This window comes from Eptesicus fuscus, chromosome 3 (assembly GCF_027574615.1).
Source record: "Eptesicus fuscus isolate TK198812 chromosome 3, DD_ASM_mEF_20220401, whole genome shotgun sequence".
Classification (NCBI taxonomy): Eukaryota; Metazoa; Chordata; class Mammalia; order Chiroptera; family Vespertilionidae; genus Eptesicus; species Eptesicus fuscus.
In genome coordinates this window covers 111,253,482-111,397,660 of record NC_072475.1, presented here as the reverse complement: position 1 = coordinate 111,397,660, position 144,179 = coordinate 111,253,482, and the positions used below count along the sequence as shown (strand labels likewise).

The 144,179-nt window shown below is 40.8% G+C and overlaps 1 protein-coding gene and 2 pseudogenes across 1 annotated transcript; all 3 read right to left on the bottom strand.

Annotated features, from left to right (window-relative positions):
* Positions 1-32,557: 32,557 nt before the first annotated feature.
* PLSCR5 (phospholipid scramblase family member 5) lies at positions 32,558-105,648 on the bottom strand. Its single transcript, XM_054710375.1, has 7 exons — positions 105,636-105,648; positions 95,505-95,668; positions 73,706-73,748; positions 72,550-72,770; positions 68,745-68,906; positions 57,871-58,032; positions 32,558-32,695 (listed from the first exon to the last, which is right to left on the bottom strand). Exons 1-7 carry the CDS (start codon positions 105,646-105,648, stop codon positions 32,558-32,560), a joined length of 903 nt encoding a protein of 300 aa, XP_054566350.1.
* A 7,715-nt stretch (positions 105,649-113,363) lies between these two features.
* Positions 113,364-114,530, bottom strand: LOC129147614 (Krueppel-like factor 5; annotated as a pseudogene).
* Positions 114,531-116,170: 1,640 nt separating this feature from the next.
* LOC103304614 (D-3-phosphoglycerate dehydrogenase-like) lies at positions 116,171-125,010 on the bottom strand (annotated as a pseudogene).
* Between the last annotated feature and the right edge of the window lie 19,169 nt (positions 125,011-144,179).

Sequence of the window (144,179 nt, the reverse complement as noted above, 5' to 3'; positions counted from 1 at the left end):
AAGCAATTCAATGAAAAGTTGGAAGATAAGATTCTACATCTAATTCTATCACTCCATAAAATAATGTCTGAGGCTCAACACAGATTAATCAAATGTTTATGCTTTTGATTCTGGAGGAACAACTCCATTCTTATCCAAATACCAGGTTTATCCACCTGTTTTTGGTATATTATTTTTGTTGTATTATTCTATGGGCTTTGCTTAATTATTTCCCATCATTTTTCTGTTGAAGAATACTAAAATACTCCATGCCTAATTAAGATAACTAAATGCCACCCTCTTCCAGATTCTCATGGTTGCTGTTATTTGCTCTCTATATTAATTTCAAGTCATTTTCGTTAGACTAAAATATTCTTCACTTATTTTTCTCTGCTTCCTTACCAACGTTTACTTAACACTACTTTTTCTAAGGCCTAATAATATTTGATGTCCTACATAGCAAGAAAATAACTAAATCATGTCTTTTTTAAAAACTCATTATAACATTGAACATGATTAATAACCATTCAACTCACAGAAATATCTCCTCTCTTAATTTCTATGGTATCATATTCTGTTGTCTTTTCTGCTGGTCTCTAGATAGTTCTACTCTGTCCTGTGTGGACTCTCCTTCCACTTTGCAGTTTTAAAGTATGCTGTCCCAAGGCTTCCTTCCACTTTTGACATTCTTCTCTTTTCATTCAATAGAGTTTCAGTGGGGTAAGCCATGAACTCATGGTTTCAATTCCTGAATTTAAACTTTTAAATATGTGGGTAATACCACGTCTCGGTCTTTTGGCTAAAGTCAAGTGTAAATATTTTGGGTAGCATCATATGTCCCAGAAAACTATAGATTGTATGTTATGAAAAAATCACTCAATGGAAAAAAATATAAATATATTTTCATCAAGATGAATTAATTTAGAATACAATTAAGAAGACTGGGAGTAGTCATAAAGGGAGTTATTTTTCTTAATTATTTTCGGAATGCTTTTTCTATATATTCAAGAAATGTTATAAATTTTCCCCTGAGGCAAATCTGAATAATTGTTTTTGAATATGGTTACACTTTAACCATTTTGTGTGTGTGTATGTGTGTGTGTGTGTGTGTGTGTGTGTGTGATGGGTTTATTGTTCAAACATTTCAGAAATATATAATGTAGCTATTAATTCCTGCATTATGTCTGTCTCAACTGTGAAATCACTATTAAATTTTATGTGTCTTTTCAGATTTTGAAATTTAAGAATATCCTATATAATGTATACGTAATTTTAATTTTTTAAACAAAAAATGATTTACAGTTCTGCATAATTCTGCAAACTTGCTTTTCCTTACCAACTACATTATAGATATTTTTCTCCCCCTTTCTTCTTGTCTCCTATCTTCTATCTAAATGCCTATGACTCTATCAAATTTTATGAAAATAAAATTCCATTATCTGAATGAAAAATTATTTATTAAATTATCCACCATTGGTTAACATTTAGGATGGTTCTATTCATTTTATTGTGAATATTAAAATAACTTTGAAGCTAGCACCAGGATACATATATCTTTGAAAGCTTTTTCATTTATTTAACATGTGTATAGAATAAATTCAAAGAAAACAAAGCTCTTTGCTCAACTAATATGTACATTTAAATATTTTACATTTGATACCAAATTTTCTTCCTGATTATTATCAACTTACTTTTCCACCAATATTGTATAAAAAGTGCTGCTTTCTTGAGCCTTTGATAACAATGGGTAATTCAAACTTTTCTTAACACATGTATACTCTGACTTAAGAATTTTGAAGATAGGTAGTCCAGGACAGGATCAACAGCTCTATCATGTCCCCAAAGACCCACATTCCTATTATTTGAGTTGCCATCTTTATCATATTGGCTTTGTGACTCATTAAGATTGCTGCTATATTTCCTGGTATCAAATCATGTTCTAAAGAAGAAGTAGGCAGAACAATAGATCCAGTCACATCTGCCCTTGTTAATAGAAGAGTAAATGCTTTATTGGAAACCCTAATATACTTCTGATTATGTTTGATTGACAAGAGCTGAGTTACATGGCAACCCTAGATACAAAGAAGCTGAGAAAACAATTAGTTTAAAATAGATGTAGATTTATAATAAGATATACCTATATTCTGGCAGTCATTTTTTAAAATATATATCTAAAAAGATTTTATGTGAGTCAGTACCGCAGCCGGGGCCATGGACTTGTGGGCGCCGCGGCGGCTGCTGTGGCGGCGGCCGCGGACTCGGCGCAGCGGCTCTCGGTGAAGGAAGAGACCATCTTTATGCAGGAGGGGCTCATCTGCACCACCGACCTGGCCGAGCTGCGAACTGAGATCCTCGGGGCCCCGGACGCCGCCAACACCGATTTGGAGGAATCTTAGGAGTTCTCATCTTACATTCAAGTCCTCTAGCCATTTTGACGGAGGAGAATTAAGAGGACGGCTGGGCTAAACAAAGGATCTGCGAACTGCGCCGCGCGCAGCGGTTTCAGGGGCGCGACTGGAGGACGGAGCGTCTGCAGCCCAGAACTACAGGAGAGATGGCTGAACGGCAGATTTACAGCTAAGAGGGAAGAGGAAACCAGCGAAATCGGAGGGGACGAGGTGCGGAGGCGCGTGGGTCGGGCTGGTGGCGGGGGAAAGGGGCTTTTGTTCCAAACCTAGGGGAGATTAGCTCTCCATCACCCTGAAATCCAGCTTCTGGGGACCCGCGGGAGACCCAGATGCCTGCGGGGAGAGGCGGGACTCTTGTGGAGGTGCGCCCAGCAATCAGTGTTTGCTGCGCTAGAGCGCGGAACGAGGGGACTTAGAAACTTGGAAGGCAGAAGGAGCAGACTCGCAGCCATTGCGGCTCGCCGCACCATGGCCTGTTGGCACCCTGAGACCCCGCCCCACCCTGGGACCCGCCCTGCCCTGAGACCCGCCCCGCCCTGGGACCCGCCCCGCATGTTTTGAAGACCCGCCCCGCAAGTCTTGCAGGCGCACCTACGCTCCAAGCAACGGCTTATGCATGTGGGTGGCCTGCCCTCTGGCAGCGGACCAGATGAACTGCTGTTCTAGTCGGACTGCTCCAGAGCCACTCAGACAGGAGGAGGAAACTACAGTTTTTGCTGTAATCCCTGCTGAGTACCTAAGGCAGTGGCTGATCTACGCCCCATTGGGGACCCAGAAACGAGGGCATCTGGTGGTCTGTGGGAAATGACACCAGACTTCAACCACGCGCATAAGGGACACATCCAACAGGCAGATTCAGTGAGCGCCAAAGCCTTGCTGCACCAAGACCCAGCCCATAGGAGTGTCTCCTGCACAGCAACTCTTCCTTTATAGACAAAGAGAGCCCTCCCGGTGGCACCAGCAACAATCAAGACTTAACTATACAAGGGAGGACCGGGATGGAGGCATAGGGCGGAGGCCTAGATGTTGCCTGCCACAACAACTTTGAGGCTGCGACGGGAGAGCGGAGCAGACACCACCCAAGACCACCGTAGGGCTGGCTGAATGGATGCTCTGCAGCTAGAATAAAAGAGGGGTATGCGGGATGATGCTGATGCAGATGACCCAAGGACCACACTTTGGGAACTGCGGCTCGGCGGTCTCCGGCTGAGGGGGCGGCTCCACTGGCTGCCGAGCACGGACAGACGGGCCCCTGTGAGACGTGGGGTGGGGGACTCTGCGCTTGCTGGCCTCCAAGTCCTTCAGGAATCTCGGTGCCCCGGGGGCGGCCGGGTGCGCATGCTCGGCGACCGGCCGCCGCTGCGGACCCAGGGGCCGGCGCGGCGACGCCAGACCGGCCCGCCGCCACGCACCGGGCGCACCGGAGCTTCGCTGAGCAGCCGCCCGACGAGTTCTGCGGCGACTGTCCTTGAGCTCTGGCAGGATGGCTGGGGGGGTTGCTGGCGGGGGGTTGACCGGCGGGAATTGGGATCAGGAGGACGGGGCCCCGCTGGGACCCGGGAGCGGGCGGGGTTGCGCGCATCTGGGCTCGGGAGTGGTCGCGCGCCTCCGGGTATGGGTGGGGCCTCGCGTCCCTGGGTCTGGGTGGGGCCGCGTGCCCCTGGGTCCAGGTGAGGCCAGATTCCGGGTCCGGGTGAGGCCAAGTGCCCCTGGACCCGGATGACGCTGGGTCCCGTGCCCGGGTGAGGCCAAGCGCCCCTGGGTCGGGGAGAGGCCAAGCGCCCCTGGGTCCGGGTGAGACCATGTGTCCCTGGATCCGGGTGAGGCCTCGTACACCTAGGCCCGGGTGAGGTCACGTGCCCCTGGGTCTGGGAGAGGCCAAGCGTCCCTGGGTCCGGGTGAGACCATGTGTCCCTGGATCCGGGTGAGGCCACGTGCCCCTGGGTCTGGGAGAGGCCAAGCGTCCCTGGGTCCGGGTGAGACCACGTGTCCCTGGATCCGGGTGAGGCCTCATGCCCTTAGGCCCGGGTGAGGCCACGTGCCCCTGGGTCTGGGAGAGGCCAAGCGTCCCTGGGTCCGGGTGAGACCATGTGTCCCTGGATCCGGGTGAGGCCTCATACACCTAGGCCTGGGTGAGGCCACGTGCCCCTGGGTCTGGGAGAGGCCAAGCGTCCCTGGGTCCGGATAAGACCATGTGTCCCTGGATCCGGGTGAGGCCTTGTGCACCTAGGCCCGCGTGAGGCCACGTGCCCCTGGGGCTGGTAGAGGCCAAGCGTCCCTGGGTCCGGGGGAGACCATGTGTCCCTGGATCCGGGTGAGGCATCGTGCACCTAGGCCCGGGTGAGGCCATGTGCCCCTGGGTCTGGGAGAGGCCAAGCATCCCTGGGTCCGGGTGAGACCATGTGTCCCTGGATCCGGGTGAGGCCTCGTGCACCTAGGCCCGGGTGAGGCCACGTGCCCCTGGGTCTGGGAGAGGCCAAGCGTCCCTGGGTCCGGGTGAGACCATGTGTCCCTGGATATGGGTGAGGCCTTGTGCACCTAGGCCCGGGTGAGGCCACGTGCCCCTGGGGCTGGGAGAGGCCGAGCGTCCCTGGGTCCGGGTGAGACCATGTGTCCCTGGATATGGGTGAGGCCTTTTGCACCTAGGCCCGGGTGAGGCCACGTGCCCCTGGGTCTGGGAGAGGCCAAGCGTCCCCGGGTCCGGGTGAGACCATGTGTCCCTGGATCCGGGTGAGGCCTCATGCACCTAGGCCTGGGTGAGGCCACGTGCCCCTGGGTCTGGGGGAGGCCAAGCGCACCTGGGTCCGGGTGAGACCATGTGTCCCTGGATCCGGGTGAGGCCTCGTGCACCTAGGTCCAGGTGAGGCCACGTGGCCCTGGGTCTGGGAGAGGCCACGCATCCCTGGGTCCGGGCGAGACCATGTGTCCCTGGATCCGGGTGAGGCCTCGTGCACCTAGGCCCGGGTGAGGCCACTTGCCCCTGGGTCTGGGAGAGACCAAGCGTCCCCGGGTCCGGGTGAGACCATGTGTCCCTAGATCCAGGTGAGGCCTCATGCACCTAGGCCCGGGTGAGGCCACGTGCCCCTGGGTCTGGGAGAGCCCAAGCGTCCCTGGGTCCGGGTGAGACCATGTGTCCCTAGATCCGGGTGAGGCCACGTGCCCCTTAGTCCGGGTGAAGCCGTGCCCCTGGGTCCGGCCGAGACCAAACCAGAGGGAGTCGGACCTCCGTTACCACCATTTGTCCACCATCCAGAGCTGAGGGGTCAGTGCTGACATGTACACATAAGGAACTGGTGGACATTGAAATTGGGTCTCAAAAGAACTGTTGGTCCAGAAAGAAACTCACTACAGACTGATCCATCTGCCTGTCAGCATAACTATTATTGCTCGTCTCACATTCAGTTCTCATAAGTATATATCTAGTGACATATGATCTCGCTCATCTAGGGGAAATGATGAACAACATAGACTGAGGAACAAGAACAGAACCAGAAGCAAGGAGGCATCGATCGGACTATCGGACCTCAGAGGGAGGATAGGGGAGGGTGGGGGGAGGGGGAGAGTTCAACCAAAGGACTTGTGTGCATGCATATGAGCCTATCCAACGGTTAAGTTCAACAGAGGGTTGGGGCATGCGTGGGGAAGGGGGGGGATGGGAATGGGGGGATGAGGACAAATATGTGACACCTTAATCAATAAAGAAATTAAAAAAAAATAAATAAAAAATAAAAAGATTTTATGTGGCTTTTATGATTTCAGACCTGTGCTTTTGCTGTAGCAAATAAAAAATTTACCCTTTTGCATTACTCTATCTTCTCTTTTTTTATACACACCCCTCTCATAATTCTGCATACTTTTAAGAAGTAACTTGGTTATTTTTTCTTTACCTACTATGATATAGATATTTTCTATCCTGTTAGTCTGTATACTAGTATTAATGTATTATGTCAAGTATCTATCTGATGTACAATTTAAATTTAAGAAAAAATAATTATATTCTATGTGTAAACCATAATTTATTAATCTATTCACTATTGTTTAGCATTTTACATATTTCTTAACAGTATTCTTATGTAAATTCTGGTTAGTAAAAAGACCTGTGTATATAAAGTAGAAGAAAGGCACTCTTTCTTTGGGACAGCATGGATGGACCTGGAAAATATGCTAAGTGAAATAAATCAAACTGAGAAAAACAAATATCACATTATCTCACTTATTTGTGGAATCTAATGAACAAAATGAATTGACCAACAGATTAGACCTGAAGCATGGAGGCATGGAACAGACTGACATAATTCAATGTGGGCCTGGGGGGACAAGAAGAGATAAGCTAAAGACCTTATATACTTACTAGAGGCCTGGTGCACAAATGCATGCACCAGTGGGGTCCCTCGGCCTGGCCTGCAGGATCAGACTGAAACTGGCTCTCTGACATTCCCTGAGGGGTCCCGGATTGCAAGGGGGTGAAGGCCAGGCCAAGGGACCCCACCAGGACACGATAGGGGCTGGGAGAGATGCAGGAGGTTGGCCAGCCAGAGGGACTGCAGGAGGGCTCCAGGGCATGTCCAGCCTGTCTCGCTCAGTCCTGATTAGCCAGACCCCAGCAGCAAGCTAACTTACGGGTCAAAGAATCTGCCCCCTGGTGGTCAGTAGACATCATAGCGACTGGTCGACCAGTTGACTGTCTGCCCCCTGGTGGTCAGTGCATGTCATATCAAGTAGTTGAGCTGTGTTAGCATATCATTAATATACTAGAGGCCTGGTGCATGGCATTCATGCACTAGGGCATCCCTCAGCTCGGCCTGTGCCCTCTTGCAGTCTGGGACCCCTTGGGGGATGTCTGACTGCCGGCAGTCAGACAACCCTCTTGTAGTCCGGGGCTCTTGCAGTTGGGGACCCCTTGCTCCTTACCACTCGCCTGCAGCGGAGGTGGTAGAGACTCCCGCCATGGCCACTACACTTGTCAGCTGTGAGCCTGGCTTCTGGCTGAGCAGCGCTCCCCTTGTGGGAGAGCACTGACAACCAGGGGGTAGCTTTGAGGGTCTGCCCCCTGGTGGTCAGTGCATGTCATAGCAACCGGTCATTCCATCTTTTCGTTGATTTGCATATTAGGGTTTTATTATATAGGACTATGCTTTGATTGGTTGAACAGTCAACTGGATGACCAGACACTTAGCATATTAGGCTTTTATTATATAGGATATGCATAGCCCATGGATATGAGCAGTAGGGTAGTGACACCTGAGTGTGGGTTGATAGGGGCTTGGAGAAGGGAGGTAAAGGGAAGAAAAATGGGAGACATCTGTAATACTATCCTATCTAATAAAAAGAGTAATATGCAAATTGACAGTCACTCCAACACACAAGATCGCTGACCCCATGTGGTCAAAGATGGCCGACCCCATGTGGACACAATATGGCCGCCACAAGATGGCTAGCCCGAGAGGGCAGTTGTGGGTGATCAGGCCAGCAGGGGAGGGAAGTTGGGAGGGACCAGGCCTGCAAAGGAGGGCAGTTGGGGGCAATCAAGCCTGCAGGAGAGGGCAGTTGGAGGGATCCAGGCCTGCAGGGGAGGGCAGTTGGGGGAAACCAGGCCTGCAGGGGAGGGCAGTTGGGGGGATCCAGGCCTGCAGGGGAGGACAGTTGGGGGAAACCAGGCTTGCAGAGGAGGGCAGATGGGGGGACCCAGGCCAGCAGGGGAGGGCAGTTGGGGGAAACCAGACCTGCAGGGGAGGGCAGTTGGGGGAAACCAGGCCTGCAGGGGAGGGAAGTTGGGGGACCCAGGCCTGCAGGGGAGGGCAGTTAGGGGTGACTAGGCTGGCAGAGGAGGGAAGTTGGGGGCGACTGAGCCTGCAGGGAAGGGCAGTTGGGGAGGACCCAGGCCTGCAGGGGAGAGCAGTTGGGGGGGACCAGGCCTGCAGGGGAGGGCAGTCGGGGGCAACCAGGCCAGCAGGAGAGGGCAGTTAGGGGCAATCAGGATGGCAAGGGATCAGTTAGGCCAGTGATGGGCAACCTTTTGAGCTTGGTGTGTCAAACTTCACCAAAAAACTGAGCATAACTCAGGTAGTGTGTCACTTTGAGGAAAAAACATTATTTCGTGATATTTATAGTTTAAATAACATAAATGTATAATTATTATATATAATTGTATTTAATAAGCCAAAAACTAAATATTTAACTTACCTGCTTAGTAACTTATTTGTTCATCAGTCAGTCAGTTTCTTTTGTTGGTCTTGATATTATTTAGCTTGTGTGGGGTGCCGTGAACTAAGATAAGTGAGGGGGAGGGGGAATTCTTTAACTAACCTGCCTATTAGTGACTTTTTTGTTGCTGAATTTCATTGGCTAAATCTTCATTTGAAGGTTGGTATTTTGTACACTTCAGGCCCAAGCAAGTGCTACTAACTTCATCTGTCAATCTGTTTCTTTTGTTGGTTTTGATATTATTTAACACTGAGAATAAGGCCTCACAAAAGTATGTAGAGGAAAAAATTGTGAGTAAAGCCATTGCTATATTTTTCAGGGTGCTAAAAGTGTCTGGTAGTCAGTTCCAGGCACTCCAGATTTCCTGTTCGTAGTGGCACTCCTCTTGATTCTCCAAGCGGCACCTTTCCAGATTCTCAAGCTTTGACCTCAAGTCAACAAACACCTGAGCCCAGATACTGTCTTGAAATTCTGCAAGTTGCATCTCCAAATCATCAATTTGCATCCATTGGAAACCATTTAATTCCAAACTACTGTAGACTACTACATCAGGATACTTAATTATTTTCAGGGTCTGTTCTAGACTTCTAAATTGACTAAATCTATCACTAAACTGGTCAAGTAACGAGTCTAAAACATGCTGGTACTTCATATGCAAGAGTTCCATTTCATTTTGTACAGCTGCAATGACCTTCTCAAAATACTTCGTTACTTGAGGTAAATACTTATAAGTTTTAGTTTCTACATCTCGCTTGAAAATTTTAACTTTACTTTCAAAAGCTTTTATGTATCCAAACATAACGTCAATACTTTTGCCAAAACATTGTAACTTTAAGTTCAGTTCATTAATATGAACAGAGAGATCTGTAAAAAACATCAAGGTGTTGACCCACTTATCATTATTAAGCTGAGGAAAGTTTCCCAGATCCTTATCGTCAAGAAATACCTTAATTTCTTCAAAGCACTCCACAAAGCACTCAAGAACTTTGCCTCGGCTCAGCCATCTTACATTATTGTACATCAGCAGTGCACTGTAGGTGGAATCAACCTCCAGTAAAAGTGCCAAAAATTCTTGCTTGTGAAGGGGGCAAGCAGCTATTAAGTTAACTATTTTTGTAACAACTGACATTAAGTCGTTTAAGTCGGTGAATCATGCCTTGGCACATAAAGCCTCCTGATGGATAATACAATGAAAAGGCACAATTGGATGTCCAATAGCTTCTGTAAACAATTTGACAAATCCGACCTTTTTCCCCACCATATTTGGTGCCCCATCTGTCGTCACTGACACAACTTTAGAGATATCAATGCTTAGGTCACAAAATGTTTGTATAACAACCTTACATATTTCGCTTCCTGATTTACTTGTTGACACTGATACTAACTTTATCAACTCTTCTCTCATTGTGAGACCATCAGAATATCGACCAATAATGGCCAACTGAGCATGTGATGTGACATCAGTAGTTTCATCAAGAGAGATCAAAAAATATTTACACTTCCTTATGTCTCTCTTTAATTGATGCTGTACCTTTGTGTTCAGTCTCATTATTCGTTCTTCTATGATATTTCTACTGAGTGGTAACTCAGATATTCTCTTAATAATTGCATCTTTATTCTGCATATCGTGAAATAGAACTGGTGCACATCTTAGGAGAGTTTCTTTAACAAATTCTCCCTCACTGAGCGCTTTTCCATGCTGAGCTGTAGAGTGAGCAATGCTCAAACTTGAAGATGTTAAATTTGTAGAGCCTTTCATAAATTTAAGGATGGAATTAGATTGGCTCTTATAAAGGTGTAGCTGCCTGGAAATGTATTCCTTCCTTTCATCCTCACTTTTTTCCAAGAGCTGGGAATGATTAGTTTCAAAATGTCTATTTATATTCCACGTTCTGCTTACTACTGTTTCAGTACATAGAAGGCAAAATGATCTGCCATTTTTTTTCTATAAAGCCATACATCTTGGTCCATGTCTCTTGAAAGGGTCGGCCACTGCTACTACCACTTCCTTTACTTAACCTTAATTTTTTAGTTTTTGGGTTCTCCATCAGGGGGGCAGTGACAGAAGATAGAATTATAGATAGCTTGTTAGGCCTGCAGGTAATTAGGGGTTAACTAGCCTAACTAACCACAAAATGGTGCATATAACTGTCTTTTAGGAAAGGGCAGGGTTAGTAAGCAGAAATAGGGGTTAATAAGGATGCACAACAGTAATAGTGGTGAAATGGAGTCTGCACTATGGAGCAAGATGGTGTTCCTTATGTGAATTAAAATGGCTGCCGCTATTTCTAATGGCGGGAAACGGCACCCATAGCACACCACAAACCCTCGCCTCTCCCAGACTCCCCCTCACTTATCTCAGTAATGATGGATTAGAAATCCATGAAACCCCAGAACAGTAGATAATGGTTGCTGTGGTTAACTGTTATTTGGTTACTGGTAATGGCAAGGCCCCTAGAGATGCGTCCCCTGCTGCGTTCCACTGCTCCCTGCTCTGCCAGCGGAAGTGAGGGCAAAGATCCTGGCTTAACCGGAAGTCCCAGAACTAGACGCTCTGTGCCGGACTTCTGTTGTTTTGGCCTACAGACCTCCAGCACAGAGTGTCTAATAGGGGAGGATGAAACTAACTCCAAGACTCTAGTCGCAAATGTTTCATCCTCCGGAGCAGCAAATGTTTCACCCTCGGCATGCGGCCTCCTCAGCGGCCGCGTGTCATCAGAAATGGCTATGCGTGTCAGTGCTGACACGCGTGTCATAGGTTTGTTATCACTGAGTTAGGCATTGATCAGACGACGCAAGCTTCCCACCCCAACCACTGGGCGCCTGTGTATGCAAGTTAACCCACCATCTTTGTTGGGTTAATTCGCATACTCACTCCTGATTTGCTGGTGGGCGTCATGAAGGTATGGTCAATTTGTATCTTCCTTTTTTATTAGTGTAGATTTTTAATATATTTTTATTGTTGACTAGTGACCTGGTGCATGAAATTTGTGCATGGGGGTGTGTGTGTCCCTCAGCCCAGCCTGCACCCTCTCCAATCTGGGACTCCTCGAGGGATGTCCAACTGCCCGTCGGACAGTCGGACATCCCTCTCACAATCCAGGACAGCTGGCTCCCAATTGCTCGCCTGCCTGCCTGCCTGATTGCCTCTAACTGCTTCTGCCTGCCAGCCTGATCACCCCCTAACCACTCTCCTGCTCGCATGTCCCCGCTCCTGGACCACCCGGGAACCGGCAAGTCCTCACCTCTGTCTGGAGCACCACTTCTGTAGCTCACCACCCCCCTCCCTTTCATAGCAGGCATCCTGCCCCTCCCAGCCACTCTGTGCCTGCATATGCAAATTAACCCACCATCTTTGTTGGGTTAATTTTCATACTCACTCTGATTGGCTGTGGGCGTAGCAGAGGTATGGTCAATTTACATGTTTTTCTATTATTAGGTAGGACTAGTGGCCCAGTGCATGAAATTCATGCACGTGGGAGGGTGTTCCTCAGCCCGGCCCGTACCCTCTCCAATCTGGGATCCCTTGAAGGATGTCCTACTACCAGTTTACAGGGATCGGGCCTAACCTGGCAGTCAGACATCCCTCTCACAATCTGGGACTGCTGGCTCCAGCTGCTCACCTGCCTGCCTGCCTGCCTGATTGCCCCTAACCACTCTGCCTGCTGGCCTGCCCACCCCCAACTGCCCCCTGCTGCCGGCTTGCTCACCCCCAAATGTCCCCACACCAGCCTGATCACCCACAACTCTCCCCTGTGCCAGCCTGCTCACCCCCAACTGCCTCCCTTGCTGACCTACTTGTCCCTACCTTCCCTCCCCACTGGCCTGCTCACTCCAAACTGCCCCTTCCTGCTGTCCTGATCACCTCCAACTGATCCCCACTGATGGCCTGCTCACCCCCAACTAGCCCCCTGCTGGTCTGCTTACCCCCAACAGCCCCTCCCCCCACCTGCCTGATTACCCACAACTGCCGTCCCATCCTGGCCTGATCATCCCCCAGCGCCCCAAGCTCCCAGCCCCTCCTTTTTTTTCTTTTTTTTTTTTTCAGTGCCTCCTTGAGCAGAGGCCAGGGCCAGCTGGAAGCAGGTATCTAGGATTTATTTATCTTCTATAATTGAAACTTTGTAGCCTTGAGTGGAGGCCAGGGTGGGTCAGGAAGGGTGGGAAGCTTGGTTTCCTCCATCACCGGGGCAACCCACGCCTCCTGCTTGCTCCAGCTCCATGGCCACTGCCATCTTTGTTGGGTTAATTTGCATACTCGCTCCTGATTGGCTGGTGGGTGTGGCTTATGGGTGTAGCGTAGGTACGGTCAATTTGCATGCTTCTCTTTTATTAGTGTAGATAGATATAGATGATACCACTGCTGTTATTGTGATTTTGCAATTACTCAACCCATTGGAAACATGAGTAAAAGACAATAGACTAGGGACTCACACAGGGATCCTGGAGGGACATGACTGCACTATAAAGAGGTCAGACTACTGGAAGTTTATTTAAGCAAACCAGAGCCAGATTACAAAAAATGCCCAATTTAGATTTAGACTTAAAAATAAGGTTTATACCATTTTGTCAGCATTCAGTAGGAAGTAGTTTGAAACATTGGTTGCACATTTCTATCACTGGGAAGATTTTTTTCATTGTTGACTCTGTTATAGATGTCCTCCATTTGCACCCCTTTGCTTTTCTTTACCCTGCCTCTGATTCCCCTAGGCTTCTACCACATTATTGTCTGTGTCAATGGGCTATGCATATATGTACATATATTCTTTAGTTTATCTCTATTTCTTTTTTCAGTGGTCTATAATTTTGCAAGTATAGTTCTTTTACTTCCTTGGTTAAGTTCATTTCTAAGTACCTTGTTTATTTGTTGTTACAGTGGTAAGTGGGATTGTTTTCTTGGTTTCTCTTTCTGAGAGTTCATTATTGGTATAAAAAATGTCACAAATTTATGGATCTTAATATTGTATCCTGCTACTTTGCCACGTTCACTTATGAAATCTAGTAGTTTTTTTTTCATGGATTATTTAGTGTTTTCTATATGCAGTATCATGTCATCTGTGAATAAGGACTGTTTTACTTCCCCCTTTCCAATTTGAATGCCTTTTATTTCTCCTTCTTGTCTAATCACTGTGGCTAAGACTTCCAGCAGTATGTTGAATAAGAGTGTTGAAAGCAGACATCACTGTCTTGTTGCTGATCTTAAGGGAAATGTTTTTAGTTTTTTCCCATTAAGTATGGTGTTGGCTGTGTTTTTCATGCAATGTTGAGCTATGACACCTTTATTTACACTTTCTTGGGAGTTTTTATTATGAACTAGTGGCCCAGTGCATGAAATTCATGCATGGGGGGGTGTTCCTCAGCCCAGCCTGCACCCTTTCCAATCTGGAACCCCTTAGGGGATATCTGACTGCCGGTTAAGGCCTGCGGGATTGGGCCTAAACTGGCAGTCGGACATCCTTCTCACAATCCGGGACCGCTGACTCCTAACTTGGAGCGCCAGTGGGTCTTTCTTTATTTTCATTTATTTAAATTTTTTTTTAGGGCAAAAGTCTATGATTTTTAATTAAAACTGAAAAACTGTCAGGGACAGGAATGACAGAGGATACATCCTAGGTGGATGAGATCCTGGGGGTGGGGAGTGTGGAACAGAATTCAAATGGGATCTGTGGATTGAACCTTAATACCATTTGAATGGAGATTTCCTCATGTGGTTGGGTGGAGAATTGTTATGTAGGAGCGTCTGCTTTTGGGAAATACACAGGGGAGTATCCGGGCGTCCTGTCATGTGTAGAGCATGCTCTCAAACAGCTCAGGAAAAGACTGGGGGAAATGGGCGTGTATGTGTATAAATGCACACACTCACACACACTCTAACCTTGCTATTTTTGACTCCACCTTTGTGCACCTGCCTACTTGCTAAGATCCGTAACTCCAGAATCAAGGCTTGCAGAGCTTCCTCGGCCATTGGGCCATGGCCAGGGTGCAGGAGCCCTGCAGACAGACCCACAGGCACAGTCCCAGCTGAGATCCAACAGGTGCCACTGTTTTCTTGTTTCCACCCCAGTATGTGAACTGGGGTCTTTTTCACAATGGGTTCCATTGGGGCTTTGGCATTTCTGTGCTTCCTGGTGGCATCTGGCTGTGTGGGATGGCCAAGCTGGTGCTCCAGTGGCTGCCAGTTCCCTGAGCCCGAGAAGACTGAGCAGTAAAATTGGAGAAAAGATTGTGTCGTAAGCAAGATCAGGATGCCCCATTTCAACCTTAAGGAATCAACAGCCCCATCACATATGTTTTATTTTCAACAGAAACACAGAGAGCACTGCCCTGAGCATGCACAGTACCAGCTCACCGGGGCCCACAGACCAGCAGAAATGACCACTCCAGGTGAGGTCGTGAAGTCGTGACACTGAGGCGATGCCGGGGGTGAATCCGGCTGCCAAGGCCACGTCCTGGCCCACTTCTGGGCCTATGCCCCACAGTGAAGCCTGTGGTCGGGCACCAACAGGCGGCTCGGGGAACTGACATAGCCATGTCAGTACCGCCACAGTTTCTCTATGCACATTTAAACCATCTGCGTTCTTCCAGAAAGAAGGGCTTTTTCTCCCAATCTGGATGGCCATGCTCCCCTGGTGGCACCCAAGGACCTGGGGCCTACCTGGTACCCCAGCCTTGCTGAATCCGCAGGCCACTGCCCTAACAGCTCTGTATCTCTGTGGCCCTCCACGCAGCCTTCCAGTGCCATCCAGCGTGGTCCGTCCAGTGCAGTCCGTCCATCTGCACAGCCCCCGATGTCACCCGGCCACATGTGCTCCAGCTGCTCCCACCCAGACTCCACCCCAGACTCCACTTTCCCCACACTGGGAAGTGGGCCCAGTGTGCCTGCGTGGAGCTCTGCTTTCCCGCACCTGGCGGTGGGCCCAGTACTCCTGCGCAGAACTCCAGTCCGGACTCTGCTTTCCTATCCCTGGCGGTGGGTCCAGTGCACCTGCACAGAGCTCCTGCCTGGACTTGTCTTCTGTCTGGTCATGTCGGCCCTAGTCTATGATTAGTATAAATGGGTACTGGATGTTATTAAAAGCTTTTTCTGCAACTATTGATATGATCATGTGACTGTTTTCTTCATTTTGTTTATGTGATGTATGACATTTGTTGATTTGAGAATTGTACCAACCATGCATCCCCAGAATAAATCCCAGTTGGTCCTGATGTAAGATCTTTTTAATGTATTGCTGAATCTAATTTGCTAATATTTTGTTGAAGATTTTAGCATCTATGTTTATCAGGGATATTGAACTATAATTTTATTTTTGTGTAGTGTCTTTGATTTTCAAATTAGGATAATGCTGGCCTCGTAAAAAGAGCGTGGAAACCTTCCTCCATCTTGGATTTTTTGGAATAATTTGAGGAGGATTGATGTTACTTCTTCTTAGAATGTTTAATAAAATTAAAATTCACCTGTGAAGCAATCCAGTCCAGGAGTTTTGCTTGCTGGAAGTTTTTGTTTGTTTGTTTTGTTTATTTATTTATTTTTTTATTACTGCTGCAGTTTCATTAGTTGTTTTCAGTCTATTCAGGTTTTCTTATTCTTCCTGATTGAGTTTTGGAAGATTGCATGTTTCTAGGAATTTGTCCATTTTGCCCAGGTTGTACAATTTGTTTGCATATTGTTATTCATAGTATTTTCTTGCAATCCTTTGTATTTCTGTGATGTCAGTTGTTACTTCTTTTCTTTTAGTTCTGATTTTATTTATTTGGGGCCTCTCTCTTTGTTTCTTGGTGAATCTGTCTAAGGTTTCATCAATCTTGCTTATTTTTTCAAAGGACCAGCTCTTGATTTCATTGATGTTTTGTGTTGTTTTTTTTTAGTCTCCATGCCATTTATTACCACTCTCTTTATTAGTTCCTTTCTCTTACTCTGGGCTTGTTTTGTTTTACTTTTATTCTACTTCTTTTAGTTGTAGGGTTATATTGTTTATTTGATATTTTTCTTGTTTCTTGAGGTAGGCCTACATAATACATTTCCTAGGTACTTCCCTCTCAGGCCTGCTTTCACTATGTCCCATAGTTCTGGGGTTGGTGTATGTTCATTTTAACTTGTGTCCATGAAGTTTTAAATTTCTTCCTTGATGTAATTGGTAACCAAGTCATTGTTTAATAACATACTATTGAGCTTCCATGTGTTTGAATGTTTTTGAGTTTTTTTTAAATTGTAATTTGTGCCGTGCCAGCACAGCCAAGGGTTTGACGAGCCTGAGCGGGGGAGACAAAGGATGGAGAAATGATAGACAAAGAGAATAAGCTGGGCCTAGGTGGATCTTCTGTGCCTGGCTGAGGCCACAGAACCGATCTAGACTGCAAAGCTGGTGCTTTATTTATAATCAGGGACAAACAAGATAATTGACAATGTTCTTGTAAGTTTCACTTGTTTTGGCAGCACTTGCTGCCCCTCCCACAGCCCAGTAGCTACCCAGGAAAGATCTAGGGAGCAGTCACAAGATCAAGCTGCGACTTGTTTGTGACTTTGCCAGCAGGTCAGTCCGAGGCTTAACCCTATAACCGCTTCATACATTTCGCCCTTTCTTTTAAATTTAAGCTACTAATAATGGAGGTAAAACTTAAACATCAAGAACAAAGTTCTGACTATTAAAACATTAACAAAACAATGCCAATGCAAAATATAGACATGGCTATTAATAAAACAATGCCAATGCAATACAACAATAATGCTAATGCAACACAACAATAATGCCAATACAACACAACAATAAAGAAATCAAACTACAGTAACATTTTCCTACTAAAGGAAAGTTTCTTTTGCTGATTTACTCAATAATCCTCGGACTTGGCTGTGCAAGAGTTTGCAGAAGACTGGCCAGAAACATGGTTGAGGGAGTAGCTTCTATTCCTGCTTTTCTGCCATCTGCTTGGCTTTAGTTGTTAACTTCTTCAGCTGACCCTATGTTGGTACCTCAGTCTCTTGCGTAGCCTTTGTCATCTTCCTTTTCTGCTTTGCTGTCATCAGGGCAACTTTCAGTCTTTTGAATGATGGGACAAGGAGCTTCTCTGGGTCCATTGTGGTGATGCACGTAATGCTCTGGCGCCCAAATTGGATGCGCTGCTCCTTCTGGAAAGATACAAACACAACCTCTTCCCCACATCATTACTGGATCTGGTCCAGTTTGTGCATCCTTCCATCAGGTTAACCCAGCGGATGCTATTGTACAGGAGGTCCAATGCCTTTCGGCTGCTGTACAACCCTCTGCATCGCAGTTCAAAAAATTTAAAGTATAAAGAACATGACTGAGTTTGTTTTGAGGTGACATATAACATCCATCTCCCCCTTTCTGTTTTAGTAATTGCATTTTAAGATTACAATTTGCTCTTTCCACTATTGCTTGATAATTTTTGGAAGTCATTTAATGTAAGTAAAGTGTTAGTCTGAATTTGAATTTTCTGAGGTTTTATTGTTTTTCCCTCAATAATGCTGTCAAGATAAGAAAAATGAAATGTCCTTTGAACTTTTTCAGGTGCTATGCATAATCCAGCACAATGCAGAGAATCCTGCATTATAAGAGATATTTAGTTACTTCATTTTTCCCTTCTTAGAGGAAAAATCCTTCATAACATTTAAAATACATTTATTAATTTTTATTTGCTAAGGCTTTCCATGCATTTTCAAGTATATTAGATCTGTTAAATTTAAAAAGATTTCCTTTAAGAAAAGAGAATAAATTTCTTGTATTACTCCGGGCGCCCTTGGAGCTTTCCAAGAATCATCTCTGTTAAGACCTTGAAATTTTAACATTGAAAACAACCATCAAATATATATATATATATATATATATATATATATATATATATATATATCCATATATGATTTAAATATTATAATATTTTTTTATAATTATCTTAAGATATCAATTAGATTTTAAACTAGTTTTTGCATAGAAAATTTTGGTTGGGATCACAGAATTAATCCTCTTTTTTAATTAGACCAATAAGAAGCAACTTATTGAGAAGAAACCAAGATGGCGGCATAAGGTAAACACCTAACTGTTGCCTACCACAACAATTTTGAAACTACAACTGGAAAACAGAGCACACACAGTCCAGAACCACCGGAAAGCTGGCAGAGTGGAAAACCTACAACTAGAGGAAAAACAGAGAGGGGACGCTGAGCCTCAGGAGCTGTGGAGGTGTGGAGATCCGTGAGCGCGGAAGGGGTGGGCGACTGAATACGCAGCAGGCTTGCTCACAGCACGCGGAGAGGGAGGGCAGCAGACGCTGCGTGGCGAGCTTTCTCGTTTGGGAGAAAAACAAAACCGCCCGACTGCACTGAAATCCAGCTGCGGTCGGGGAGAAACTGGGCTGTTTGGCAGCGGACAAGGCTCCAAAGCTGCCTTCTCTCAGAGGTGCGCAGCCATTGATTAGGGCACGGAGAAACCGGCCCTCTTAGGGCAGCGCGGACGGAGACCAAGTTTGTCTGCGCCACCCTGAGACTCCACCCCATCCAAGCTGAGCACAGAAGCTCTCCCAGTGACTGGATTTCTCATTCGGGAGAAAAACAAAACCTCCGGTCTGCCCTGAAATCCAGCCCTGGCTGGGGAGAAACTGGTCTGTTAGGCAGCGGGAGAGGCTCGAAAGCTGCCTTCTCTCAGAGGCGCGCAGCCATTAATTCAGGCACGGAGAAACCGCCCCTCTTAGGGTGGAGCAGATGGGAAACCAAAGCTTGTCTGTGCCACCCTGAGACTCCGCCCCATCCAAGCTGCACAGAAGCTCTCCCAGCGGAGACACTGCTGATCCTCACAGCCAACTGGCTTGGAGATCAATTCCCGCCAGTGATACCAACAATCCCAACCACTCTGAACTCCAGTTTCTGGGGACATGCGAGGAACCCAGATGCCTATGGGACTCTTGGCCGGTCGGAGAGTGAGAGTGACATTTCTGTTGGTGTGGACGACACCAGATTTCAACCACTCTCATAAGGGACACATTCAAGAGGCAGACTCAGTGAGCACCAAAGTCCTACTGTGTCTCCAGCACAGCAATTCTTCCGTTATATACACAGCAGGCCCTCACAGCCAATTGAACCGGAGGTCAATTCCTCCCAGTGTACCAACAGCAATCAGGGCTTTTAACTACACCAAGACTTTCCACTCAGCCCACAAAGGGGAGTACCAAGAGCGACCACCTAGGGTGATTGGGGAAGCTGAGCTACTGGCCCTTATAGGTCACCGACCACACAAAGCCAATCCATCAATACAGGGAGGCAGCCAAAATGTGGAGACATCGAAGTATGTCACAAGTAGGAGAAATAGATGAAAGCAAACTAATGGACGACACAGTGTTCAGAACCATAATTATAAGGTTACTCAAGAATCTTCTAAAAACCGCTGAGAAACTTGAAGAGACCTTCAAGGGCCTTAACGAGAATACCAAAAAAATGGAAAAGGACCAGTCAGAAATTATGCATACACTGTCTGAAATAAAGAATACACAGAGTAGACCACTGCACCCGAAGAGTCAAACCAAAGAGCTGGAATATGAGGAAGAAAAACACACCCAACCAGAGAGGCAGAAAGAAAGAAGAATCCAAAAGTGTGAGGATAGCATAAGGAGCCTCCGGGATGGCTTTAAGCGTACCAATATCCGAATTTTTGGGGTGCCAGAAGAGAGAGAGCAAGATACTGAAAACCTAGTTGAAGAAATAATGACAGAAAACTTCCCCCACCTGGTGAAAGAAATGGACTTACAAGTTCAGGAAGCGCACAGAACTCCAAACAAGAGGAATCAAAAGAGGACCACACCAAGACACATCATAATTAAAATGCCAAGGGCAAAAGACAAAGAGAGAATCTTACAAGCAGCAAGAGAAAAACAGTTAATTACCTACAAGGGAGCACCCATACGACTGTCAGCTGATTTCTCAACAGAAACTATGCAGGCCAGACGGGAATGGCAAGAAATATTCAAAGTGATGAATAGCAAGAACCTACAACCAAGACTACTCTACCCAGCAAAGTTATCATTCAGGATTGAAGGGCAGATAAAGAGCTTCACAGATAAGAAAAAGCTAAAGGAGTTCATCACCACCAAACCAGTATTATATGAAATGCTGAAAGGTATTCTTTAAAAAGAGGAAAAAGAAGAAAAAAGTAAAGATAAAAATTATGAACAACAAATATCTATCAACAAGTGATTCTAAAAATCAAGTGAATTCAAAATCCGAGGAACAGAATAAACTGGTGAACATAATAGAATCAGAGGCATAGAATGGGAGTGGATTGATAATTCTCAGGGGGAAAGGGGTGTCTGTGTGGGGGGTATGGGAAGAGACTGGACAAAAATCATACACCTATGGATAAGGACAATGCAGGGGAGGGAACCGGGTGATGGGGAGATATGGGGGGAAAAAAAGGAGAAACAATTGTAATAATCTGAACAATAAAGATTTATTAAAAAAAAAGAAGCAACTTATTTTGAATTCCTAATGATTAGAGAAAACACAACATTTTACTTTCTCAAAAATAAATTCTTATACTTTAGGCATTTAATTACCACAACTATATAATTTCTCCCAATTTAATTTGCACTTTGAACTTTTAAATCTGGCAGGACAAATATATTTAACATTTCCTAGATTAATAACACTTTACATTTTTAAGAATAAGCAGTAGCAAGCCCGCAAGTATTCAAATGCAAAGATTGTCCTTAAAGAAATGCTACTGGTGGGAAACTGATTTCAAAGGTTCTTTAAAAGTTTGCCACCCTGGGAGGGGAAAAACTTCTAGGCTACTGAAACAGGTGTTTTGGCCCCAGCTGCTTGACTCTTCAAAACTACCAAGATTTTTCTGCTGGGGAAGTCAAGAAGCAAAACTGTAGCCATTCAAATTAACACATTCTTCAAAGATAGCTGCTGGTAGGAAACTGGTCTACCTGTATGCTGGGAGAAAGGCAACTACCCTTCTTTCTCCATTAACAAAGGGCGTAGCCAGTTACCTGGGCTATTTAGAATTTTTATAATTAATATATTATTTATCTATATTTCAACAATTTTTTGAGATTCAAATCCTATTTCAATTATTTTAAGGCATTTACTTTGGATAAATTCTATAACAGAATTTACTGGTTTTCTTGAAGTTAACTTTTTAACAAGGTTCATTAGTATTTGGAAAACTACTCTTTATTATGGAAATGCGAATCCTGTTGTTGGAATTTGCTTGAATTCCTTTAGAGAAGACTTTTTTGCCATTTCTCTTAGGAAAGAAAAAAAAACAGTTCTGGGTTTTTCATTTTCTATAGCTTTTGCAGAGAGATTCCAGCTTAAGACAATCTAAATTTCCAAAATCAGACTATACGTGCATTCTGTCTTACAGCTAGGTTCTCTCCCCACCAGCAGAGAAATTCCAGACAAATTTCTAAATTTTTAAGACTTTTTCATGGTGAAAAAGGAAACTTTAAATTAGCATACTGAGTGGGCTTCCCATATTGGATAGCCACATGTTTCCCTTCCCCCACATCCTGCTTACTTTGGGGGAAGTTTCAGCAGCAGATTTAAATTTTTTTCTTTCTTTTTTGCTTTTCAAAATAATAATTAATCACCCAATTTGGCCAAGATTTGCACTTCCCTGCCACATTCCTCCACTCCCCTTCTGGAGTGGGCTCTAGGCAATCCCGAATCAGGGACCACAGACTGAAAGCAGAGGCAGGTACTTCCTCTGGACCTTCAGCTATATAATGATCGTGAAGTTGTTTTCCTACCTTCTCCCATGCCTCTACATTTACCTTTTCTTCCTTAGAAAACCATGGGCAGGTTTTACTTACAAAATCCAAAAAATCGAAAAGCTGTTCATACCTCACAGAACAGCCTCTTGCTTGGAGCATAGCCTTAAGCATGGATATGCATACATTCTTCCTTTTTGCACGTGCTTCACTGGAACGTCCTTTCACCTGACAATTTGCAGTTCCCTCACACTCAGGTTCGCATTGAGTGCCACTTGGGCCGAACTCAGCACCACGTTGGGCGCCACTTGTTCCACATTCAACCCCGCGTTGGGCACCACTTGTGCCGCATCAGTGCAGCCAAGGGTTCAGCGAGCCTGAGCGGAGGCGACGAAGGATGGAGAAATAATAGACAAAGAGAATAAGCTGGGTCTAGGTGGATCTTCTGTGCCTGGCTGAGGCCACAGAACCGATCCAGACTGCAAAGCTGGTGCTTTATTTATAATCAGGGACAAACAAGGTAATTGACAATGTTCTTGTAAGTTTCACTTGTTTTGGCAGCACTTGCTGCCCCTCCCACAGAACCCTTGTGCACTGCTGGTGGGAATGCAGACTGGTGCAGCCACTGTGGAGAACAGTATGGAGTTTCCTCAAAAAACTGAAAATGGAACTCCCATTTGACCCAGTAATCCCACTCCTAGGAATATATCCTAAGAAACTGGGAATACCAATAAGAAAGGATATATGCACCCCTATGTTCATAGCAGCACAATTTACAATAGCTAAGATCTGGAAACATCCTAGGTGCCCATCAGCAGATGACTGGATCAGAAAACTATGGTACATCTACACAATGGAATATTATGCTGCCATAAAAAGAAGGAATTCTTACCATTTGCAGCAACCTGAATGGAATTGGAGAACATTATGCTGAGTGAACTAAGCCAGTCAATGAAAGAAAAATACCACATGATCTCACTCATTTATGGATAATAAAGAACATTAGAAACTTGAACAAAAAGATAGATACAGAGGCAGTAAAGCATCAAACAGTCTGTCAAATTACAGCAGGAAGGTTAGGGAGAGGTGGGGAAGATAAAAATCAACCAAAGGACTTGTATGCATGCATATTAACATAACCAATGGACACAAAACTCTGGGGGGTGAGGGCATATATGGGAGTGGGGTGGGGAGGCAATGGTAAGATATGTATACATATAATACCTTAATAAAAAAATTGAAAAAAAAGAGTAATATGCAAATTAACCATCACTCTGCCACACCAACAAGCCACGCCCACAGCCATGCCCATAATCCAATCAGGAGCGAGTATGCAAATTAACCCAACCACGATGGCTGCGGCCACAGAGAGAGCAGGAGGGAGGCTTGGGTTTCCCTGGCAATGGAGGAAGCCAAGCTTTCCGCCTGCCCTGGCCAGCTCAGGCCTCCGCTTAAGGCTAGAAAGTTTCAATTATAGAAGATAAATAGATCCCCTGCCACCATGGAGGAAGTAGAAGGCTTGGCTCCACTCCAGGCTGCAAAGTTTCAATTGTAGAAGATAAATAAATACCAGATACCAGGGCCTCCACTTGCGTCACCAGTGGGCCTGCAAACCACCATAGGCCTCTCGGTCAGGCCACCCCATGCCCCAAGGGAATCCCCATCCTGATCTGGGACACCCTTCAGGGCAAACCAGCTGGCCCCCACCCATGCACCAGGCCTCTATCCTTTCTAATAAAAGAGTAATATGCAGATTGACCATCACTCCAACACACAAGATGGCTGCCCCCATGTGGTCAAAGATCCTGCCCTCATGTGAACACAAGATGGCCACCACAAGATGACCAGCAGGGGAGGGCAGCTGGGAGGGATCAGGCCTGCATTGGAGGGCAGTTGGGGGCGATCAGGCCTCCAGGGAAGGGCAGTTAGGGGCAATCAGGCTGGCAGGGGAGCAGTTAGGCATCAATCAGGCTGCCATGGGAGTGGTTAGGGGGTGATCAGGCTGGCAGGCAGAAGCGGTTAGGGTCAATCAGGAATGCAGGCAGGCGAGCAGTTGAGAGCCAGAAGTCCTGGATTGTGAGAGGGATGTCCGACTGCCCGTTTTGGCCCGATCCCACCAGGATAGGGCCTAAACGGGTATTCAGACATCCCTCGAGGGGTCCCAGATTGTAGAGGGTGCAGGCTGGCCTGAGGGACACCCCCCATCCCCGCCATGCACGAATTTCATGCACCGGGCCTCTAGTTTAAAATATAAGAACTGTTTAATATTTCTATTAGTTTTTCTATGTATTTTCTACAGCTAGCTTTAAACATACTTAAAAATATAATATATTTTAAAACATTCAAAGCATTTGTGAATATGATATAGGTGCTAAAATAAATACTGATATTATATTTATTATTTGATTATGCTGAAATTGAAAAGGGAATTAAAAAGTAGATTAAAATAATCTTTATGATTTATTTATACAAGAAAATATTTTCTAAATCTTATATATTTGACAAAGTTAGAAAAATACTCCAATAAAATTTAAACATCTTTTTCAGGTTTATCTATTTCCCACTTAATCTGTTATCTAGAATAGTAACCAGAGAGACATCCACAAAAATGACATCAAAGATATAGTCAGTGGATGAAATATTTTAAGTTGTTTTTTATATGTTGTTTTTCCAAAAAAGAGATAGCACATAGCATTGATGAGAATATTACTAAGGGGATGAGAATATTTCTCTCCTAGTTTTCTGAATTCACATCCTATGTATTCTAGAAGTTTTCTTTTTACCATTTCTTGTCTACTTATATTCTCATAGTAGAAGCTAGGCAAAAACCTGATAGCTCTGTAAAATTTGTCAAGTTACTTTATCATTCTTGAGCATTGATTGCCTTATCTGTGCTTTTAGATTTACAATAATCATTTTGTTGTGTTGCATTGAAATTAAATGAGAATTGTATGTGAGATGTCTAGCATAATGCCTAAAATGTGCTCATAAATGTTAGCTTTTATATATTCACTAGAGGCCCAGTGCACAAAATTCATGAGCGGGGTTGTGTCCCTCAGCCCAGCCTGCACCCTCTCTAATCTGGGACTCCTCGAGGGATGTCTGACTGCCCGGTAGGATCTGGCCTAAACGGGCAGTCGGACATTCCTCTCACAATCCAGGACAGCTGGTTCCCATGTCCTCCTGCCTGCCTTCCTGATTGCCCCTAACCGCTTCTTCCTGCCAGCCTGATCACCCCCTAACCACTCCCATGGCAGCCTGATTGCCCCTAACTGCCCTTCCCTGCAGGCCTGATTACCCCCAACTGCCCTCCCCTGCTGGCCATCTAGTGGTGGCTATCTTGTGTCCACATGGGGGCAGTCATCTTTGACCACATGGGGGCAGCCATCTTGTGTGTTGGAGTGATGGTCAATTTGCATATTACTCTTTTATTAGATAGGATTAAAAAAACCATTTCATCACATTTAGTTTTGTTTCAAGCAAAATAACACATTTCCATACTCAGATTTTTTATATTTCTATTGCAAGTGATCTTAAAAACCAGATATTTATAATTACATAAAAAATGCCCAGAAAATGCATTTCAATAATTTGATAATACTTTTTTTGAATACAGTCATAAAAGTACTGGTTCAGTTAGTAAATCCCAATATGGTTTTCTCCTTTTTCTAACAAAATTTTAATTATTTTATTTTTTCTTTTTAAAATAAACCATAGATTCCATAAATTACCTAATTTAAATTACTAAAATCTGTAATGCCTGAATTTAACACCTGGATAGTTGGATGAACTCTAATACATGCCACTAAGTACAATGCTCACATTTTGTGGCAAAAAATGTCCTAGTGTAAGAAATAGACTAAGCCATTTGAATTTAGAGAATTTTTATTAGAAATAATTTTTTCTAAGATAATCAACATATTCCAACACAAAATATTACAAGAAAGAAAAATATTAAAGTTTATTAAAAGGAAAACTTGATAAACTTGAGAACTCAAAATATTATAAATAATTTATTTTCCTCCTAATTTTAACAATTAAAGACTCTGTGACAGAACTGTAAAAATTAAATTAGAGAAAATTGTGAAGTACTTAATTTTTATCTTGCTTAGGTTTATTCTCATTTTGATAAAAACCAGATCTATAATAAATATAGTATATAGACTGAATTTATGAATCAAATTTTAGTAAACTGCCATTTATGCTGCCTGGGCCATACACTAATACTTCAGATTACTGCTCCTCTTTTGGAGGAAAATACTGATGATTTACCAAAGGAGTTTTACTTTCCTTCCTCTAGGATATTATGAATAGGGAAAGATATTCAAGGCATTTTTTCCCAGTACCTATTGGTTTACTCAGACTTCATTACTGACTTCAATATAGTTTCTAATTAAATTTCAAAGTACAAAAACAAAGTACATATGTGTGAAAGAAAGGAGCCACACGCTAACCTGACAAGCTCAGGGGAGGCCTGCGTGGCCGTCTTGCAAACTCAGAGACCTGAAATAACCACAAAGGATGGTTTGAAAATTAAATATTTAACTACAAACAGGTTATAGTGGGCAGTCATGTCCTAGTCCGATATCTTCCCTGACAAAGATCAACTTAGATCTTTTTTTCCTGAGCCCATTTGCCTTTTTGCCTCTAAGATAACATATCTGTGAGATGTCTGTGAGATGTCTGGGTAACTTGTAACTTCCTTTTTACCCCGGACCCCTCAGGGCACAACAAATGGCACCGGGACATTCCTTCATTGTTATTGTTATCGAGTTAATTGTCAACTGTTAATTACGTTAAAGTATCCTGTATCTATCTCTGTAAGAGAAGCACATGTCCATCATTTCACTTTTCACCCAATCCCAGAGGTTTCCCCGCTTTGCTTTGTCCCACCTCCCTAATCTGTCACCAATGGATTTCATGTAACTCACCTACGTCCCTTTTCTTTGATTTCAAGGTATAAATATAGATGTAACCCTGTATTCTCCGGAGCATTATCTCAATTCATTGAGGTTCTGCTTCCCGGCATATGTCGACAATTTGGCTCAAATAAACTCACAAAATTCTTTACAGGTTTCAATGGTTTTTTTCGTTAACATATGTATGCCATTTGAAGAGCTTGGGACCTTTTAAGATTTTTAAATTCAATGGAAAGGATTAAGTTCTTTCATGTCCCTTTAAATTGCTGCCAGGCTTCAAAGGAATCAGTCTGTGGTAAGTGGCCTATTCAGGCACCATAAATGCTGGAGTCTTTCCGAAGCTACAAGAGTTCAGGAATCTGGAGAAGGGTGGTGTGTAAATTGAATAAAGAGGCTAGACATGAAATATAAATTTGGGAGACATGGGGGAGCCAGGGGAGGCTTCACTTTCTAGTGAAGTGGGCTCTCCGAATGTCGGGACCCACAGCTTTTTATTTGTTGGGAAACACATTGGCCCTTTAGGAATGCAAACAAGTAAAGTTTGATAAACAAGAAAAGATTACCAGATTAGGGGAAATTCCTTCAGCTATTCTGCCAGCAGCAGGTAAACAGGAAAAGATTATCAGATTAGGGGAAATGCCTACAGCTGTTCCAGCAGCAGGTAATAATATATGCAGATTTTCAGCCCTGCTAAAGCCCCAGGATCCATTAACCTTCTGATGAACTTCTTGCATAATTATGACCTGCTGGAATTAGCCTCTAGCATACATATATCCAGGAAAATAAGCTATTCTATTTCTTTTTTAAAATCTTCACCCAAGGATCTGGTATTATTTATTTTAAACCGAGAGGTAGTGATGTTGCAGAAGACCAAAGAAAACCAAGGATGCTTCAAAGAAGAGGAGGGACACTGTTTAATACACCGGCAGACTCAGGGAACAGCCGTCCAAATCTGAGTGAAGAAACATGCATGGGGCTTTCCTTTATATCTCCCTGTGGTCTTTGTCCTGCAAATATAGATTATGCTTCCGGTCCTTTTCATGGGCCTTTCAAGAAGGTCCCCAGGTGTTAGGGGGTCTCCAGGCCATATCTGATGGTCTGTTCTGGCACCAACGTTAATAACCCTCCTTCTGGGGCAGTGCACTGTTCACAGTAACAGGTTCTGCAAGAACAGTATCTGGGAAGGAGGTAGTGACTTTTTTATAGGTTATCAGGAATGTACACTGAGCTTGCTGGCTTGGATTCAGATCACTAGCCCCAAATATCAGAGTTACATTGGAATTATCCCTTTTTAGCCTTCTCATTCCCCCCCCCCCCCCCGCCTTGTCCCACAAGCTTCTCTTAGCCTTGTGTTACAACGATTATGGGATGTTATGGTGAACATGGACGACGACCGCTCTTAACTGCTTCCAGATGAAAAGGGATGATGACAAAGGGGTCAGCATCCCGTGAGGGGTTTGTAGGGAATTCTGAAGTTTAAAGGCATTCCCATCCAGTTTGCAGGCAGGCAGAGGTCAGCAGCGGTCCCACACACATAGAATGTTCCTTCAGGGGAGCATCAGGTGTAGGTAGCCTTGAGGGTAGAGTTGCATAGTTCATCTGGGAGGCAACCTGTTGGATGTTGGGCCTGGGTGAAAGATGAAACGGAGTGCTGGAGACCGTGGGATACCAGGATACAGACCAGGATACAGGCTTTATTGGAGATCACCCTGCCGGGCCAGTCTTCCAGAGGGGAAAAGGGGAGAGAGAGAGAGAGAGAGAGAGAGAGAGAGAGAGAGAGAGCACGTGCCGGGGTGAGAGTGCCTTTTAAGGGGAGGAAAAGAGGGGACAGGGCTTAGGGCACTCAGCACACACTGATTGGTGGTTTCATGTAAGGTACATGGTTAGGGGCCTAGGGACTTAGGAATTGGGGGCTTAGGGTATATGGCAGGTGCTGATTGGTGGTTCAATGTACAGTCCATATAAGGTGTTTAGGAATGTCCGGCTGCAGGTGGAGTTTACGTCATACTCTGTCCATCAGTTGGGGGAAGGGAGGATCTATCACTGGGTACTTCTGAAACAAATAGGAGAAACATTAGTTAGCTGTACATTGGCCGTGACAGGTCCTATTATTTTTCCATCCAATACAATCGCCCCCCTGCCCCCACGTGCATTTGGTAGTAGTCCCTATGGAAGGCAAGTATGTGCTAGTTAATATTAGTGGGAGCATGTTATTCCCTCTATTTATATTCAGTGAGGGTCCACAACAGTGAACCGCTAGGACAAAGAGCAGTATTATGGCTATTCCTGCAAGGCAGATGTAGCCAAGGATGGCATGACAAGCTGTAGTCCAACAATTCATGATGAGGACTTTGTTTCCTTGCTGTGTGGGAAGCAGTAATTTTATGGTGCTTCTGTGTCCCAGCAAGAACAGATGAGTTCTCCTGGTACTAGCCTCGGATTCCAGCGGCACTCAAAAAGACAAAATGAGAATTATTAAAAAGATAAAACCAATGATTATCCAGAAATACCAGAGCAGATTACCTTCAGGAGGAGATAAGAAAGAGAGATTAGTGTTAGGGAGAATTCAGCAGGGCGTTTCTCAATTCTTTGGAGCAGGTTGATCCGCCAGATCCGCTGTCTTCTTGAGAGTGATCCTCAGGGGGTGTTTCTGGTCAGAGGTTACCTTCCACTCAGGCTGGGCATCACTCGGCTGGTGGGCTGCCTTCACCTGGGATTGATGGATCCAGGTGTTCAGTCCTGCAACCTTAAGAGCTGTGTGGGTGGTTAATATGACTGGATAGGGTCCCTTCCAGGTAGGTGTGAGGGGCTTCCTTTTCCAGTCCTTTACCCAAACCTGGTCTCCAGGTTTATAAGGATGTACGGCTGTTCCTAGAGAGATGGGTAGTTGGTCAGTAACCCATCTGTGTACCTCAAAGACAGTTTTTCCAAGTCCTTGTAGTTGTTTCTGGATTTCTAAGTTCCCTATTTCCCCAAAATCTCCCTTTGGCCAAATTAAGGGAGGGGGTCTACCATATAGAATTTCAAAGGGAGAGAAACCTATCCTGGCCCTTGGGGCACAGCAGACTTGCAGGAGTACAAGAGGCAAGATATATGTCCAGGGTAAGGTTGTCTCTTGGCATAGCTTAGCCATAGTCTGCTTTAGAGTCCAGTTCATGCATTCTACTTTCCCTGAACTCTGAGGCCTGTAGGCTGTGTGTAGGTTCCATTTAATTCCTAAAGCCTTAGCTACCTGTTGTACTATTTCTGCTACAAAGGCTGGGCCATTATCAGACCCTATGGTCAGAAGCATTCCATACCGTGGAATTATATCCTTCAGCAATGCCTTAGTGATTTCTCTCGCCTTTTCCGTGCCAGTGGGATAGGCCTCGACCCAGCCTGAAAAGGTGCAAACAAAAACTAGCAGGTATTTATTTCCTCTGCTAGGCCCTATTTCTGTAAAATTTACTTCTAAGTCCTCAAAACAAGCTTGCCCATAGCGCTGAACTCCTATTGGTCCCACAGGACCCTGTTTGGCATTGTTCTGAGCACAGAGAGGCAATGTTGAGAGACTGAGGCACACAAGGAGGGAAGACGGGCAATTGCCTAACAAAGCCTCTAGGGCAGTCTTCCCTAAATGAGTAAGTTCATGCTGCTGGAGGACTACCTTATGGGCTAACTGTTCTGGGACATAGACCCTATGATCTGAGAGTATCTACCAGCCTTCCTTCATTCTCTTGCCCCCTTCTTGCTGGGCCCATTCCTCTTCCTGAGGAGTGTACTTTGGAGGTTCAGTTAATTTGGGGGCCAACATGATCTGTGATGATGCCACTTGTTCTTTAGCAGCCAGCTTGGCTGCGGCGTCAGCACGCTGGTTTTCTTCTGACACTGAGTCTTTCCCTTTCTGGTGACCTTTGCAATGGATGACGGCTATTTCCTTGGGCTCCCAGACTGCTTCTAGTAACTTTAAAATTTCATTCTGATTTTTGATTCCTTTTCCTCCGGCTGTCAAGAGCCCCCTTTCCTTATATATGGCCCCATGGACATGCAGGGTAGCAAAGGCATAGCGCGAGTCAGTGTAGATGTTGGCACACTTATCCTTACTGAGTTCTAGGGCTCTTACTAGGGCCCAAAGTTCTGCCCTCTGCGCTGACCATCCTTCAGGCAGGGCCTGTGCCTCGATTGTCTCAAAGTTTGATACCACTGCATATCAGGCTGGTCTTTTTCCTTCATCTAAGAAGATGCTGCCATCTGTGAACAATACCAAGTCCAGGTTTGGCAGGGGCCTATCCGTTAGATCTGGCCAGCTGGAATAAACCTCCTCTAGGACTTCCAGGCAATCATACTCAGGGGCCCCCTCAGCAATGGGTAGAAAGGTGGCAGGATTAAGAGTTCTCACTGCTTCTAATTGTACACGCGGATTCTCACTTAACAGGCCTTGATACTGAGTCATTCAAGCATGATTCAGCCAGTGCTGCCCCCTTGCTTCCATCAGGATGACAACAGCATGAGGTACTTTTACATTTAAGTTTTGTCCTAAGGTAAGCTTATCAGCTTCCTTGACTAACAATGCAGTGGCTGCAAGGGCCCTGAGACACGGGGGCCACCTGGAGGCAACTGAGTCAATCTTCTTGGAGAGACAAGGCTACCCCACTGTTCTCGTGAACAAAAAGATTAAAGTCTCGTGTCACATCTGGTAGCCCTAGTGCTGGGGCCTCAGTGAGCTTTGCCTTTATGGTGATGAAGGCTTTCTCCTGTTTGGGACCCCAGTCAGTGGGTGCCTTCTCTTCTCCCTTTAAAGCTTCATAGAGAGGTTTAGCCAGGTCTGAAAACTCTGCGATCCAAATTCGACAGAACCCTGCCGCTCCCAGGAATTCCCGAATCTACCACGGGGTGCTAGGGACTGGGATGGCACATACTGTCTGCTTTCTTTCAGTCCCTAGCCTTTGTTTCCCTTGGCTGATCCGAAAGCCTAGATCAGTGATGGCGAACCTATGACACGCGTGTCAGCACTGACATGCGTAGCCATTTCTGATGACACGCAGCCGCTGAGGCGGCCGCATGCCGAGGATGAAACATTTGCTGCTCCTGAGGATGAAACATTTGTGAAATAATGTTTTTTCCTCAAAGTGACACACTACCCGAGTTATGCTCAGTTTTTTGGCGAAGTTTGACACACCAAGCTCAAAAGGTTGCCCATCACTGGCCTAGATACTTGACTTCTTTCTGACAAATCTGTGCTTTTTTTCTTAGACACCCGGTAACCTGTTTCAGTTAACAGTCTCAGAAGGGCTCGTGTTCCCTCCCAGCACTGAGCTCCTGTGGAGCTAACCAGTAGGAGGTTGTCTACATACTGGAGTAGAACACACCCCAAGTCCAGAATGTTAGTTCTTCTTGTGCCTTGATGTACATTCTTTTATTATAGCAACTGTAACACTGGATTACACCTGTTTGGGTGAGTGACATAGCCATACTTTCAGTTTCCTACAACAGAAAGTGGAATTTAAGTTCTTAATATATCTTGCATTCCAAATTCAATCAAGTGTCATGTTTTGTAAATTCCTCTTCCTATCTTGACTTGAATATATAGTTAGGACTATATAAGATCTAGCCCCCAACTACTTTTCCTAATACAATGCATGTTTCTCTTCTTCTTGTTTACTGTACTCCAGTTCCTTAGCCTTTCTGGTTCTCAAACTTTCCCATTAGGCTCTTGACTTAGAACCCTTGCACTTCCTTTTCCATCTGCCTTTCCAAAATATTGTTATAAATTGCTACTTTCCTCCCTTTCTCTGGACAAATGTAACATCATCTCCATTTCTCTCTATTTCATTATACTGAAGTCATTTTCTTTATAGTTTTGAGAATATAATGTTCTCTTGCTCCTAGTAAGGAATTGATTGTTTTCCATTAGAGCAACAAGTAACAATCAAAACCATTATTTTAAGCAAGTTTAATCACTCAGTGACTGATTACAAAAGTGCATACACTTCTGAATGAAATCTAGTAACATCCTATGCAATTAACTTCAAAAAATCATGAAATCACCTTTCCATATGCATCCAGGCCCAAGGGAGGGAGCCATAAGCTGTGAATTGCATATAGCTCTAAGCAGGTTGTCCAGGACCAGTCACAGACAGTGTCTGACATTGGCCTGCACTAGAGTCACTCCAAAGAGGCCCAGAATCAATACACCCAATTGGATCCTGCTCAGGCAACAACAAAGCAGGATCCAATAAGCTTCATAAGCAGCATATCCACAGAGAGATATTGGCAGGCACCAATATCTCTCCTATTGAGGTGAATTTTATGTGATCAGCACTTCCACAGCAGCTTACATACTGTGTTGGAGGTTGAGCCTCACAGTTGGCCATCCTGAGGGTCAATACCATGCACAAATGAGCCAACAGACATCAAGACTCCATTACAACAGGAGGATGCACATAACATGTACAAAGGGCATTTCTAGAGCACCAGCTCAGGTGATCAGGGAGATTGCACCTCTGGTCTCACCAAAAACCTACTATGAGGCCATACTATCAATACTGGGAGTCATAGTAGATCTACCTAATACATAGAAAGAAACACAAAGAGGCAACCAAAATGGGAAGACAAAGAAACAGGCCTGAAATGAAGAAACAAGAGATTTCTCCAGAAGAAAAGCTAATTGAAATGGATGTATATATAGAGTTCATATATAGAGTTCAGAGTAATGATCATAAGGAAGCTCAACAGCATAAAAAATAACATAGAAACCATAAAAAAGGACCAGTCAGAAATGAAGAATGCCATTTCTGAAATAAAAAATACACTGGAGGGAATAAACAATAAGCTTAACGAAGCAGAGGTCATCAACTCAGTGACTTGGAAGACAAGGTAGAAAAAAACACAAAAACAGAGTAGCAAAAAGAAAAAAATATTTAAAAATGAAGATTGTTTAAGGGACCTTTGGGACAACATGAAGTGTAACATCTATGTCATAAGGATACCAGAAGGAGAAGGAAGAGAGCAAGGGATCAAGAAAATATTTGAAGAAATAATGACTGAAAACTTCTCTAACTTGGTGATGGAGAAAGGCATGCAAGTCCAAGAAGTGCAGAGAGTCCCAAACAAGATGGACCCTAAAAGGCCCACACCAAGACACATCATAATAAAATGGGAAAAGTTAAAGACAAAGAAAAAAAATTTAAAAGCTTCAAGAAAAAGACAGTTACCTACAAGGGATCTCCTATAAGACCATCAGATGATTTCTCAACAGAAACATTTCAGACCTTAATGGATTGGTATGAAATGTTCAAAGTGATGACAAGCAAGGTTAAATAACCCAGGATATTTTACCCAGCAAGGCTATCATTTAAAATTGAGGGATAAAGAGCTTCCTAGGCAAGAAAAATCTAAAGGAGTATTTTACCACCAAGCAAGTATTACAAGAAACATTAAAGCGTTGCTTTAAGAAGAAAGAGAAGAAAAAGAAAAAACCACAGAGGAATATAGTAAACAAAATACAATGGTCATAAATACATATCTATCAATAATAATTGTAAATGTAAATGGTGTCAATGCTTCAATCAAAAGATATAAGGTAGCTGGATGAATAAGAAAAACAAGACCCATGTATATGCTGTCTTCAAGAGACCCACCTCAAAATTAAAGATCCCATATACTAAAAGTAAAGGAATGTAAAAAATATTTCATGCAAATGAAAGGGATAAAAATCTGGGGTATCAATACTTATATCTGACAAAATAGACTTTAAAACTAAGGCTACAGTATGAGATAAAGAAGGAAACTACATAATAATAAGGGATCAACCTAACAAAAGGATATAACCTTTGGAAACATTTATGTACCCAACATAGGAGCACCTAAATTTGTAAAGCAAATCTTGATGGACATAAAGGAATAGATTATTGAGTATAGTTATAGCCAGGGATTTTAATACCCCATTGACATCAATGGATAGATCTTCTAGGCAGAAAGTCAATAAGGAGATGGTGGCCTTAAATGAAATACTAGATCAAATGGATTTCATTGATATCTTCAGAGCATTTCACCACTAAGAAGTAGGATATATGTTCTTTTCAAATGCACATGAAACATTTTCTAAGATATACCATAGGTTAAGACACAAAACGAGTCTCAATAAACAAAAAAGATTGAAATCATATAGAGCATCTTTTCATAATGCTATGAAACCTGAAATCAATCATAAGAATAAAAGAGAAAAGTATGCAAATATATGGGAGTTAAATAACATGTTTCTAAACAATAAATAAGTTAACAATAAGTTCAAAGAAGAAATCAAAAGATAACTTGAAATAAATGAAAATGATAACAAAACAACACCAAGTCTGTGGGACACATGGAAAGCAGTCCCAACAGGGAAATTCATAGCATTATAATGCCTATCTCAGGAAGAAGGAAAAGCTCTAATAAAAAAATCTAACTTTACACTTAAAGGAACTTGAAAAAGAACAACTAAATAAACCCAGAGTGAGTATAAGGAAGGAAATAATAAAAATCAGAGCAGAAATAAACAAAATAGAGTTAAAAAACACACAATTCACATATCAATGAAACCAAGAGCTGGTTCTTTTAAAGATAAACAAGATTGATGACACTTCAACCAGATTCATCAAGAAAAATAGAGAGAAGACCCAAATAAATAAACTGAGAAATGAAAGAGGAAAAATAACAACTGTCACAAAGAAATACAAAGGATTGTAAGAAAATATGAACAGCTATATAACAACACATTGGACAATCAGGATGAAATTGGTAAATTCCTAGAAACTGAATCTTCCAAAACAGAATCAGAAAGAATCAGGGAATCTGAATAGACATATTACAACTAATGAAATTGAAGCAATAATAATAATAATAATAATAATAATAATAAAACAACCCTAACAAACAAAAGAACCCAATGACTTCATAGGTGAATTTTACCAAACATTCTCAAACTATTCCAAAAAATTCAAGTGAAGGAAAGACTCCCACGCTCATTTTATAATGCTAGCATTATCCTAATTACAAAACCAGATAAAGACACTACAAAGAAAATTATAAGCCAATAACTCTGATGAACATAGATACTAAAATCATCAAACAAAATATTAGCAATCTGAATCCAGCAATACATAAAAAATATATACACTAAGATCAAGTGGGATTTATCTTGGGATGCAAGGTTGGTACAATATCCACAAAATAATAAATGTGATACACCAAATGAACAAAATGAAGGATGACCACATGCTCACATCAATAGATGCAGAAATAGCATTTGATAAAATTCAGCACTCATTTCTGATAAAAACTCTCAGCAAAGTGACAATAGAGGGAACATACCTCTATTATCTTACACGACAATACCACTGCCAACATCATACTCAATGGGCAAAAACTACAAGGGACCTTAACCTTTTGCACTCAGATGTCGAGTGTGACTTGACACAGTTAGCATTAGAATAAAGGAATCGAGAAAAAAGCAAGCGAGTGCAAAGGGTTAAGATCAAGAACAAGGCATGGATGTGCACTTTCACCATTTTTATTCAACACTAGTGGCCTGGTGCACGAAATTCATGCCCGGGGTGGTGAGAGGGTGACCCTCAGCTCAGCCTGCACCCTCTCCAATCTGGGACCCCTAGGGGATAACCGGCAGTTGGACATCCCTCTCACAATCCAGAACTGCTGGCTCCTAACCACTCACCTGCCTGCCTGATTGCCCCTAACCTCTTCAGCCTGCCAGCCTGATTGTCCCTAACTGCTCCCCTGCTGGCTTGATTGCCCCTAACCACCTCTGCCTCAGCCCCGCATCCAGGACCCAGGATTCCCTCCTCCAGCCGAACACAGGCACCTGGGATCTGGGCTTCCCTCCCTCTGGTCAGCCACAGGCCCTTAGGCCAGCTGCAGCTGCAGGGGATGGTGGGCAGGTGGCTTCATCTGGGCTTCAGCCTCAAGTGCTGGCAGCCCGGGACTGTGGGGTGGGTGGCTTCTCCGTCTCCCGGGCCACAGCCAGCCATAGGTACTGGTGACCAGGTCTGTGGGGTGGGTGGCTTCTCCATCTACCAGGCTGTAGCCAGCCAAAGTTGCTGGCACCTGGACCACAGGTGGGTGGCTTCTCCATCTTTCCTGAGATGCAGCGTGGGCGACTTCTCCAGCTGGCTTCGGCCTGGGATTAGGGGGCAGGCGGCTTCTTCCTCTCCTGTGGGGCTGCAGCCAGCCTCAGGTGCTGGGGCCCAGTTTCTCTGTCTCCCTAGGATGTGGGGCAGGAGGACATGAGGCTTCTGCTACTGTCTGCAGCCTGGGATCATGGGGCAGGTGGCTTCTTCATCTCCCGGGCTGCAGCCAGCCTCAGGTGCTGGGGCCTGGTTTCTCTGTCTCCCCCAGGACATGGGCAGGCGGATGTGAGGCTTCTGCTGCTGTCTGCAGCCTGGGATCATGGGGCAGGCGGATTCTTCGTCTCCTGGGCTGCAGCCAGCCTCAGGCACTGGCGCCTGACTTCTCCGACCCCCACAGGCCCGGAGTGACGGGGGGCGGGGCGGCCGCCATGTTTTCAGGTTAATTTGCATACTCACTCTGATTGGCTAGTAGCATAGCGGAGTGACGGTAATTTGCATATTTCTCTTTTATTAGTGTAGATGATACAAGAAAAAGAAATAAAAAACATCCAAATTGAAAAGAAATAAGTAAAGCTCTCATTATTTACAGAGGACATGATACTGTATATAGAGAAACTTGAAGATTGCACTGAAAATCTACTAGATTAATTCAGTAAAGTAGCAGGATACAAAATAAATATCCAGAAATTAGCTGCATTTTATACAATAATAATAAACTATCAGAATGGGAAAGTAATAAAACAATCCTATTGTTTCAAAAATAGTAAAATATCTAGGAATAAATTTAACAAGGATGTAAAAGACCTGTACTCAGAAAATTATAAGACACTGAAGAAAGAAAATGAAAAATATACAGCTAATCTGCAGCGTATCCCATGTTCATAGATAAGAAGCATTAACGTCATTAAAATGTCCATACTACCCAAAGCAATCTACAGATTCAACTCAATTCCTATCAAGATACCAATCATGTATTTCAGAGAACTAGAACAAGTCTTCCAAAAGTTTATATGGAACCACAAAAGACCCCAAATAGCAACAGTGATCTTGAGAAAGAAGAACAAAGTTGGAGGAATCATGCTACCTGATATCAAACTATACTACATTGGCCATAGTAATGAAAACAGCATGATACTGGCATAAAAACAGACATATAGATCAATGGAACAGAATAGAGAACCCAGAAATAAATCTATGCCTTTATAGTCAATTAATATTTGACAAAGGAGACAAAAACATACAATAGACTAAAGATAGTCTATTATAAATGGTTCTGCTTTTATGCAAAAGCAGACATGTGCAAAATAATGAAACTAGACCACCTTCTTGCACCACACAAAGAATAAACTCAACATAGATCAAAGACTTAAATGTTAGACTTGAAACCATAAAAAGCCTAGAAGCAAATATAGGCAGTAAAATCTCTGACATTTCTCATAACAATATTTTTTTTCTGATATATCTCCCTGGGCAAGGGAAACAAAAGAAAGTATAAATAAATGGGACTACATCAAACCAAAGAGTTTTTGCACAGCAAAGAAAACCATTAAAAAAATGAAAAGATAAGCTACTGAATGGGAGAATATATTCACCAATGATACATCAGATCAGGGGTTACTATACAAAATTTATAAAGAACTTATAAAACTCAACATCAAAGAAACAAACAATCCAATTTAAAAAAATGGGCAAAAGACCTGAATAGACATTTCTCCAAAGAGGACATACAGATGGCCAATAGACATATGAAAATATGATCGTTACTAATTAACAGAGAAGTGCATGTTAAAACTATAATGAGATATCACCTCACACCTATTAGAATGGCTACCCTCAATAAATCAACAAAAAATAAGTGTTGGTGAGGATGTGGAAAAAAGAGAACCCTAGTGCACTGTTTGTGGGAATGCAAATTGGTGAAGCCATGTGGAAAGCAGTATGTAGTTACCTAAAAAAAAAAAATTACCCATCAATTCTGCTTCTGGGAATTTAACCAAAGAAATCTGAAATACCAATTCTAATTGCACCCCTGTGTTCATCACAGTGTTATTTATAATAGTCAAGATTTGGAAGCAGCCCAAATGTCCACCAGTAGATGAGTGGATAAAACAGCTCTAGTACATTTACACAATTGTATACTACTCCACTGTAAAATGGAAAAAAAAAATTACCCTTTGGGATAGCATGGATGGAATTAGAGAACATTATGCTAAGTGAAATAAGCCAGTTAGAGAAAATCAAATACCATATGATTCATTCCTATGTAGAATTTAATGAACAAACTAAACTAACAAGGAAAATAGAGACAGACTCTTAGCTAGAGAGCAGGCAAACGGTTTTGGAGGATGGAGGTGGGGGTAGGAGGCAGGGAGGGTTTGAGCAAAAAAAGGAAAAAAAGAAAAGAAAAACTCATGGGCACGGTCAGCAGTGTAGTGACTGCAGGAGTGAGGGGGGTAGTGGAGGTGGGAGAGGTTATGGGTAGGGTAAGTGGTGATGCAAATAAAAATAAACAAAGAGAAAGAAAATCAGCAAATCAGCAACATATTCAGTCCAGCTAACAGATTTCTGACCAGCCAGTCTGCAACACTCATGTTTCCACAGCTAATGTCAACTCCTATTGCTTTGTTCACTGCTAGAACTTAATGCTTGATATAGGCACATAGAACATTATATGAACTTCAGAAATATTTATCAAATGCATTTTTAGATTAGGAATAATTGCCACTAAGCATAACATCCCACTGCCTGAAACACTGCTTGGTGCATAGAAGTAATTTCATAAAACATTAGTTAATGAATGAATGAGTGAATTCATTGTCCATGCATGTTTTAAAATAATTGCGAGGGATATCCTTGATGTAAACCAGTGATTATTCAGATATCTGTGGGTTCATATAGATCTCATAAACTCATTTTTCTTTTCAGAAATACAAAGATGCCCACCTGCCTATTTGGGAGAGTTAAAAACATTACAAATTCAATATGTTTAAAACTGAACCCATGCTCTTTATTCTGTTTACTCCTGAACCAGATCCTCTTCTAATGTTCCTTATGTCAGTAAATGGGATAGGTCAGAAATCCTCTTTCTCCCTTGAATTTCCATTTCCTACTCAGCATCAAGTAATAGTAATTTTGTCTCCTAAATATATTTTGAATATTCTCAGTTCTCTCCCTTTCCATGAGTGAGGAGACATTAATCCAAGCTACCATTAGTGGTCACTTAAATTACTTTAGTAACCTACTAATTGGTCCATAAGCATCCGCTCCAGACTTCTTGCCACACTTATCTTTTACCAGTCTAGTCTCTCCTAATAAACTTTTATCAGATAATTTGCTAATAGAACAAAGTCTAAAATATTTAACATGGCCCACAGGCCCCATTCATTCTCATCTGGTACCACATTCTTCCTCACTTTCTGAACTTTATTCACTGGCCTTCTTCAAGTAACTTGAGATTGTCATGTCTCCTCTTCTCCCATCAGAGAACTTTTGCAAATGTTAGTACCTCAGTCTGAAACATTCTTCCTTCTGCTCCTACTTATTCTTTATATATTAAATCCCCATCAATATTTCATTCCCTGACCAAGTCAAATATCCCTATCTTAGCCCTTTGTCTATTTCATTTAAACAATTCTCATGTTTGAAATCTTTTGTGTGTGTCATTATTGAATTAACAGCTATTCTTTAACTAAACTATAAGCTTTAAGAGGGGGAACTATACTTTTGGCATATAGAGAGGACTCAAAAATATTAAGTTAATATAACAATGAATTAATGAATGAGTTAATGGGAAGCATTTGAATCTGGTTAGGTCTTCTCAGTACAATAAAAGTGAACAGTTAGATCCTGCCTTCTGAGAGGGTAGTGGGGCAAAGGGAAAGCAATGATGCATAGAGAAGCCACCTCACTTAGCTGCATTCTTTTCATTGAAAATTTCACTGAACAGTGAAAGTCTCTCTAGTCTCTCATGGACTCATGTTTGGTGGTAAAGCAAAAATTAGAACATAGAAGACATATAAAGGTCAATTTCACCTTTACTGAGGAAGGGGAAGATGGATTTGTCATAGTGTGCTAATTCAGGAGTAAAGTACTACAGCAGGTTTTACTTAATAAAATAGCCAATTTAAAAATGTGTGCCATAGTGTAAGAAGGATTTCTACCTTTAAGGAGTCTCTTTATCTTTAGATGTTATGTAGCTATTTTCACTTCATTTTCGGGTTCATTTGGATAGTTTTTAAAAATCTAAAAGAGATTATAATTTTAAAATGCACCATGTATAAGTGGTATTTTTTCCTCCTATTCTTGCCTCGCTGTGAAAGTTTCAATCACTGCTGTTATGATATCAGCAACAAAAATATTTCATCTTAGAACTCAAAAGTAAAAGACAAGAAGGAGATATGAAAACAGGATTATCCTTAGGAAAAACATTTGGGATCTGAGCAGGTCTTACACATACTTCGAGATTTTCCTTTGTTTTCATATCATTCTGTTACCCCATCAGGAAATGTTATCTATTTTCCTCCATTTTATTAGTTAACTAGAGGCCCCGTGTATGAAATTTGTGTATGGGTAAGGTCCCTAGGCCTAGCCGGCGACCAGGGCTGATCGGGGCCCCCGGCCACTAGCCAGGGCCTCCTCTCCCTGGCTGCTGGTTGCCAGCCGGACTTTCCTTCATTTCATGCCACCCCCTGGTGGTCAGTGCACATCATAGCGAGTGATCAAACTCCCGGGAGGACACTTTGCATGTTAGCCTTTTATATATATAGATATGCATCAACTTTTAAAATGCCATTTCATTTAGCTTGTTATAAATTATCATAAATCACACACATTATGGTTAAAATAGATAAGGGGAATGGAGAAAATATTGGGTTCTTAACTATCAACACAGCTCTGCAAAGTAGCAAATGGAAGAATTGAGGAGGGTCAGAAAAACTACATGTTTATGTTTATTCATAAGCATCTTAATTTTTTTGTTGAAATGGTAAATGGGATTTTTTTTTTCATTTCTCTTTCTGATAGTTCATTATTGGTGTATAAAAATGCCAGAGACTTTTTGGTGTTAATTTGGTATCTTGTTACATTGCTGAATTCACTTATTAAACCTAGTAGTTTTTAATGGACTCTTTAGGGTTTTCTATGTACAATAAGCCATTAGAACAAATTGATTTCATCTATCTTCCTTCTCATCTTTAAACATATTATTTAACTAACTTTTAGCTTTTCCAAAATAAAGTCTTACTACAATAAGATTAATTAATGAAGTAAATAAAAAAAGACTACTTACAAAAAGAACATTTTAGAAATCCAGTTCTTTTGATTAGTAAACAGCTTTGGTACCAAAACAACTTCAAAGTGCTCTCTAAACATTGAATTTTCATCAGTGATCCTGCAAGCCTTAGTTCTCATCTTTCATGCTTACTCATGCAATAACTTCAAAGGAATAAAATAAAAGGATGGTAATCTCTCAAAGCAAACATTGTGTTAGGGCCAGTAATCTTGTTTTAAGCTATCATGCATTTACAACCAAATAATTGCTTCAATATACTATACTTTATTAAATATAATAATTAACATTTTGTTACAAATGAGTAAATACTCAAACCATTCAGAAATGAAATCCAAGCCCAAGGGTTTCTAAATATGAAAAAGAATTAGGGTCAAATGTCAACATCTTCAAGAGAAATAGATAATTTAAACTTGCTTTTTACTTACAGAAATATGTTCTACATATTTTATTGTTTTGTCATCTTCATTGTTATAATCCAGCCAGTGAATGTTCAAAGAACATAAAATCCTACAAATAAGTATACTGAGTATGAGTGATGAATTTACAAAAAGGCAATTATTTAAAACCAAGAGTTTCACATATAATCTTTGATCACATAAAGCAATTTATCTTTCCTAGTGGTACTCCAGTAACATGTGATTTATCAGTAGAAAAATAATCCTATCTAATAAAAGAGTAATACGCAAATTGACCATACCAACAAGCCACACCCACCAGCCAATCAGGAGCGGGTATGCAAATTAACCCAACCAAGATGGCTGCGGCCACGGAGTGAGCAGGAGGCTTGGGTTTCCCCAGCAATGGAGGAAGCCAAGCTTCCTGCATACCCTGGCCAGCAAAGGCCTTCGCTCAAGGCTACAAAGTTTCAATTATAGAAGATAAATAAATCCCAACAAAAATGGCTGCGGCCATGGAGCAAGCAGGAGGCATGGGCTTCCCAGGTGATGGAGGAAGGCAAGCTCCTGGGCTGCCCTGGCCTCTGCTGAAGGCTACAAAGTTTCAATTACAGAAGATAAATAAATGCCAGATACCAGGGCCTCCGCTTGGGTCACCGGGGGGCGTGGCCGGCCTGCAAACCACCACAGGCCCCTTGCCCAGGCCACCCCACGCCCCAAGGGGACCCTCACCCTGATCTGGGACACCCTTCGGGGCAAACCAGCTGGCCCCTACCCGTGCACCAGGCCTCTATCCTATCTAATAAAAGAGTAATATGCAAATTGACCATCACTCCAACACACAAGATGGCTGCACCCATGTGGTCAAAGATGGCTGCCTCCATGTGTACACAAGATGGCCACCACAAGATGGTCAGCAAAGGAGGGCAGTTGGGAGGGACCAGGCCTGCAAGAGAGGGCAGTTGGGGGCAATCAAGCCTGCAGGGGAGGGAAGTTAGGGTGACCAGGCCAGCAGAGGAGGGAAGTTGGGGGTTACCAGGCCTGCAGGGAAGGGCAGTTGGGGGGACCCAGGCCTGCAGGCGAGAGCAGTTGGGGGTGACCAGGCCTGCAGGGGAGGGCAGTTTGGGGTGACCAGGCCAGCAGAGGAGGGCAGTTGGGGGCAATCAGGCTGGCAGGGGAGCAGTTAGGCATCAATCAGGCTGGCAGGGGAGTGGTTTGGGGGTGATCAGGCTGGCAGGCAGAAGTGGTTAGGGGCAATCAGGAAGGCAGGCAGGCGAGCAGTTGGGAGCCAGCAGTCCTGGATTGTGAGAGGGATGTCTGACTGCCTGTTTAGGCCCGATCCTACCATGAAGGATCCTACCGTGATCGGGCCTAAACGGGCAGTCGGACATCCCTTGAGGGGTCCCAGATTGGAGAGGGTGCAGGCTGAGCTGAGGGACACACACCTCCGTGCACAAATTTCATGCACTGGACCTCTAGTAAAAAATAATTTGTAAGCTTCATGACACTTGTATGTCTAATTTTTCAGAGCAAAAGTAAGTTGAAAACCTTATCTGAATCAGCATGGTATCATCAGTAAAAATTTGGGTGATCAAGACTTTGTAAAATTAGATTGTAGAGCATTCTGAGTCAGTGCAGAAAGCTGTAATAGACACTGACTTTTGAACAAGAATTAGTCATATCATTATCAACTTTGTGGTCAGTAACTATCATCTGAGGAAGTACTGAAAACTATACCAGAGGGAACTTTAGAGGCAAAAGGTTAGATCTATGGGTTGTGGAGTGGTAGCCTTGAACCACAGGAAAACAAAAATTACGATGTACTTAAGAATTTTGCTGTTCAGATCAGGGAATGCCCTCACACTAGCAGCTTTTAAAGGTCTCTTATAACAAGGTCATGAAATGGAGACAGCATTTAAAAATTAAAAACATAATTATTCCTATCAATTTATTTTTATAAGTCAGTAATTTATGTTGGTACTACAGGTGAAAAATTGTTTTAAAAGCTATGTTGGCAAAAAAGTGTAAATGTTTTATAATATTATGGTAAAAAAGAAAAAAGGAAGGGAGCCATTGGATGTTCTCTGTAATATCTCTCTCCCTCAAGACACTGGATTTCAAAATTATCTTTTAGTTGATTGGGATATTATCTAGGTCGGTGCTTCTCCAATTTACAGTGTATAGAGAATTACTGATAGTACATTTTTGCCATCCCATCCACCAGTTACATATAAAAGGCGGTGGTGGCAGATTAAAGATGATCTCTTTTTTGATATAAACATTAAGTATAATGATTATCAATAATGCCGAATTGAAGTTTTGGAAAGGGGGTATGTGTATGTGTGTGTTTGTGTTGTGTGTACACACATGCATGTGTGTATTTGGAGAGATTGGTATTGAAGTGCTAAATGATCAAAATGGAAAAAGTGAGCAGGAAGTGGCAAATTAAAAAGCCTTGTCAAAGATTAAAGCCCTTAGGATCCAAGATGGTGGCTGACAGGACAGCAATGAGAAAGAGTGTGAGTGAGTGAGAGAGCAAAAGGGAAGTGTGTGGACATGTGGGGCATATGTGTATGTGTGAGTGAGGGACAGTTATATTCTGCAGGACTGTTGGGGACTGGTGGACCAGGCTTCCCTAGCCGGGCAGCCTCTACTACCGCTGAAATCTCTCCTGGGGCAGCTGGCTCTGCTGCAGAGACTGCATCATGTTGAAGGGGAGAGCGGCTGTGGCTGGGAGCCCTCGGACACCACCCAGGACACTACAACCACACCAGCCAGGGACCTGCTGCGTTGGCTGCGAATCCACGAACACTGAGACTCCAGTGTCCTTGGCCATAGGCTACTAAAAAGTTTGTCCAGGGGGAGACAAAATGGCGATGGAATAGGCAGATGGGTCTGGTGCCTTCTCATGGAATAGATAGAAGAAACATCTGAATCAAATAATATCCACCTGGAATTAGTGAATTAAACACAGATGGAGAGACAATCCATGGACAGAAAGGTCAGAGATAGCTGGGAGACCAACGGGATTGGGGATCTGGACTGGAGGGAGAAATGCATGAAGCCAGGAATAGAGTGTCAGAGGGAGAATAGGCTGCACCAAGTCCACGTACATTAGGAACACGTGTAGTGCTCAACTGTAGAATGATGTCCACAGGGCTCCTGGCAGCAGGGGACTCTAGATCTAAGCCCACAGCTTTGGGAGGCTGCACCAGAAAGGCAGCCTGAAATTCTGCATCAGTCGCACAGTGCCAGGGTGAGAGAGACATGCAGCAGCATGGTTACTCTGTCTTTATAATTTCCTTGCTTTTACCAGCTAAACACAGGATCTTTCAATCACAAACACTCACTTAGGCTGCAGTGCAGGGGAAGGTGGTTTTGTGGAAGCTGGGGAACAAAATAGGGAGAAGTGATCAGAAAGCCAGCTCTGGGACAGTCAGATCCTTCCAACCCTGAACAGACATTTTTCTCTCGGAGGCCAGGCCCCTCCTAGCAGCACAGATACACCCAGCCTTGAGCTCAGCAGGGAAACAAAAATTCAAAATACCCCCAGGGAGACCTCTGGGACTGGGTTGAGGGGCCATTTGGTCCTGGAAACTAATACAGTGACACCGCTACCTAGACTCTTGGGTAAATATGACTGAAAGCAGGCAGAAAAACAAAGCAGGCAGATTGATCCTGCCTGGCTGAAACCAAGGCAGTGGCATCTGACACAGAGGAGTGGTGGATCACTGGGAGCTTCAACATGGTGCTGACTATCTAGCAGGAAAATGAGACATGGCAGACAGAACAGTGGGGAGGGGTCTTAGACCAGCCCCCATGGGACATTAAATATTCAGCTAAAGTGAATGAACTTTATTACTTCACTTTTTTTTATCTTTTACTTAAGAAACTATTTTTTTTATTTTCTTTATTTTACTTTTTAAATTATTATTATTACTAGAGTCCTGGTGCATGGATTCGTGCACCAGTGGAGTCCTTCAGCCTGGCCTGCAGGGATCAGGCTGAGGCTGGCATTCCAACATTCCCTGAGGGGTCCCAGAGTGCAAGAGACCGCTCTGAAAAGTAGCTGTCACTTGACAGCTCCTCTGTTGAGCATCTGCCCCCTGTTGGTCGGTGCATGTCATAGCTACCAGACAGTCGGCTGGTCAAACAGTCAGACAGTCGGCTGGTCAAACAGTCAGACAGTCACTTAGGCACACACACATTTATAAATTTTAAATTTTTTAAATTTTTATTTTACATTCTATTTTTATTTTATTATTATTTTTATCATTATTTTACCCTATCTTATTTTTTCCTTTATGCCAACCCTTTCTTCCTCACTTCCCTCTTTTTCATCTTGTTTCTCTTTTCCTGTTCCTGCATTAGTTTTTCTCTCTCCTTTCTTTTTACTCCTTAAAAATTTATCTTCTTTATCTGTTTTATTGATGCATTACTATTATAGTAGTCTCTGTTGGCTTACTCCTGAGTAGGAGTGGCTGGGGATTGAGAAAAATGAAAGAAAGAGACAAGACACGGAGATAGAAGGAAAAAGCTGGAGCTGGGTGGGACCGCTGCCCTCTTCTGATTGAGAGACAGTGACCCAGAGCAGATGCAGCATGTTTATTTTATACCCCCAAATACCAGGAAGTTTTCCTATTCGTTCCTGGTGCTTGGCTGGATTTACATAATAAAACCCACCCCCTGCACCTGGGCTGAAATGGTCAAGCTGACAACACTTCTGCCTTTTGGCAGAATGTGTTTCCAGGGCGTGGCTTTGCCGACTGCCCTGGATTCAGCTGACAATTTAAAGAAATGCCCATGTGCCTTCCTAGGTGTTCTCTACACCTGGTACTGGCACAAGAACAGACATACAGACCAATGGAACAGAACAGATAACCCAGAAATAGACCTAAGCATTATGCTCAAATAATATTTGACAAAGGAGGAAAGAGCATATAATGAACTGATGACAGTCTCTTCAATAAATGGTGCTGGAATATTTGGTCAAAACATGTAAGACAATGAAACTAGATCACCAACTTACACCATCTAAAAAAAACAAATTCAAAATGGTTAAAGGACTTAAATGTAAGTCGGGAAACCATACAAATTTTAGAAGACTCCATAGTCAGCAAAATATCAGACATATTTAGTAGAAATATCTTTACTGATACAGCTCCTAGGGCAAGGGTAACTAAAGAGAAAATAAACAAATGGGACTACATCAAAATAAAAAGTTTCTGCACAGCAAAAGAAACCATCAACAAAACAACAAGAAATCCCACTGCATTTGAGAACATATTTGCCAATGCTATTTCAGATAAGGGTTTAATCTTCAACATTTACAGGGAACTCATAGAACTTAACAAAAGAATGATAAACAATCCAATCAAAATACGGGCAAAGGACCTAAATAGATCCTTTTCAAAAGAGGACATACAGAAAGCAAGAGACATCTGAAAACATGCTCAAAGTCACTAATCATCCGAGAGATGCAAATCAAAACAACAATGAGGTACTATCTTACACCTGTCAGAATGGCTATCATCAACAAATCAACAAATGACAAGTGCTGTCAAGGATGTGGAGAAAAAGGAACCCTCGTGCACTGCTGGTGGGAATGCAGACTGGTGCACCCACTGTAGAAAATAATACTCAGTTTCCCCAAAAAGTTAAGAATGGAACTCCCATTTGACCCAGTAATACCAATTCTAGGAATATACCCCAAGAAACCTGAAATACCAATCAGAAAGGATATATTCACCCCTATGTTCATAGCAGCACAATTTACTATAGCTAAGATCTGGAAACTGCCTTAGTGGCTATCAGCAGATGAGTGGATTAATAAACTGTGGTACATCTACACAATGGAATACTACACTGCTATAAAAATGAAGGAACTTTTATCATTTGCAGCAGCATGGATGGAACTGGAGAGCATTATGCTAAGTGAAATAAGCCAGTCAGAGAAAGATAAATATCACATGATCTCACTCACATGTGAGATATAATGATCAACATAAACAAATGAACAAAAATAGATTCAGAGACAAGGTAGCACCAAACAGACCATCCAACCTCAGAGAGAAGGCAGCGGGGAGGCGGGGAAGAGGGTTAGAGAGCAACCAAAGAACTTGTATGCATGCATATCAGCATAACCAATGGATGCAGACACTGGGGCGGTGGGAGCTTGCCCTCAGGGGTGGCTTGGGGGGGTCAATTGGGAAAAAAGGAGACATGTAATACTTTAAACAATAAATATATAAATTAAAAAATAATAAAAAATAAAAAGCCCTGTCAAGTGGGAAGAGAAAAATAGGGAATGAAAGATATATTGGGTGTCAGGCAAGAGTGGCTGGAATTTGTTATTTTTTAGATAAAAATGGGAATTGAGGGTGACTACTTAGTAAGTATAAAAACATAGTGGTCTACATATAAAAATTCTACCTTCTTCCAATGGTAGGGAACCAATAAGTGAAGTTAAAGTAACTCCTCTTAAATTTCTGAAGAAAATACTCTATCTATAATAATAGGAGGCCTAATATGCTAATTAGACCGGATGTCCTTCCAGATGACCTTCCAGATGAAGCCAGGGTTGTGAGGGAAGCAGGGTCTCAGGTGCCTGCTGGCCCAGGTTTCAGGTGTCAGAGGGAAGCGGTGCCAGCAGCCGGGGGAAGGAAGGCCTTCTCTTACACTAAATTCATGCATCGGGCCTCTAATATATATCTATATCTATATCTATATCTATATCTATATCTATATCTATATCTATATCTATATCTATATCTATATCTATATCTATATCTATATCTATATCTATATATCTATGTATATCTATTATTCTATATATATATCTATATATCTATCTATATTTCTATATATCCATATATCTATATATCTATATATGTCTATATCTAAAGATATTTATCTATATATCTATATCTATATCTATATCTATATCTATATCTATATCTATATCTATATCTATATCTATATCTATATCTATATCTATATCTATATCTATATCATCTATATCTATATCTATCTGTATCTATATATATATATATATCTGTATCTATCTATCTATATATATACTAGAGGCCCAGTACATGAAATTTGTGCATGGGGGGGGGGGGGGAGTGTCCCTCAGCCCAGCCTGCATTGTCTCCAATCTGGGACCCCTCAAGGGATGCCCGACTGCCTGTGAGGCCCAGTCAGATATCCCTCTCACAATCCAGGACTGCTGGCTTACAACCACTCGCCTGCCTGCCTGATTGCCCCTAACTGCTTCTGCCTGCCAGCCTGATCACCCCCTAACCACTCCCCTGCTAGCCTGATTGATGCCTAACTGCTCCCCTGCCAGCCCTATTGCCCTTAATTGCCCTCCCCTGCCGGCCTGATCACCCCTAACTGCCCTCCCCTGCCAGCATGGTTGCCCCTAACTGTCCTCCCCTGCAGGCCTGGTCATCCCCAACTGTCCTCCCCTGATGGCCCAGTCACCCAAAACTGCCCTCCCTTGTCAGCCTGGTCACCCCTAAATGCCCTCCCCCGCAGGCCTGGTCCCCCCCAACTGCCCTCCCCTGCAGGCCTCATTGCCCCCAACTGCCCTCCCTTGCAGGCCTGGTCCCTCCCAACTGCCCTCCCCTGCTGGCCTGATAGCCCACAACTGCCCTCCCCTGCTGGCCATCTTGTGGTGGCCATCTTGTGTATTGGAGTGATGGTCAATTTGCATATTACCCTGTTATTAGATTGGATATCTTTATCTAATCTATACCCATATCATCTATAATCTGTCTATATAAATTCATTAAATGAAGTCATTAGGGAATTATTTTTAGTTTATATATTTCCTAAGTGTCTTTAGAAGAGACTGAGAAAATAGGGCCTGTTATTTTTTCCACAGCAACACACATTAATATAACCATACGATTTACATTCCTAAAACCTTCCTTCCTTCCTTCCTTCCTTCCTTCCTTCCTTCCTTCCTTCCTTCCTTCCTTCCTTCCTTCCTTGTCTTTCTTTATTTCATGGTTGTTTCTATTACTGTGCAGAAGTTTTTATTTTGATGTAGTCCAATTTGTTTATTTTCTCTTTAGTTTCCATTGCCCTAGGAGCTGTATCACTAAAGATATTGCTACGACATATGTCTGATATTTTACTGCCTATGGAGTCTTCTAAGATTATTATGGTTTCCCATCTTATGTTGAAGTCCTTTATCCACTTTGAATTTATTTTTGTGTATGGTGTAACTTGGTGGTCTAGTTTCATTTTTTTGCATGTATCTGACCAATTTTCCCAACACCATTTATTGAAGAGACAGTCTTGACTGCATTGTATGCTCTTGCCACCTTTGTCAAATATTATTTGAGTATAATGGCTTGGATGTATTTATGGGGTCTCTGTTCTGTTCCATTGATCTATATACCTGTTCTTGTGGTAGTACCAGGCTCTTTTCATTATGGCGGGTTTGTAGTATAACTTGAAATCTCCTATTGTAATTCCTCCATCTTTTTTTTTCTACCTAAAATTGCTTCAGCCTATTTGGGGTCTTTTTTCATTTCATTTAAATTTTTGGAGTTTTATTCTAGATCTGTGAAATATGCTGTTGGTATTTTAATAGGGATTACATTGAATCTGTAGATTGCCTTGGGTAGTATGGACAATTTAATGATGTTGATTCTACCAATCCATGAATACAGTATATTCTTCCACTTGTTTATATCTCCTTCTATCTCTTTTTTCAGTGTCCTGTAGTTTTCCAAGTACAGGTATTTGGCCTCCTTCGTTAAGTTTAGTCCTAACTGTTAATTTTTTTTGTTACAATGGTAAATGGGATTGTTTGTTTAGTTTCTCTTTCTGAGCATTCCTTATTGGTGTGTATACAAGCCATCAATTTTTGGGTGTTGATTTTGTATCCTGCTACATTGATAAATTCACTTATTAAATTTAATAGTTTTTTTGGTGGAGTCTTTAGGTTTTCTATGTACAATATCATGTCATCTGCTAATAATGAGAGTTTTACATCCTTCTTTCCAATTTGGATGCCTTTTATTTCTTCCTCTTGTCTGATCGCTGTGGCTAGCACTTCCAGTACTATGTTGAATAAGAGTGGTGAAAGCTGACATCCCTGTCTTGTTCTGGTTCTTATGGGAAATGGCTTTAGCTTTTCCCCATTGAGTATGATGTTGGCTATAGGTTTGTCATATAACGCTTTTATTATGTTCAGGTATGATCCCTCTATTCCCACTTTCCTGAGAGTTTTTTTTTTAATAAAAAATGTGTGTTGGATTTTATCAAATATGCTCTTTTTCTGCTTCTCTTGATATGATCATGTGATTTTTGTTTTTCAATTTGTTTATGTGATGTATCATGTTTATTGATTTGAAAATATTATACCAGCCTTGCATCCCTGGAATAAGTCCCACTTGGTCATGGTGTATGATCGTTTTAATATATTGCTGGACATGATTTGCTAATATTTTGTTGAGGATTTTAGCATCTATGTTAATCAGAGATATTGGCTTGTAATTCTCTTTATCTGTAATTTCTTTATCTGGTTTTGGAATAAGGATAGTGCTCACCTCATAAAAAGAGCTTGGAAGTGTTCCTTCCTCATGGATTTTCTGAAATAGGTTGAGGAGCATAGGTGTTCATTCTTTGAATATTTGGTAAAACTCCCCGGTAAAGCCATCTGGGCTTTACTTTTTGTTTGCTGGGAGGTTTTATTACTGTTTCTATTTCATCAGTTGTTATTGGCCTATTCATTTTTTCTGATTGCTCCTGATTCAGTTTTGGGACATTGTATTTTTCTAGACATTTGTCATTTCATGGACATTGTCCAGCATATAGTTGTTCATAGTATTTCCTTACAATCCTTTGTATTTCTGTGGTGTCAGTGGATACTTCTCCACTTTCACTTCTGATTTTACTTATTTGGGTCCTTGTTCTTTGTTTCTGTCAAGTCTAGTTAATGGTATATCAATTTTGTTTATCCTTTCAAAGAACCAGCTCTTGGTTTCATCGAGTTTTTGTGTTTTTTGTTTGTTTGTTTGTTTGTTTTTGTCTCTGTTATTTACTTTGGCTATGTTTATTATTTCCTTCCCTCTACTTACTCTGGGTTTTTCTTGTTCTTTCTAGTTCTTTAAGTTGTAAGGCTAGTTTGTTGTTGATTTTCCTGTTTTCTTGAGGTATGCCTGTAGTGCTTTGAACTTGCCTATTAGGACTGCTTTTGTTGTGTCCCAGACATTTTGGGTTGCTGTGTGTTCATTTTCATTTGTTTCCAGGAAGGTTTTTATTTCTTTCTTGATCTCGTTGGTAACCCATTCATTGTTTAATAACATGTTAGTTAGCCTTCATGTGTTTGAATGTTTTGGGGTACTTTTACTGTAGTTGATTTTAATTTCATTCCACTGTGATCTAAGAAGATGCTTGATATGATTTCAATCATCTTGAACTTGTAGAAACTTGTTTTGTGTCCTGACATGTGGTCTATCTTTGTGAATGATCCATGTGCACTTGAGAAGAATGTATATTCTCCTGTGTTGGGATGAAATATTCTATCAATGTCTATTAAATTCATCTGATCCAGTGTGTCCTTTAGAGTCACTGTTAATAGGTTAAGTTTTTGTCTGGAAGATCTATCCAGTGAAGTCAGCAGGGTGTTAAAGTCCCCTACTATGATTGTGTTTTTGTTGATCTCTCCATTAAAGTCCTCTAGAAGGTTTTTATATATTTAGAAACTCCTATATTGAGTGCATATATGTTTACCAGGGTTATAGCCTCTTGTTTGATTTATCCCTTCAGTATTATGTAGTGACTTTGTTGTCTCTTGTGATGGCCTTCATTTTGAAGTCTATTTTGTCAGAAATGAGTATTGCTACTCCATTTTTTTTTCCTTTTCCATTTGCTTTGAAATTTTTTTTAATCCTATCACTCTCATCTTGTGTGTGTCTTTTGTTCTGAGGTGGGTCTCTTGTAGACAGCATATAGTTGGGTCATGTTTTTGTATCCATTCAGCTACCCTATTCCTTTTGATTGAATCATTTAATCAACTTACATTTAAGGTTATTATTGATAGGTACTTATTTATTGCCATTTTAATTCTGTATGCCTAGGATTCTCTCTCTGTTTCTTTTTATCATTACAGCAGTTCCTTTAGTATTTCTTGTTAAATGCTCGCTTGGTTGTGATACATTCCTTTAGCCATTTTTTTTTTTTTGGTCTGGGAAGCTCTTTATTTTACCTTCTATTTTGAATGATAGCCTTGTTGGACATAGTAATCTTGGTTTCACATCTTTGCTTTCCACTATCTTGAGTACTTCATCTTATTCCCTTCTGGCCTATAGAGCAGTGGTTCTCAACCTTTCTAATGCCGTGACCCTTTCTAATGCCGCAACCCTTTTCTTAGGCTCTACAGCAGCGGTTCTCAACCTGTGGATCGTGACCCAAAGGTTGAGAACCGCTAGCAGGGTTGCCTAAGACCATCGAAAAACACAGATATTTACATTACAATTCATTAACAGTAGCAAAATTATAGTTATTAAGTAGCAACGAAAATAATTTTATGGTTGGGGGTCACCACAATATGAGGAACTGTTTGAAGGGTCATGGCATTAGAAAGGTTGAGAACCACTGCTATAGAGTTTGTGATGGGAAATTAGGTGTCAGCCTTATGGGAGCTCCTTTCTAGGTAACAGTTCTTTTTCCTCTTGCTGCTTTAAGATTCACTCTTTGTCTTTAATTTTTGGCATTTTAATTATGATTAAAATGTCTGGTCATGGGCCTGTTTGGGTTCTTCTTGCTTAGAGTTCTCTGTGCCGCCTGAACTTGTGTGAGTTTTTCCTTTACCAGTTTAGGGAAGTTTTCTGTCATTGTTTCTTCAAACACATTCTCTATCCATTACTCCCTTTCTGCCTCTTCTGGCACAATTATTATTTGAATATTGTTGTTTCATGTTGTCTCACAGCTCCCTTAACCCTTTGCACTCGCTTTTTTCTCGATTCCTTTATTCTACTTGGGATTTAATTTTTTAAATACCCCAGATTTTACAAAGCGTAGCAGTAGAATAAAAAACTGGAGTTTCTTTTCATACAAACTTATTTATTTGGATTTTTTTATATTTCAAATTATTGATACAGTCAAAGAGTATAAAAAGAGCTGCTATCGATGCTAACCGTGTCGAGTCTCACTTGACATCCGAGTGCAAAAGGTTAAGCTGTCCTCCTGTTTTGTAAAAATTTTTTTTCTTTTTGGTTCTCTGATTAAGTGATTTTTTCAACCCTGTTTCTAATTCGCTGATTTGGTCCTCAACTTCCCCTAATACGTTGTTTTTTCCTTCCATGTGTTCTTTATTTGTGTTATTTCAGTATTTATTTCTGACCTTTTTTTTTTTTTTTTCAGAGTTACTCTATCTTTTTTCAAGCTGTTGAGTTTCTTTGCCATCAATAGTCTGAACTGTTTCAGATAAATTTCTTTTTTTTTTTTTAATATTTTTATTGAGGTATTATATGTGTACATATCTTACTATTACCCCCCCCCACCCCACACCCACACATGCCCTCCCCCCCCAGAGTTTTGCGTCCATTGTTTATGCTTATATGCATGCATACAAGTCCTTCGTTTGATTTCATAACTCCCCCACCTTTCCCAAACTTTCCCCTTGTACTTTGAAAGTCTGTTTGATGCTTTACTGTCTCTGTATCTATCTTTTTGTTCACCACTTTATAATGTTCTTTACTATCCCTAAATGAGTGAGATCATGTGGTATTTTTCTTTCATTGACTGGCTTATTTCACTTAGCATAATGTTCTCCAATTCCATCCAGGTTGCTGCAAATGATGAGAATTCCTTCTTTTTTATGGCAGCATAGTATTCCATTGTGTAGATGTACCACAGTTTTCTAATCCAGTCATCTGCTGATGGGCACCTAGGCTGTTTCCAAATCTTAGCTATTGTAAATTGTGCTGCTATGAACATAGTGGTGCATATATCCTTTCTGATTGGTGTTTCTAGTTTCTTCGGATATATTCCCAGGAGTGGGATTACTGGGTCAAATGGGAGTTCCATTTTCAGTTTTTTGAGGAAACTCCATACTGTTCTCCACAGTGGCTGCACCAGTCTGCATTCTCACCAGCAGTGCACGAGGGTTCCTTTTTCTCCGCATCCTCGCCAACACTTGTTGTTTGTTGATTTGTTGATGATAGCCATTCTGACAGGTGTGAGATGGTACCTCATTGTTGTTTTGATTTGCATCTCTCGGATTCAGATAAATTTCTTATCTTTGCTTCATTTATCTCTTCTTCTGTAGAATTCTGTTTTTCTTTCATTTGGATTTTTTCTTTGTCTCCTCATTTTGGCCCTGTTTGGGTTTGTGTTAGGTAGATCCTCTATGCATCTCAATCTCTAGTGCAGGCAGTGTCAAATGCTGTTTCTGACTAAATAGACCAGGCAAAGACCACCTCTGTCTACAGACTGATAAGATTCTGACTTGAATAGCCCCAGACAATTGTCCTCAGGTGAGGGGAGAGTTTTTTCAACAGGGTGGATGGTTGCTTCTGCCTGGAGGCTAATTGTTATTTTTAGTCTCTTAAGTTGCCTCAGGGCAAGGTGTTTTACAATAGGATGGGTCAACTATCTTCTCCCCAGGCAAAGCAAATGTCTGTGTGGGAAAGATATCCTCTGCTGTGTGAGGGAATGACTTAGCACTGGAAACTGGGGGTATCTGCCTTCTGTGCTCTAACCCCCACTTCCCCAATTCTAGCATCTGCTCACACAGCTCCAGTCCATTCTGCTCTCCCTCTGATGGAGCACAACGTGGGTGGTTCCACAAGGAATTTTTTGCATTGGCCCTTTAAGAGGGTTCCTTAAATTCCAGTTGTCTCTTCCTGGCAGACAACTACCCTGCTGCTTTTCACAGCCACATGTTATGTGTGTACCATTCTCAGGAGTGGTTCTCTCTGCTGGTGGGCCCATCTTGGGGATTAGACCCCAGAATTCTCAGTGGCAACCCCCAACAGCTGAGATATCTCTCCAGAATGTCAGTTGCTTTCAGTGGGTGCCTGGCCAGCCCCTTTGTGCCTTTGCCCCTCCTACCAGGCTCTATGCAGTCTCTATGTTTGGTCCTTGTGTATCAGGGTTCTCTCCTGTGAGTATTCCATTGATTATTCTGGAAGTTTTCTGTATTTTAGTTGTAATTGCGTTTGTTTCTGGGAGCATGTTCATGAAGCATCCATTTACTCTGCCACCATTTTTAATCTTCTGTAGGTTTATTTTTAAATTCCATGAGTTTTTGTTATTGCACTGAAAATGCTGGGAACAGGAGGGACATCGGGAACAGGAGACAGCCAATCCTTTGGTACAGGTATTGTTAAATTTCTATTCTTCTATCCAAAACCAAAGAAGAAAAGGTTGCTAATTAAGTTGAAAATTGGAAAGAAAGGATAAAGACATAATATCTTTATAACATGGAAAATCTGCCATATCCTATATCTATGTACACATCAGAAGGGCAGGAATAGGGCTCTTTTCACATTCTGAACATCACCTAGTTCTTTGTTAAGCAATGAAGCTGTCCTGAACTTTATCCAAGGTAAATAATTGGGATACTTTTGTTTACATATTTTTCAGTGAAAGTGAAAATAAGCCAAAAAATCTAAATTGAATTTGAAAGAAAAGGGAAACTTAGGTTTTTAGGAAATACAAGAAGGTCTGCCTGCCAGAAATGCATTCTCATTCCTGAAGAATGTTGGTTCTAAACTAGCCTTCTATGTAAAGCTTAGTCCTGGGGGAGTGTGAAATGCTGTGTTTGTAATTGACAATTGAAAGAGAGAGAAATAAGTCAGTTACACTCTTCAAGACCATACTTACAAAGAGAAAACAGGCACCAATCATGGCTGCTTTGACCCTCACATCTAAATCAGCAGGAACATGAATCCCAAAGTTGTCAGCGTTGGTGAAGACATTGTTTACAAACCCGGACCAGTACTTTGAAATCTTCCCAATTGTAAGATTTTCATTAATGGTCTTCACCTTTAAAAAGAAAATAAGAGGAAGGTAAATAGATGGTCTTATATTTCTTCACATACTTATTTCATGAGAGATTATTTATTTTATTCATCATCTCTAAATGACAATATGATGTTACTCATTCCTTTATATAAGCACACGTTTATATATTTAACTTTCCATTTCACTCTTCAGGACTTTTGCTTTCCTGATAGTGTTCTAATTCATCATAAAATTTTGTTTTGTATACAGATGGAGAATGTAATAGCAATACACAATTAAGGCCAGCCGACCACAAGATGGCAGCAAGTACATAGTTTCAATTACCTAACCAAAAAGGTAATTCCTTTACTGGAGGTCCAAATTTTAAACCTCATTTCCTCAAAAAAAAAAAAAAAAAAAAAAAAAAAAAGAAAGAGAGAGAAAGAAAGAGAGAAAGAACGGAAAAAAGATAAAGGCTTTAGAAGGAATTAGCTTCACTTCTAGGTGCAATTTGTTAACTTCTAAATTTTATTACTGATTTTATAAGTACAAACACATTTAAATTTTATTAGCCATTGCTTAATCTCATTTTTATATTACACTTAGACATTTACTAGCTAATTTATTTAATAACCAACCATAAGCACTATTTTTGCATTAAAGAGTCCTAATATACCACACAGGAAGTTCAGACTAATTTGACATAAAAAATATCTATAGTCCTTTCCAGCTAGGTGTTCACAATGAAACTTTATCAGCTATTCATTTGCTTGCCTTGTTTCCCATTCAAAGGCTGAAAGTGATTCAATATAAACTTTTATTTTCAATATGTCAGTAGAAGGTAGAAAATAGAGAAAGTTACTTAGGACATCCCTATACCCAGAATACTAAAACACTTATAAGTTCTTGTTTGATCATAGGGCATGTTTTTATTTATTTATTTATTATTTTTTTAAATAAATCTTTATTGTTCAGATTATTACAATTGTTACTCTTTTTTTCCCCCATAGCTTCCCTTTTCACATTCTGAACATCACCTAGTTCTTTGTTAAGCAATGAAGCTGTCCTGAACTTTATCCAAGGTAAATAATTGGGATACTATTGTTTACATATTTATTATGTAATTTTTTATTTATTCATTCATGAATACCACCCTCTGCCCTTACCCGCCCCCCCCCCCCACAGTGTCCTCCTCCATAGGTGTACGCTTTTTGTTCAGTCTCTTCCCGCACCCCCCACTCCTCTTTTCCTCCAAGAATTGTCAGTCCACTCCCTTTCTATGCCCCTGATTCTATTATATTCACCAGTTAGTACTGTTCATCAGATTTTTTATTCCCTTGGTTTTTAGATTCACTTGTTGATAGTTACCTATTTGTTGTTCATAATTTTTATCTTTATCTTCTTCCTCCTCTTCTTAAAGAATACCTTTCAACATTTCATATAATTCTGGTTTGGTGGTGATGGACTCCTTTAGCTTTTTCTTATCTGTGAAGCTCTTTATCTGGCCTTCAATTCTGAATGATAGCTTTGCTGGGTAGAGTAATCTTGGTTGTAGGTTCTTGCAATTCATCACTTTGAATATTTCTTGCCATTCCCTTCTGGCCTGCATAGTTTCTGTTGAGAAATCAGCTGACAATTGTATGGGTGCTCCCTTATAGGTAACTAACTGTTTTTCTCTTGCTGCTTTTAATATTCTCTCTTTGTCTTTTGCTCTTGGCAATTTAATTATGATGTGTCTTGGTGTGGTCCTCTTTGGATTCCTTTTGTTTGGGGTTCTGTGTGCTTCCTGGACTTGTAAGTCTATTTCTTTCATCAGGTGGGGGAAGTTTTCTGTCACTATTTCTTCAAATAGGTTTTCAGTATCTTTCTCTCTCTCTTCTTCTGGGACCCCCATAATTCTTATGTTGGTACGCTTGAAGTTGTCCCAGAGGCTTCTTACACTATTTTCAACTTTTTATGTTCTTTTTGTTTTTTCAGAGGAGTGATTTTTGCTTCTTGGTATTCCAAATCTTTGACTTGATTCTTGTGATCCTCTAGTCTGCTTTTAGGTTTCTGTATAATATTTTTTATTTCAGTCAGTGTATACTTTATTTCTAGTTGATCCCTTTTCATGTCCTCGAGGTTCTCGTTTAATTTATCGGCATGTTTTTATACTTTATTCTTAGGAGAGCCATGCCAAGTCCTTTTGGAATGGAGTGGAGTTAAGAGATCTCCTTTTGCAAAATTTACATTGTATCCTATGTCAATGCTGTTAAACTGAATGTCCTAGGTGGTATACATGAATGAATAAATAAAAAATTAACATACAGTTTAAATAAGACCATATCCTCTGCCTAAGGTGGAGAAACTAAGATAGTTCATATTGACATGCAACAACTTACTGTTTTTTAACATTCAATTTACATAAATACATTTATGTGAGAATATATTGTTCTGTAAAACAAAGATAGCAAGTCTTATGAACATAACTTTTAAATTAGTGGTATTTTAATGTAATGTGCTTCTGAGATGAGATCTGAACTGGGGTATGTTACCACCAGTGCTATAGGATGTAATTTATGTGACTTTAAACTATATATGTTTGCTTTATACAATGGGTGCTATACTTCTACATAAATAAAATTTTTGTAATATGTTTAAAAATTCCTTAGTGTTTCTGAAATTATGAGTTACTATAGGGATGTACAATATTGGTTTATTACATTATTTCACAAATATATTATTTTCTAAGTTTATTACCGAAATATTTCATGATTTGAACATTTTTTGTTCAATTTTTTTATTAAGGTATTACATATGGGTCCATATCTCTCTATTGTCCCCCACCCCACTCCCAAACATACCCTCACCCCCCAGGGTCTTGTGATCATTGGTTATGCTTATATGAATGCACACAAATCCTTCGGTTGATCTTTTACCTCCCCGCCTCCCCAGCCTTCCCGCTGTAATTTGACAGTCTGTTCAATGATTCTCTGCCTCTGTATCTATCTTTTTGCTCATCAGGTTATAATGTTCTTTATTATCCATAAATGAGTGAGATCATGTGGTATTTTTCTTTCACTAACTGGCTTATTTCACTTAGCATAATGCTCTCCAGTTCCATCCATGCTGCTGCAAATGGTAAAAGTTCCTTCTTTTTTAAAGCAGCGCAATATTCCATTGTGTAGATGTACCATAGTTTTCTAAAACACTCATCTGCTGATGGACACTTGGGCTGTTTTCAAATCTTACCTATTGTAAATTGTGCTGCTATGACCATTGGAGTGCATATATCCTTTCTGATTGGTGTTTCTAGTTTCTTGGGATATATTCCTAGAAGTGGGATTGCTAGGTCAAATGGGAGTTCCATTTTTAGTTTTTTGAGGAAACTCCATACTGTTCTCCACAGTGGCTGCACCAGTCTGCATTCCCACCAGCAGTGCAAAAGGGTTCCTTTTTCTACACATCCTCACCAGCACTTGTCCTTTGTTGATTTGTTGATGATAGCCATTCTGACAGGTGTGAGATGATACCTCATTGTCGTTTTGATTTGCATCTCTCAGATGATTAGTGACTTTGAGCATGTTTTCATATGTCTCTTGGCCTTCCTATGTCCTCTTTCGAAAAGTTTCTATTTAGATCTGTTGCCCATTTTTTGATTGGGTTGTTTATCTTCCTTTTGTTAAGTTCTATGAGTTCCCTGTAAATGTTGGAGATTAAACCCTTATCGGAGATAACATTGGCAAATGTGTTCTCAAATGCAGTGGGCTTTCTTGTTGTTTTGTTGATGGTTTCTTTTGCTGTGCAGAAGCTTTTTATTTTCATGTAGTCCCATTTGTTTATTTTCTCTTTAGTTTCTATTGCCCTAGGAGCTGTATCGGTGAAGATATTGCTTCGGCATATGTCTGAGATTTTGCTGCCTGTGGATTCCTCTAATATTTTAAGGTTTTCCCGTCTTGCATTTAAGTCCTTTATCCAATTTGAGTTTCTTTTTGTGTATGGTGTAAGTTGGTGGTCTAGTATTATTTTTTTGAATGTATCTGTCTAATTTTCCCAACACCATTTATTGAAGAGACTGTCTTGACTCGGTTGTATGCTCTTGCCTCCTTTGTCAAATATTAATTGAGCATAGTAGTTTGGGTTGATTTCTGGGTTCTCTATTCTATTCCATTGGTCTATATGTCTGTTCTTATGCCAGTACCAGGCAGTTTTGAGAAGAGTGACTTTGTAATACAGCTTCATATCTGGTATTGAGATCCCTCCTACATTGCTCTTCTTTCTCAGGATTGCTGCAGCTATTCGAGGTCTTTTTTTTATTCCAGATGAATTTTTGGATAGTTCATTCTAGGTCTGTGAAATATGCCGTTGGTATTTTAATGGGGAGAGCATTGAATCTATAGATTGCTTTGGGTAGTATGGACATTTTAATGATGTTGATTCTACCAATCCATGAACACTGTATGCTCTTCCATCTATTTATGTCTTCCTCTATCTCTTTTTTCAATGTCCTGTAGTTTTCTGAGTAGAGGTCTTTTATCTCCTTAGTTAAGTTTATTCCTAGGAATCTTAATTTTTTTGGTGTGATGGTAAATGGGATTGTTTTCTTAGTCTCTTTTTCTGAAAGTTCACTGCTGGTGTATAGAAATGCCATAGATTTCTTGGCATTAATTTTGTATCCTACTACATTGCCAAATTCGTTTATTTATTCTAGTAGTTTTTTTGATGGAGTCTTTAGGGTTTTCAATGTACAGTATCATGTCATCTGTGAATAAGGACAATTTTACTTCTTCTTTTCCAATTTGGATACCCTTTATTTCTTCTTCTTGTCTGATTGCTGTGGCTAGCACTTCCAGTACTATGTTGAACAGGAGTGGTGAAAGTGGGCATCCCTGTCTTGTTCCTGTTCTTAGGGGAAATGGTTTTAGTTTTTGCCCATTAAGTATGATGTTGGCTGTAGGTTTGTCATATAAGGCTTTTATTATGTTGAGGTATGATCCCTCTATTCCCACTTTGCTCAGCGTTTTTATCAGAAAAGGGTGTTGGATTTTATCAAATACCTTTTCTGCATCAATTGATATGATTATGTTATTTTTGTCTCTCACTTTTTTTATGTGATGTATCACATTTATTGCTTTGCAGATATTGTACCATCCTTGCATCCCTGAGATAAATCCCACTTGGACATGGTATATGATTTTTCTAATGTAATGCTGTATCTGCTTTGCTAGAATTTTGTTGAGGATTTTAGTATCTATATTCATCAGGGATATTGGCCTGTAATTATCTTTCTTTGTAGTGTCTTTATCTGGTTTTGGGATTAGGGTAATGCTGGCTTCATAGAGAGAGCTTGGAAATGTGCCTTCCTCTTGAATTTTTTGGAATAGACTGAGAAGGATTGGTTTTAGTTCTTCTTTGAATGTTCGGTAAAACTCTCCTTTGAAGGCATCTTGTCCAGGGTTTTTGTTTGCTGGAAGCTTTTTGATTACTCTTTCAATTTCATCAGTCATTATCAGCCTATTCAGGTTTTTTGAATCTTCCTGATTGAATTTTGGAAGCTTGTATTTTTCTAAAAATGTGTCCATTTCGTCGAGGTTGTCCAGTTTGTTGGAGTAGAATTGTTCATAGCATTTTTTTACAATCCTTTTTATATCTGTGGGGTCAGTTGTTACATCCCCTCTTTCATTTCTGATTTTTTTTATTTGGGCCCTCTCTCTTTGTTTCTTGGTGAGCCTGAATAGAGGTTCACCAATCTTATTTATCCTTTAAAAGAACCAGCTCTTGGTTTCATTGTTCTTATGTATTGTTTTTTTGGTCTTTGTCATTTATTTCTGCTCTGTTCTTTATTATCTTCTTCCTTCTGGTTACTGTGGGCTTTTCTTGTTGTTCTCTTTCTAGTTCTTTAAGTTGCAAGGTTAGATAACTTATTACCATTTTTTCTTGTTTTTTGAGGTAGGCCTGTAGAGCTATGAACTTTCCTCTCAGGACTGCTTTCATTGTGTCCCTATGATTTTGGATTGTTGTTTTTTCATTGTCATTCCTTTCCACGATGTTTTTAATTTCTTCTTTGATCTCTTTGGTAACCCAATCATTATTTAATAGCATGTTATTTCAGCCTCCAAGTGTTTGATTTTTTTTTTCATTGTCTTAATTGTAGTTGATTTCTAGTTTTATGCCATTATGGTCTGAGAAGATGCTTGTTATGATTTCTATCTTCTTGAATTTGAAGAGACTTTGCTTGTGTCCTAATATTTGGTCTATCTTTGAAAATGTTCCATGTGCCCTGGCAAAGAATGTATATTATGTACCTTGGGGGTGAAATGTTCTGAAGGTTTCAATTAAGTCCATCTGATCTAGTGAGTCATTTAGGATTGCTGTTTCTTTGCTGATTTTTTGTTTAGAGGATTTGTCCAGTTTGGTGTCAATGGGGTATTTAAGTCCCCATACTATGTTTGTATTGCTATCGATCTCTCCCTTGATATCTTGTAGAAGTTGTTTTATGTGTTTGGGTGCTCCTGTATTGGGTGCATATATGTTTACCACAGTGATATCTTCTTGTTGAATTGCTCCTTTTAGTATTATGAAGTGGCTTTCCTTATCTCTTGTTATGGCCTTTACTTTGAGGTCTATTTTGTCAGATATAAGTATTGCAATCCCAGATTTTTTCTCATTTCCATTTGCCTGAAAAAATTTTTTCCATCCTTTTATTGTCAGTCTGTGTGAATCCTTTGTTTTGAGGTGCATCTCTTGCAGACAGCATATATATGGGTCACTTTTTCTCATCCATTCAGCTACCCTATGTCTTTTGATTGGAGCATTTAGTCCATTTACGTTTAATGTTATTATTGATAAGTACTTGTTTGTCATCATTTTTATTCTTAATGTTTGTGTTCCTTCTTGCCTTTCTGTTTATTCTTTTTACAGCAGTCCCTTTAGCATTTCTTGGATTGCTGGCTTGGTGGTAATAAAATCTCTTAGTCCTTTTTTGTCTGTGAAGCTCCTGATTCAACCTTCAATTTTGAATGATAGCCTTGCTGGGTATAGTATTCTTGGATTCAGTCCCTTGCTTTGCATCACTTTGTATATTTCATTCCATTCCCTTCTGGCCTGGTGTGTTTCTGTTAAAATATCTGTTGATATTCTAATGGGAGATCCCTTGTAGGTAACTTTTTATCTCTCTCTGGCAGCCTTTAAGATTCTTACTTTGTCACTGATGTTTGCCAATTTAATTATGATGTGTCTTGGTGTTGGTGTTTTGGGTTCATCTTGTTTGGGGCTCTATGTGCTTCTTGGACTTGCATGGTATTTTTCTTGCCAATATCAGGAGTTTACTGTCATAATTTCCTCAAACAGACTTTCTATTCCTTGTTCAGTTTTCTCTCCTTCTATTATACGGATGTTGTTTGGTTTTGCATTGTCCCAATGCTCCCTTAGGCTCTACCCTTGCTTTTTAAGTTTTCTTTCCAGTTGTTGCTGTATTTGTGTGTTTTTCCTACCTTGTCTTCTAATTCGCTGATGCAGTCCTCAGGCTCTTCTAGTCTACTCGTTAAGACTTCCATTGTGTTCTTTATTGCAGCTATGTCATTCATCATCTCCTCTTGGTTCCTTTTCATGTTGGTGACATTCTCATTCAGCTCCTTATAATTCTCATTGAGTTGTGTGTATTTGTCAACCAGCCATTTGAGCATCCTTATAACTATTACTCTGAATTCTTTCTCTGACATGTTGCTTGCCTCTATTTCATTTAATTCCCTTTCTGGTGATTCCTCCTTTTCTTTCATTTTGTGATTGTTCTTTTGTCTTCCCATTTTTTTTGCTGTAACATTTTAATTATTTCTGTTTCTTAGATCCAACAGCTTCACTACCTAGGTTCTTTTGGGGGTGGTACTAGAGGTGCAATCTCTCAGGTCTCCTGGGCTTGGTGATCTAGTGGAGCTCTCTACTTGGGCTATTTGGGTTCTCTTGATGTAGGTGGATCTTGAATGTTAGTTTCTTATTCATGGTTAATTCTTGTCATGGGTTGGAAATGTGACTCATCCCCAGCTTCGTTGTGCACACTTTTTTGGATGTGATTGTGGTTCTGGCTCTTGTGGAAAAGGTTGTCTGAGGTCTCACTGGTATGTTATCACTGTGGGTTCCCAGAGTCCACAGCCTGCAAGGAAGGGGTCTCAGGGCCTGAGGCTCAGGTACTGTGACTTTGGCCAGTGTGGTGTGGCTCCTGCTGGATTAGCATCACTCTGAAACTCAGTGTTAGGGGCACTGAGCCCATGACAGTGGGGGCTGGATGTCTCGTAGTCTCTGGTTGAGACAGTGGGACTCTGGCCAATGTGGTTTCCCTCTCTGAATCATGAGGGCATTCAGGATCCTGTGGCTGGGGATGTCAGAATCTCAGGGTCTGTGGTTGAAATAATGTGACCTTGTCCAGTGGGGCAAGTCCTCAGTAATTCACCGATCTGTCCAGAGGTAAGCAGCTGGGAGAGGGATGTCATGGATCCTACTGAGGGAGCCATGCGCCCCTGGTTGGAGAGGCACATGCCCAGTGGCAGCACACAGAGGGGCCCAGGTGCCTTCTGCTGGGGCAGTGGGCTCAGGGGGCGTATGTGCCAGAACAGCACTACCATGGAGACTGGATGCCAGCAGCCGGGCTTCTGCCTTGTGGCCAATACAAGAAGCACCTGGGAGCCTCCTGCCAGGGCAGTGGGCTCAGGGGGCTTGCACACTGGATCGGTGTGACTGCAGTGATTGGAGGTCAGCAGCTGAGGAGTGGGAAGTCTGAGTTTCTGCTGCGAGGCCTTGAGCCTTTGGTTGGATACAAGTGCACCTAGAGGCAGCTCACCCAGGAGTCGCCTGCTGGGGCAGTGTCCTCAGGTGGCCTGCGTGCTGAAACCTCACGATACGGTGTCTGATGTCTGTGGGTAGGCAGCTGGGAAGAGGAAAGTCCAAATTTCTACTGCTGGTGCTGTGCACCCTTGTTTGGTTATGAGCATGCTGATCTGGGGATCAAGGAGGCACCCAGGAGCTGCCTATAGGGGGAGCAGGCTCAGTAGGCCTATGTGCTGGAAAGGCGCAACTACAGTGTCCAGAGGTCAGAAGCCAGGGAGGGGCATGTCCCAATTTTTGCTGCCTTGTGCCCTTGGTTGAAATTGCGCATGCCCAGCGGAGGCTCACAGAGGCATTCAGGAGCCATCTGTTGGGGTGGTGGGGCTCAGGAGGCCTGCACACTGAAAAAGCACAACTGTGGTACCTGGAGGTCAGCAGCTGTGAATTGGGTAGACTCAGTTTTTGCTGCTGTGCCCTTGATTGAATTTGCATCTGCCCAGTGGTGGCTCATAGAGGTACCCCAAGGCTGTTTTCCAGGACTGTGCACTCAGAGAGGCCCTTGAGCTGAAGCTGTGTGACTGAGGTGTCTCTGGGTAGGCTGCCAGGTTTGGGGTAAATCCGAATTTCTACTACTGGGGGCCTTGTGCCCTTGGTTGGGTTTGTGTGCACCCAGTGCAGCTCATAGAGGCACCCAGGAGCCATTTGCTGGGGAGGTACACTCAGTGTGGCCCTAGCATTGAAGCTGCGTGATCAAGGAGTCTGTGGGCAGGTATCCGGAAAAGGGGGACTCAGAATTTCTATTGCTGGGGCAGTGAGCCCTTGTTTGGATAAGAGTGTGCCCAGCAGGGGCTCACAGAGGCATCCAAGAGCTGCCTTTGCAGCCTTGGGCTCAGGAGGCCTGTGCGCTGGCAAAGTGCAACTGTGGTTTCCAGAGGTTGGCAGCTGTGAAGTGGGGAAACTGTTTTTGCTGCTGTGCCCTTGGTTGAATTTGCGCACACCCAGTGGTGGCTCACCGGGTATCTTGGGGCCGATTGCCAGGGCGGTGCACTCAGAGAGGCCCATGCACTGAAGCCGTATGACTGAGGTGTCTGTGGGAAGGCAGCTGGGAGTGGGGGAAGTCCAAATTTCTACTGCGGGGGACCTTATGCCCTTGGTTGGATTCGCTCACACCCAAGGGTGGCGCACTCAGGCACTCAGAGGGCCCCTGGCACTGAAGCCACGCAACTGAGATGACTGTGGGCAGGTATCCAGGAAGGAGGAATCCAGAGTTTCTACTGCCCAGGCAGTGGGCCCTTGTTTGGGTAAGAGTGTGCTCCATGGCAGCATCCACTAGCGGCCTGTGGAGTGGTGGGTTCAGGCAGTCTGTGCACTTGAAAAGTATGACTATGGCACTAGAGAAGCAAGACTGTGGTGTGAGGAGTTAAGCTGCTGAGGAGGGGGAAGTTGCACTTACTGCTGTGGAAGCATGCACCCTTGGAGGTGGAGGTCCCAGGGTCTGTGGTTCTGAGTGTGGGGCAGTAGGATTTTGCCTGGAGTGGCTGCCGGGTTACAGGCAGTGTCCAAGGTCTGTCTAAGTGGTGGTACTGATGAGTTCCTAGAAGAGTCAGCTCTCCCCTTCAAGATGGCATGGACTCCATGCCCATGCCTGAGTCCCACAGTCTGGGGAGTGCCCGCAGCAGTGGTAGTCTCTCCCTGTCCAAGAGAGCCTGGTCTGCCAGTCCCTGCTGCTCTCGCCGGATTTAACTGTCCCTTACTCACTCACACACATACCATGCACATCCACACACTCTCCTTTCACCCCCTCACTCACTCACACACTCTCCCTCACCTCCATCCTGCGTGCCGCCATCTTCCTCCAATCGGGAGAGGAACCCATGATTTGAACATTTAAAATAATTTAATTATGTTGCAACAAATCAGGATCTAAGCAAAAACTTCCTTCATTTTGTCTGTCATACCTCAAAATCCACATCACCAAAACAGCCACATGTTGCACAAGGACCAACAATTTTCAAAATATCTTCTTTGTTTGCATTTTGTATTGTGAATTTAGGCAGAAATGGGTCCCACTTCTGTGCAACATAACCAACTATAGTACCAGGAGGAGCTTGGATTTCTAACTGTAAGAAGAGATAATAATAAAATAAGATTTTCTAAGGTTATTGTATTTTAATTTTATTGTAATGTAAATTTACTTCTAAACAATATACTTTTATGAAATTATTTTCACATTACACAAGTCATTTTAAATATCTGGTTCTAAGGAGCAAAGCAGTGTTTATTCATATTTTATAGAAACAAATATACTTATTGTATAGATATATGTTTGGTATTATGCACTAAAAGTTCATGTCTTTGATCTTATTTCCTAAAAAGAACCTAACCCAGAACTGTCTTTCAAACCTGGGACACTGTATTCTTTGCCATTTTTGTTCCTATTACAGCAGTTGGTCAAGCATGGAAAGTTGTTTCCCATGAGGGCCCTAATATCTATTCCCTTTCAGTTGTTGCCACAACACACATTTATTTTTAATCCTCTTATCAATTATTAAGTATGCATATTTCTTCTCTTCAGATTGTCAACTTCCAGCTCCTCTGTGTCCTATTATAAGTAAATGTTTCTGCAGAGTTCAGTTATTATACACCTATATCATCACTGTTTAACTTTTTCCAAAGTGTTAAAAATGAGCAATTATTGCATTTCCCAAATAAAATCCTTTGTATAATAAGCTGAAAGTGGGTACAAAAATGAAAATTGTTTGCTTTTAAATCCAACTACCTCTCCATCATTAGATCTCATTCTGTCTTTTCTTATTTATTAAGTTAATAGTCTTATGTACATGTCTATAGTGTTTTTGCATAGACAAAAGTAGTTTCAACAAGACTGCTTAGAATTACATACAATTGTTCTGGGAAAACTTTCAAAGTTATTGGTTTGATTATGACAAAAATTTTAAAATTATTAATGGGTATCAAGGTGCAACTTATGTTTAATTTATGTGATAATGACTACTATAAAAATAAAACATCAATTATCAGAAATATTCTGTGATTATACTGACTATACCATGTTGGGACATATTAGATCTTAAATATCCTCAGTAGGAGGATAGAAATTCTTGGGTTCATGTATAAGTACCTTTGCTATCTTATCATTTAGCCAGGTGATTAGCTATAAATAGTTGGAGAATTAATTGGAGAATAAACTTCCCTAATTCTTCTTCTTTCATTAATCTTTATTTCTATTGTGCTAAATAGAGAATTTATACACTACTTTATTAAGACACATAGGCTTGAATAAGAACACCTGGATCAAGTCCCATTTATGATATTTTCTAGATATGTGACCATAGGTAAATCATCTTCAGTTTCTAAGCACCAGTTTGCTCAACTGCAAAATGTGGAGAGTAAAACCTATTCTTTCTAGCTCATAGAAATGTCATGATACTAAAGATGTCTAAGTAAGTAAATTTTTTTTATCACCTGCATTATGTCAATAAAAGCTATTATTACAGGTCCACTAAAGGGTAATGGAATCTATTATATCTATATATATAAAGAGCCAGGGTCAAAACATCCAAAATGACTGAAGGCTCCACCAAATGCCATCAGACCCTGCTTCTCTCTCTGGGCCTCACCAGCAGCCAGGCCTATCTCTCTCTCTTTCCCAAAGGTCAGCAGTTCAGTCTACTCGCCAGCAGCCTGGAGCGGCTGCCAATCAGCCCCGTCTCAATGATCAGGACCGGATATAGGTCCGGAGATGCTGACTGGCATAGAAACTGACCAATCAGAACCAAATCTGGGTGAATTGCGAGGAGCCAATGACTTCCTAGGAGGCAGAGCTTTTGATGCTGACTGGCATAGAAATAGACCAATCAGAACCTATTCTGGGTGAACTGCGAAGGCAAAACCTAAGGTGGGGGCTAAGAAGGAGTTTTAAGGGCAAAAGCTTTTAGTGTAAGGTGTGAGAAAATGATTAAGTTTTTTAATGACCGGTTTGGCAGTATATTGCATATGGCTGGTTATCAGTCCAGATATAGGGATTATGTGTTTTTCTCTGCCAAGAGCATCTCCTCCTGCTGAAAAAGGCTTTCCCTAACCCCCATTTAACCAATTCTATCCTATATAATCTATCTATACTAATAAAAGGGTAATATGCTAATTAGACCAGATCGACCGGCCATCTTCCAGACATCCAACTTCCTTCTGGACAAAGCCATGGTGGTGGGGGCTGAGGCAGAGGCAGTTAGGGGCAATCAGGCCAGCAGGAGAGGGCAGTTGGGGGCACTATCAGGCTGGTAGGGGAGGGCAGTTAGGGGTGATCAGTTAGGCAGGCAGGGGAGGGCAGTTAGGGGTGATCAGGCAGGCAGGCAGAGGCAGTTAGGGGCAATCAGGCAGGCAGGGGGGCAAGGTAGGGGCAATCAGGCTGGCAGGAGGCAAGGTAGGGGTGATCAGGCCAGCAGGCAGAGGCAGTTAGGGGTGATCAGACAGGCAGGCAGAGGGGTTAGGCGCAATCAGGCAGGCAGGCAGGCAAGTGGTTAAGATCCAGTTGTCCTGGATTGCGAGTGGGATCCCAGATGGAAAGCATGCAGGTCGGGCTGAGGAACCCCCCTCCATGCATGAATTTCGTGCATCAGGCCTCTAGTATTGAAATAAAATAATTGAATGATTCCTTCTAGAACAATAACATTGTTTTTTCCAAACCTTGATGTTTGTCATAAATGAGAGCATGCAATGTGACATCTGTACTAAATAATATTATCTAAGCAAGAGAAACCACCTTAGAAGAGTTCAGTATCACTTAACACTTCCTGAATTTTGCTACAGTGAGAGAAGACAAAGGGACAAAGGGTAGATTTGCTTAATGGTGGAACTCATCCTCCTATCTAATAAAAGAGTAATATGCAAATTGGCCATCACTCCAACACACAAGATGTCCACCTCCATGTGGTCAAAGATGGCCGCCCCCATGTGGACACAAGGTGGCCGCCAACCAGATGGATGGCAGGGGAGGGCAATTAGGGGTGACTGGGCCAGCAGAGGAGGGCAGTTGGGGGGGGGGGACCAGGCCTGCAGGGGAGGGCAGTAGGGGGGAACCAGGCCTGCAGGGGAGGGCAGTTGGGGGGGACCCAGACCTGCAGAGGAGTGCAGTTGGGGGTACCAGGCCCACAGGAGAGGGCTGTTTGGGGGGGACCAGGCCAGCAGGAGAGGACAGTTAGGGGTGACCAGGCTGGCAGGGGAGGATAGTTAGGGGCAATCAGGCTGGCAGGGGAGCAGTTAGGCATCGATCAGGCTGGCAGGGGAGTGGTTAGGGGGTGATCAGGCTGGCAGGCAGGCGAGCGGTTTGGAGCCAGAGTTCTGGATTGTGAGAGGGATGTCCCAGATTGGAGAGGGTGCAGGCTGGGCTGAGGGACACAAACTCCACCCCTGTGCATGAATTTCATGCACCGGGCCTCTTGTAGACTATATACAATTAAATGCTATTAAAAAGAGTCAGGAAGGTATGTCTCATTTACATGATGCATGAGCTGTCTTCACCAATTAAGATCACAGAAGCCACTATCATTTTTGGTTGGAAAGGGAAAAGAAATTAGTGAATTACCAAATTTTCAAGGTGTTCTGATTCTAAAGGAGTGATGTACTAATCCAAACAATTAAAAGGTTAATTGTCCCATAGTTCCAGATGAATGCCATTTTTAAAAGAAATATTTGCTAATCTTTTCAAATGTAGAAGGGAAAAGCACACCAGAGCCAGTGACTGACCTCTTGTAGGTAGCAAGGGCACCAGCAGCTGTCACACCTCAAGGGCCTGTTTACTGTAATCACCTCTCGACCCGAGTTGTCCGTGATCCTCAGAGTGCAAGATCGAAGTGTGGAACAGAAAGTACGATTGAAGCAGATACTTTCCTCCACGGCAAAGTATATTCTTTGCCCCAAGCTGTTTTTAATCTCATATTTGTTCACAGTTTCAGTGCCAAGTATCACTGACGGAACAAAAAAGAAAATTCATCAAAATAATGCTGTGCTTAGTATCATGCCTTTAAATGAAAAACAAACATAGTGACAGATTATTTATTAATAATATTGTACCTTCTTTATGCAAATCTACATCCATGCTCTAAAACTTGAGGATTATCCATGAAAGTTAAAGTAAACTCTGAGAACAGAGCTGTGTGCTGAATACATTTTTATTCTAGATAAATGCTCTACTTGGAAACATGCACTACCACTTTCAACTAGGAAAGCAATGCTGTCAACAAGAACCAAATGCTGTACTCAAATAATAATTTGGTCATTAGTATGAAATTTATTGGGACAACTCATATGATACTAAGAATTTTGTCTAAAATCTATGTCTGGCAATATATGTACAGCTGTATGTTATCCTGTTATCTATTTCAATTTTGACATATCTTAGAAATAATATAATATGTTAAGAAGAAAAAGTACTCAAGTAATTTGCAAGTTAGTCATACTCGTAAATTTGTTTATTGTTAAATAATTTGCCCATTTGATTAATCACCAATGAAATCTTAAAACAGTGGAATTTTGTTTTGATGAATTTTTTTAAAATTTAGTCTCAAACTTGATTTTCATTTCTGGAATTATTAACAAAAAATAAAAGTATTAGCAACCAGGGAAATTATCACATTTAAAAAAAATCATTTTAAGATTAAAAATAATGCTAGATTTCTAATGGCTTATCACCAAAGACTTGGATAGTTTTATGCTTTTAGGTTTATTTTCATCAGCCTAATAATTTTACTTTCAATGTTTATTTTTAAAAAATAAAATAGTGCTATTTTTAAAACAGCTATTCTAAACATTTAACTTTATCCTTTATAAAATATTTAGATATATAGGAACTTCTGAAACCTGAAATATTTTCCACAACTTTAATAGTAGAGGATACACTTACTTCCAAGAAGCTCCACCTGCTGGTGCACAATGATCAGGTCTAACTGTGAGGGCAACAGGACAGGGAAACATTACATCACAACACTGAAAACTTGTGGGGATATTCTTCTTCTTTTTTTATTTTTATTTTTTATTTGAGAAGCATATTTATTTTCACAAAAAAAGACCAAGAAACATGAAAATTGGCTATTTGTTTAAAAACTCAAAAAATATTCCACTTTATATGTTTTAAAGTTTATACAACTGGTCAAAAAAAACAAAAACAAAAAACTAACTGATTCAGGAATTGTAATCCCGCTATAAACACCTTAAAAAAACAGAAAAAAATATATGAATATGTTCTTTTCAGATATTTGAAAACAGTCCTTACAGGACTGTGATACCTAAGAGAAGGAAAAAAATGAAGTAAATCTTACAACTGTCCTATATTACTGCAGGAGTCTGTTTCCCAGCCCCAGCAAAGGCTGTGTAAAACCAGAGTCTAATAATCTCGTAGAGTTGAAGAGACAGCTTTTGGAATTCAGATAGGCTAAAGTAGCTATACTATTTTTTCTTTTGTGATTTTTATCTTTTCTTTCTTTTTTGTTTTTTATTGATTAAGGTAGTACATATGTGTCATTATCCCCCCATTCCCTCCCACTCCCCACTCATTCCCTCACACCCCTGGTGTTTGTGTCCATTGGTTAGGCTTATATGCATGCATACAACTCATTTGCTTGATCTCTCCCCTTTACCCTTACCCTTCCCTACTTTCCTCTGAGGTTTGACAGTCTGATCGATGCCTCTCTGTCTCTGGATCTGTTTTTGTTCATCAGTTTATGTTGCTCATTATATTTTGTGGGGATATTCTTAACCTGTTTACTAGGCTACATAAAATTAGGTCTAACTGTTAAAGGTAACATGAAGGCCATGAAACATTATATCACAACATTTTGAAGACTTTTGGAGATATTGTCAGCCTGTTTACTAGAGTATATGAAATTAGATGATTTTCATGTTCTCTATTATCAAAACAATTAAATACAACTCACATTTATTTTATTTACTTATTTATTTTTAAATATATATTTTTAATGATTTCAGAGAGGAAAGAAGAGGGAGAGAGAGATAGAAACATCAATGTCGAGACTCATTGATTGGCTGCCTCCTAAACTCCCCCTACTGAGCCTCAAGCCCACAACTTGGACATATACCCTGGCCTGAAATCGAACCATAACCTCCTGGTTCATAGGTCGATATTCAACCACTAAGCCATACTGGTCAGGCACAACTCACATTTTATATTAAAAAAGAAAGTAAAATGTTTTTTGTTTAAGTGAAAATAAAAAATTGCAAGAACCTTGAAGATTCCAAGGCAGATTTGCCCAGAATATAAATAGCAACTATGCTTAACTATGCTCTCTTTCTGTGGTAATGGATAAAAGAGTACCTATTAAAATCAATACTTTGAGAAGATTTTTAAACAATCTCTATGAATAATAATCCATATGATGTTTTAAAAGTTGATTCCTCCTTCTTTTTATAAAATAATGAAATAAAACAACAAGGATCTGAATGTCTGGCCACTCGTTCTAACCCTGCCTAACTTTACTCCTAGTGGGTCATGCAGCAGCTCATTGCCCACAGTGATGATATATCCTTGTTACAGCAGAAAGAGCTTATTGTGGAAAATTTTTTCACTCACACCTCCCTTTGGACTAGAAAAAAACAGAAATCCTGCTGATGTTGATAAAATATCAATTTAAGCAGAATAAAAGTTATGTCACTAAATGCATAACATTAAAACTTTCCTTATGAAATTAGAAATGAAGTCCATTTACAGTGATAAAGTATCCACATGAATGAGAAATTACTATGTTAAAAAGTAGGTAATACAAATTGTTTTTAAATAAAATAATAAAAATGTGCTTTTAGAATGAATGAATTACTTTGTATATATTTTAAATTTGACATTCAGTCCTTGAAGTCAATACAAAATCTAATGCTGATAGTCTTTTCTAATGTTTAATTTTCTATGTTGCCTTTAAATGTACTCTATTCTCTTCCACATTAATAAACTCATATGTATCTGTTAAGTTGAAGTAGACACTACTAATATTTGGCATTGGGCATCACAAACTCAGAAAATTGGAAGTTACATTATTTTGTTTATTCTCCTTCTATATACTGATGTGGAGGTAAAGCTAATATTTATTTAATTCAAATCTTGTTATTGATAAAAGTGTGCATGTGGCCTCTTAAGACTTATAACAAATATTTTCCAAAAATAATTTATGATTTTAAATATTCTAAAACCTATTTTAACAATTACACAAATTAAAACATTAGAACCAACCAAATGGGAGAATGCATTTGTAAATAACAGCTCCAGCAAGGGCTTAACATAAAAAATATATAAAGAACCCTTACAACTCAACAATAAAAAAAGATACCAAACAATTCAACTAAAAAATGGGCAGAAGACCTGAACAGATACTTCTTCCAAGAAGACATAAAAATGGCCAACATATATGAAAAGACACTCAATTTCACTAGCTATTAGGGAAAATGCAAATCAAAACTACAATGAGATATCACCTCACATATGTTGAAATAGCTATTATCAAGAAGACAAGTAAGTGTTAGAGAAGTTGTAGAAAATAGGAGTCCTCATTCACTGCTGGTGGGAATGAAAACTGATACCGCCACTATGGAAAAGAGTATGGAGGTTCCTCAAAAACTTAACAGTAAAGTTACCATATGACCCAACAAACCCCCTTCTGTGTATATGCACCCTTATGTTCATTGCAATATTATTCACTTTGGCCAAGACATGGAAACAAACAAAATGTCCTTTGATAGATGATTAGATAAATAAGATGTGATATATATATATATATATATATATACTAGTAGCCCGTTTGCACGAAGATTCGTGCAATAGACCTTCATTCACCTGGCTGCCTGCACCAGTTTTCTGCCGGCACCGGGGACCCAGGCCTTGGCTGTGGCCACCGCCTTCTACCTTCTTTCAGGGTCCGGGCTTGGCCCTGGGCGGTGGCCTTGGGCTCAGCTGCACCCAGCGTCCCTGGGACCTGATCGCAGGAGCGAGCCGACCCCTCAGGTCGGCTTGCTCCTGCGATCGGAGCAGGCACCCAGCTTGCGCCCAAGGCCCGGAAAGCCCCGGGCGGCTTTCCGGGCCTTGGGCTCCGCCGCACCCCAGCCAGGTCCCTGCGATCGGAGCAGGCACCCAGCTGGCGCCCAAGGCCCGGAAAGCCCGGCCTTGGGCTCCGCCGCACCCCAGCCGGGTCCCTGCGATCGGAGCAGACACCCGGCTGGCGCCCAAGGCCCGGAAAGCCCCGGGCGGCTTTCCGGGCCTTGGGCTCCGCCGCACCCCAGCGTCCCTGCAACGGTTTCCTGGTGGACGTGGTTGGTGGGCGTGGCTTGGGCGTAGCGAAGGTGCGGTCAATTTGCATATTTGTCTATTATAAGGTAAGATATGTATGTATATATATACATATACATATCATATGTATATATATACATATGTGTGTGTGTGTATGTGTGTGTGTGTGTGTGTGTGTATGTATGTATGTATACACCCCCCACACACACACACGATGGGGTACTACTCAGCCGTAAGAAAGATGAAAAACTGCCATTTGTGACAACATGTATGTACCTTGAGAATATCATGTTAAACAAAATAAGTCAGACAGAAAAAAATTAAGAACCATATGATTTCACTCACATGTGGAATATAAAACTGAAAGCAACAAATGAACAAATAAGACATACAAACAAACAAAAACTCATAGACACAGGTAACAGTATGGTAGATATCAAAAGGAAGAAGGGTAGGGGTATAGTAAAGGGTAGAGGAAAGAGATTTGACTTTTAGTGGTGGGCACACAATGCAATATACAGATGATGTATCATAAAGTTATAAAGTTGAAACCTCTATAATATTATTAATGTCACCTCAATAAATTTGTTAAAAATTATAATCCATTTTTTTCTAGTGTACTATTATTAGTTCTGGTCTCTTCTTTGAGAAAAAAATGTAGGGCTTTGGGAGAAGAAGACATACGCCTCATAAAATTCTATCCATGATGATTTACCAGATGATATATGTAGAAGTAACTTAGGGATGCAGGAAGAACTATGAGGGTAAGACTAAGGTTTTGAATTTAGGAATTTTGAATATTAGTGTCATGGATCAAGTTTTAGTCTTGAAAATGAGAGGCCATCAATTAAGATCTGCTCTACAGAGAGAGACTACAAATGGCAGCAGAGAAAGTGGATGCTTCATGAACATGCTCCCAGAAACAAACTGACACTACAAGTAAAATATAGAAAAACTTCCTGAATAATCAACAGAAGACTCACTGGAGAGAACCCTGATAACTGTGGACCAAAAGTGGAGACCGCATAGAGGCAGGAGGAAGGGGCAGAGGTGCAAAAGGGTTGGCAGGCTCCCACAGATAGCAACTGAAGTCCCAGAGAGATATCTCAGCTGTGAAGGGTTGCACCTGAGAATTCTAGGATATAATCCTCAAGATAGGACCCCCCAGCAGAGAGCACCACTACTGAGAATGGTACCCATATAACAAGGGGCTCTGAATTTCCAGGAAGAGACAGCTGGAAATTCAGGTACCCTCTTAAAGGGGCAAAGCACAAAATTCCCTGTGGAACCACCCACATTGTGTTCCAGCAGAGGGAGGGCAGAGTGGACTGGAGCTGAGCAGAAGCTAGGATTGGGGATGTGGGGGTTAGAGCACAGAAGGCAGATACCCCCAGTTTCCAGTGCTGAGTCATTCCCTCACACAGCAGAGGTCATCTTTCCCACACAGACATTTGCCTTGCCTGAGGGGTGGGGGAGAAATAGTTGACTTACCCTATTGTAAAACACCTTGTCCTGAGGCCACTTAAGAGACTAAAAACAACAATTAGCCTCCAGGCAGAAGCAACCACCCCACCCTGTTGAAAAAAACTCTCGCCTCACCTGAAACCGGTTTGGCTCAGTGGATAGAGCGTCGGCCTGCGGACTCAAGGGTCCCAGGTTCGATTCCTGGTCAAGGGCATGTACCTTGGTTGCGGGCACATCCCCAGTAGGGGGTGTGCAGGAGGCAGCTGATTGATGTGTCTCTGTCATCGATGTTTCTAACTCTCTATCCCTCTCTCTTCCTCTCTGTAAAAAATCAATAAAATATATTAAAAAAAAACAAACAACAACAACAACAAAAAAAACCAAACTCTCGCCTCACCTGAGGACAATTGTCTGGGGCTATTCAAGTCAGAATCCTATCAGTCTGTAGACCAGGGGTCCTCAAACTTTTTAAACAGGGGGCCAGTTCACTGTCCCTCAGACTGTTGGAGGGCTGGACTATAGTTTAAAAAAAACTATGAACAAATTCCTATGCACACTGCATATATCTTATTTTGAAGTAAAAAAACAAAATGGCAAAAACACCCGCATGTAGCCTGCGGGCCATAGTTTGAGGACGCCTGCTGTAGACAGAGGTGGTCTCTGGAGTTTTTGAGTCTTTGCTGGTCTAATTAGTCAGAAACAGCACTTGACATTGTCCTGCACTAGAGATTGAGAGGCATAGAGGATTGACCTAACACAAACCCAAACAGGGCCAAAATGAGGAGACAAAGAAAAAAAAAAAAAATCCAAATGAAAGAAAAACAGAATTCTCCAGAAGAAGAGATAAATGAAGCAGAGATAGAAAATTTATCTGAAACAATTCAGACTAATGATGGCAAAGAAACTCAACAGCATGAAAAAAGATACAGTAACTATGAAAAAAGAACGGTCAGAAATAAAGGATGACATAACACAAATAAAGAACACATTGGAAGGAATACACAACATATTAAGGGAAGTTGAGGACCGAATCAGTAAATTAGAAGACAGGGTTGAAAAAATCACTCAATCAGAGAACTAAAAAGAAAAAAAAAATAATTAAAAAACAGGAGGACAGCTTAAGGGAGCTATGGAACAACATGAAACAACAATATTCAAATAGCAATTGTGCCAGAAGAGGCAGAAAGGGAGTTAAGGGATAGAAAATGTGTTTGAAGAAACAATGACAGAAAACTTCCCTAAACTGGTAAAGGAAAAACTCACATAAGGTCCAGAGGCACAGAGAACACCAAGGTAGAAGAATGCAAACTGGCCTACACCCAGACATATCATAATTAAAATACCAAAAATTAAAGACAAAGAGCGAATCTTAAAGGCAGCAAGAGGAAAAAGAACTGTTACCTAGAAAGGAACTCCCATAAGGCTGACACCTAATTTCTCATCAGAAACTCTACAGACTAGAAGGGTATGGCATGAAGTACTCAAGGTAATGGAAAGCAAGGATCTGAAACTAAGATTACTATATGCAGCAAGGCTATTATTCAAATAGAAAGTCAAATGAAGAGCTTCCCAAACCAAAAAAAAAAAAAAAAAAAAAAGGCTAGAGTACATACACACCAGGTCAACATTACAAGAAATGCTAAAGGAACTGCTGTGATGAGAAAAGAGAAAAAGAGAGATACTTAGACATACAGAATTAAAATAGCAATAAATAAGTACCTATCACTAATAACTTTAAAAGTAAATGGATTAAATGATTCAATCAAAATGAATAGGGTAGCTGAATGGATACAAAAGCATGACCCAACTATATGCTATCTACAAAAGACCCACCTCAGAACAAAAGACACACACAAGATGAGAGAGATGGGATAAGAAAAATTTTTTGAAGCAAATGGAAAAGGAAAAAAAACACACACGAAATAGCAATACTCATTTCTGACAAAATAGACTTCAAAATGAAGGCCATCACAAGAGACAACAAAGTCACTACATAATACTGAAGGGATTGATCCAACAAGAGGATATAACCCTGGTAAACATATATGCACCTATTATAGAAGCTTCTAAATAAATAAAAATCCTTCTAGAGGAGTTTAATGAAGAGATCAACAAAAATTCAGTCAAAGTAGGGGACTTTGACACCCTGCTGACTTCACTAGATAGATCTTCCAGACAAAAACTTAACCCATTTACAGTGACTCTAAAGAACACAATGGAATAGATGGATTTAATGGACATTGATAGAACATTTCACCCCAAAGCTTTAGAATATACATTCTTCTCAAGTGTACATGGGTCATTCTCAAAGGAAGACCACATGTTAGGACACAAAACAAATCTCCACAAGTTCAAGAAGATTTAAATCATATCAAGCATCTTCTCAAATCAAAGTGAAATGAAATTAGATATCAACTACAGTAAAAACACACAAAAATATTAAAACACATGGAGACTAAATAGCATGTTATTAAAACAATGAATGGGTTACCAATGAGATCAAGAAAGAAATAAAAAACTTCCTGGAAACAAATGAAAGTGAACACACAACAACCCCAAATCTCAAAAATTACAAAAGCAGTCTTGAGAGGGAAGTTCATAGCATTATAGGCATACCTCAAATAAGAACAAACAAACAAACAAACAACACACAACACACACACACACACACACAACACACACACACACAAAACACACCAAGAAAAATCAACAACAAACTATTGCCCTAGCTGGTTTGTCTCAGTGGATACAGCATTGGCCTGAGCACTGAAGGGTCCCAAGTTTGATTCTAGCTAATAAAAGGCTAATAGGCAAATTGTCCCCTCAGTAGTTCGACCACTTGCTATGACATACGCTGACCACGAGGGGGGAATTTTGAATGAAGGAAGGTCCCAGCTGGCAGCTGGCAGCCAGGAGATAAAGGACCCAGCTGGCAGCCGGAAGGCCCTGATTGGCCCTGATTGCCGTCAAGGCCTAGTGAAACTATCAGTGCACAAATTTTGTGCACCAGACCTCTAGTATTAGAAATAAACTACAATAAAAAGAATCACAAATGTTCAAACACTTGAAGGCTAAATCGCATATTACTAAACAATTATTGGGTTACCAACGAGATCAAAGAAGAAATAAAAACATCCTGGAAACAAATCACAATGAAAACACACAATACAAAATCTATGGGACACAGGGAAAGCAGTCCTGAGAGGGAAGTTCATAACATTACAGGATTACCTAAAGAAAACACACAAACAAACAATAAAAATTGGTAATAAACCATCTAACTCGGCAACCTGAAGAATTAGCAAGAGAGCAACAAGAAAAGCCCAGAGTAAGGAGAAGGAAGGAAATAATAAAGATCAGAGTAGAAATAAATGACATAGAGACCCCCAAAATAAAATCAATGAAAACAAGAGCTGGTTCTTTGAAAGGATAAACAAGATTAATGAACCTCTAGCTAGGCTCACCAAGAAGCAAAGAGAGAGGACATATATAAACAAAATCAGAAATGAAAGAGGTGAAATAACAACAGATTCCACAGAAATATGAAGACTCAAAAAATACTATGAGCAGCTCTATTCCATTAAACTAGTCAACCTAGAAGAAATTGACATATTCCTAGAAAAATATGACCTTCCAAAACTCAATCAGGAAGAATAAAACAATCTGAATAGGCTGATAACTATGGAGGAAATTGAAGCAATAATAATAATAATAATAATAATAATAATAAAACTTCCAAAAAACAAAAGCCCTGGACCAGATGGCTTCACAGGGTACTTTTATCAAACATTCAAATAAAAAAATAAAACCTATCTCCCTTAGACTATTCCAAAAATTCAAGAATAGGGAACACTTTCAAGCTCTTTCTAAGAAGCCAGAATTACCCTAATACCAAAACCAAATAAAGATAATACAAGAAAGAGAATTACAGGTCAATATTTTTCATGAACATAGACGCCAAAATTCTCAACAAAATTCTAGCAAACTGAATCTGGCATTACATTAGAAAGAGCATACACTATGGCCAAGTGGGATTTATTATGAGGATGCAAGGATAGTACAATATCCAAAAATCAATAAACATGATACATCACATAAACAAATCGAGAGATAAAAACCATATAATCATATCCATTGATGCAGAAAAAGCATTTGACAAAATCCAACACCCTTTCTTGATAAAAACTCTCAGCAAGGTGGGACTAGAAGGATCATACCTCAACATAATAAAAGCCATATATGACAAATAAACAGCCATCATCATACCCAAAACCATTTCCCCTAAAAACAGGAAAAAGACAGGGATGTCCACTCTTACCACTCCTGTTCGACATAATACTGGAAGTGCTAGCCAAAGCAAATAGACAAGAAGAAATAAAAGGCATACAAATTGGAAAGGAAGAAGTAAAATTGTCATTATTTGCAGGTAACATGATATTGTACATAGAAAACCCTAAGGACTCCATAAAAATCTACTACACATAAATTAACTCGACAATATAGCAAGACACAAAATTAACACCCAGAAATCAATCTATGGCTTTTGTTTACACCAATAATTAACTCACAGAAAGAGAAACTGAAAAAAAAAATCCCATTTACCATTGCAACAAAAAAATTAAGATATCTCGGAATAAATTTAACCAAGGAGGTAAAAAATCTGTACTCAGAACATTAAAGAACACTGAAAAAAAAAATACAGAGGAAGACATAAACATATGGAAGAATATACCATGTTCATAGATTGGTAAAATGAACATCATTAAAATGTCTATATTACCCAAAGCAATCTATAAATTCAATGCAGTCCCCATTAAAATACCAACGACATACTTCAAAGACCTAGAACAAACTCTCTAAAAATTCATCTGGAATTAAAAAAAAGACCCCAAATAGCTGTAGCAATCTTGCTAAAGCAGAACAAAGTTGAAAGGATCACAATACCAGATATCAAGCTATACTACAAAGTCACTGTTCTCAAAACTTCCTGGTACTGGGACAGGAAAAGACTTATAGACCAGTGGAACAGAACAGAGAACCCAAAAATTGACCCAAGCCATTATGCTCAATGCTTGACAAAGTGTCAAAAGCATACAATGGAGTCAAAACAGTCTCTTCAATAAATGGTACTGGGAAAATTGGACAGATACATGAAAAAAAAAAAAGAAACTAGACCAACAACTTACACCATACACAAAAATAAACTCAAAATGGATAAACGACTTAAATGTAAGACAGGAAACCATAAAATCTTAGAAGAAGCCATAGGCTGCAAAATATCAGACATTTTTCGTATCAATATATTTACCAATACAGCTCCTAGGGCAATGGAAACTAAGGAGAACATAAACAAATGGGACTACATCAAAATAAAAAGCTTCTGCACAGCAAAAGAAACCATCAACAAAACAATAAGGAAGCCCACTGCATGGAAGAATATATTTGCCAAAGTTATCTCCAATAAGGGTTTAATCTCCCAAATTTACAAATTAACAAAAGGAAGATAAACAATCCAATTTAAAAAAATGGGTAAAGGACCTGAATAGACACTTTTCAAAAGAGGATATACTGAAGGCCAAGAGACATATGAAAACATGCTCAAAGTCACTAATCTTCTGAGAGGTGCAAATTAAAACAACAATGAGGTACCATCTCACACCTGTCAGAATGGCTATCATCACGAAATCAACAAATGACAAGTGCTGGAGAGGATGCAGAGAAAAAGGAACCCTCTTGCACTGCTGGTTGGAATGCAGACTGCTGTAGCCACTGTGGAAAACAGTATGGCATTTCCTCAAAAAATTAAAAATGGAACTGCCATTTGACCCAGTAATTTCGCTTCTAGGAATATATCCCAAGAAACCAGTAACACCAATCAGAAAGGGTATATGGACCCCTATGTTCATAGCAGCACAATTTACAATAGCTAATATTTGGAAACAGCCTAAATGCCGATGAGCAGATGAGTGGATTAGAAAAATGTGGTACATCTACATGATGGAATACTAGGCTGCTATAAAAAGAAGGAACTTTTACCATTTGCAACAGCATGGGTGAACCTGGAGAGCATTCTGGTAAGTGAAATAAGCCAGTCAGAGAAATATAAATATCACATGATCTCACTCATTTCTGGAATATAAAGAACATTATAAACTGATGAACAAAAATAGATACAGAGAGAAAGAAGTATAGAACAGACTGTCAAACTACAGCGGGATGGTAGAGAAGGGTTGGAGGGGGTGGGTAAGAGATCAACCGAAGGATTTGTATGCATGCATATAAGCTTAACTGATGTGCCCAGGCACTGGGGCAGGATATGAGGGCATGTGCCCAGGAGAAGGGGTGGCTGGGGTGAGGTCAATGGGGTAAAAAGGGGACAGATGTCCTACTATTTGTAACACTTTAAACCCGCGGTCAGCAAACTGCGGCTCACAAGCCACATGTGGCTCTTTGGCCCCTTGAGTGTGGCTCTTCCACAAAACACGATGGCCTGGGCGAGTCTATTTTGAAGAAGTGGCGTTAGAAGAAGTTTAAGTTTTAAAAAATTTGGCTCTCAAAAGAAATTTCAATCATTGTACTGTTGATATTTGGCTCTGTTGACTAATGAGTTTGCCGACCATTACTTTAAACAATACAAAATTCACAAAATAAATAAAATTCATTGATTTATAAATGTTGGCCTGATGCCCAGTCTGTAGAAAAGCTTTTCTGTATTAAACACTGCAATGAATTAAATTTTAAAAAAAGAAACAAAGAGAGAGGACCCAAATAAATAAAACCAGAAATGAAAGTGTGGATGTAAGCACTGACACCACAGAATTACATAGGATTGTAAAGAAATACTATGAACAACTATATGCCAACAATTTGGACAATGTGGATGAAATGGACAAATTCCTCGAAAAATGCAATCTCCCAAAACTGAAACAGGAAGAAGCAGAAAACCTGAATAGGCTAATAACAACTGATGATATAGAAGAATTAATAAAAAAAACTCCCAACCAATAAAAGCCCATGTTCAGATGGCTTCACATGGGAGTTTTACCCAACATTCAAAGAAGAACTAACACTTATACTTCTCAAACTATTCAAAACAATCTAAGAAGAAGGAACACTTCCAAGCTCTTTTTATGAGGCTAGCACTACCCTAATTCCAAAACCAGACAAAGACACTAAAAAGAAAGAGAATTACAGGCCAATATCCCTGATGAACATACATGCTACGAAATCAACAAAATACTAGCAAATTTTATCCAGCATCTATAATAATCTATAATAATAAAAGAATATTATGCTAATTAGACCGGTCAGCCAAACGACCTTCCAGACATCATTCTGGATGTCCTTCCGGATGCAACTGTGGCAGTGGGGGCTGAGGCAGAGGTGGTTAGGGGCAATCAGGCAGGCTGGCAGAGGGGTTAAGGGCGATCAGGCAGGCAGGCAGGCAGAGTGGTTAGGGGCTATCAGGCAGGCAGGCTAGCGGTTAGGAGCCAGCGGTTCCAGATTACAAGAGGGTGTAGGCTGGGCTGAGGGACGCCCCCTCCCCTGTGCACAAATTTCGTGCACCAGGCCTCTAGTTATATTATAAAGATCATACACCATGACCAAGCTGGAGTTATTCCGGGGATGCAAAGATGGTACAATATTCACAAATCAATAAACGTGATACATCACATAAACAAATTGAAAGACAAAAATCATATGATCAGATCAATAGATGCAGAAAAAGCATTAGACAAAAATCCAACATCCATTTTTGATAAAAATTCTCAGCAAAGTGGGAATAGAGGGAGCATATCTCAACAGAGGGAGTATATGGGAAACCTACAGCAAACATCATGCTCAATGGGCAAAAACTAAAACCATTTTCCCTAAAAACAGGAACAAAACAGGGATATCTGCTTTCACCACTCTTATTTAACACTAGAGGCCCAGTGCATGAAATTCATGCACAATGGAGCGGGTCCCCTCAGCCCACCCTGGACCTTCTCCAATCCAGGACCCCTCGGGGTATGTCAAACTTGCCGGTTTCAGCCCAAACCCAGGGATCGAGCCGAAACCGGCAGTAGGACATCCCTCTTACAATCTAGGACCAATGGCTCCTAACTTCTCACCTGCCTGCCTGCCTGCCTGATCGCCCCTAACTTCCCTCCCTACCAGCCTGATCACCCCTAACCACCTCTGCTTGCTAGCCTGGTTGCCCCTAACTGCCCCTCTGTCGGCCCAGTTGTCCCTAGTGTAAGGTGAATAGATTTTAACATTGGTAAAGCAGGACACCATTGACCGGGGGGGTGGGGAGGGGGTGGTTCTTGATTAAAAATTTGGTCTATATGGAGCAACAAAAATTTTCATAGAACGCAAAAATAGTATTGTAATATATTTTTTTAAATTTCAACATAAGCACAATTTACAAATATAATAAATAAAAAATTATGTATAGTATTATTTTATTCTTTGGCATATTTCTCATTTGAATGAATTTTTTTTAGTAGATTGCTGTCGTTGTTTAAAAGGTCATGAATTTGCCGTAATGTAAGTCATGTCATTTTCAAGGCCGGCGCTAGACTTTTTGCGGCCACTATAAAATATAAATACGAGTACTGTCTACTAAATTCAAGAAAATTTATGTATTTATGAAATAAATAAATACATTACTTACCTAAATTATCTGAATAGGTGATTTGTAATGACATCACTTGTTTAACTAGCTTACTAGCACGCAGTACGATGTGTATCGTCTGAGAGACAGTTACAAAATGTTTTCGTCGTTGCCAATCTCCAAAAATGCCATTGTTCATTAAGTCCAAACAATGGTGGTCAAATTCTAACAACTGATCAACAATGAGAACTTTGATAAGCAGTTCTCGATAATCAATTCTCAACAATTATTTGTTATTATTAAAGTTTAACATTATAAAATTAACAAAAATAATATAAAACTCATATCCTGGCTAAATAGCCACATGGCCGCCGAAAACCGAATATTCCCTTCCCGTTCTCCCGCCATATCCTAGCTTGTTGTGCATTCTTTCCAAAAATCAGGAGTTTTTTAAAACGCCGCGGGACGCGGGACAAATTGTTAAAAATCGGGACTGTCCCGCCAAAAGCGGGACATCTGGTCACCTTACAGGCCCCCCCCTGCTGGCCGGGTAGCCAGCTAGGTTACCCCCAACTGTCCCCCTGCTGGCCTGGTTGCCCCCAACAGCCCCCTCCACTGGCCTTGTTGCCCTCAACTGCCCCCCCCCCCCACTGGCCTGGTTGTCCCTCACTGCCACCCCCTCCAGCCTGGTTGCCCTCCAACTGCTCCCCTTGCTGGTCTGGTTGCCTCTCACTGCCCCCCCTGCTGGCCTCGTCACCCCCAAATGATCCCCTGCCAGCCTGGTCACCACCAACTGGCCCCCCACTGGCCTGGTTGCCCCTAACTGCCCCCTCTGCTGGCCTGGTTGCCCCTAACTGCCCCCTCTGCTGGCCTGGTTGCCCCATGAAACTTTCTGGTCAGTCGTTTGGTTGTCCCTAGCTAAACCCCTGCCAGTCTGGTCACCCCACGCAGCCTGCTGGTCAGTCGTTTGGTTGTCCCTCGCTAAGCTCCCTGCCAGCCTTGTTGCCCCAAGCAGCCTGCTATTCGGTTGTTACTGTGAGGGTGTAGTAACCAATTTGCATATTACCCTTTTATTAGTATAGATTAGAAGCCCAGTGCACAAAATTTGTGTACTTGGGTGGTCTCTCAGCCCGGGCAGCACCCTCTTGCAGTCCGGGAGCCCTTGGGGGATGTAAATTGGCAGTTGGACATCCTTAATGCTGCCGCAGAGGCGGGCGAGGCTCCCACCACTGCCACTGCGCTCACCAGCCATGAGCCCTGCCTCTGGCTGAGCAGTGCTGCCCGTATTGGAACACACTGACCACCAGGTGACAGCTCCTGCGTTGAGCATCTGCCCACTGGTGGTCAGTGTTTGTCATAGCGACCGGTTGTTCCATTGTTTGGTCAATTTGCATATTAGCCTTTTATTATATAGGATAGTCCTGGAAGTCTTGCCACAGCAATCAGACAAGAGGAATAAATGAAAAGCATCCAGATTGGAAAGGAGGATGTAATACTGTCATTATTTGCAAATGACATGATATTATACATAGAAAACCCTAAAAACTCCACCAAAATAGTAGTAGATTTATTAAATGAATTTAGCGATGCAGCAGGATACAAAATCAACACCCCCAAATTGATGGATTTTTTATAAGTCAACAATAAACTCTCAGAAAAAGAAACTAAACAAACAATCCAATTTATCATTGCAGCAAAAAATTAACATAATTAGGAATAAACTTAACCAAGGAGTCAAAAGACCTATATTCAGAAAACTACAGGATATTGAAAAAGAGATAGAAGAATATATAGAGAAGTGGAAGAATATACTGTGTTCATGGATTAGTAGGATCAACATCATTAAAATTTCCATACTACTCAAGTTAATCTACAGATTCAATGCAATCCCTATTAAAATACCAACAGCATATTTCATAGACATAGCACAAATTCTCCGAAAATTTATATGGAACCCAAAAAGACCCTGAATAGCCACAGCAATCTTAAGAAAGAAGAACAAAGTTGGAGAAATCATAATACCAGATTTCAAGTTATACTACAAACCCACCATAATCAAAACAGCCTGGTACTGGCACAAGAACAGGCATAGAGATAAATAGAGATGAATGGAGATCAATAGAACAGAATAGAGACCCCTTAAATTGACCCAAGTCATTATACCCAATTAATATTTGACAAAGATGGCAAGAGTATACAATGGAGTGAAGACAGTCTGTTCAATAAATGGTGTTGGGAAAATTAGACAGATACATGCAGAAAATTGAAACTATACCACCAACTTACACCATACACAAGAATAAACTCAAAATGAATAAAAGACTTAAATGTAAGTTGGGAAACCATAAAAATCCTAGAAGAAACCATAGACAGCAAAGTCTCAGACATCTCTCATAGCAATACATTTATGGATAAATCTCCTAGGGCCATGGTTGGCAAACTGCGGCTCATGAGCCACATGTGGATCTTTGGCCCCTTAAGTGTGGCTCTTCCACAAAATACCACGGCCTGGGCAAGTCTATTTTGAAGAAGTGGCATTAGAAGGAGTTTAAGTTTAAAAAATTTGGCTCTCAAAAGAAATTTCAATCATTGTACTGTTGATATTTGACTCTGTTGACTAATGAGTTTGCCAACCACTGTCCTAGGGCAAAGAAAACTAAGGATAAGATAAACAAATGGGACTACATCAAAATAAATATCTTCTGCCTTGCAAAAAAAAAAAAATCAACAAAATGAAAAGAGAGCCCAGTGTATGGGAGAACAGGGAGAACATATTGTCAATGCTACATCTGTTAAAGGGTTAATATCCAAAATATATAAGGAACTCATACAATTTAACAAAAGGAAGGCAAGCAATCCAATTAAAAAATGGGCAAAAATTCTCAGAGTCACTGATCATCAGAGAAATGCAAATCAAAACAACAATGAGTTATCACCTCACACCTGTCAGAATGGCTACTATCAACAAATTAAGAAATGGCAAGTTTGGCGAGGATGTGGAGAAAAGTGAACCCTTATACACTGCTGGTGGAAATGTAGACTGGTACAGCCATTATAGAATACAGTATTGAGTTTCCTCAAAAATTAGAGAACTGCCTTTTGACTTAGTGATCTCACTACTAGGAATATATCCTAAGAAACCTGAAAGACCAGTCAGAAAGTATGTATGCATCCCTATGTTCATAGCAGCATAATTTACAATAGCTAAGATCTGGAAACAGTCCAAGTGCCCATCAGTAGATGAGCGGATAAAAAAGCTGGGTAACATTTATACCATGGAATACTATGCAGCAGTAAAAAAGAAAAAATATCTTACCATTTGAGACAGCATGGAGGGACCTGGAGAGTATCATGCTAAATGAAATAAGTCAGTCAGAGAAAGATAAGTATCACATGATCTCACTCATATGTTGACTCTAAGTAACAAAATAAATTGATGAATGGAGTGGATCCAAAGACATGGAAGCATGGAACAGAGTGCAGAATCTCAGAGGGAAGGCGGGGGAGGCAAGGTGTTGGGTAATCAACCAAGGATCTTGTGTGCATATATGTGTAACTCATAGACACAGACAATGGACAGTGAGGGCCTGAGGTTAGGGGATGGAGTGGGCTGGTGGAGGATAATGGGGAAGAAAAGGGACATATGTAATACTTTTAACTGTAAATAATTATTAAAATAATAAAAGATCAGCTCTACAATGGAAAGGGAAATTGTATCTCTGTAATATCTAATAATAGCAGTTGTTTGTTTATTGACTTCTCTGTAGTAGTCACTGTGCTAAATATTTTGACATAGTGTCTGATTTAATTCTCAGAAGAACTCAGAGGTAGATATCATTATGTTTTACATATGCAGAAACAATCCCAGATAGATTAAGTAGTTTGTCAAAGAATTGCAGTTTGCAAATTGTTAAGCCAGGACTTGAACCCTGGCTGTACTGTAGCCAATTTTGATATGCTTTCCAGTCTGTTACACTGGCATCACTAAACTAATTTTAGAACCTGAGAAAACCAATTCTTTAGTGATACTATTGAACTTTTGAATACCTTTCTTCCATATTTTCTCTACTCTTATATTCACCCCATCTTCTGTAATAACATTGTACTTGATTTGATCTATCTTTGTGAGAAAATCTCCTACATTTGAGGGTCTCATTTTGGTTGTTCTTGTAGTTTCCTTTTTTCCTAGGCCATGTATCAACCATGGTCCAAATGAGCCCTTTCCATATATTGCTTCTAGTTAATATATAAACTGGGAGTTTTTGGAAAGTGTAAACTTTAAACTTAATTGAATCATATATTCAGGTATCAGGGCAAGTCAAGTACTCCTGAAGTATGAAAGTTGTAGAATGGATATCTAATGACAGTATTGAATATATAGCTTAATAATAAATTCTTCTCCATAATTCATCAGGTTTACAAGTCTCAGCAATTGCATTTAATATATATACAGTTGACTCTTGAACAAACCAAGTTTGAATTGTATGGATCCACTTATGTGCAGATTTTTTTCAGTAAATACTATTAATATATTTTCTCTTCCTTATGATTTTCTTAATAACATTTCTTTATCTCTAGCTTACTTTATTATAAAATACAGTTTATAGTACATATAACATACAAAATTTTTGTTAATTGAGTATGTTATCAGTAAGGCTTCCAGTCAATAATAGGCTATAATAGTAGTTAAGTTTGGAGAAAGTCAAAAGTTTTACATGGATTTTTGACTATTCAGGGGATCAGTGTCCCTAACCTATGCATTGTTCAAGGCTTCACTCCAAAATAAACTGAATCTTTACATTTTTTTGTGGATTATAACTCACTAATCTTACTTCTAGGTAAATAAATTATAATAATTATCCTTTGACACTTGTAGAATAAAATATCTTTGGCTATTTTGAACATGTTAATCTAATCTGGAAGGAGAAGCTTTATATCATTCTTAGGTTTAACCTACATGAAAAAAATATGCATCTACAAATATGCATATATACACGTGTACAGACACACACATACACACACACACACACCTGGGAATTTATTTACAAATTGTAAATGAAAAAAAGATTTTCAATAGTGATTGAATGAACTTGATTAAAAAAGAATAGATGATTTTTAAAAATTTTACTTTGATTTTTTTAATTTAGAGAATTTTGTATATTTTTGTGTATTTTCCTGTTTATTTATAGAAAAATGTACTATTTTCAAACATCATAATTTTACTTAATTCTTATATTTTTTAGATAAAAGTTAATGCATTCTATGTCTCTTACAGACTTGTGGTATAAAGCTTTTAAAATGGTCATTCATTCTGTTAAAAATACACTGCTTTAAAACAAATATGTATTCTTTTAGTGTAAAATGAATAAACTATGTTTATCTTTGAAATAAAATATTCACCAATTTGTGGTATATTTTTGTATTCTGTAAAATATTACCAAAGGTATATTCTTGGAAAATTGACTTTTTGTTTTAGAACTGAAGCCAATGAGCTTATACCTCTATTTATTGAATGTGAAAAAAAATGTATTCATGTCAAGCGTCTTGCTCTAGGTGTGTCATCATTAATGGATGGAAGAAGAATATGTGATGACCGTATGTGATCATCAAACCTCAGCCCTCTGTTACTGGTCTATCACTCTTATCCTTGCCAAAACCTTGTCTGACAAAGTTCCCAAACAGCTTGCAGCAGTTAATCAACTCAAGTCAGCTATTCCAGCTGATCCTTTCTGCAGATGGAAGATGGTGGGTTAGCTTCCCCAGCTCTTTTACATATCTCCCTGAGCTCAACAGTCTCTAAAGTACATTTGTCTGCCAGTGGGTTTCTGGAGAAAGCATCTGCAATAATAAACATTTTCCCAGGAACATATGCTGCATGCAGCTTAAATCTATCAGGCATAACAGAAATCTCTTGTACCTTAAGGGAATTAACACAGATTTGATTTTGCTAAAGGAGATAAACTTTATACTTTGAAAGAATGCCAAACAAGCAGAAAATTGCAGCAGATGTGCTGACATCTCAATATTAGTGTAGGTGTATTTCTAATCTTTTGTAGGATAAAATACCCAAACAACAACTATACATAGATAATTGCTATTCATGTGCCACATAATTCTGATGATATTTCTTTACTGATTTACTATATGGCTTGAATCAATGCTTACACTCCAATGATGACTAATGACTATATATAATAAAATAATTTTTCAAGCAAATTGGCTTGAAGATGCAACAATGTCAAAGACAATATTATCAACTTGGTGTTTGCTTTCCCTTGGATTTCTATCCACCTTTTTTTCTTTATTGATTAAAGTATTACATATGTGTCTTTATCCCCCCATCCACCTCTCCCCCACTCCCCACACTTATGCTCTCACCCCGCTGTTATCTGTGTCCATTAGTTAGGCTTATATGCATGCATACAAGTACTTTGGTTGATCTCTTCCCCTTACCCCCACCCTCCCCTACCTTCCCTCTGAAGTTTGATGGTCTGATGATGCTTTCTCTATCTCTGAATCTGCTTTTCTTAATCAATTTATGTTGTTCATTATATTCCACAAATGAGTGAGATCATGTGATATTTATCTTTCTCTGACTAACTTATTTAGCTTAGCATAATGCTCTCCAGGTCCATCCATGCTGTTGCAAATGGTAGGATTTCCTTCATTTTTACCGCAGTGTAGTATTCCATTGTGAAGATGTACCACAGTATTTTAATCTACTCATCTGCTGATGGGCACTTAGGCTGTTTCCAAATCTTAGCTATATCAAGATCAGATATCAAGCTGTATTACAAAGCCACTGATCTCAAAACTGTCTGGTACTGGCACAAGAACAGACACATAGATCAATGGAATAGAATAAAGAATCCAGAAATTGACCCAAACCACTATACTCAATTAATATTTGACAAAGGAGGCAAGAGCATACCTTGGAGTCAAGACAGTTTCTTCATTAAATTGTGTTGGGAAAATTGGACAGATACATGCAAAAAAATGAAACTAGACCACCAACTTAAACCATACACAAAAATGAACTAAAAATGGATAAAGGACTTAAATGTAAGATGGGAAACCATAAAAATCTTAGAAGAATCCACAGGCAGCAAAATACCAGACATATGCCAAAGCAATATCTTCACTGATACAGCTCCTGGAGCAATGGAAACTAAGGATAAAATAAACTAATGGGACTACATGAAAATAAAAAGCTTCTTCACAGCAAAAGAAACTATCAACAAAGAACAAGAAAGCCCACTGCATGGGAAAACATATTTCCCAATGTTATCTCTGATAAGGGTTCAATCTCCAACATTTACAGAGAACTCATAGAACTTAACAAAAGGAAGATAAACAACCCAATCAAAAAATGGGCAATGGACCTAAATAGACACTTTTTGAAAGAGGACATTCAGAAAGCCAAGAGACATATGAAAACATGCTCAAAGTCACTAATCATGCGAGAGATGCAAATCAAAACAACAATGCGGTACCATCTCACACCTGTCAGAATGACTATCATCAACAAATCAACAAAGGACAAGTGCTGGCAAGGATGTGGAGAAAAAGGAACCCTCGTGCACTGCTGGTGGGAATGCAGACTGGTGCAGCCACTGTGGAGAACAGTATGGAGTTTCTTCAAAAAACTAAAAATGGAACTTCCATTTGACCCAGTGTTTTCACGTCTAGGAATATATCCCAAGAAACTAAAAACACCAATCAGAAAGTATATATGCACCCGTATGTTCATAGCAGCATAATTTATAATAGCTAAGATTTGGAAATATCCATCCACCTTTTGATATTCAGTTGAAAACACTGAACTCTCAGATCATTGTAGAAGCCTCTCTTCAGGCATAACAACTTTTTTTCCCTTTTATGCACATGTTGCAGTTGTGTGCTTATCTGGCTTTGGTACATAGCCTGGTGCTTCTTGTCAAAATTATTTGTCTTGCCAAATAGAGTCTAGGTTTTATGTTTTCTATGTGCCTTGATTTTAGCAAGTACTCAATAAATATTCTTTAATTAAATAGCTGTAAGTGTTGAGACATACATATTAGACAATTCTTTGAGGATCAATTTGCTGATACTTTGAGCAATGAGGATAAATGTGCTCTTGTTACTCTGTCAAATAAATAAGGAAACTAAAAGTGGTAATAAATGTAAACATAAATTTCTTCCCTCAAAAATAGAAATAAATAAAAATAAAATATTGTAATTTGATGGTTCATTATACTATTCTTAATTCAGTGAGTTATTTGTTGAAGTCCTTCAACCTTGGTTGAAAAGCAAGAAATCACATTTGTATTAATTTCAAGGGGAAATATATAGAAATAGAGAAATAACAAACACCTGGCTTAAATAATCTAGACCAGGAGGAAGGCTGCCTGGTTGAGGGTGACCTGGCTGCCACACTTGGTTGTCTGGATTGGAAGGTGAGACATAAAGGCTGTGATCTCTGTCTGAAGCTCCAGGAAGAAAACCAGGCAGGCCTCTACTTCTTTGGTTCTGTGCATCTGCAAGAGAATGAAAGTCCCATCTTACATTTAAATTCAGACCATTACATTTAGTCTTTCTTATAACATTTGTTACTTCTTAATTCAGTGGATAGATTCTCTCCTGCTGCCCCTTACTTCATGTTTTTTTGGGGATGCTTTTTTGTTGTCTAAAGTTTTACATATGTCACCTTTTTCCCAGATTGACATCCCGCCCCCCTCCACGCCCCGCCCCCCGGGAATTACCACCACTGAGGGCAAGCTCCTACCACCCCAGTGCCTATGTCCATTGGTTATGCTAATATGCATGCATACAAGTCCTTTGGTTGATCTCTAACTCCCCCCACCCCCACCTCCCTTGCCATTTGCTCTGGATCTATTTTTGTTCATTAGTTTATGTTGATCATTATATCCTACATATGAGTGACCATGTGATATTTATCTTTCTCCTACTGGCTTATTTCACTTAGCATAATGCTCTCCAGTTCCATCCAGGCTATTGCAAATGGTAAAAGTTCCTTATTTTTATAGCTGCATAGTATTCCATTGTGATGTACCACAGTTTTTCAATCCACTCATCTGCTGATGGGCACTTAGGTTGTTTCCAAATCTTAGCTATTGTAAATTGTGCTGCTATAAACATAGTGGTGCATATATCCTTTCTGATTGGTGTTTCTGGTTTCTTGGGATATAGTCCTAGAAGTGGGATTACTGGGTCAAATGCGAGTTCCCTTTTTAACTTTTTTGAGGAAGTTCCATACTGTTCTCCACAGTGGCTGGACCAGTTTGCATTCTCACCAGCAGTGCATGAGGGTTCCTTTTTCTCCACATCCTTGCCAGCACTTGTCCTTTGTTGATTTTTGATGATAGCCATTCTGACAGGTGTGAGATGGTATCTCATGGTTGTTTTGATTTGTATCTCTTGAATGATTAGTGACTTTGAGCATGTTTTCATATGTCTCATAGCCAGAAAAGTGTCCTCTTTCAAAAAGTGTCCTCTTTCAAAAAGTGTCTATTTAAGTTTTTTGCCCATTTTTTGATTGGATTATCATTCTTTTGTTAAGTTGTATGAGTTCCCTGTACATTTTGGAGATTAAACCCTTATTTGAAATAGCATTGGCAAATATAGTCTCCCATGAAGTGGGCTTTGTTTCATTTTTTCCTTTTCACTCTCACTACCACTTGCTCCCTAAAACAGAGAAAATCAATGTAGAAGATTGCTAGCAATAGATGTGAGAAAAATGAATAATTGGGGCAAAGTACATGATTTTTTAAAATGTATTTTTGAAGGCATTAAAGACTTCTGTTCAAAGAGCTAAAAAATTATAAACTACAAATGAAATGGGAATGGTAAAAGGAACCAAGTATTTTCTACTTTTAAAAGAATAACCTTAGAAATAGGTTTTGAATCATATTATGACTTTCAAGGCACATTATTTCTTCCCCAAATATTATGAGGGTGTCTCATAATTTGAAGAATACTTTGTGTCCTTATCAATCATACTGTGATGACTAAATTTAATTCAGTGCTTCTTATCCTTTAGCCAGCACCTGAACCACCTGGAGAGCTTGTGATAAGGTATCTGGGCCCCACTCCAGAGTTTCTTATTTAGTAGTTGGGGTGGGGCTTGATAATTTACATTTTTAATAAGCTCCCAGATAAGCTAATGTTGCTGGTCTGATGATATACTTTGAGAACTAATTGTTTAATTCTATATACTATAAGAATATTCATAACTAATTTATGGGCTTCTTAAAGACAATATAATATCTGATATCTAAAATTAACTTAGTACTCAGTATTTTGTATAAAAGCATTAAAAATTAAAATATATACTTTTTCTTGATTTAAAGAGAAAGACACATAAATTTGTTATTCCACCTATTGATGCATTCCTTGATTGATTCATGTATGTGCCTTGATTGAGGATTGAACTTGCAAACTAAACTATCCGGCCAGGACTAAAAATTTTTCTTTCACAATATGAATCACTTTGTAGCTCACCTAATATTACAAAAGAAAAAATAATTACAGATTTCTATAATGTTTGGATATTTTTTAGACAATTACCTGTTTTTTATATTATTCCCAGGTAAAAATGTTGCTTTTTCAATAATATCTTAGATTGAAATTTCGAGATTGCTATTTCCCCTGTATTAATCTGGAGCCTGTGCCAAATTGTGCATAAGCCCTAATAAGAGATGCATGCAATAGCATTCTTCTTTATTAAAGAATAGAAATAATTCTTTCTACGATTATTTTTCCTTTTTCTATCATATGCCTGCCATTTGGATACCCCTCAATAGATACCAATTATTTTTTTAAAAAATTATCAGTGTTTTTACTTCTCATTTATTAATCCATTAATTAACAAGTTATCACATGTGCATTAATTTAGTTTATCAATACTATGCAGTTTTAGAATGAGTGTAGGTGTGGATTAAGATTCATGACTAACAAGGTTGGAATAGAAGGATCATACCTCAACATAATAAAATCCATATATGACAAACCCACAGCCAACATCATACCCAATGGACAAAAACAAACCATTTACCCTAAGAACAGGAAAAAGACATGGATGCCCACTCTCACCACTCCTGTTTGACAGAGTACTGGAAATACTAGCCATTGTGATCAGACAAGAAGAAGAAATAAAAGGCATCCAAATTGGAAAAGAAGAAGTAAAATTGTCCTTATTCACAGATGACATGATATTGTACATAAAAAACCGTAAAGACTCCATCAAAAAATTATTGGACTTAATAAATTCAGAAATGTAGAGGGTACAAAATTAATGCCAGGAAATCTATGGCATTTCTATATACCAATAATGAACTTATAGAAAGAGAGACTAGGGGAGAAAGCAAGATGGCGGCATAGGTAAACACTTAAACTGCTGCCTCGCACAACAATTTCAAAACTACAACTAAAAGACAAAACGGACATCATCCAGAACCACAGGAAGGCTCGCTGAGTGGAAATTCTACAACTAGAAGGAAAGAGAAAAGCACACTGAGACTCACAGGAGCTGCAGGAGGCAGAGGTACTGAGATGCGTGCGTGGAGAGGACTGGCAACTGAGTGCGCAGCTGGCTTTCTCAAGCCGGAGGGAGACAAAAGCTCCTGACTGCACTGAACTCCAATTCTGGGCGAGACTCTGGGGACCCAGACTCATTAGGGGAGAAACTGGACTGTCTGGCAGTGGGTAGAACTCGAGGGCAGCTTTCTCTCAGAGGTGTTTGCAGCGATTACCACGGGACACTGAGACACAGGGGCCTATTAGGGCAGGGCTAACGAGAAAACAATGCTGTCTGTTCTGCCTTGAGACTCCGTCCCATCCAAGCTGAGCATAGAGGCTTTTGCAAGTCTTGTCTCATAAGGGTGTCTCTAGCACAGAAGTTCTCCCAGTGTAGACACAGCTGATCCTCACAGCCAATTGGCCTGGTGGTCAATTCTTCCCGCTGATACCAACAACAACCAAGGCTTAACTACAACAAGACTGTGCACACAGCCTACAAAGGGGTGCACCAAGAGTGTCCACCTCAGGTAACTGGGGAGGCTGAGCCACTGGGCCCTATAGGACACCTAGCACACAAAGCCACTCTATCTACTCAGGGAAGCAGCCAAAATGCAGAGACAAAGAAACAGGTCACAAATGAAAGAAATGGAGGAAATCAAGGGACTGGATATAGAGTTCAAAACCATGGTTATAAGGTTTTTCAAGAATTTTCTAGAAAAGGCTGATAAATTTAGTGAGACTCTCGAGGATATGAAAAATGATCAACTAGAAATTAAGCATACACTGACTGAAATAAAAAAATATTATACAAAGATATAGCAGCAGACTAGAGGATTGCAAGAATCAAGTCAAAGATTTGAAATACAAAGAAGCAAAAAACACCCAACCGAAAAGCAAAAAGAAAAAAGAATCCAAAAATATGAAGATAGTGTAAGGAGCCTCTGGGACAACTTTAAGCATACCAACATCAGAATTATGGGGGTGCCAGAAGAAGAGAGGGAGCAAGATATTGAAAAACTATTTGAAGAAATAATGACAGAAAACTTCCCTCACCTGGTCAAAGAAATAGACTTACAAGTCCAGGAAGCACACAGAACCCCAAACAAAAGGAATCCAAAGAGGACCACACCAAGACACATCATAATTAAATTGCCAAGAGCAAAAGAAAAAGATTGAATATCAAAAGCAGCAAGAGAAAAACAGTTAGTTACCTACAAGGGAGCACCCATCCAATTGTCAGCTGATTTCTCAACAGAAACTATGCAGGCCAGACAGGAGTGGCAAGAAATATTCAAAATGGTGAATAGCAAGTACCTACAACCAAGATTACTCTACCCAGCAAAGCTATCATCCAGAATTGAAGATCCAATAAAGAGCTTCACAGATAAGAAAAAGCTAAAGGAGTTCATCACCACCAAACCAGTATTGTATGAAATGCTGAAAGGTATTCTTTAAGAAGAGGAAGAAGAAAAGGGTAAAGATAAAAATTATGAACAACAAATACATATCTATCAACAAGTGAATCTAAAAATTAAGTGAATAAAAAAATCTGATGAACAGAATAAACTGGTGAATATAATAGAGTCAGGGGCATAGAAAGGGAGTGGACTGACAATTCTTGGGGGTGAAGGGAGGTCGGGGGTGCGGGAAGAGACTGCACAAAAATCATACACCTAGGGATGATGACAGTGGCGGGTGGGGGGGTGGTAAGGCCAGAGGGTGGGGTGGGAACCGGGTGGAGGGGAGCTATCAGGGAAAAAAGAGATTATTGTAATAATCTGAACAATTATGATTTATTAAATTTAAAAAAAGAAAGAGAGACTAAAAAAGCAATCCCATTTACCATCGCACCAAAAAAATTAAGATACCTAGGAATAAACTTACCTAAGGAGGTAAAAGACTTATATGCAGAAAACTATAGGACACTGCAAAAAGAGATACAGGAAGACATAAACAGATGGAAAAACATACCGTGTTCATGGATTGGTAGAATCAACATCATCAAAATATCATACTACCCAAAGCAATCTATAGATTCAATGCAATCCCCATTAAAATACCAGTGGCATATTTCACAGACCTAGAATGAACTTTCCAAAAATTCATCTGGAATAAAAAATAAAAAGAACCCAAATAGCTGCAGCAATCCTGAGAAAGAACAAAGTAGGTGGGATTTCAATACCAGATATCAAGCTGTATTACAAAGCCACTGTTCTCAAAACAGCCTGATACTGGGACAAGAACAGACATATAGATCCATGGAATAGAATAGAGAACCCCAAAATCGACCCAAACCACTATGCTCAATTAATATTCGACAAAGGAGGTATGAACATACAATGGAGTCAAGACAGTCTCTTCAATAAGTGGTATTGGGGAAATTGGACAGATACATAAAAAAATGAAACTAGACCACCAACTTAAACCATACACAAAAATTAACTCAAAATAGATAAAGGACTTAAACATAAGATGGGAAACCATAAAAACACTAGAGGAATCCACAGGCAGCAAAATCTCAGACATATGCCAAAGCCATATCTTCACTGATACTGCCCCTAGGGCAATGGAAACTAAAGAGAAAATAAACAAATGGGAATACATCAAAATAAAAAGCTTTTGCACAGCAAAAGAAACCATCAAGAAAAGAACAAGAAAGCCCACTGCATGGGAGAACATATTTGCCAAGGCTTTTATCTCCAAGATTTACAGGGAACTCATAGAACTTAACAAAAGGAAGATAAACAACCCAATCAAAAAATGGGCAACAGATCTAAATAGATACTTTTCAAAAGAGGACATAGGAGGGCCAAGAGACATATGAAAACATGCTCAAAGTCACTAATCATCCAAAAGATGCAAATCAAAACAATGCGGTACCATCTCACACCTGTCAGAATGGCTATCATCAACAAGTCAACAAAGGACAAGTGCTGGAGAGGATGCGGAGAAAAAAGAACCCTCGTGCACTGCTGGTGGGAAATGCAGACTGGTGCAGCCACTGTGGAGAACAGTATGGAGTTTCCTCAAAAACTAAAGATGGAACTTCCATTTGACCCAGTGATCCCACTTTTAGGAATATATCCCAAGAAATTAGAAACATCAATCAGAAAGGATATATGCACCCCTATGTTCATAGCAACACAATTCACCACAGCTAAGATTTGGAAACAGCCTAAGTGTCAATCAGCAGATGAGTGGATTGAAAAACTGTGGTACATCTACACAATGGAATACTATGCTGCGGTAAAAAAAAAGGAGTTCTTACCATTTGCAAAAGCATGGATGGACCTGGGGAGCATTATGTTAAGTGAAATAAGCCAATCAGAGAAAGATAAATATCACATGATCTCACTTGTATGTATGCATAGAAGCTTAACCAGTGGACACAGACAACAAGGGGATGAGGGCATGAATTGGGGGGATGGAGGTAATGGGGAGATAAGGAAACATGTAATACCTTAATCAATAAAGAAATTTAAAAAAATTACATACATGTATCACCAAAAAAAAAAAAAAAAGATTCATGACCTTTCACATACTAGAGGGGCCATTATAAAGACAAATATTTCTGACTATTCTAAAGACAGATGAATGGAAAGGACAAAGAAAATGGTTCTGGTTTACTATAAGAAAGAAATTTGTTCCAATTGCACAAAGATTTGAACAAGTATCCTTATACATATACTAAAGTTAGTGTGACATCTATATAATTCACAATAAATTAGAATGATTTCTCTTCACTGACATTTAAATTCATGTAAGTTGTGTCTGCGTATGTGGAGGGGGTGTTTTTTGAATCTTTTGTATCTCTAAAAAATAAATTTGAAAAAGGATTGAATTGTCCTTGGAGATACTAAGTGCCTCATTTATAAAAGAATTCAACTTTATCCAGGATGAACACATTGGGATTTAAAAAAAAAATTCACAAAAAAACTGGTAAAGAAATTAGGCATCAAAGAAATGGTCTTTGAACACTGACATAAACTGTTTCTAGTAATGGGAGGTCATTAAAGCTCTGTGTAGGTTGGCGTTAAAGAGTAATAATAGCAGATTATTCCTTTGTTTATTTATTTATTTATTTACTTAACCTTAAGGTAGCAAAAATAGACAAAGACAGCTGTTTGTACTGCTCTGTGGCATTTAGAATTTGGACAAGCATCAGGGTTAAGACCATATGGAAACAAACTTTTTTTCATTTTGCCCTACTAAAATAGAGCTCCATACCCATAACATAGCACTTTGCTTCCCACAAGGACCCCATACTGATCTTCTCTCAGATCTGGGCAGACACAGACGATAGAGGCCTTAGAACTGACTCCTCTTCCATTTGAGAAGGAGCTTGAAAGGGACCCTAAGTGGTAACCTGAGAGGAAGACTACGTAGCACTACATCACATTTGGGAGAGGAGTTAATGGTTAGTGTAGTAATAACTGCTTAAAAATAACAGGCAACAAACATCTTTTCTTCAGTATTAGTGCCAAAGCCCTATTGCCATTGACTTTTAGGGAAACACATGGGCAAAATCGTGATCTAGGGACAAGTAGTTCATGATGATAAAATTAAGAATAGAGTTTTTTGGGAGTTTCCAGTCACTAGCGATGTACCTTAACTCCCCAAAAGCTCTAGTTACACAAATGCATCTTATTTAAAAACCATACAGCTTAAGTTGGATGCTCATTATGTACTTTACTGTTCTCATGTTATCCTTTAATTAAAAAACACACATGTAGGAATCAATTTCTAATAATAGCTGGTAGAAGATTGTTAGATTCTCTCTGTCAATGTTACTATTAAAAAGGTTAGCAAATTACTCTAATTTTATCATGTAATCTATGTCTGCTGTAACAAAATGTAGTAGGTTATTGAGTGTCTGTCAAGTGGCTCTACATTCCTGACCCGGGTCTGTATAGTTTCTTAGACCTCACAGCAGGTCCAGAGGAATTAATACACACGGGCCCATAGCAGATCATGTCCAAAGTCTTTTATTCATCTTCTGGGATTGCAGTTCACATTGGAGCAGCCTTTAGAGAGAGCATTTATCAGGTTTGATCATCCTAGAAAATCCATTTTTCTCAAACTTAAAGTTTCATACCAACCTGTTTTTAAATTGTGTTTACTTACCCTAACAGGGGGCTTCAGACTACACAAATATTTCTTCAGTTCTAATGACATCTAGTATTCAGACTGTCCTTTGATTTAGTGATGCCAATTGAACTGCCTACAAAATGTGTGAAATGTCCAATAAGCCTGTATTCCCTGGGAAAATTATAATTGCCAATATAGTTTCATGAGCCAGAGAACATTCATGATATTACAAATAATGTCTTTAAACATATCTGAAGAAAAATTTCCACAAAACTGTTTAAGTAAATAATGATGATAATTCAACTTGCCACCTCAAACATGATTTCTAAATCAAAAGAATGCTTCATTTTTATTCCCTTAAGCAGTTTAGGGGTTCTAACAGGTATTTTACCCACTCCACAGGCTATTTTGAGTTGGTTGCAGGAATTTTAGTTTTCCACCAGAAGTTTTACCTCTAAGTTTAGTGTTGAGCACTTATCATTAATGAACTTCACTGCTTTCTTGGTAGGTTAATCATATTCTGATCGTAGTATTGCTTTCTAGTTACAAGTTTCTTCAAAGACTCAGACCACCTGATAAAGAAACTCCTTTGAATTTCCATCTGGCTTTGAATTTCTATCTACTATTTTAAAAATGTATAACTATCTCATAAATATTTCAAGTACTCTGCAACTCTTTACCTTTCAGGCTATAGTTTTGTAACTCTTATTTTATAAAGTGATGAAGTGTTTTGAACTAAGTGTTAGTGTTAATCTTAAATGAAAGAAAAGACATGCCAAGATATTTTTGTTTGTCTTCAGTGTAAAAATGAAGCGCACATATTAAAATGAATGATTTTGATGTCTCAAGCCTATATTTTATAATTCGTTTGAGCTTTTTCAATGATACTCAGGGTCTAGCATACATTAAAATAAAAAGTTACATTGTTTGTTCCATTTTAAATAGCATCTGATATGTATTTTGATGAAAGAAGCAAAGAAGCATGCACATTTCATTGAATGGATCATTAATTTAATTTAGGATATTTTACCCTACTTGTAACTAGGTTTGGTTTCCACCAATTATTAATCATAGTTCTTCATGATAAAACTTTTTATTATAGCTTAGAGTTTAATGGCTTGTTCTGATGATGGAATGAAAGCACATTGCAATTTCATTTTTATACAATTTCACAAGTGTTTTTAGTAAGGTTGCAATTCATTACCTTAAAAAACAATGATATTTCTTGTCTTTTTGAGAAGTTCTTTAAAGTAAGAAAAGTTAAATAACACTAATGATATTTATACAATTTCAAGGATTTGAGGAAAAACTTACCAGCTCCCTCCTCCAGTACCTAATTAACCTGTTTGCTTAAGTTAGTTATTTTTTTGTATATATATAATTTACTATCAAAGACATTTTGAAAGAATTTTTGATTTGTAATTCAGAAATATTTAGTTCTAGTCCATTAAATTTTTAAAATTTACTGATAACACATGTTGAATTCATTATAATAAATGATTGTATCACCTATTTTCAACAACAAATGGAAAATTTTTAAACACTGAACTGTACTTTAACACTTTTTAACTTATGTGTGAAAAGTTTTCTTCAAATCCTTTTAAACTTGGAAGATCAACCTGTCCTTGTGTTTGGCATTAAATATTTCCATTCTAAATTTTGCTATGAAGCTTTTCTTACCATTTCACTGTTTATATTCATGATATCTAATACATTGTTTACAGCTTAACTTTCACATTCTATCAGATAGAGTGTGCTTTTTATTTATATAATGCAATATGCTCCTTGGAGTTAAAATTTAAAAAAATAAAGTATCAATCTCTAGACTTTGAATCATAATATGAAGAAAAATTTATTAGCTGGCTATATTGCTCTTACCTTTAGAGGCCATGAAGATTTCTGAGTCACGTCTTCAAAGACAGCCAGGTGAAAAGAAAAGGCTTTTCTTGTTGCAGCAAGGAGAGGAAACACGGCATGAATAAAACTTCAGAAGGTGTCTGTCTGCTTCATGTCAACTTACAAATAACAGAGGAAAGGAATGCCTCATTCAGCCTCCAGAGAGCTGTATTTTATCACTTTGAACAACAGGGGAGGATGAAGCCAGCACCAAAGGTAAACACTATTCAGAAACCATCATCTTACTTGGTGGCTGAAGGAACAATTTAAAAATAATGAAAACCAGAAAAGAAAATATATAACACTCATTTCAAAAGTCTTGTTTCCACTTAGTTGTTTTTGTGTTCCTTGGAGTATATACTTTTGCTTTCACTATACATTAGAGATATTCTATTTTTCTGATTTCTATAAATCTCCTGTGCCAGAGTCATGATAAAATATTCTATCATGTATAACTTTCTGACAGTTCTAAGTACAATATTTTATATTTTGAAAATGTTTGAACATGAACTTTCTTGTTTTTCTTTTGAGATTTCTACCCACTCTCTCCCCCAAAACAAATAAAAAGAGCATGTATTCCCTTCTATTTATGTAGATAAATAAATCCTTATTTTCATTTTTTAATTGAATTTGATGAATCAGAGACATTTGGAAATATAAACCTTTGATAACCTTGCAGTTCATTGGAACATACAGGTGATATTTAACTGCACTGCATACAGAGGGGGAAAAAGCACTGAAACCAGGCAGCTCACATTTCTAAATGCAGCTGATCAGGTCAACATGGAAATTTTGCTCACCAAGTCGATTGCCCTGGATAGCACAATTTGCCAAAGTTGAAGTTGCATGATACACTGCATTATCAGCAACAATCTCTACTTCTAAAAATAGTTAAGCAGCCTGAGACAGCATAAAGAATGATGAAAAATTATAAAGTCAGCCTCATGGGTTATAGATAGCCAAAAGTTTAGGTTCTTCTTATTTGGCAAAGAGAGATTTCTTTTTACTATTGTTTTGAAGTGTTCAGGGTTAAAAAGAGTTGCTATTACTTGAATTGTAGGAAAATTATATAAACATGATCAGTATTTTTAAATTAAATTATATGTTTGCTAAATGTCTTAATGTTTGTCATGGGCATTTGGAAACACTTTATTCTAAAAAAACCCTAAATTGTTGTCAACACTATCAAACCTGGCATTTTAAATTATGGTCATAATTGACAAGTTAATTTTCACTTTCTCTAGAGCATCAATTTGAAATTAAAAAATAAAAGTCTAAGTGAATTAAACATATATTTTGACTTGTACAAAGCTAACCATCTATGTATTTGTATTGGCCATATGACTGACTGATGGAATCTTTGAATATTTAATCTGCAACAGAGACTTCCCAGGCCATCTAACTTGGTGAAGTTTAGACACTGCCCACTTCTTTTTTCATGCTTTCTCCCTAAATTCTGCCAAAGACCCAGCAGATACCAACCTGAGGTTTCATCTCCCCTTCCCTCCACTCTTTTCTGTTTACCAGCCTTTCTCCAGGTCATACTCAAAAACCTTCCTTAAAGGATCTCTCGGATGTTCCTGTGTCCTGTTAATGTGTGCTCCTGCAGCCAGGCGATGTTTCTCCAGAAGCTGGCCTCACCTCTTCTGCTGCTGTTGCTGCTGCCCTTCACCTTCAAGGTGCACTAAGTCCTCCTCTCCAAACATCTCCCACCTCCAAAGAACCAGGGCCACCATTTATCACTCAAAATGGTCACTGCATCCTCATCTCCCACTATGAAGCACTTGGCTTTTTCAAGCAGCGTCAGTATCAGTTTCACTCTGCCATCAGGTTGCAGGTTTCTGCTCCGCTCCCTTGATTCCAGGAAATATACCAATACAAATATGTTTAACAGACATAACCCAAGGCTTGAAGGTAACATAGTTGGAATGCAGTACTAGAAAAAAGACTTACAAGTGAATATGGGCACACAGGGGTCTCAGGAAAGTTAACAACCCTCTCTCTCCTGAGCCTCTGCTCTGCTGCTTGGCATGCTCATTCCTCCGGATGTTCTGCTTTGCCTGTCCTTGTCCCTCTTGAAAGAGGGGCCTCTGTATTCTCACTGTCTTTCCGATTTTGCCAAGAGGAAATAGAAAAAAAAAATCGCATCATAATCTCACCACCATTGACCCCTGCCCATGGCCTTTTTGCAGGGCATGCCATCACTATTTTTGAAGGTCTGTCCATTTAATATTACATCATTAAACAGAACTTCCCTATTATTTAATTATTTAACAGCTAGATATTTGAATTAAATTTTCATGACAGAAAGGCTCACCAATTTAGTCTTTTTTAGTACAAAGGAGGAGACTGCCAGTTTATTTAAATCTAGAGCGATGCCTGTATAAAACAAAACAAGAACAGCAATGTGTTCCAGTTTGCATCCTCTGGGGCAAGGATGGGGGATGGAGTAAAATGCTAGCCTACAGGTCAGGGACAGGACTGAGGACCAAAGACTGATGAACTAGTTTTAGGAATATTTATATAGTTTTATGGTTAATCTGCCCTTGGTTTTACTATACAATTGTGTGTTCCTAAAAATCATATATACATATACATACATATATAAATATATATATATGTCCATATGTAATCAAATATATATGGAATGGGAGAGAATTATTTATTTATCTTGAGTTATATAAATATTATTTTGGTAAAATTCTAAAAAACATTTTATTCACTTGAAATTAAATTTTAAAAAATTTATGGTAATGCATAAAATTATATTTATTTTTAGCAACTGCATGTTATTACATTTTATGGACATAATAAATACAATTTTTGATCCTTGCCCTTTTAATGGACATTTGGATTGTTTCTGTTTGTAAGGCATTGGTTCTTATGCACATGTGTAGCTGTCCTTTGAAAGTATATGTCTGGAAAGGAAAATGCCAGCTTTGGGGTATGAAGTTCTTTATCTTTACCAGATATTTATCAAATAGATCTTCAAAGGGCTTGTGCCAATTTACAAGCAACAATAATGGATAAGCATTCCCTTTTTCACATTTCCCTTTCAAAACAGGCTTGGTTGATAAAGTGAGAAATCAACAAAGGATACCCAGATATCAATTTATGAGAAGGCAGCATCCAGGGGTCTTTTGTTATCATCTGAGTAATGTAAACACCTTTGTGTGTGTTTGTTTTCATCTCTTCCTATCATGCTATATCACGTCAGAATAACTAACAGCAACTTTTATAAATATCTGGTTTAAAAAGTAATGCTATAGGTAGGAAGTGGTTCACAAATGGACTATAATTTAGTGATAAAATAGCTCCTTTCATTCGATGAATCTAATGGCCCAACCTCCTAAAATGTGAACCACAGACATGCAGTATGTATAAACCTTACCTCTGAATTTATAGTTTCTTGCATTAAATTTTTTATGAAACAAAGCAGGATATGTATAAAGAAATTAATGAAGAAAATAAAACAAATCTAGGGAGATATATTATTTTTATTTTTTTCTTTATTGATTAAGGTATTACATATGTGTCCTTATCCTCCCATGCCCCCCCCCCCCCCACTCATGCCCTCACCTCCCTGGTGTCTATGCCCATTGGTTAGGCTTATATGCATGCATATAAGTCCTTTGGTTATAACTACATCATTAGATATGAAATATCCAATCCCTTAATGTAGATGTGGAAGCTTCTTCCCTGGGAATGTGCAACTCTTATTTAGGCAACCATTTCTCACACTGTGCAAACTGCCTATCAGAATGCATTTTTTTTTACTATTTTATTCAAACCTACTAGAGGCCCAGTGCATGAAATTTGTGCACTCGGGGGCAGGGGGTCCCTCAGCCTGGCCTGTGCCCTCTTGCAGTCCAGAGTCTGGGAGCCCTCGGGGGATGTCCAACTGAAGCTGGCAGTTGAACATCCTTAGTGCTGCTGTGGAGGCAGGAGAGCAGCGCTCCCCCTGTGGAAGCACACTGACCACCAGGGGGAAGCTCCTGTGTTGAGTGTCTGTGCGCAGCATAGCGACTGGTCATTCTGCCATCGGCCGAAACCATCTCTCCGACATCTCCCGAGGGGTCCCATATTGCGAGAGGGCACAGGCCAGGCCAAGGGCCCCATCTGGTGTATGATCAGGGCCAGGGAGGGACCTGGGAGGTTGGCCAGGTGGGGAGGGACTGTGGGAGGGCTCCAAGGTTTGTCTGGCCCATCTCACTTAGTCCTGATCAGCCAGACCCCAGCAGCAAGCTAACCTATCCATCGGAGCGTCTGCCACCTGGTGGTCAGTGCATGTCATAGCGAGCAGTTGAGCAGCCTTAGCATATCATTAGCATATTACGCTTTGATTGGTTGAATGGCCAACTGGATGACCGGACACTTAGCATATTAGGCTTTTATTAATAGGATTCTTTTGATACAGTGCTTCATTTATTCATTCAATAAGCATGTATTAACTTTTTACTATAAGCATAGCATTATAGAGCATACTGAGATATAATGATACAACCTCCACCCTGGGGGAACATGTACTCCAGAGGAGTATCACAATAAAGGGATGCAATATTTTTATTTTTAAAAACTAAGTTACAATCTCTTAAGAATGCAATAATGTAAGTCATTCTCTCTTTGTAAAGCAAAACTAATTAAGATCAGTAATTCATCTTTCAAATGAGCAAACTTTGGTTCACACATGCATGTCTAATTTTCCTTTCTTCTGTTCCTTTAAACAGGAAAATAACTATTAAGATATTCTTTCTTAAATAATGAAAGGATAGTAAACCAGATCATGCTTCTTCTTTTTTTTTTTAATATATTTTATTGATTTTTTACAGAGAGGAAGGGAGAGGGATAGAGAGCTAGAAACATCGATGAGAGAGAATCATCGACCAGCTGCCTCCTGCACACCCCCTACCAGGGATGTGCCCGCAGCCAATGTACATGCCCTTGACCGGAATCGAACCTGGGACCTTTCAGTCCGCAGACCGACGCTCTATCCATTGAGCCAAACTGGTTTCGGCCAGATCATGCTTCTTAGCTGTTAGAAAGAGATGAATTTCTTACTCTTCTTTTTCTGCCTATTTAACAAGATATTGATTTAAAAAAATTGAAAAAGGAAAATAATCCTGGATACAGAGAAAAAGAATCTGGGGAACTAAGACAAACTGGTTCTGGAGCAAATATATCAATAGTGGTTCCCATTTTCCAGGATAATATGGAAAAGACTTCTAATTAGAGTCCTGTGTACAGACCCAAGGGACAATGGTATCCCATAATCAGTACTTGTAAAGCCCAATGCATATGCAAAAGTTTAGTTTATATATGAAAGTTCTTTTTAAATTTTCAGCCTTATACATTTTCTTTAGGTAAGACACTAAGTTTAATGGAATTCTTGGAAGTAATCTGTCTTTACAGTGCTCTGTCTTCTGGCATTTGCCTGACCTATTATGCATAATGTAAACATTTTTTTATGGCTCATAATGATGTTTTCCTTTAAAGTGTCTAAAAGAAGAGGGAATATTCTGAGAGGTCTGACTTATTCCAAGCTATATCACTAAAAAAAGTGACATAAATTATTTGCAAAAAACATTACAGACATATAATATATCAACAACTCTTTATTTAGATGTTCTACAGGGTATAGAACATTATGTGCATATCCGAGAAGAGAGGAGAGAGAAGGAGAGGAAGATATGATATCTATCTATCTATCTATCTATCTATCTATCATCTATCTATCATCTATCATCATCTATCTAGAGAAGAAATTGGAACTATATTGAGAGGGAGGATTAAGAAGACAATAAAAATCTTCAGAGACCCCAGTGTTCTCCACCAAGAACTATTATATCATTTTGAAAATCTTTATTTCTACCATTATTTTATTTTCAGATTTTAGCTTTTTATGTAGGTACTAGAGGCCCGGTGCACGAAATTCGTGCACGGTGGGGGGTTGTCCCTCAGCCCAGCCTGTACCCTCTCCAATCTGGGACCCCTCGAGGAATGTCCGACTGCCCGTTTAGGCCCGATCCGCCATTTGTTTGAATTTGTTACCTTCTATAATTGAAACTTTGTAGCTTGAGTGGAGGCTTAGGCTTGGCTGGCAAGGGCAGGTGGAAAGCTTGGCTTCCTCTGTTACCTAGGAAACCTTGCTCTCTGTGGCTGTAGCCATCTTGGTTTGGGTTAATTTGCATGCTCACTCTGATTGGATGGTGGGCGTGGCTTGTGGGCGTGGCTTGTGGTGTGTCGGAGGTATGGCCAATTTGCATATTTGTCTATTATTAGATAGGATGTTCCTTGTATAAACATTTTGAAGCCGCTTACAAAATATTTACACCACTTGTCATCTATTTACACATTTTAAGAGCAACTTTTCTAACAAACAAAATTAAAATTTATCGTTATGAAAATTTTCTAAAAATTTACTCTATTACCACAAAATAAATAAAAACAATATTTTAAAAACAAAATTAAAATTTCATTTCAATTAAGACCCTTTTTGGCATTTTGCTTATTTATTCTGCCTTTTGGTTAATAGCATCAGCATCACATTACTATTTTATATTGCATATATGCAGCACTTGCCTTAAGTTTTCAACATGTCATTTGTAATTAAAGGTAGACACTGAGTCAATATGAACAATAGATTAACTAAACTGCACTGTAATTTAGGTAAAATTGCTGTGTCACTGTATATTACATGCAAAATCCACTTAAACTGGCATTTAACCAACAGTACTGCATGAACAAATAATTTAGTATATGAAAACTGCATCAAAATTCAATATTGCCATGTGAAAACTACATAAGTCCTTCTCCTGTAAAATGATACTGTTTAGCTTATTTTAAGAGGTTTAACTTTCATATATTGTAACTATCTTTAAGGTCTTGAGTTCAAATTCATATAAAACTCTTTCATATTTAAAATAAACAATTCCATTTTAATCAGTGCATTAAATTTGCTTTTTAAGTTCATTTGAATGATGATTATTTTTCCTCCTAAAGAAATGAATTTGATAAGATTTTTAAAGGTATCTTACAACAAAATTCTAACTGTAAATGTATTCACGCTAATTTTCAAATTCCTTATGATTTCGCCCCCAAAGAATCTTAGAAAACTTGTAATAAAACTATAAAACTGACTTGCATATTTACAAAATTTTGAATAGCAAATATAGGCAACTCATAAAAAAACAAAACAAACACTTATTTGTTCAATGGCTATTTGTGAATTGCCAGGTACACTGCGTACCTCTAAGGAATTATTCTATTATTGAAAACAACTTGATGTCAAGTAAAATTTTGACATACAATCCAGCCTTCTTCCTGTGCCTGCCAACTGACTTGTTTACTAAACACTGTCACATTAAATGATGGTGCTTAGGCAAAAACGCTGCAAACACACATTACACCCTCATCCCCCTACCCACGCTGAGATATGCTGCCTGCCATGAGATGAAATCTGCTTGAGTAAAGTCATATACATTATAGCAAGCATTCCAGATTCCTAAAAGGACCAAATACTTTGGCATTAATACAATGTACTCCCTGTTTTCTCAAATATACAAAATATACATTTACAGTTTTTTTGCTATATATATATATATATATATATATATATATATATATATATAGTTAAGTTTGTAATTAAAATTTTGCCAAGTGAACTACAGACCATCAGTGTGATTGCATAAGCACGCAGGTCCTTGCAGCAGCTCAGTTCTGGTGCCTCTTCAGGTGCAAGGCCAGGTGTCCCGAGCGGGAGAAGCTGCGGTTGCAGACCCCGCACTGGAATGGTTAGGCCCTGGTGTGCTTCTGGTAGTGGCACGTCAGCTCATTAGAGCATGCGAACTTCCAGTCACAGCCTTCCCAGGTGCATTTGTATGGCTTCTCTCCAGTGTGAGTCCTCAGGTGAGCTTTTAACCTTTTGCACTCGGATGTCGAGTGTGACTCGAAACGGTCAGCATTAGAATAAAGGAATCGAGAAAAAAGCAAGCGAGTGCAAAGGGTTTAAATGAGAAGACTTCGTATAAACTTTTGTGCAGCCAGGGTAATCACAGTAGTGGATGGGTCGTTTCTCCATATCAGGGTTACTCCTTCTCTTGAATCTGACAGGTTGGATGATTTGTGAATTAACAGGTAGGGTGGCAGGTAAATTTGGATTGTGAATTGCCAGTTTAGAAGTAATTGTAGCAGCATAGGATGGAGGTGGGGTTAAATTCTGGAGCATCTCTGCTTGTCTACCTGGACTTCCAGGCTCTGAGCTTGGTGGTGATGTGAGAAAGTAAGTGGCCTGTCGTGGAAGAAACTGACTTGGAATTGTGTATGTGCAAGGGGGTATTCCTGGAATTGTTTCATCGTAGTCTGCGGAATAGCAGAGGTGTGTGTGTTAAGGCCTGTTAGGAGGTTCTGTCTTGATATGTGTTAAGCAAGGTCTCTGGGATTTGTAGAGGCCAGTTCTCAGGTGAGTGTTGTCAGGGAGGAAGACCTTCATGTTGGTCCTGTAAATGTAACCCTTCACTGTCAGTGAAGAACTGGTCTATGACTGAGACACTGTCTCATCTATACTTTTTATGGTCTGGAATTACAGAAACCGTAGGAAGTTGAGGTGTCTGGACCAGCTCCTCGGGGGGCAGGGGCGGGGGAGGGGGGGGGGAAGCCGCCGCCTGGCACCTGAGCATGCTGCGGAGGCTGCGGGTGCCTGGACTGCTCCTTCTGGTGATGGAGCGGGTGCTTCAGCTCCTCTCCAGAGAAGACCGCCCCATCGTGTCCCGGTTTGCGGCGCCCAGCACAGGGCTTGAGCTGCGCGAACACGGGCTCATCCTGCAGGGCCAGTAGCTGGGGCACGGGTCCCAGGTGGGCGCTCATGGATTGTACCCGCATAGCCCTGGGGGCTCAGGGGGCGGCGCCATTCGCTGGGCGCAGGGGAGCGCGCTTCCCACTTGCTGGCTTGTCCATCCCGCCCCCCCCCATCCCCCCCCCGCCCCCCGCAAACTCCACGCGGGGCTGAGGGCAGAGGAGGGGAGGCTCCCGAGGGACCTTTCAGTCCACAGTAGGCAAGAGTAGGCAAGGTTTTCCAAAGCACGCACTAAAAGTAAAACTCTTCTGCTCCGCCACGCATAAACTCCAACGTCCTCCAGGAGGCCATCCCTGGAGCCAGCTCCCTCCACTGCCAGTCTCCGCAAGTGAGCTACTAATTACACATACCTGCCCCGCGACTCATTTCTACCATTATATTAAATATACTTTGGGCTTTGGTTCTTGGCCTTGCTCAGTGTGGTCATATTTTCCCTCCCAACATCTGCCTATATCTTCAGACATCACCAAAATACTGCACCAGGCCCTTCGGTAGTTGCAGCAGACAGCCGGACATACTACTGCTTTACAGATAGCAGTCATATTACACACAGCTGGTGCAGCTGCAATCTTGTGCCTGCTGGAGGACACCAATTGTTTTCTGCAGAACATTTTCTTCACAGTTCCAGCATTGAAAATAAGCATCCTCAAACTTGGATCTCCCCAAGAGCAAAGTTCCCAAGAAACTGAGATATTTATTATAGCAAATATATATTAAACATGTAGACAAAATATATTATAGTTAATTTAGCTTTACTAGTGCATGTTCAGTGTTCCTTCTGGTTCTATTCACAGGCCACATCATTGAGAAAGTGTTACCACATTTGAATACATGCCTGGCTAATGATGGCTAAAAGAGTAGGTTGTGCCCTGTATGCTGTGGAGAATAGCACTTCACAGAAGGAGAGTGGAAAAGCACGGCCTATTTTTGCTATTTGTCTAAATTCTTTTTCTTATTGTTGCCTAATGTAGGTCCTGACCCACTGTAAGCATTCATGAAATGCTAACTGAAAAAATGATAGAAAAGATGTCATAAGAAATATTGTTTATTGTTTGGGTCTTCTTCTCTTGATTATCTATAACTAGTGGCCCGGTACACGAAATTCATGCATGGAGGGAGGAGGTTCCCTCAGCCCAGCCTACACCCTCTCCAATCAGAGACCCCTTGGGGAATGTCTGACTGCCAGCAGTCGGACATCCCTCTTGCAATCTGGGACCGCTGGCTCCTAACCGCTCACCTGCCTGATCACTCACCTGCCTGATCGCCCCTAACTGCCTCTGCCTGCCTGCCTGATTGCCCCTAACCCCTCTGCCTGCTTGCCTGCCTGCCTGATCACCCCTAACTGACTCTGCCTGCCTGCGTGATCACCCCTAACTGCCCTCCCCTGCAGGCCTGATCTCGCCCCCAACTGCCCTCCTCTGCCGGACAATTTGGTTCTTATTGTTTGGTTTCCATGCCAGTCAGCGTCAAAAGCTCTGCCTTCTAAGCAGCCATTGGCTCATCACTGTTGATCCAGATTTGGTTCTTTTTTTTTTTTTTTTTTGGTGGGGGGGAGTGTGAGCTGTTTATTAAGTGGTTATTATATGGGTCAGACCACATAAGTGGTGTCAGCCCCAAAATGTGACCTGTCAATGTTGATCACAAAGCACCCAAGGCTGGTCCTGGTGAGCCCCAAGGTCAGAAATGAAACTGAAAGGCCTCGGTCACATGCTGCTTCCAGGCGTCCAGGCTGGGCAGCAGGGAGGAGATGCCCATGACATGCCAGGTCTCCCCATCAGACACCACTGAGGTCTGGTAGGACAGCAGCTGCATGCCTGCCTCTGCCAGGAGCCCAATCATGGTAGGCAGGATGGCAGGGTTGGAGGGCTGAGTCCAGAACAGGAGTAGGGGTAAAGCCCTGCGGAGAGGCACTTCTGGTCTGAAGGCAGCTCCGCTGAGTGCCTGCAGCACAGGTGTGGTGCCCGGGACAAAGCCCACAGCCTGGTAGGGGGAACCTTCCAGGGCCATGCTCAGGAGGCCTTTCCTGCATCCTTGCTCTCCTGGCACAGTGGTGTAGTGGTATTTCTCTCTTTTCTGTGTCATCATGGAAAAGGTACTGGTCTGATTGCTAAGTAGAGGAGCTGGGGATTAAGAAATTAAAGAAAAAAAGAGACCAAGAGACAGAAATAGATTCATGAAGCTGGGGCTGGATGGGATGCCATCTTTCCTCTCTGATGGAGAGGCTGCAACAATGACGATGACCCAAGCCATGCAGCGCGTTTATTTAATAGGCCTAGATTTACATATCTAGTCTCGCCCCTGCCTACACCTGGGCTGCTATGAAGTCAGAACTGATTAACATGTCCAGCCTCATTGGGGAAGCATGTTCCCAGGGTGTGACTTGGCCTACACCCTGAGTTCAGCTGACGATAATTAAGGAAAATGCCCATGTGTCTTCCCAGGCGGCCCTCTACATCTCACCCTTTCTTTTATTTTTAAGCTACTATAATAAAAGTAAAATTTAAACATTTAGAATAAAGCTCTAATATTAACACAATTGCAAACAATGCCAATGCAAAACTAAACTGCATACATATTATCATTTTCAAAACTTGAATGTCAAGAGCAAAACTCTGGCTATTAAATAATAACAAAACAATGCCAATGCAAAACAACAATAAGAGAAATCAGAACTATGGACATGTTAACATTTTTTGCTACTAAATGAAAGAAAGTCTCTTTTGCTGCTGGTGTATATTTACTCAAGAGTCCTTGGACTTGGCTGCACAAGACTTTGCAGAAGACTGGCAGTCAACAGGTGCTAGCATGAGCAGGAACATGGTTGAAGTAGCTTCAACTTCTTGCTTTTCCACAACCTGCTGCACTTCAGTCATTAACTTCTTCAGATGTCTCTATATTGGCAACTCAGTCCCTTGAGTAGCTTTCAGTTTTCTTCTTCCTCTGCTTTGCTGTCATCAGGGTAGTACTTAATCCTTTTGAGTGAAGGGACACAGGAGCTGCTCTGGGTCCATTGTGGTGACGGATGTAACGCTCTGGCACCTGAATTGGCTGCATTGCTCCTTCTGGAAAGATATAAAGCATAATCTCTTCCCCATATTATTACTGAATCTGATACAACTATTGTCTGGTTTATGCTTCCTTCCACCTAGCTGACTCAGTGGAGGCTATTGTACAGGAGGCCTGATGCCTTTCACCTGCTGTAACGATCCTTTGCATCACAATTCAAAAATTTTTAAAGTATAAAAAGCATGACTGAGCCTCTTTTGAGGTGACACATAACATCTGTCTCCCCCTTTTTGTTTTAATAAATGATTTTAAGAGTATGATTGGCTCTTTCCACTCTTGAGTGACATCCATTTAGTCAGATTTGATTATGTTTAAGTCCTCGGGGATTTACCCCTAAAGTTGGCACAGAGAGGTGGATAACAGACTGAGGACATTGCTTCCAATAAAACATGGACATTGTCCTTCTTAAATAACATTTTAAAGGCTGAAAATTAAATGAAAAGTTTCTCTGAATTAGTGTGCCCTATAGTAGCTGTTACAATAATTTTGGCCATACTTACCACATAAGCACTATTACTATAGGTTGATGGGCTCCGTAGCAAAATCTATTAAGGCATAAACAAGAGCTTGTATTTTTACTGAAATATAAGGGGTTTGAAGGAACTTTGCTCTCCTGCTGCAGTAGATCCAGCTTTTCCAGAACTGGACCCATCTGTAAAAATGGTTAATGCCTGAGGTATAACATTTCTTTTAATGTGGCAGTTAATACTATTCCCTGTGTTAGAAATAAAGCAAGACCCTCAAGTCAGGGGTCCTGGTAGAACACAAAACATCAAACATTTTTACTTCTATGCAGAAAGGTGTTCACACATGGTCTGGAAGTGCACACAACGACCTTCCTTGCTCTTGGTCCTGGGCAACATGCAGCAATGCACAGGTGCTGACTGCTAGCATGGCAAGGCATCTTCACTATCTTTATTTCTGGACTATTTCTCCTTTGTTCTTGTGGGCCACTGCTTATTCTGTGGCTGCAGTAGCCCTATCAGGTCCTCTCTGGGATCCGTTGTTGCAGGAATCCATATGGGCTTTGGAGTTTTGTGGAAATATAAACATATTCTCGACCAAAGGTTAATAAAGAAATATTTTCTATAAATTTGACTTAAGATCCTTTTGATTTGTGTCCAAATGATTTTCCTTTGGCTTATTTTGACACCATAAGATTATTCATGGGTGCTTTATCAGTATTATAAATGAAAAATAATTTTTAAAGTAAAATTTTAAAGCAATGAAGGCTTGATGTAATTTACTTATAGGATGTTTCTTACAGGATATTACTCTATTAATCTTTTTTTACTTAATTATTATGAGGCTTTTATAAAAAAAATTAATGCAGTCTTGATAACCTTTTATTTTTACACAGAAACATGACTGCTTTGGATTCATTGCATGTTAAGCAATTTTACCATGAAATGAACTACCAATAGAAATTTTGGTTAATACTTTAGGAACAGCTTTTTGTACAATTAAATTTTTTTTTGAATATTCACTTATTTCATTTAGCTAATTTAAATTAATCTGAAAACTTGACTATTTTACTGTCAAATTTAATACTCTAACAACAATCTTAGTTTACTCTGTAAATATTAATGGAAAGGATTATTTGCATCCTTGAGAAAGCCCTGAGCATTCCTGGGTTTAGGCTGGATTTAGATACAGGGCAGCTGCCATCGGCCAACTCTTTGTTGTCTGGGTCCCAATCCAAGCTAGGCCAAGTCTCTTTGTTATCTGGGTCTCTTTCTGATATGAGCTGGGCCAAGTCTCTGTATGTTGCCTGGGTCCCGATCTGAGCTGGGCATGGGAAGCGCGAAGCAGCCATGGGGCTGGAGACCTCCCTCAGAAGGGGCGAGTGTTCAAGCCCCTGCAATGTTGGGGGGGGGTGAGGATCTGTGCCACACCTCTGTTGACCCCCAAGTTCTTCTCCTGATGGCCCCTCTGTGACTGTGCCTGTCTTAGGTTGTTCCTCCCCTGAGGAATCTTACCTGTCTTTGACTAACCAGCCATCCTCCGGGGCCAAGCAGGGTAATGTGAGGTTCAGTTCTGTCTCCTTGGTAGCCTATGCCCCTATGGCCTCCATGCCCAGCACCTGCCTTGGGATCCCCTCGCCTGCTGGCAGGGCCCTGGCATTGATCTTTCCATGGAGGGCCCAGCTCACGCCATTGGGCTAGAGACAGATCCATGGTACCAGCCACCATGAGGCTTCAACCTCAGCATGAACTGAAAACTCAGGCAACAGCTGTGGGCAATTGGATTGTGAGAAGAGGGTCCTTCTTGGCAAAAGGGGCAAGAGAGGCCAATATAGAATGCTCAAGTACCTTCCCAAGGGGCCTTCCACACAGTGGAAGGGATTAAATCCTTTCATGTCCTTATTAAATTGCTGCCAAATATTCAAAAAATTAGATTTTTAAGTTTGTTTGGGATAATTGTACAATATGCTATTGTAAAATATAAAAAATTATAATGAAATTGTAGAATAATATCATGTAAGGATATCCTTTGCTCTAGGCCATGGCAATTCAATTTCAAACTGGCTGTCAATTTCTTTTTGTATAGAAAAGGTCTTAACCAATTAAAGTCCCCTAATAGTTTCTGAAAGTCATTTAAACTCTTAAGACAATCTTCTCTTATCTCCACCTTCTGAGACCTAATGCATTGGTTATCAGTTACAATCCCTACGATATTTGAAGGAAACCTCTATTTCTTTCCAAAATAATTTTCAGGCTATAAAGTCTCATTTAAGAATCTTTGTCTTTTTTTTTTTTTTTTTTTTTTTTACAACATACAACCTTCTATCCCAGGCCATGTCACATGAAACACTTTCTCTTAAGGTTATGGTGACCACTAGTATGGATTAGATTTAATATATTAATAACAATCCTCAGTTTATCCTGTAATAACATTTTTTAAGATACCTACTTAAGTTGCTGTAGAAATTAGCTTTTTAAAATATAATCAATGTCTCATATAAATTAAGTTACATAAGAAGCCAATGTTTAAATAATTGAATCCAAATAAAATCTAGGAACAGATTGGAAGCCACCATTGTAGCCGCCTGCATTTTTAATTAAGCTAGAGGTGGGGCAACATTTGCAGCTTGTGAGACAGCCGCCATCTTGCCTGCCTCTCTGGCCACGTGGCTTACTGCCTGCCATCTTGAAATAACAAAGGCCAACCCCCTTCCTTTAAATAAGCCAATGTCTTTGTAAGCAATTTAAATAAGTCTTCTAAGAAAGTTACTGAAGGCTTCCCATTATCCCTCTGTATATGCAAATTAGCTAATGGGAATACTCTTAAGGCTACCAGACCGCTGTACCGATTTTTTGGTAATTTCCGAATCTGCCGCTGTACTGCTTTACCTAATTTTCTGTACTTTGCCTAGTAACTATTTTCTACAATGTCTCCAAATTCCATCTTATTCTAACCACTTGTTTGCATGTAACTAACCTTTTTCTATATCATGTTGATTTTTTATCTTTAATGTTCAGGGCACAGTTAAGTTCAGGGCCTCAGGCCTGGTAGGGTTAAAAAATAAATTTCTAGCTTATAAAAAGGAGAAATTTGAAAATGTTGAAATTTCTTTCACAGTAAAGATGGTGAAGATGAGGCCTCTCAAAGTGGCTTTCTTGGGGAGTGGCATCCATATTGGATCGCTCGGTGTCTCCCTTCCCCTACCTCCTTGTTTCTTAGGGGGAAGATTCAGTAATGGTCTGGCATCTACTGTTTTTATTTTATTTACTTTTTCAATTTTTATTTTGAAGGAAAAAAAAAGATTTTCTAAGGTTAAGAATTATTGGCAGTTGCTGAGAATTTCCTTTAATCCTTTTCTACTTGGTTACAAGTAGTTTACACGTGGAGGCAGAGGAGGTGCAGATGGTATTCTTAGAGACTTGCACCCTTCCACTTCAGGCTGTAAGGCCATGGCTGTACCCCACTTAAGACATTCTTAAACTCTCCTGTGCTGAATCAAGGCCATCACCAATTAAAATAGGAATTTTCTCTGGACTTTTTGCTGAGTATTGGTCACACAACTGCTTTCTAACCTTTTCCCAGGTTTCATCAACAAAACATAAGAAAGAAATCAAGAATTTGACTACACTTAACAGAAAATCTTTGAGATCTGAGCATAGTTAAAGCATTTTTGAAGATTACCCATGTTTAACACCCACTAATTCATATCAATTAACAACAATACACTCCCCTTACCGTATTCCTTTAAATGTGTGGTGCGTACGCTTGTGGGATTGACCCCCTCACTTCCTTCCCTCCGTACTCAGCCCCTGACGTTGGGCACCATATGTAGTGGTATTTCTCTCTTTTCCGCGTCATCACAGAAAAGGTACTGGTCTGGTTGCTGAGTGGAGGAGCTGGGGATTAAGAAATTAAAGAAAAAAAGAGACCAAGAGACAGAAATAGACTCATGAAGCTGGGGCTGGGTGGGACGCCATCTTTCCTCTCTGATGGAGAGGCTGCAACAACGACGATGACCTGAGCCATGCAGCGCATTTATTTAATAGGCCTAGATTTACATATCTAGTCTCGCCCCTGCCTACACCTGGGCTGCTATGAAGTCAGAACTGATTAACATGTCCAGCCTCATTGGGGAAGCATGTTCCCAGGGTGTGACTTGGCCTACACCCTGAGTTCAGCTGACGATAATTAAGGAAAATGCCCATGTGTCTTCCCATGCGGCCCTCTACACAGTGGGGTTATGGGAGGTGATTAAATTGAGGCCAGCCTCCTTCACCAGCAGCTTGGTGTTCCCAAGTTCACATCAGCATGATTAGAAGCGTCTTTGAGGAGGCCGACAATGACTGCGGGGCTCAGACAGTTCCCAGCATTCTTCTGGGATAAGCCCTGCATTACCACCTGGATGGTCCCTTTGGGGGACCCTGCCCAGGCTTGCATCAGAGTCCCCAGAGCTTCTGCCAGACCGATCCAAGGTTTGGTGTGCAGAGAGAAGATGCTGGTAAGGGCCTGGGCATTCACGACCCCCCAGTAAGGGCTCTCCCTTTCACCATGTCCATGAACTGGACAGCGATCTCCTCCCTGCAGCCCTCTGGGCATCCTTGGTGCTGGTGCCCAGGTGGAGGTAGCTGATGATGTTCTCACGGTCCACCAAGGCGCGGTCCTGAGGGGGCTTTTCCATGAACATGACCAGCGCTGTGCCCGAACACTGCCCTGACTGCAGGGCCCAGAGCAGGGCGCCCTCATCCACGATCCCTCCATGGGTGCAGTTCACCACGTGCACGCCCTTCTTGCACAGGGCGAAGGTGCTGTCATTCAGTAGGCCTGTCATGGAGGGCAGGAGAGGGGCGTGCACAGTGATGAAATCACAGAGGGGCCAGATCTCCTCCAGGGGTAGCTGCTGAATGCTGAAGGAGGCCGAGACCTCTCGTGAGATGATGGGCCGTACCCTACAGTCTTCATCCTGAAGGACTGCATCCGGATGGCCACCTGTCTCTGGATCCTCCCCAGGCCAAGAATTCCCAGGGTCTTTCCATTCAACTCGGTTCCCATGAACTTCTTTCGGTCCCATTTGCCATCCTTCATCGAAGCCGTCGCCTGGGGAATCTACCTGGCTAGACACATGATCATCCCACAGGTGAGCTCCGCAGCACTAAGACTGTTCCCATTGGGAGTGTTCATGACCAGGATGCCCTTCCTCGTGGCAGCCTCCAGATCCACTTTGTCCATGCCAGGGCTGGCCCTGCCCACCACCTGGAGCTTCTCTGCTGCGTTGATGACATCGCAGTCACCTTGGTGTCCAAGCGGAGGTTAAGGCCTTTGCAGTCCTGCAGCTTGGCTATCAGCTCCTCTTTGCTCAGGTTATGCTTCTCCACCACCTGCAGCCCTCCAACTTGCAGGATCTTCTGGCAGCAAGGGTCCAGGATGTCACTGATGAGCACTTTCTGTAGATTTGCAAAGCCATTGCTGGAGCCGGCCTCAGGACCGACCACTCTCCCTGGACAGAAACACCTCTAAGCCCCCAGATTTGGTTCTGATTGGTCAGTTTCTATGCCAGTCAGTGTCTCTGGGCCTATCAACAGGGTCTGATCAGAAAGGCGGGGCTGATCAGCAGCCCCAGTGAAGTCCTGGAGAGAAATGGAGGCACGACTGCTGGCCAGACTGGGAGAGAAAGAGAAAGGCAAGTGCTGGTCAAAAACGGCCACAGAGGCAATGGATCAGTCCCCGATTCTCTCTTCAGGCCTCTCTCTGGCCCTGATTCGTAGCCCCCTCAGCAGTCAGTGCTGGGGCATCGGGCCTTCAGCCTGCAGTGGAAGCAGTCAGAGCTGGGTTGCTACGGCAACCCAGCACTGACTTCCAGTCTGGTTGAGCTTTGGTCATAATGGTGTTATACTCTGGCTCTTTATTATAGAGATAATAAAAGAGTAATATGCTAATTAGGCCAGACATCCTTCCAGATGACCTTCTGGACAAAGCCACAGCAGTGGGGGTGAGACAGAGGCAGCTGCTTCAGCAGCAGAGGCCAAGCCCCTTGCACAAATTTTGTGCATCAGGCCTCTAGTTTAGTCTATAAGCAAATGTCTGAACTGAGAAAAATGAATAAGATTTAGGATCTTGTTCCTAACTTTAAGGTAAAGTCAGTAGTGATTTGCACAAGGTATACTATTATGTTTTTGGCATAACTGTAATAATTATGTGTTTCTTTGAAGTGAGGTCCATTTATGTATTGTATATTTTTTTATTTTGAAATATGTTTAGTTATGTTTTTCTCAAGTTACTAAATAGATTCTAGTGTACTGTTGTCAATAGAAATATATTTTGAGCATATATGTAATTTGAAATTTTCTAGTAGCCACATTAGGATATAAACAGAAAACAATTAATTTAAATAATATATTTTATTTAACTATTTCCAACATATTACAATTTCAAAATGCGGCACTAGCCAATTTTCAAATAATCAGTACTTATTTGTGGCTAGTGGCTGCTGTTTTGAGTATGTAAATCCTAGTATATTAATCTAGCAGGCTGGTGACAGATTAAAGATTGTTTGTTAATCTTATGTTTTCCATTACATATATGTCTTTCCAAATAATTTTGAACTTCAATATTTTATTTATTTTAAAATAAAATTAACAGCATTTATATGTAAAATAACTTGAAATTATAGTGGAAATAACAAATTGAAAGTAAAAAATCAACTTTTCCCCACATCAGTTCCTTTCCCCTCAAATGATTATTGTTCCCTCTAGTGTATATATTTTCAGGTAAAAAGTATACCTAGACACATAATATGAAAATATATATTTAAAATTTGTACGTTTATGAATTCATTTTTTCTTTCATTTTTTTTTAAATTTTTGGGCTGACATTGGTTAATAAAACCATACATATGTCAAGTGTACAACTCAACAAAACATCATCTGCATACTGCATCATGTTTTCACTACCCAAAGTAAAGTTTCTTTCTGCCACCATGTCTCCCATTTACCCTCATCTACCTTTCTCACCCCATGTTCCCTCTAGCAATCACCATATTTTTGTCCTTAGCTATGTGTTTTTTTTTCTTCTTCTTAATCCCTCACCTTTTTCACCCAGCCCTACAGCCCTTCTCCCCTATGACAGCTGTCAGTCTGTTACATGTATCTATGATTCTATTTTGTTAGCATATTTTGTTCAGTAGATTCCACATGAAATAGATTCCATGCTGTGGCAAAAGATAAGACTTCCACCCTGGCTGGTTTGGCTCAGTGGATGGAGTGTCAGTCTGCAGACTAAAGAGTCCCAGGTTCGATTCCAGTAAAGGGCATGTACTTTGGTTGCGGGCACATCCCCAGTAGGAGGCATGCAAGAGCCAACTGATCGATGTTTCTCTCTCATTGATGTTTCTAGCTCTCTATCCCTCTCCCTTCCTCTCTGTAAAAAATCGATAAAATATATTTTTTTTTAAAAAAGAGAAGACTTCCTTTTTTAATGGCTGAGTAGTATTCCAATGCACAAATGTAACACAACTTTTTTTTTTTTTTTTATCCATTTATCTATTGATGGGTACTGAAGCTCATTTCACATCTTGGCTATTGTAAATAATGCTGTAATGAACATAGGAAGCATATTATTTCAAATCAGTGTTTCTGATTTCTTCAGATGTATTCCCAGAAGTGGAATTGTGAGGTCCAAGGAACTTTCATTTTTAATTTTTTGAGGAAACTTCACACTGTTTTCCACAGTGGCTGCACCAGTCTGCAGTCCCACCAGCAGAGCGGGAAGGTTCCCTTTTCTTCACATCTTCAGTAACACTTGTTGCTTGTTGGTTAATTGATGTTAGCCATTCTGGCAGGTGTGAGGTGGTATTTCATTGTGGTTTTCATTTGCATTTCCCTGTTGAGATGAGCATCTTTTCATATGTTTATTGGCCATCTGTATGTCCTCTTTAGAGAAGTGTCTATTCAGGTCCTTAGCTCAATTTTTTAATTGAGTTGTTTTTTGGTGTTGAGTTTTATTTATTTATTTATTTATTTTTATTTTTATTTTTTTTGGGGGGGATGTGTCTTCATCCAGCACTTCTTTCTTTTTAAAAAATAATATTTATATATGTATTTATTTATTATATTTTTAAATAATTCTTTATTGTTGAAAGTATTACATATGTCCCCTTGATCCCTCATTGATCCCCTTCACCCTCCCTGCCATCCCACATGCCCAAGGCCCTCAGCACCCTATTGTCTGTGTCCATGGGTTATGCATATATGTATTCAAGGTCCTTGGTTGATTACCTCCCACCTACCCATCCTTCCCCACCTTCCCTCTGATATTGAACACTCTGTTCCATGCTTCCATGTCTCTGGATCCACTGTGTTCATCAATTTATTTTGTTACTTAGATTCCACATTTGAGTGAGATCAAGTGATACTTATCTTTCTCTGACTGACTTTTTCACTTAGCACGATACACTCCAGGTCCCTCCATGCTGTCACAAAGGGTAAGATATTCTTCTTTTTTACTGCTGCATAGTATTCTATGGTATAAATGTACCACAGCTTTTTTATCCACTCATCTACTGATGGGAAGTTGGGCTGTTTCCAGATCTTAGCTATTGTAAATTGTGCTGGTATGAACATAGGGGTGCATTTCTTATTGGTGTGTCAGCTTTCTTAGGATATATTCCTAGGAATGGGATTACTGGGTCAAATGGAAGTTCCATAGTTAATTTTTTGAGGCAACTCCATACTGTTTTCCATAATGGCTGCATCAGTCTGCATTCCCATCAGTAGTGTACTAGGGTTCCCTTTTTTACATATCCTTGCCAGCACTTGTCATTTGTTGATTTGTTGATGATAGCCATTCTGACAGATGTGTGGTGATATTTCATTGTCATTTTAATTTACACCTCTCTGATGATAGTAACTTTGAGCATTTTTTCATATGTCTGTTGTCCATCTGTATCTCCTCTTTTGGAGCAGTGTCTATTTAGCTTCTTTCCCATTTAAAAAATAAATTATTTATTGTTGAAAGTATTAAATATGTCTACTTTTTACCCCATTGACTCTCCCTGGCCGATCCTGTCCCCCAAGCACATGCCCTCCCCCCACCATGTCTGTGTCCATTGGTTATGCTTATTTGCATGCATACAAGTCCTTTGGTCGATCACTTATCCCCCCACCCCTTGTATCCTCCTATACATTCCCTCTGACATTTGATGATCTGTTCCATGCTTCTATGTCTCTGAATCTACTTTTGTTAATCAGTTTTTGTTGTTCATTATATTCCACAAATGAATGAGATCATGTGATATTTATCTTTCCAGATTGGCTTATTTTGTTTAGCATAAGGCTCTCCAGGTCCATCCATGTTATTGCAAATAGTAAGAGTTCTTTCTTTTTTTTACATCAGCATAGTATTCCATTGTGTAGATGTACCACAGTTTTTTTAATCCACTTATCTGCAGATGGGCACTTAGGCTGTTTCCAAATCTTAGCTATTGTAAATTGTGCTGCTATGAACATAGGGTGCTTATATTCTTTCTGATTGGTGTTTCTAATTTCTTGGGACATATTCCTAAAAGTGGTCAAATGGGAGTTCCATTTTTCATTTTTTGAGGAAACGCCATACTGTTTTCCACAGTGGATGCACCAGTCTGCATTCCCACCAGCAGTGCGTGAGGGTTCCCTTTTCTACATATCCTTCCCAGAACTTGTCGTTTGTTGATTTGTTGATGATAGCCATTCTGACAAGTGTGTGGTGATACCTCATTGTCATTTTGATTTGCATCTCTCAGAAGATTAGTGACTTTGATAATTTTTTCATATGCTTCTTGACCTTCTGTATGTCCTCTTTCAAAAAGTGTCTATTTAGGTCCTTTACCCATTTTTTGATTGGATTGTTTATCTTCCTTTTATTAAGTTGTATGTGTTCCCTATAAATTTTGGAGTTTAAACCATTATAGGATGTAACATTGGCAAATATGTTCTCCCATGCAGTGGGCTTTCTTGTGGTTTTGTTGATGGATTCTTTTGCTGTGCAGAAACGTTTTATTTTTATGTAATCCCATTTGTTTATTTTCTCCTTAGTTCTACTGTCCCAGGAGATGTATCAGCAAAGATATTGCTACAACATATGTCTGATATTTTTCTGCCTTTGGATTCTTTTTAGAGTTTTATGATTTCCCGTCTTACGTTGAAGTCTTTTGTCCATTTTGGGTTCATTTTTGTGTATGGTGTCAGTTGGTGGTTTAGTTTCATTTTTTTGCATGTATCTGATCAATTTTCCCAACATCATTTATTGAAGAGACGGTCTTGACTGCATTGTATATTCTTGCCTCCTTTGTCAAATATTAACTGAGAATAACAGCTTGGGTGAATTGATGGGTTCTCTGTTCTGTTCCATTGGTCTATATGTCTGTTTTTGTGCCAGTATCAGGCAGTTTTAAGAACAGTGCCTTTGTAATATAGCTTGATATCTGGTATTGTGATCCCTCCAACTCTGTTCTTTCTCAGGATTGCTGTGGCTATTCAGGGTCTTTTTTTATTCCATATAAATTTTTGGAGAGTTTGTTCTAGGTCTATGAAATATGCCATTGGTATTTTAACAGAGATTGCATTTAATTTATAGAGCACTTTGGGTAGTATGGACATTTTAATGATGTTGATTCTACCAATGCATGAACATGGTATATTCCTTCACTTGTCTATATCTTCTTCTATCACTTTTTTCAACATCCTGTTGTTTTCTGAATATAGATCTTTTGCCTCCTTGGTTAAGTTTATTCCTAAGTATGTTAATTTTTTTGTTGCAATGGTAAAAGGTATTGCTTGTTTAGTTTCTCTTTCTGAGAATTCATTATCTATATATATAAAAGCCTAAGAGACCGTCCAACAGTTCGACCATTTGCCCTGTAGCTATGACATGCAATGACCACCAGGGAGCAGACGCTTCAACCAGTAGAGGAGGGAGCCTGATTCCTTGCGGAATTCGAATTTAGATTGCTGCTGGGGCACTGTTGGCCCCAAATCTGGTTCACCTGCACCCTGTACCCAGAGAGGAGGGAGGAGGGAGCTGGTGGACATCAAGGTCCTGGGGGCTGGGCCTGCAGGAGGGTTCTCGCAATCCAGGACCCCTTGGGGGATGTCGGAGAGCTGGATTAGACCAGATCCCCGCAGGTCAGGCTGAGGGAACCCACTGGTGCACAAATCCATGCACTGGGCCTCTAGTTGGTATATATATATAAAAAAACACGTTGACTTTGGGATGTTGGTTTTGTATCCTGCTACACTGATTAGTAAATATCATAGTTTTTGGTGAAGTCTTTAGAGTTTTGTATGTACAATATCATGTCATCTGAGAATAATGAGAGTTTTACATCCTCCTTTCCAATTTGGATGCCTTTTATTTCTTCTTGTCTGATTGCTGTGGCTAGAACTTCCAGTACTATGTTGAATAAGAATGGTGAAAGCACACATCCCTGTCTTGTTCCTGTTGTTAGGGAAAATGGTTTTTGTTCCCACTGAGTATGATGTTCACTGTAGGTTTGTTATATATGGACTTTATCATGTTGAGGTATAATTCCTTTATTCCCACTTTTCTGAGTTTTTATCAAATATGGTTATTATTGTACCAGTTTGGCATACCTGGAATAAATCCCACTTGGTCATAGTGTATGACCTTTTAAATATATTGCTGGATCCTATTTGCTAATATTTTGTTGAGGATTTTAGAATCTATATTTATTAAGGATATTGGCCTGTAATTCTCTTTCTTTGTAGTGTCTTCATCTGTTTCTGGAATTAGGGTAGTGCTGGCCTCATAAAAAGAGCTTGGAGATGTTCCTTCCTCTTAGATTTTTTTGGGATACTTTGAGGAGTATAGTAATAGTTCTTTGAATGTTTGGTTAAATTCCCCTATGAAGCCATATGTACTGGCTTCTGTTTGCTGGGAGTTTTTTGAATACTGCTTCTATTTTGTCAGTTATTATTAGCCTATTCAAGTTTTCTGCTTCTTCCTGTTTCAGTTTTGGAAGATTTATTTTTCTAAGAATTTGTCCACTTCATCAACTTTGTCCAGCTTGTTGTCATATAGTTGTTTGTGGGAGCCCACCAGCCCTTTCATGTGTCCTCCCCTCCTATCAGTCTGTATGCAGTCTCCACTTCCAGCCCTCAGTTATCACAGTTCTTTCCAGCGAGTCTTCTGTTGATTATTCAGTAAGTATTTCTGTATTTTAGTTGTAATTCCACTTTGGTCTTTGGAGTGTGTCCCTGCAACATTCACTTACTCCACCAGCATTTTTAATTACTCAGCATTTCTAATATGCTCCTAAATTTTGATACTAATGCTACTGGTTCTGAAGATCACACTTTGAGGAACAAGACTTTAGAATAATCTGCACTACTTCCCACTAGATCTCTCTCTCTCTCTCTCCTCTCTCTCTCTCTCTCTCTCTCTTTTTAGCTTACTCTACTCCTACCATATTGGAATTTACCCACCTCAGGGCTTGGCAATGGTCTTTCTGTCTGCTTAGAATGACCTTCCTTGAGATCTCTTGGTGTTGAGTTTTAAAAACTCTTTATGAATTTTGGAAATTAACTCCTTATCAGATGTATCATTGGCAAATTTGTTCTCACATTCAGTGGTTGCCTTTTGATTTTGTTAATGGTTTCCTTTGTTGTGCAAAAAATTTTTAGTTTTATGCACTCTCATCTTTTTTCTTTTGCTTCCCTTGCCTGAGGCAATATCCTATATAATACAGAGCTAATATGCTAATTAGACCAGATGGTGGAATAACCTTCTGGAACAACCATTGGGCTGGGGGTGGGGCCACTGAGCCTGCACCACCAGGCCAGCCATGGTGACCCCAGCGCCCCTCCCTTCCTCAGAGGCCATGGGAGAGGTGGCAGTGTGGGCCTGGTCCTGGTCCCAGCAGCACCCCTTCCACAGAGGCCATGGGAGACGGGGCGGTGCGGTCCCGGTCCGGTGCTGTGCCTTCCACAGAGGCGGGAGGGGGTGCAACTGTGGAATCTCAATCTCCCATGGCCCCTCCCCTGGCCAGTCTGGCCCCCAATTGGGCCCCCCCTCCAGTGGACGGGGGGTGGGGGGGCAGCGCTAAGGAGCAGCAAGCTTGGCTTCTGGTTGAGCGGTGCTCCTTACACCCCCCATATGCCCAACACAGCCAGAAGCTGGGCTCCTGGCTGGCGAGTGCTGCGGCAGTGGTAGGAGCCTCTCCCACCTTTGTGGCAGGTGGGCAGTAAGAGGTGAGGGGTCCTGGACCGTGAGAGCACCGGACTGTGAGAGGGATGTCTGAATGCTGGCTTAGGCCCAATCGCCCAGGGAGTGGGCCTAAGCCAGCAGGTAGACATCCCTGAGGGGTCCTGGATGACAAGAGGCCACAAGGCCGGGCTGAGGGATCACCCACCCCCAGTGCATGAATTTTTTGCACTGGGTCTCCAGTATCAGAAATAAAATATTACTATAAAAAATATAAGAAATTTTATTGCTTATGTTTCTTTTAGGATTTTTATGGTTTCACTCTTGATGCACCCCTTTGTGGGCAGTGTGTACAGTCTTGTTGTAGTTAAGCCTGGATTGTTGTTGGTATCACTGGGAGGAATTGATCTCCAGGCCAATTGGCTGTGAGGATCAGCTGTGTCTACAATGGGAGAACTTCTGTGCTGGAGACACCCTTATGAGGCAAGATTTGCTTCAGTGGGGCTTTGATGCTCACTGAGTCTGCCCCCTGAGTGTGTCCCTTATGGATCTGAGGGGTTGTAATCTGGATGGTCCCACTCTGACCACTGGGTACACTGGCTCTTAGATCTTCAAGGAGGTGCTAATTTAGCCTCTGCCTGAGGCCACTCAGTAGGAGCTATGGAGAGATCTGAAGATTCCTCTTGTTTGTTTGGGCTTTGGAGGTGCCCAAATGAGGCCCAGCTGTGAAGCAATGCAAGCTGCTGTGGGGCCTTGGACCTTTATTTGGATGTTCTGGGTCTCTTTGACTCAGCTGCAGTTTGTTAGGTAATTTTAGATTTCAAAGGACCAGGCCATTCATATGCAAAAGCCTCTGCACACAGCTTGGGTCGGGGGTTGGGGGGCTCTCAGGAAGGAGCAAACAGCAATGGCTGACCATCAGCCCTGCCCTAAGAGGCCCCCGGGACTCAGTGCCCCTTGGTAATTGCTGTAAGCACCTCAGAGAGAAAGCCACCCTTGAGTTCCACCAGATGCCAGACAGTCCAGTTTCTCCCCGTATGAATCTGGTTCCCCAGAGTCTCGCCCAGAACTGGAGTTCAGAGCAGTCAGGAGCTTGTGTCTCCCTTTGGATTGAAAAAGACAGCTGTGTACTCAGTTGCCAGCCCTCTCTGTGTGCGCGCCTCTGTACCTCTGCCTTTAATTCTCCATCTCCTCTGAGTCTCAGTGTGCTTTTCTCTTTCCTTCTAGTTGTAGAGTTTCCACTCAGCCAGCCTTCCTGTGTTTCTGGATGATGTCCATTTTGTCTTTTAGTTGTAGTTTTGAAGTGGTTGTGTGAGACAGCAAGTTCAGGTGTTTACTTATGCCGCCATCTTGGTTTCTTTCTCTCATGGTATCTTTTGATTTTCCCCTAACTTCATTGTTAGCACATTCATTGTTTAGTGACATGTTATTTAGCATCCATATCTTTGTGTATTTTTCAATTTTTTTCTTATGATTGATTTCTAGTTTCATACCAATATAGTGAGAGAAGATGCTTGATATGATTTCAATCTTCTTACATTAATTGAGATTTGTTTTGTGTTCTAATATGTTGTCTATGCTAGAAAATGTTCCATGTACACTTGAAAAGAATGTATATTGTGCTGTTTGGGGGTGAAATTCTCTGATGATATAAAGTAAATCCATCTGATCTGGTGTGTCATTTAAGGCAACTATTTCCTTGTTGATTTTTCTCTATAGAAGATCTATCCATTGATGTCAATGGGGGTGTTAAAATCTCCTACTATGACTGTGTTACTTTTTTTTTTCCCCTTTATGTCTATCAATATGGAGGTGCTCCTCTGTTGGATTCATTAATGTTTACAAGGGTTATATTCTTTATTTGGATTGCTCCCTTTATCATTATGTAATGTTGGCTTTGTCTCTTATTATAGCCTTTGTTTAAAAGTCAAGTTTGTCAGACATAAGTATTTTTATTTCAGGGATTTTTTAAAGTATCAATTTGCTTGAAATATTTTTACCCATTCCTTTACTTTTAGTCTTTGTGTATCTCCTCCTCCTCCCCTCCCTGCCCCCCTGAAGTGAGTCTCTTGCAGAAAGGATATATATGGGTCTTTCATTTAAAAAAAAAAAAAAAATATATATATATATTTTTTTTTCCCTTTGGGTCTTGCTTTCTTATTCAGCTGTGCTATGTTTTCTGAATAGAGCATTTAAGCTATTTATATTTAAAATAATTATTGGGAGAGAGTAAAAGTGGTGGCCAAATAGATAGATGGGTCCTGCATCTTGTCCCAGAGCAGATAGAAGGAGCAACTAAATCAAATAACATCCAATGGGAATTGGTGAATCAGACATAGCTGGTGAGACAATTCACAGACAGAAAAGGCAGAGGATGCCAGGATAATGGTAGGATCTGGGAACTGGGCTCAAGAGAGATGGATGACCACCAGACAGAGAGGGTCAGAAGGAACAAATGCTGCACTGCATCAAGTCTTCATTCCTGTGGGGCAGGCGTAATATCTGACTCTGGAAGGGAAGTCCACAGGGCTGCTGGCAGCTGGGGTATATAGATCTAAGTCCACAGTCACAAGATGCTGTGCCCAGCAAGGTGGCCTGAAAAGCTTGCAGCGCTAGAGGGAGAGAAACTCACAGTCATGTGGTTGTTTTGCCTCTGTTTTGTATTTGCTTTTATTCACTAAACCCAGTTCATAGGACCTTTCTATTAGAAACACTCACCTGAGTGCAGTTAGAGGTGCCAATTTGTGGAGGCTGAGGAGAGGCTGTGGAGGAGAGCAGGACAGTGAGAGATGACCAGAAATCCAGCACTGAGGCATTCAGGGCCCTCCAAACCTAAGAAGCCATTTTTCTCATGAAAAGCCAGCTCCTCCTACCAGTCTCAAGGCAGTTATTACAGCCACACCCAGCTTACACTTTGAGCTTTACAAAAACACTGACTAATCCCAAAGAGCCACAGGGACTGGATTGAAGAGGGGCCTTTCAGTCCTAGAAAGCAACACAGCATACCCCCACTTAAAGTCCTGTGAGAAACAGATGCTGGAGTAATTAAGATTGAAAGAGGGCAGGCAGGCAAAGTGGGCAGATAGGTTGCACCAGCTTGCAGCCAGGGCTGTGGACACAGACACAAACAGAGGAGCAGTGGACTGCTTGGAACTTCAACACGGTCCTGACTATCTAACAGGAAACTGAGAAGTGGCAGACAGAACAGAAGAATGGGGTCTCAAAACAGCCTGCACAGGGCATTAAAACTCAGCTGAAGTGAACAATACTTCACTTTTTTATTTTTTTATCTTTAATTTAAATTATTTTGTTTTTAAAAATCTTTTCTCTTATTTTTCTTCATTCTACTTTTATTTTCTTACTAGAGGCCCGGTGCACGAAATTCGTGCACTGGGGGGGGTGGGGGGGTGTGCCCCTCAGCCCAATCTGCACCCTCTTCAATCTGGGACCCCTCAGGGGATGTCCAACTTCCAGCAGTCGGACATCCCTCTCACAATCCGGAACCGCTGGCTCCTAACCACTCATCTGCCTGCCTGCCTGATTGTCCCTAACCCCACTGCCTGCCTGCCTGCTCGCCCCTACCTTGATCTCCTGCCAGCCTGATTGCCCCTACCTTGCCCTCCCCTATCAGCCTGATCACCCCAAACTGCCTGTGCCTTGGCCCCCAGTCTGGCCTCCCTCTGGAGGCACCACCACCATAACCCCAATGCTGCTGCCACTGCAGCTGGTTATGGCTGCCTGAGCCTTGGCCTTTGTAGCCACTGCGGCTTTGTCTGGAAAGATGTCCGGAAGACAACCACTCTAATTAGCATATTACCCTTTTATTAGTAAAGATTTGGGGACCATTACAACCACGCAGAACTTGAAGAAAACACATGGCCCTGGTCAGTTTGGCTTAATGGAGAGAGCATCGGCCTGTGGACTGAAGAGTCCAGGTTTGATTCTGATCAGGGGCACACATGCCTGGGTTTCGGGCTCAATCCCCAGTAGGGGGCCTGTGGGCGGCAGCTGATCAGTGATTCTTTTTTTTTTTTTAATATATTTTATTGATTTTTCACAGAGAGGAAGGGAGAGGGATAGAGAGCTAGAAACATCGATGAGAGAGAAACATCGACCAGCTGCTTCCTGCACACCCCCCCACCGGGATATGTGCCAGCAACCAATGTACATGCCCTTAACCGGAATCGAACCTGGGACCTTCCAGTCCGCAGACCGACGCTCTATCCACTGAGCCAAACCGGTTTCGGCTGATCAGTGATTCTTATCATTGATGTTTCTATCTCTCTCTCTCCCTCTCCCTTTCTGAAATTTTAAAAATATATATATTTTAAAGAAAACACATGATCTTCACTTTGGGCTTTGTCATCTTACAATATCCTTTGTGCAGTGTTTTAACTTCCCTCAACTTTCCTTTACCCACCTTTAAAGTGCAATCTATTTTGGGGAAGATGATCAGGAAAGTGATTCCAGTGGGTAGAAGTTTTTTTTGGAGGGGATGGGTCATGAAGATATTTAAAAATTGAGCATGGTGATGGTTGTACCACTCTGAATTTACTTTAAAAAACCAGTTCATTGTACACTTTAGGTGACATGTACAGTATATGGGTTATATCTCAACAAAGCTGTTCTTTTATTTCTTTTTAAATAAAGACCAGTCTTATAATCAATTGCAGATGTTTTCAGAGGCCCCTCAAGATTTGCTCAGCATGTCTCAAATCACGGCTGTGATTCCCAGTTGCCTCCAGTCCTGGTGGATCTGGATGGTGTGGTTTGCAAAGGAGAAGGTGGCAAGAGGCTTATGGAATTTCGGCAACCCCATTCCCCCGGTCTCCTCATAGGGCACCAGGGCCATTCCCACCTTGCCAGCTCTGCTCCCTTTAACCTGTTGGGCAAAAGAATCCTGCGTGCTCTGGCCAGAAAGTGCATTCTTTCTTAGGTGGCCCAGATGCTTTTTTTAAGGTCGTTTTATGGATTCAAAAGAATAAACAGAGATGTGGAAAGCTTTTTTCAAAATCCTTTTACATGGTTCTTCCAGTCTCATAGGAAATGAGATGTGGCTCTGAATTCATCCCAAAGTGTGTCTTTGGGCAAAAGCACCCAGAATGGCACAACTCCTGCAGAATGCCCCACACACTTTGCTGTCAGGACTTAGGGGGGCTTGAGGGTGAGCGAGGCGGAGGTGCCAGCACAGGACCTGGGAGAAGGTAGCGCTTTCTACACTGCCCAGGCCACGTGGACTACAGCAGTACCCGCCCAGGTGGGCAGGGTGTTTCTGCTGTTTTGTTTTGGTCTGGCCTCCACCCTGTCAGCCACGGACCTGTGCCTGCACTGAGACTGAATGCTTTGATGGCCCTACTTTTTGGTGGACAGTGGATGCACTCCCAGAGACTGGCAGTTAGACTCTGGCGGCTTCTGATTCCCTTGCGGGGAGAGCCTGGCCCTAGGTCAAGAACAGACTCAGGCATCCTTGGCCAGGAGGCCTCCTTGGGCTAGGGGCCACCACAGTTTGAAGGCTGGCCATGACCCCAATACTGGCAGGGGTCTCCTCTGGGGTGCTGGCAGGCCTGGGCTAGGGCTGCGGGCAGTTTAGAGGCCGGTCACGCCCCCGATCCTGGTGGGGGTCTCCTCTGGGGTGCTGGCAGGCCTGGGCTAATGGCCACCCTGGTTTAGAGACTGGTCAAGCCCCCGATCCTGGTGGGGGTCTCCTCTGGGGCGCTGGCAGGCCTGGGCTCTGGCGCCGCAAAGGGAGAGGTCCCTGAACCTGCTTCCCACACACCTAGGCTAGGATACATCTTGTAGGAGGCGGCTTCAATGCCGGGGGTCAGTGACCAGATCCTCCGGAGCCTCGCTTTCTGGGCTGCAGTCCCACGTCTCCCAGTGCCCCAGCCTCGGATGCGCCCACGCAGTTGCCCCCACCACCAGCCACCTCAGCGCAGGCCACAGCAGCTGAAGCCAGCCTCGTGGAAGCCAGGCCACCACACCCGCCACCCCTAGTAGCTCTCTGCTGCTCGCTCTCTGTGCCCTGTCCACTGGGGTGGGGGAGTGCTCCCAGCCCAGAGGCCCTCCCTCCCTCCGCAGCCTGGTTTGGGAAGCTGGCCTCATGCTGGGGTTACTATGCCAGCATGCCCACTCGGCTACTATGGGTGCGACACAGGCCCCACGGAGGCCAACCTGGAGAATGTGGACCCCAGCTCTGCATCCGGCTGCTACAGATGGCCTCGGTGGTCAACTACCACCTGCTCCTTCCACTGGCCCCATTGATCCCTCTCAGCACCAGCCATTTAGGCCAGGGTGGCGATCGCCCGGGAACCCCGCCCCGGGAGCAGCTGGCTGGACCCGGCCACGCCCCCCCGCGTCGCGATCCAGCCCGGGACCCCCGGGAGGCTTCTGGCTGGGCCCGGCCACGCCCCCCCGGGTCGCGATCCAGCCCGGGACCCCCGGGAGGCTTCTGGCTGTGCCCAGCCACGCCCCCCCGGGTCGCGATCCAGCCCGGGACCCCCGGGAGCGGCTGGCTGGCCCGGCCACGCCCCTCTAGGGTTGCCATCGCTCCCCAGGACCCCAGGAACTAAGAGGATTTGGCGCAGCCATCTTGGTTTTCTCAATGGCCAGATAGGCCACCCGGAGTCCCGCCCCCAGCCTCTCGCAGGCCCAATCATGGGCATAGCGGAGGTGCGGTCAATTTGCACGTTTCTCTATTATAAGGTAGGATTGTTATTTTATTTTATTTTTTTCTTTTCTTTCCCACTTTTTCTTTTTTCATCCTGTTTTCTCTCCTTCTATCCCTGCTTTAGATTTTCTTTTAATTCCTTGTCAAAAATGGATCTTCTTTATCTGATTTATTGATGTATTATTATTATTGTAGTCTCTGTTGGCTTACTAATATACCTAATTTTCCTCTTCTGCTCCAAGTTCATGTACCCATCTCTTTTCTCTTTTTCTAGTCAATTTTTATGCTTTTGATTTTCCTTTCCTCTCTTGCTCTCTTCTTCTCCTAATTGTTTAATTAGTTTCACTCATAAAATCAAGCCTATATGCTTTCTCCTCTATTCTGTTTTTTCAAAAAATAAATGAATAAATAAATAAATATTTTTTTTGTTTTAATTATTTATTTTTATTTTCAGCTTATCCATTCTCTTTCTAACTCTTCTGCTAATCTGTGGTTCTTATTCTATTCATTCAATTCCTTAACCTTCCTTTCTCTATATAAGCTCTACCTCCACAGATTCTGCCCTCACCCATTTTTCTGAGTGTTTGCAGTTGATATTTTTTGGTTTATTTGTTTGTTTTGTGTTGTCCTCTCCCATATAGTTTTAGTCTTCCTTTTTGTCTTTTTCTTTTCTCTCTTACTTTTTTTTTTGCATTTCTTGACATCATTTTTGCTCTCTTTTCTCTCTATACATTTTTATTGGGGTTATTAGTGTTGTGAGTACATTCACACTTTATTCTCTTTGTGTTGTGTCTTGTCTAGTTGAATTTTGTGGTGTTTGGTCAACATGGTAGAGAGAGAGCCACATAGCCAGACACCCAGAGAGAAAACTCCATCTACAAAAGGGACAATAACACTCAAGACCAGTTAAACCAAGAGAACCCAAATATCCAAGTAGTGGACAGCTCTAGAATACCCAGCCCAGAAGACCTGAGAGATTGCACCACTGGGTCTCACAAAATATCTATTATATTAGACAAACATAAAAAATCTGGGTGGTATATCAGTTTGATCTAATACATATAAACAAACACAAAGGAAGAGCAAAAATGGGGAGACAAAGAAACAACCCCCATTTGAAAGAAAAGGAGGAATCTCCAGGAAAGAAATAAGCAAAATGGAGGCAAGCAATTCTTGAGACAGAATGTAGATCAAAGGTTAAAATAACACTGAAAAGAATGGAAGACAAATTCAACAAGATGTGTAAGAATCAAGAGGAAAAAAAGAATAAAGAGGAAATGAGGAATTACATAGTTGCAATAAAGAACACTATGGAAAGTTTCAACAGTACTCTGGAAGAAGCTGAAGACTGCATAAGTGTTAGAAAAAAAGGTAGAAAAAAACCACCCAAGCACAGCAGCAACTGGAAAGAAAACCTGAAAATCAGGAGGAGAGCCTAAGGGAACTTTGGGACAACATGAAATGAAACAACATCCACATAATAGGGGTGCCAGAGGAGAGGAAGTTGAGCAAGGAATAGAAAACCTGTTTGAAATGACATAAAATTCCGTGATTTGGGGAATAAAAAAGTCACCAAGTCTGAGAAGCACACTGAGTTCCAAAAAGATAAATGCCAAAAGACAGACACCAAGACACATCATAATTAAATTTGCAAACATCAATGACAATGTAAGAATCTTAAAGGTTGCCAGAGAGAGAGAGAATGTTACCAACAAGGGATCTTTCATTAGACTATCAACTGATTTCTCAACAGAAACATATCAGGCCAGAAGGGAATTGAATGAAATATCCAAAGTGATGTAAAGCAAGGGACAGAATCCAAGAATACTACAGCCCAGTGGTTGGCAAACTCATTAGTCAACAGAGCCAAATGGCAACAGTACAATGATTGAAATTTCTTTTGAGAGCCGAAAACTGACTTCTGCGCATGGGCCACAAAGTTTCAGTCGCACTGTACGTGCGTGCCCGCACGTGGTATTTTGTGAAGAGCCACACTCAAGGGGCCAAAAAGCCGCATGTGGCTCAAGAGCCACAGTTTGCCAACCACTGCTATAGCCAGTAAGGCTATCATTCAAAATTGAAGGGAATTTATTACCATCAAACCAGCAATGCAAGAAATGCAAAAGGGACTCTTGTAAAAAGAAGAAAGAGAAAGGGAGGAAAGAACATAGGCATAAAGAATAAAAATGGCAACAAACAAATACCTATCAATAATAACATTTAATGTAAATGGATTAAATGCTCCAATCAAAAGACATAGGGTAGCTGAATGGAAAAGAAAACATGACCCATATATTTGTGTTCTACAAGAGACCTACCTCAGAATAAAGGACTCACACAGACAGATAATGAAGGGATGGGAAAAATTTATTCAGGCAAATAGAAATGAAAAGAAAATCTAGGGTAGCAATATTTATATCTGACAAATTAGACCTCAAAGTGAAGTCCATAACAAAAGATAAAGAGGGCCATTTCATAATACTAAAGGCAGAAACTCAACAAGAGGATATAACTCTGGTTAACATATATGCACCCAAACAGGAGCACCCAAATATGTAAAAAAAAACTTCTGGAAATATGAAGGAAGAGATAGACAGCAATACAATCATAGTAGGAGGCATTACTACCCTATTGACACCATTGGATAAATCCTCTAAACAAAAAATCAGCAAAGAAACAGCAATCCTAAATGACTGACTAGATCAGATCAAATTAATTGACATATTTGGAACATTTCACACTAAAGCTACAGAATATATATTCATCTCACATGCCCATGGAACATTTTGAAAGATAGACCCATATTGGGTCAAAGGCAAATTCTCTTGAAATTCAAGAAGATAGAAATAATATCAGACATCTTTGCAGATCACAATAGCATAAAATTAGAAATCAATTACAATAAAAACAATGAAAATAATCGAGCACTTGAAGACTAAATAGCATGCTATTGAAGAATGATTGGGTTAACAAAGAGATCAAAGAAGAAATAAAAAGCACACTGGAAACAAATGACAATGAAAACTCAACAATCCAAATTCTATGGGACACAGTGAAAGCAGTCCTGAGAGGGAAGTTCATAGCTCTACAAACCTACCTCAAAAAAAAAAAAGGTAATAAATTATCTAACCCTACAAGTTAAAGAAGTAGAAAGAGAGTAACAAGAAAAGTCCAGAGTAAGCAGAAGTAAGGAAATAATAAAGAACAGAGTGGAAATAAACAATGTAGAGACAAAAACAAAAACAAAATAAAACAAAAAACTAAGAGCTGGTTCTTTGAAAGGATAAACAGGATTGATGAACCTCTAGCCAGGGTCACCTCTCTCTATCAAAGAGGGAGGACCCAAATTAACATGATCAGAAATGGAAGAAGTGAAGTAACAATTGACCCCACAGAAATACAAAGGATTATAATAAACCTCTATGAACAACTCCATTCCAACAAACTGGACAACCTAGAGGAAATGGACATATTCCTAGGAAAATATGACCTTCCAAAACTCAATCAGGAAGAATGAAAAAACAAACAAACCCCAAATAGGCTGATAACTACTGATGAAATTGAAGCAGTAATAAAAAAACTTCCAGCAAACAAAAGCCCTGAAAAATGCACCCTGGGGGAGATCCAAGATGGTGGCTGATGGGAGGGTAGGCTGCAAGATATTGTGTGAGTGAGAAAGCGAGTGTGTGTGGATGTGCAGGAGTGTCTGTATTTGTGAGTGAGGGACAGCAATATTAGACAGGACTGTTGGGGACTTGCAAACCAGGCTGCCCTGGCTGGCAACCTCTACTACTGCTGAAATCTCTCCCAGAGTGGCCGGCTCTGCCACAGAGACCATGCCATCTTGAAGGGGATAGTGGCTGTAATTGGAAGCCCAGCCTTACCTTCAACTAGGGAGACCTCAGACACCTCCCAGGATCCTACAGTCACAACGCCCAGGGACTAACTGCCTCATTTGTGAACCCATGAACACCGAGACTCCACCCTCACAAGCCATGGGCACCTAAAAAGTTTGTCCAGGGGGAGACAATGTGGTGACCAAATACACAGACAGATCCTGCGCCTTCTCACAGAGCAGATATAAGGAACACCTGAAATGAATAACATCCATCTGGATTTGGTGAATGAAACACAGCTGGTGAGGCAATCCATGGACAGAAAGATCAGAGATCACCTAGAGAGAGGTGAGATCTGGGATCCAGGCTGGAGGGAGAAAAGCAGGCTGCATGGACTAGAGTCTCAAAGGGAGACTGCGCTCCACCAAACCCAGAGCCCTTGGGGTCAGTGTAGCCCTTGAATGTAGAAGGGGATCCACAGGGCTGCTGGCAGAGGGAGGCTCTAGATTTAAGCCCACAGACATGGGAAACTGTGTCCAAGTGAAAGGCAGCTTGAAGTTTTATACTGGCCATGCATTTCCAGGGGAAAAAGACGGAAGTCAGCACGGTTCCTTTGTCTTTTTTTTTTTAATTTTTTTTTTTTTTTACCTCCTTGCTTTTGCTTGCTAAGTCCAGTACATAGGATCTTCCAATTAAAAACACTCACTGAGACTGCAGAGGAAAGTTGTTTTTGTGGAAACTGGAGATCAGAATAAGGAGACATGAGCAGGAAACCAGCTCTGGGTCAGTCTGTCCCCCCAACCAAGTATTAAGTGCAGAAGGGAAAGAAGAATCTAAACACTGGGTAGAGGGGCCATTTAGTCCCGAAAATTAATGGTAGAGGGGCCATTTAGCCAGAAACACTGCCACTCAGGGGTTGTGTCAGAAATGACTCTTGTGAAAATACAACTTAAGGCAGATAGAGAAACAAAGCGACAGAGATATCCCACCTGCTTGAAAACAAGGTTGTGGCTTATGACATAGAGGAGCTATGGATCACAGGGAACCTCAACACTGCGCTAACTACCTAACAGGAAATAGATGTGTCAGGCAGAACAGTAAAGGAAGTGAATGACCTTCACTATTTCAATTTTTATTTTTTATCTTTTACTTAAGAAACTAAATTGTTTTTCTCACTTGATTTTACAGTTTTTTATTATTATATTTTTATTTTTAATTACTATTATTAATACTATTATTTTACTTTTTCTTTATTTTATTTTAGGATTAGTTCTACATTCTATTTTTATTTTAGCATTATTTTACTCTATCTCAATTTTTCCTTTATGCCAACACTCTCTTCCACCTTTTCCCGATTTTTGTCCTCTTTCTCTTACCCTATTCCTGCTTTAGTTTTTCTCTATCCTTTCTTTTTACTCCCTGTTAAAAATTGATTTTACTTATAAATCTAATTTCCTCTCTTCTGCTGCAAGTCCATACACACTTCTCTCTTCTCTTTCTTCACTAGCCAATTTTTTTTTCATTTTCTTTCTTTCTGTCTTCTTGTTGTTGTTTGATTGTTTGTTATTATTTTTTCTTTTTTTGCTTCTGTTTTTCCTCTCCTCGCTTGTTCTCTACTTCTACTAAGAGCTTAATTAATTCCAATCACCAACTCAGGCCTATTTACTCTCCAGTCTCTTTTTCCAATAATAGATGAATACATAGATAGATAAAAGAAAGAGAATAAATTTTTATATATATAAATTTTCTTTTATATTTATTTTTAATATATATGTATATATATACATATATATGTGTGTATATATGTATACATACATATATATATACTCTCTTTTTTATACTTTGTTTTTTACTTTTCTTCTTACACACTCATTCTCTTTATATCTCCTCTATACGGAAATGTGGCTATTTCCCCATTCATTCCATTCCTTGACCTTACCTTCTGCAAATAAGATCTGCCTCCTCAGATTCATGTGGGTGTTTGTTTGTTGTTTGCATTTTTTATATAAATTGTTGTTTGTTGTATGCATTCATCTCTGGGTGTTTGTTGTTTGCATTTTTTGGATTAGTTGATGTTTTTTTGGAGTTTCCTCCCCATATACATATATTTTTTCCCCCTATTTTTTATTCTCTTTCATTTCTCTCTTACATTTTTTTCTTTTTCACAATATCATTTTTGTACTCTCTTCTCTCCTCTAATTCTCTTTTCTCTGGTGGTCACCTTTATTTGGGGTTATTGGTAATGTGAACACATTTGTGTTTGGTGCCCTGTGTATTGTGTGTTGTCATGTTGTATTTTGTGCATTTAAGTGAAAACAGGAGAGAGCTACATAACCAGACACCCTGAAAGGAGCAAACATAGAAAGACAAAGAAACAGACCTCATATAAAAGAAAAGGTGGAATAATGGGAAAAGGAAGTAAGTGAAATGGAGGCAAGAAAAATATCAGA

What these genes read in the sequence shown, in the direction of transcription:
- PLSCR5 (XM_054710375.1), bottom strand. An exon ending in GTCTAGATTATTTAAGCCAG is followed by an intron (nt 73,749 to 95,504) that starts GTGTTTGTTATT and finishes TTGCCCTCACAG; the next exon opens with TTAGACCTGATCATTGTGCA. An exon ending in TTGGTGCCTGTTTTCTCTTT is followed by an intron (nt 32,696 to 57,870) that starts GTAAGTATGGTC and finishes TTTCTGTTGTAG; the next exon opens with GAAACTGAAAGTATGGCTAT.